This window comes from Neocloeon triangulifer, unplaced genomic scaffold, assembly GCF_031216515.1.
Source record: "Neocloeon triangulifer isolate White Clay Creek 2 clone unplaced genomic scaffold, ASM3121651v1 ptg000017l, whole genome shotgun sequence".
In the NCBI taxonomy this organism is placed as follows: Eukaryota; Metazoa; Arthropoda; class Insecta; order Ephemeroptera; family Baetidae; genus Neocloeon; species Neocloeon triangulifer.
The window spans coordinates 2,201,032-2,340,535 of NW_026775559.1; the positions used below are offsets into that span (position 1 = coordinate 2,201,032).

General features: G+C 36.2%; 14 protein-coding genes across 30 annotated transcripts; 10 read left to right on the plus strand and 4 right to left on the minus strand.

Moving 5' to 3' along the window:
- The first annotated feature begins 1,499 nt into the window (after positions 1-1,499).
- Positions 1,500-5,364, plus strand: LOC132203198 (uncharacterized). Of its 3 annotated transcripts, none has more exons than XM_059630786.1 (4): positions 1,500-1,664; positions 2,148-2,199; positions 2,269-4,213; positions 4,268-5,364. In XM_059630786.1, exons 2-4 carry the CDS (start codon positions 2,158-2,160, stop codon positions 5,107-5,109), a joined length of 2,829 nt encoding a protein of 942 aa, XP_059486769.1. In that variant the 5' UTR covers positions 1,500-1,664; positions 2,148-2,157; the 3' UTR covers positions 5,110-5,364. The 3 variants fall into 3 exon arrangements, with proteins under 3 accessions (XP_059486769.1, XP_059486770.1, XP_059486768.1); XM_059630787.1 differs by having other exon boundaries at positions 2,269-3,001; positions 3,059-5,364; XM_059630785.1 differs by having other exon boundaries at positions 1,501-1,664; positions 2,269-5,364.
- A 262-nt stretch (positions 5,365-5,626) lies between these two features.
- LOC132203199 (dehydrogenase/reductase SDR family member 12-like) lies at positions 5,627-11,679 on the minus strand. Its single transcript, XM_059630788.1, has 7 exons — positions 11,291-11,679; positions 11,154-11,236; positions 10,972-11,105; positions 10,296-10,382; positions 10,120-10,244; positions 9,714-10,069; positions 5,627-5,941 (listed from the first exon to the last, which is right to left on the minus strand). The coding sequence occupies exons 1-7, from the start codon at positions 11,422-11,424 to the stop codon at positions 5,823-5,825; spliced, it is 1,038 nt and encodes a 345-aa protein (XP_059486771.1). The 5' UTR covers positions 11,425-11,679; the 3' UTR covers positions 5,627-5,822.
- Positions 11,680-13,247: 1,568 nt separating this feature from the next.
- On the plus strand, positions 13,248-15,952 carry LOC132203250 (endocuticle structural glycoprotein SgAbd-2-like). Its single transcript, XM_059630887.1, has 2 exons — positions 13,248-13,403; positions 14,871-15,952. Exons 1-2 carry the CDS (start codon positions 13,356-13,358, stop codon positions 15,405-15,407), a joined length of 585 nt encoding a protein of 194 aa, XP_059486870.1. The 5' UTR covers positions 13,248-13,355; the 3' UTR covers positions 15,408-15,952.
- A 363-nt stretch (positions 15,953-16,315) lies between these two features.
- LOC132203249 (uncharacterized) lies at positions 16,316-31,020 on the minus strand. 2 transcript variants are annotated; one of them, XM_059630884.1, is made up of 7 exons: positions 30,867-31,020; positions 19,863-20,080; positions 19,529-19,733; positions 19,183-19,433; positions 18,901-19,075; positions 17,226-17,593; positions 16,316-16,921 (listed from the first exon to the last, which is right to left on the minus strand). In XM_059630884.1, exons 1-7 carry the CDS (start codon positions 30,874-30,876, stop codon positions 16,835-16,837), a joined length of 1,314 nt encoding a protein of 437 aa, XP_059486867.1. In that variant the 5' UTR covers positions 30,877-31,020; the 3' UTR covers positions 16,316-16,834. The 2 variants fall into 2 exon arrangements, with proteins under 2 accessions (XP_059486867.1, XP_059486868.1); XM_059630885.1 differs by lacking the exons at positions 18,901-19,075; positions 19,183-19,433 and adding an exon at positions 18,577-18,651.
- Positions 31,021-32,019: 999 nt separating this feature from the next.
- Positions 32,020-35,451, plus strand: LOC132203020 (chitinase-3-like protein 2). The gene is made up of 7 exons (XM_059630441.1): positions 32,020-32,233; positions 32,312-32,442; positions 32,759-33,215; positions 33,351-33,593; positions 33,655-33,870; positions 33,965-34,175; positions 34,224-35,451. Exons 1-7 carry the CDS (start codon positions 32,175-32,177, stop codon positions 34,374-34,376), a joined length of 1,470 nt encoding a protein of 489 aa, XP_059486424.1. The 5' UTR covers positions 32,020-32,174; the 3' UTR covers positions 34,377-35,451.
- Positions 35,452-35,890: 439 nt separating this feature from the next.
- On the plus strand, positions 35,891-45,492 carry LOC132203132 (arginine-glutamic acid dipeptide repeats protein-like). Of its 4 annotated transcripts, none has more exons than XM_059630654.1 (18): positions 35,891-36,046; positions 36,872-36,981; positions 37,533-37,769; positions 37,838-37,936; positions 37,988-38,068; positions 38,130-38,271; positions 38,386-38,517; positions 38,782-39,017; positions 39,076-39,300; positions 39,365-41,103; positions 41,345-41,507; positions 41,559-41,695; positions 41,746-41,889; positions 41,944-42,114; positions 42,342-42,502; positions 42,557-42,660; positions 42,807-42,916; positions 43,102-45,492. In XM_059630654.1, the coding sequence occupies exons 3-18, from the start codon at positions 37,617-37,619 to the stop codon at positions 43,166-43,168; spliced, it is 3,864 nt and encodes a 1,287-aa protein (XP_059486637.1). In that variant the 5' UTR covers positions 35,891-36,046; positions 36,872-36,981; positions 37,533-37,616; the 3' UTR covers positions 43,169-45,492. The 4 variants fall into 4 exon arrangements, with proteins under 4 accessions (XP_059486637.1, XP_059486638.1, XP_059486635.1 ...); XM_059630655.1 differs by having other exon boundaries at positions 41,559-41,689; XM_059630652.1 differs by having other exon boundaries at positions 41,345-41,695.
- Positions 45,493-47,098: 1,606 nt separating this feature from the next.
- Positions 47,099-51,831, plus strand: LOC132203282 (paired box protein Pax-6-like). 3 transcript variants are annotated; one of them, XM_059630941.1, is made up of 7 exons: positions 47,099-47,376; positions 49,551-49,888; positions 49,949-50,087; positions 50,842-50,913; positions 50,973-51,087; positions 51,225-51,470; positions 51,531-51,831. In XM_059630941.1, the coding sequence occupies exons 1-6, from the start codon at positions 47,166-47,168 to the stop codon at positions 51,421-51,423; spliced, it is 1,074 nt and encodes a 357-aa protein (XP_059486924.1). In that variant the 5' UTR covers positions 47,099-47,165; the 3' UTR covers positions 51,424-51,470; positions 51,531-51,831. The 3 variants fall into 3 exon arrangements, with proteins under 3 accessions (XP_059486924.1, XP_059486925.1, XP_059486923.1); XM_059630942.1 differs by having other exon boundaries at positions 49,551-49,713; positions 49,765-49,888; positions 51,225-51,831; XM_059630940.1 differs by having other exon boundaries at positions 51,225-51,831.
- A 766-nt stretch (positions 51,832-52,597) lies between these two features.
- LOC132203492 (peroxisomal targeting signal 1 receptor) lies at positions 52,598-58,822 on the plus strand. The gene is made up of 13 exons (XM_059631300.1): positions 52,598-52,725; positions 55,054-55,285; positions 55,519-55,743; positions 55,796-55,923; positions 55,978-56,092; positions 56,147-56,419; positions 56,479-56,664; positions 56,718-56,846; positions 56,907-57,004; positions 57,065-57,233; positions 57,285-57,442; positions 57,495-57,659; positions 57,719-58,822. The coding sequence occupies exons 2-13, from the start codon at positions 55,124-55,126 to the stop codon at positions 57,774-57,776; spliced, it is 1,866 nt and encodes a 621-aa protein (XP_059487283.1). The 5' UTR covers positions 52,598-52,725; positions 55,054-55,123; the 3' UTR covers positions 57,777-58,822.
- Positions 58,823-59,050: 228 nt separating this feature from the next.
- Positions 59,051-69,115, plus strand: LOC132203253 (ATP-citrate synthase). 6 transcript variants are annotated; one of them, XM_059630893.1, is made up of 22 exons: positions 59,051-59,192; positions 63,691-63,868; positions 63,922-64,044; positions 64,130-64,192; positions 64,363-64,553; positions 64,613-64,871; positions 64,922-65,134; positions 65,194-65,351; positions 65,406-65,574; positions 65,749-65,772; positions 66,121-66,315; positions 66,367-66,490; positions 66,546-66,661; positions 66,719-66,915; positions 66,969-67,128; positions 67,185-67,305; positions 67,359-67,597; positions 67,651-67,746; positions 67,809-68,018; positions 68,074-68,217; positions 68,275-68,548; positions 68,609-69,115. In XM_059630893.1, the coding sequence occupies exons 2-22, from the start codon at positions 63,713-63,715 to the stop codon at positions 68,698-68,700; spliced, it is 3,324 nt and encodes a 1,107-aa protein (XP_059486876.1). In that variant the 5' UTR covers positions 59,051-59,192; positions 63,691-63,712; the 3' UTR covers positions 68,701-69,115. The 6 variants fall into 6 exon arrangements, with proteins under 6 accessions (XP_059486876.1, XP_059486879.1, XP_059486878.1 ...); XM_059630896.1 differs by having other exon boundaries at positions 66,133-66,315; XM_059630895.1 differs by having other exon boundaries at positions 63,696-63,868.
- Positions 69,116-70,251: 1,136 nt separating this feature from the next.
- On the plus strand, positions 70,252-72,613 carry LOC132203126 (uncharacterized). The gene is made up of 3 exons (XM_059630641.1): positions 70,252-70,363; positions 70,601-71,086; positions 71,696-72,613. The coding sequence occupies exons 2-3, from the start codon at positions 70,615-70,617 to the stop codon at positions 72,025-72,027; spliced, it is 804 nt and encodes a 267-aa protein (XP_059486624.1). The 5' UTR covers positions 70,252-70,363; positions 70,601-70,614; the 3' UTR covers positions 72,028-72,613.
- LOC132203125 (transforming growth factor beta-2 proprotein-like) lies at positions 72,530-73,997 on the minus strand. Its single transcript, XM_059630640.1, has 6 exons — positions 73,832-73,997; positions 73,600-73,771; positions 73,417-73,544; positions 73,238-73,363; positions 73,059-73,185; positions 72,530-73,007 (listed from the first exon to the last, which is right to left on the minus strand). The coding sequence occupies exons 1-6, from the start codon at positions 73,931-73,933 to the stop codon at positions 72,631-72,633; spliced, it is 1,032 nt and encodes a 343-aa protein (XP_059486623.1). The 5' UTR covers positions 73,934-73,997; the 3' UTR covers positions 72,530-72,630.
- An 8,772-nt stretch (positions 73,998-82,769) lies between these two features.
- Positions 82,770-105,254, plus strand: LOC132203519 (mucin-2). Of its 2 annotated transcripts, XM_059631342.1 has the most exons (6): positions 82,770-83,061; positions 101,320-102,811; positions 102,875-103,689; positions 103,860-104,046; positions 104,227-104,342; positions 104,435-105,254. In XM_059631342.1, exons 1-6 carry the CDS (start codon positions 83,056-83,058, stop codon positions 104,636-104,638), a joined length of 2,820 nt encoding a protein of 939 aa, XP_059487325.1. In that variant the 5' UTR covers positions 82,770-83,055; the 3' UTR covers positions 104,639-105,254. The 2 variants fall into 2 exon arrangements, with proteins under 2 accessions (XP_059487325.1, XP_059487324.1); XM_059631341.1 differs by having other exon boundaries at positions 101,320-103,689.
- Positions 105,255-107,234: 1,980 nt separating this feature from the next.
- LOC132203408 (TBC1 domain family member 19) lies at positions 107,235-110,008 on the minus strand. Its single transcript, XM_059631187.1, has 13 exons — positions 109,703-110,008; positions 109,447-109,647; positions 109,254-109,392; positions 109,016-109,103; positions 108,902-108,962; positions 108,732-108,846; positions 108,559-108,671; positions 108,435-108,509; positions 108,224-108,286; positions 107,993-108,155; positions 107,723-107,924; positions 107,482-107,668; positions 107,235-107,426 (listed from the first exon to the last, which is right to left on the minus strand). The coding sequence occupies exons 1-13, from the start codon at positions 109,805-109,807 to the stop codon at positions 107,352-107,354; spliced, it is 1,587 nt and encodes a 528-aa protein (XP_059487170.1). The 5' UTR covers positions 109,808-110,008; the 3' UTR covers positions 107,235-107,351.
- A 14,790-nt stretch (positions 110,009-124,798) lies between these two features.
- LOC132203209 (uncharacterized) lies at positions 124,799-129,607 on the plus strand. 3 transcript variants are annotated; one of them, XM_059630812.1, is made up of 6 exons: positions 124,799-125,103; positions 125,227-125,355; positions 125,470-125,618; positions 125,728-125,938; positions 126,008-126,196; positions 127,682-129,607. In XM_059630812.1, exons 3-6 carry the CDS (start codon positions 125,524-125,526, stop codon positions 127,700-127,702), a joined length of 516 nt encoding a protein of 171 aa, XP_059486795.1. In that variant the 5' UTR covers positions 124,799-125,103; positions 125,227-125,355; positions 125,470-125,523; the 3' UTR covers positions 127,703-129,607. The 3 variants fall into 3 exon arrangements, with proteins under 3 accessions (XP_059486795.1, XP_059486793.1, XP_059486792.1); XM_059630810.1 differs by having other exon boundaries at positions 127,695-129,606; XM_059630809.1 differs by lacking the exon at positions 127,682-129,607 and having other exon boundaries at positions 126,008-127,083.
- Positions 129,608-139,504: the final 9,897 nt, after the last annotated feature.

A 139,504-nucleotide genomic window follows, 5' to 3' on the forward strand; every position in this document is an offset into this window, starting at 1 on the left:
AAATATCTAAAAAAAATATACCCCATTTTGAAAATCAATGGTTTTGTTCTACACACTTGGGGCTAAATTTTTCCTTTACCCTGAAAAATATCTGAGGGGTGCATCTTTGTGAAAAATGCGTTAGAAAGTGAAATTTGCAATTTAGTGACCTTGACCTTTGACCTACACAAAAGTTGTCAACAGAATAGATGTCGGGCTAAAAAGATACGGTTAGAACCGAAGAGAACATTAATAATTTCTAAATAAAAGCAAAGATATTAAATATTTTCTGTTTTTTGGAAATTCGTATTTCCCGGAAAAACACCCAAAATTTTCTAGTGAAATTTTAGGGAGCACAGCGTTTTATCTACCCCAACATCATATGTGAAAATCGGGATGGGTCCTTTCATGATTTTCGCCAGTTAAATCTATCGTGAAACCACCCAAATGGTATTTTTTTTAAGCATTTTTACTCGCATTCACAGCAGTTATAGACACTAAGATTCAAAAAGTGAGTGAGATCTCAATCACAATTTTAACCTAAAAACAAACGCCGTGTGCTGTTATTTATCGTTCTGAGAAATGATAAGCTGTTGTAAATTATTCTTTTATCATTCAAGAGCAAAGTTCAGTGTTCATTCGCGAAAATAATCATGTGAGAGCTAATTTTATCAGCAATGTTCTATATACACTTTCTCGTTGATTAAAATTTTTATATCAAAATGAATCTACAGCGCATTTGGAGTTAATATATTTTACTAATTATATTCCCTCTAGGGAAACGTTTAAGCCTGACTTAATAAAAAATAAAATATGAATTTTTACAAATCCCTAGATATTTAATTCCTGATTTCTTACTGAAGCATTTCTTACATCCATGATATAATTCTGTCACTATTAAATTGCTATTGCATAGAAAATAAAAAAGAAAAAGTATGAAAAAATCTGGAAATTTTAAGTATCAACTTCTTGTGATTTTGATAAGACTCGGAGAAACCTATATATTAATTTAATTTGGGTTTATTATTTTCAATAATTCAAAGGCAGAAAAGCAATTTGATATGATAATTTGACTCAAAATAGTGACAGCGTGAAACATGTTTATAGTTTCAATCGTTCTATTATAATTATCGAATTTTTTAAATAGTTTTATCATTTGCATAAGTTTTTAAAAAGAAAATATTATTCAATTTTAATATTTACTACATTTATTTAGAATGAGAGGCTAATTGGCATTGAATTTACATTTGGTTCAAGGTGCTTTATTTCCATAAATAAAATACATTGTCATAATTCATGATGATCTAACCCTTGGGTTAAACGCAAGAATGTATGGCCGAGCAAGGTGCTAATGCATTAATTTTTGCTGATAACAATGGAATGATAAAAAACACTTAAGTCCGCTCTGCCATCATGGTACTCGCTATCTATTCATAACACTCACTATCAAATCTGGCAAGCACAAAAAGAAAAAATATTTAATTTGTAGGTGAACTTATCAAAAAAGTAAGATTAATTTGGTAGACTTTTGACGGGGAGTATAAATTGAGCACATTTTCGTGCACAAGCCTAATTAATTAATTAATCTGACTCTGGTTTACATTATCATTTTGCTTTTGCTGCTCTCAGCAGAGTGTTTCTAGGCAATCATCACAAAGACGTCTCTTTAATTTTCCATTTTCCAGGTAATTTAAGGTTTTTCTCTCCGGTTCAAAATGTGCCGCAACAAATTTTCTTTTCTTACCCGCAGCATATGAAAATAAATAAATTATAGTGATTAATATCGTTAAACAAAAGTTAGTTTCGAAACGTTTTTAGTGATGTTATCTTCAAGATTCAAATGCTCTTCTATAGTTGCTCTTCTATTAAAACTAACGCTAATTGTTTGTGTGAGTTCATTTAAGCCTAGCCTTAAAAACAATAAATTAGCATTTGGTCAGATTTTGGGTTTACAAAAATACTTCTCAATGTCAGGACGCTCATTTTTCTCTCATGTGCCCACGACATGCAATATCAGTTCAAATTTACACTTTACAACACTTATATACTGAAAAAATTCAAATTTTTTGTATTTTTAACATATATTAAACAATTTGAAAATATTTTGATAACGCAATCGTTATTTAATAAATTTATTAAAATGTTTGCTGATTATTTTTTTTTTTTAGTGGTGTGACCATGGCTGACAAGAATCGTCTGGAACTGGACAAATATCTTAGAGTAAATTCTAAATAAATACTTTTGATGTTATATGAATATTTATTAAATTTTACTAACTTTGATTTTCAGGATGGATACAACATAAAAAAAACCATAGATGATGAATCAAAAGTGATTGTTTTGCTTGGAAAAACAGGCTCTGGTAAGAGCACGCTATCTAAGTTTATACGCGAAGACAAATCTCTCAAGGTAACAAAGAACATCCAAGATTTACTGGAGTTCACTGACAACGATGTCACCATCGGAAGTAAAAATTGTTTAGAGTCTAAAACTACGCAACCCAATATTAACAAGGACAGTGACTCTGGTTACTTACTGATTGATTGCGCAGGTTTTGAGGACACGAGAAGTCCAGAGCAAGATTTGATAGTAGCTTTCATCAACAAAAACATCCTCGACTCAGCGAAAAACATGATCATCGTTTTGGTCGAGAATTACAGCAATCTACTGGTAGGTCAGGACAGATCCGCGTTCACTAACAATTTGAAGCACTTGTCGGCTCTCATCGACGAAAACGTTGATTCTTTCCAAAAATCAATCGGCCTTATTGCCACTAAAACGGACCTCAACGCTCCACAGAAAGTTATCCAAGTTTTTCTTGAGAAGACAAAAGAACACCTTGAAAAATTACAGAATGAAGCTCAAGAAAAGGTGGCCAAGGAAGAATTTAGCAGGCAAATCAAGATTCTTACATTCATGTTAGAGGGTTCACATTTTGAATATTTCTATAAGCCTGAAGAAGAGAAGAGTCCTTGGAAACAGGGTCTTAACAACTGGAATCAACTTCGCAGACTTCTTTTTGGTGACTTGAAGTCTACGTCAGCGTTCAAAAATGAATTTAACGTTACCGTGGCTCCAGAAACAAAGAACCACGTCGTTCAAACGATTCTTCCGGATGTGGCAAAGAAAAGCATGGATCTCCTCGATGACATCGTAAGCTTGGTCATCAACAGCTTTGATTTACTGGTAAATACGAATGAAAATCCCGCAAACACCGGACTTGTGAGTAGACTTGTTAACTTCGTAAGCGATATGGCATGGCAGAAAAACGCCAACGTCATCAGTAGTGACACAGAGGTCGTTGAAACCATGAAAAGGAAGAGTGAATCCGTTGTAAAAGTCTGTAATGAAATATTGAATGTCATCAGTGAGATTAAACAGTTTGATGATTTCAAAAATGTCATCAATTATTATAAGCTGGATTCTAAGTCATGGGACGATCTAAAATTCCAAGTTGTGAAGTTGCGATTTCTACATGGCATCGCCAAGAATGACTTGGGAAAATTCGATAAAGACGCTGCTGGTCTCTTCGGGAGAAATAAAATAATGTTGACACGCGTTAAAAATACCTCAAACTTTCACACGTTCCTGATTAACCTCCTGCAGGACGATCGGTCCTACTGCCTGAAGAAATTAAAAGAAAATGAAGTAAAAGTGGACTTTTTCAATTCTTTCGTGGCTTTGTTGCGTGAGCGAGGATTTAACGAGATAACAGTTTCGTCCGCCGCAGGCTTGATTCCCAACGAAGCTTTGCTCAAGGGTTTTAAAGACGTGTTGCAAGCGTGCGCTTCACCAGCCCCTAGTAAAAAGACGGAGGAAAACTCTTTGATTTTCAGTGGAAAAAGCGTCGCTTTGAGCCACATTGAAACTCAAATAAGAACATCTAGTAACAGAATGCACACGATCGCCATTGTAGCTGCAAAAATCTTTTATGTCGACTGCGACGTCCATCTGCAGAACACTCACTTGGTCATCATGGCACCACAGGTCGTAATCGTTAATGAAAGACGCACTCTCACTTTAGCAGGCGAGAACGGGATCCCTCATGAGCAGGAAAGAGCCTGTGATGGTGCAAAGGCGCTGCATGGAAATCCAGGTTACAGCTCAGGATCCCTTCGACTGCTTGCCAACGGCGTTAAAAACGCGTCTCTTTTATGTGTTCGCAGCGTCGGAGGAGACGGCAGCGACGGGCAGCACGGATGCGATGGAAGAGACGCGCAACGTCCATCAACTCGTGAGTTGCCAGAGACGCTAACTCGAGACGAGTATTTAACGATTTTAAATGAAGAGAATGTTATAGAATCCGAATTAGTTGAGGAAGTTGTTCCCGATCAGACATCAACTAAATTGTGGAATGTAATGGAGAAAACTGGAATAGGAGCAATTGCCGTAGGAGTGACGGCGTTTGTAGCTACAGTGGCATTACCTGCTGCGTCAGTCACTTCAGCCATTGCAGCAATAGCAGCAGGGACCAATGCGCTTGCTTCAGTTACATCATTAATAGCGTCTGCAGTGGTTTTAACCGAAAAGAAATGTTCAACGATAATTCAAATTGATAATTATGGAGCCCCTCCTGAGGATGGTCTTCGTGGAGGTGATGCTGGTGCAGCAGCAACAGCAGGAGGAATACAAATTTTGGCAGGCGCTGTTGATATTGATTGTGATGCTAGTCCTGGGAAATCTGGCAAGTTTGGTTCTGGAGGCAACGGTGGTGTCAATGAAAGCTTGAAGTTGATTGATAAATTCAAAGTTACATCCAAAAAGAAAAGTAGATTTTTTGGACTTATTGGCAAGTATGATCATTATGAAACAATCAAAATTAGGTCAGAGACGTCAGAGTCAAATATTGAGTATTTTCCAAACGCTCTAAGTGGTCAAAACGGATCTGAAAATGAAGATGCACTGCAAAATTACAAATTCAGGCCATCCTTTCCAATTCACAAACTGGCCGAAGAGGTTTGCACTGTGTCTCAAACCAATTTAAGCACGGATTCGTCGCTTAAAAAGTTTTTGGAATCTATCTTAACAGAAAACGATTTGGCAGCATCTGAATTACTGCGAAATCTGCTGCATGAACATGAAAACGTCCAGGAAAACAATATCAACTTTGAGAACTTGAACTTTCTTTGACTTGTATTGGTAATAATAATATATGATTTTGTTTCATTGTATATTATTTAAAAAAAATTGGAGCACGAGAATTTAAGAATTACTTAATATCAATCGTAGCGTAGGCATAATAATTATGTGTTTATATGTCACGGCCCACCGGTTAAATTATTTTATTTTGCATCTAATTAATTAAAAAAATATCAATTTTTTATTTCTACCATTGACTTGTTCAATTTATGATAAGATTGAATAAAAAATATTTAATACAGATTATGAATAATTATATTCTCTTCATAAAGTATTTGAAACTAAATTGATACCGTCAACAGCCAACATTTATATTCATAATGCACATGTCGATAAAGCTGGATAACTTTAATGATTTATCATTTTTGAATGCACCACTATCATACATTTTTTTTTGGTTTTTGCCACTTTTTTTATAATAAATACTTCAAATTATTAAATAAATTGTAATACGTCATTAAAAAATATATTTAACTAAGACTAGTCATTTGTAATTAATAAGAAATGAAATAAATTTATTTCAATTTATATGAACATTATCTTTGTTTATTTGATTTATTCAATGTGAAACTTTCATTTTCTTATGTATTAGCACCAGATTTGCACAAAGCTAAATTCAATTAATTAAAATACAAATAGCTTAAACTGAAATCACAAATTATGAATGGTAAATAGAAAAAGTACATATAAATCAGTACTGGGTTTCAATCTGACCTGTTGAACTTGTGCCAGAAGTCATCAAGGGTCTGCATGAACGCCTTTTCCTCCTCAGGCGTCGACTTGGTCCAGGCCAACGGTAAATGCGTTGAAACTGCCACTCGGTCTGAAAATTAACAATTTGTTAATCACAGGAAACAAAATTTCATAAATAACAAATTAAAAAACTTGTTTCGTTATTTAAGTTTTCTTATTTAAAAGAATCGAAAGTAAAGTGATAAATTTTTTATTTAAAATGAGTAGAGCAAACATGCAACAATATAGTACATATTGAAAAAAATTGTCATATGAACTTCAGAATATAAACGGTTTTAGCATTATTTCGACTTAAAATTCTGCAGTTAATAACAGGTAGTAATGAAATTGCTTTTTTTTTTAAATCTTTTCTTGATAAATATAAGCTGATGAGAGACATACATTTTTGAAAGTTAATAATGTAAGTTGGAATTTTTAAAAAAATCAATGAAAAAATTGACTCGGTGGGTCTCGGTTGGTCTCACGTCTGACAAGCAGGGATAACTCATTTTAATTTACTACAAGAGCAAAAAGACATTAGCATCAGAATAGTAAATTAATATCCTATAAGAGCACAGAAGCAAAATAAATCTAAATTATAAAAGTTGTGAAGCCTTCAATAGCCTTCAAGACGTAAAAAAAGTTTTGTGACTTCGATTTAAATAAATGAAATTTTCATTAAAACTGAACATTATTTTTAGCATAGATATTACATATAAATCAGAATTCATTTTTCCATTAAAGTTTCTTAGAAAAATGTAAATTTTTTTTTAAATTTTATAAGTCTCACAGTTCTGCACAAGAGAATCAAATTTGCGAAGAAAAAACATTCATTAAATTAGACTTACTAAATTCTAAAATCAGCGAATATAAAGAGAAATTGCAAGAAAATATTATGAGCGAGGACTTTAAAAGTTTCTATCAAAATATTAAGAATTTGGTTCAGGAGTCTAAGACCCCAGTGAAGAGTAAACAAAGAACTAGCCAAGATTGGTTTGATTCAGAATGCTATATCCTTATCCTTGCTAAGAATAAATTTATTTACACCAAATTTTGGTGCTTTGAATTCCCAAGAAATTATTCGCACCAATTTTTTTCCCCCGCCTCTTTGACACGCCCACCCAGCCCCAATTTGGATACAAAAAAATTGTGTAGTCAGGCAGCGACACGGTGTAGTATAGCGGCAGAGACATGGTATGGAAATCTGCATGTTACATGTTCAAATTCTAATGACCTAATTTTTTTTGCCATTAATTTTTGGGAGTTTTTTTTATAATCATTGATTTATGGAATGTATTTATTGGCAAAATTATCATTAATCGACATTATAAACATATAAAAAAAATTATTCGGACTGCACGCAGACGGAGTTGTAGGCATCCCACAAACCGGCAACTCGGAGTTGGGCCACCCCCAAGATTAATTTTTGAAAAAGCCGCGAGCGAGGGGTGGAGGCGCAGCGAGGTCGAGGACGTGGGGAAGGCCGTGCGGAGGGCGAGGACAATAGGGCGGCTGTGTTCGTGGGGGGGGGGCTCCGCGGAGCCCCCCACGATCCCCGCCCTTTTGTCCCGCCCGGAGCCGGCCTTCACCACGTGCTCGGGCGAGCGCGCCTCCAGCCCGAAGCTCACAAACCCATAACGGAGTTGCCTACAACAGGTATTGTCTGCAATCGGTGCAGTACTTAAAATAATAAAAATTATATTCATGTAGTAACCAAGGCATGAAAAAAAAATTGGTGCGAATAAGCTCTTGGGAATTCAAGACACCAAAATTTGGTGCAAATAAATTTATCCATTTGCTAAAACAAGATTTAAATTTCCTCAAAAATTTTATCGACTCTCTCCAATTTATAAGTGGATGTGCTCAGGAGGAAAATGAAATTTTAGATATATTTTCACTGTCTAAAAGAGATTATCGAAAAATGTGGAAGTTAAAGAAAGCAGAGCATCAAGAGAGATTAGATAACAAAATAATTATAGAGGCGGAAGAAAAGTGTCATCAATTTTTAAAATTCAAGAATAAAAGTCTTAAAAAAGTTGCTAATGATATTGAACTAACGAGGTGGGAAAATCACTTCGAGACCATTCTTAATGAAAAAAAGCTCAAGGCCGATCAGCCTCTTGGGCTTAAAGGTTAAAGGCTTGCTCTCTAACTATAAAAGTCCTGAAGCCCACAAAGAAATTTTACAAGACGAAATTGAATATGCAATTAAAAAATTAAAAAATCGCAAGGCATCTGGGCCAGACTCACTGAGAAATGAAACATTAAAAAATCTATGGCTCTCTCTTGCATCTGAAATCACTGCCTTCTTTAATATCTGCCTGAAAAAAGGTCAAGTACCAAAATCATAGAAAACATCAAATTAAAAACTTTTATACAAAGGTAAAGGCAGTGTGTCAGATGTAAATAATTACAGGGGCATCAGCCTCACTTGCTCATTGTATAATCTCCTTGATAGAGTCCTAAAAAACCGAGTGTACTCTAATCTGATTGAAACAATTCCCGAAAATCAATTTGGCTTTGTGAGAGGAAAATCAACTATTGAGGCTGTAAAATATTTAATTGATGAAATAAGTGAAACTGTAAATAAAAATAAAACGGTATTATATTCATTTTTTCTTGATCTGAAGAAGGCATTTGATTCAATTGACAGAAAAATAATTGTTGAAAAACTAATAAATTGCAAAAAGTTTTCACTCAATGAACTAAATTTACTAACGGTAATGCTAGAGTTAAATTTTTGTCGGCCAATCAGACCCAGTTGTTCAATCAAATGGCGTGAGACAAGGAGGTAGTCTCTCTCCTTTTCTTTTTATATTCGCAATTGCTGACTTGCAAGAAATTTTAAAAAAATATCCAAATATTAAATTAATCTACTATGCAGATGATGTGGCAATGGTCTCGGAGAGTTTATCTGATTTGGAATCTGCCGTACTTGAAATGATCGAGTGCCTAAAATCAAAAAAATTGCAACTGAATCTAACAAAATGTAAAATCTTGAAATTCAGAAATAAAAAGGCAGAGGTAGATACAAAAAGTCAAATTCTCTTACCATATTAAATGAAACAATTGAATTTGTCTCTGAATTTTCCTATCTCGGAGTGACTTTCCAAACTTCAGGCCTCTCATTTTCCAAACACGTTAATAAAAGAGTGAAAGCAGCGATCTGCGCCTCAGCCACTACAACGCTCTGCCAAAGTCCTCGCTCGACACTGCTCTAAAATTATTTGAACTTGCCATTGAGCCAATAGCAACTTATGGGATCGAAGCAATTTGGCCTTACTTAACTTTAAATGATTTGAACACACTTGAAAAAGCTAAGTCTCGATACCTGAAGAGAGCCTTGCAAGTGTCGAAACTCACCAAGTTCAGATTGGTCTATGAGCTAGCCGACCGTAGCCGACTCAACTTTTTTGGTGTCGGATTTAATTAAGAAATTTGAGCTCCCTGATACCGAGAGTTATCAAAAGTTTTTAGAAAATCAAATTCTCAAAATTTCTGAAATTGATCCTAATTTCTATGACACACCCGCAATGAATAACCAGAGCTGGAAGCAACCATGCTTTGCTAATAGGCACGCTTTCACAAGATATGCCTGCCATGGTTTTCATTTCATTTATTGCAAAAATAAAAATTATCACACAAACACAAATAATGAATGTTTATGCGAAAAATGCGGATGCATAGTTGGCTTATATCATTTGTTTGAATGCAGTGTAAATAAAATAAGCCTGTTAGAAGTTGCTCGGAAAAGTTGTAATAAGTAAATTTTTGTATAAACTATGTAACTATTACCATTTTTTATGTTGTACACACTTGTGTCTAATAAATATTTGATGATGATAAGTCTCACGACAACCAACCTTGGAAAAAGAGGCCAGAAGGTTGCTTCCTGGCCGCAGGTGAAATTGCAAGCCAGACGGCGGTGTCGGCGCCCTGCTCGGGTGAGCGCAGTTTGTTCTTCATGGCATTGTGGAAGGAGGGCATTGAAGTGCGCACGGCAGGGGTGTCGGCCCACCCAGGGTGCATTGACGAGAAGTGGACGGCGGGGTGCGCCCTGGCTAGGTGCTCAGTCATCACCACCTGGCCACGCTTGTTCTGCGAGTAGACCATGGTGCCCTCAAAGGGATTCATCTTGGCACACTGCGGGTCCTCGGGGTCCAGCTTGAGGTTCAGCATCCCTCCTGAGGACACGGTGACCACCCTTGGGTCCGACGACCTGCAAGTAAAAGGTCAAAGGGGTGAACCAAGGTTAACTCAAGAACTTGCTGTTCAAGGCGGGTTAGCAGGGCTTTGGTCAGCAGGAAGGTGCCCAGTACGTTGGTGGCGAAATTTCGCTCCAGGCCGTCGGCATCCACCTCCCTTGTGTGCACCATGCACCCTGCATTGTTCACCTTAAATGGATTTTTAGATTTTCAAGAAAATATTAATTTTTTTATTTTTACCAAAACGTCCAGGTTTTCATTGAAACTCCGTGCAAAATTGATGACGTCTCTTGGTTTGGACACGTCCAGGACATGCACATGAACATTCTGCAATAAAACGATATTTTTTTTAAGTGGGTTTCTTTACAACTAAAAATATCCCAAAGATGAAGAAAAGTTACGAAAACTATTTAATTCGATCAGACATAAGTAATAATTTAAATAGAATTAACATTAAACCTCCTGAAAGTTCATAGCTTAAAAAATTAATGGAAAAGCAGTCAATACGAGATTGTTTTTATCATTTAAATAAATTAACCCTCTGTTTAATTAAAAAATTCCAATCCAGGATAAAGAAAACGGAATTTGATCAAATCTCACAAAGTAAAAGAGCGAACTTGCCTTTTGGTCACCAACTTAATTTTTAGCGACCAAATTCTGAGGTGAGGTTAAAACCAACAATTAAAATTATTGAAATAAGATACCAAAAAAATTATATGCAACTTTAAAGTGGCAATTCAACAGATTAGAAGCCATCTATTAAAGCTCTGAATCTCGGTTCAGAATTTTTTGGTTAAATTTTCATGCAAATTGAGTTAATTTGGATTATGCACTTAAAATTAATTTCCTCTATTCATTATGTAACAAGAAATCCCACTCTGATTTTATAATCTACATTAAGTTAAGGAAAATTTACATTGTTTCCTGTGGAGGTCTTGATTTCATCGCACGCCTCCTGAGCGGCGGTTTTGTTTCTGCAGACCAGGTGGACGGTGCCTCCTCGTTTAGCCACCTCCAAGGCCATGCTCTTGCCTATGCCACTGTTCGAACCTTTACAAATTTTCATTAAAAAATTTATTTCTAAAATTGAACGCATACCTGTGATCATATAAGACTTTCCAGAGCAGTCAACCTTCAGGTCCTCTTCCTTGAAGTTTTTCGCGGCCGCCTCGTAACCCGACCTGTACGTTTCATTAAAATTTTAGAATTTTTTAATAAAAAAATTTTCGTTTTACTTGGTGTACTCGCGCATGCCTTTGATGAACCACACGGTCCTGCGGTAGATGGACATGGTTTGGTCTCGGTAGGCGAAGGACGCAAAAAGGATGGGCAGCAGCAGCCAAAGGATGGTTTTTTTGTTACGTAACATCCACTATTTGCCCAAAAGCGAGATAAGCCGAGGGTGATTCACTCGATCAGAAGCCGACGAACGTGATGTAAACCATGACAGACACCAGAAACAAAACGAAAACTAAATTCCAAACGGCGTAAAAATCCAAGTGCTTTTTCATGGAAAGTTATTACAAATTGCAGCTGACAATTAATTCATTGTGAGAATAATGAGAGCCAAGAGAAATTATTATAATCCAGAGTCCGAAAATTCCGAAAATGTTTGTTTACATAATTCCCCTGACGGAAATAAGGAGAACTATCTGCGTCCTGCATACTTTTGGCGCGAATCGGGTCGTATAAGTCGAACAATTCCAACAAATTGAACCTGCATATTCAACAAAATAATCACGTATTTTAATTGAAAATTTGAGATACACAGAGGCGTAGATTTAGGTTATTATCCCCTGAAAATTATACACCCCACCCATCCCTACTGTTTTTCTATTTAAATTTAATACAGCGGTCAGCGTAATACAGTATTATTACTTTTTTAGTTATATAAACAAACGCATATCTGTTTCGAGTTTTTTTAAGCGTGAAAATAATTTGTTTAATTGATCATAACTTTCTGTCACACTTTTTTTTCATTATGTGAAAGTTTTGAAACAAATGCAGAGGGCAGCCGCCGATTTTTTTCTTCAGGCTTAGCTTTCTGAATTGTAACCAGGGTAAAGTGGTCTTTATTTTTTACACTGAGCGATAATTATACATAAATAAATTTCAAATTTGTTTGATACTCGGACAAGTAAAGAAATAAGTTAACCTCAGCTGATGAAAAGAAGTAAGTTAAGGTCTACTAGAAATCTTTTATCTATAAAATAAATTATGGATTTAAGTACAAGTAGTGAGATTGATACTCTGGCCAGGGGGCCCTTTGGGGCCCTTGACCCCTGGAATTTCCAGTCAATCCAGCCATAATGTATATGGGATGGGGGACGGGGGACTTTGGCTTTTAAAAATATAATTAAGATAGAAATTAAATAAGTGTGCTTAATATAAAACCATACGCACAAATTCAATAAATTTCTGACCTTTGAAACCCGATGTGAATTCCGAAAATGGCCTGATTTGAGTGGAATTTATTATTATTTGTAAACTATTCAAGACAGAAATATTGTGACTGCATTGTTAATTCACTGATTTTGATTTAAAAAGACAATATTATGATCTGATCTGATATTTTGAAATGATATCAGTCTATTAAATTAGCTGAAGAATTCAATGTCATTAATATTAATTATTATTTTTTTCATTTGTATTACTTTGCCGAAGTACTTTCTAAGTATAAATCGTTTAAATTTCCTATTTTGCTCCAAATCATTTTTTTCCATTTGAAAATCACATTTTGAAAATTGAAATTTTTCTTAATATTTTATCACTCATAATTGATCATTAAGTCGAAACAAGAATTAAATATAAACTTGTTTTGTACTTATAAATTAAAAAAATAATCAACTAGAAGATTTTATACATCATCGCGCGAGGTGCGAGGCCAATAATTCATCGGTCATTTCACAACAAACAGTCCTCCAATTTCCGGTCGGCCTGAAAAGAAAACAAGTGATGTAAAAAGGTGCAAAAAGTTAACACTCGCACAAGTTTGGCAAACGATCAGGAAGTCATCGGCGGCGCTGTATGGTTCTGTCGATAATCGGGTTCCGCATTCTCGACCGGCAGCTGGTACAGTGAGATATTGTGTTGCATTGTGAGGAAATAGACAAATGCATTCCGGTGTGAAATGAGTGAGTGAGCATGATAATGGCTTTGATTGGCCTAGGTCGGGGCGGCGAAGAAACGCATTTTGGGCCTTCTACCGCCCGCGCTCGCTCTTCTGTGACAGAGCAGCGTACGAGTGAAACGCTTTCCCCTTCAGTGGAGAGGTATAAAAGTGGACGGCACGTCGGACACATGCATCTCAATCCCTGCATCAGCCACACAGTCAACATGCACTCCTGGGTAAGTCAAATTTTACGCAATTTTATGTATTTGTAAATTTTACTATGATTGAAGTTTTATTATTAGGCAAAATTTCCAGCAGGAAAACATAAGTGCAAACTCTTACACCTTCTTAAATTTATTTCTTAAATTGGGACTTCTAATGTTTTTGGCCTAAAAAAATAACATTTTAGTTGATAATTTTATATTATGATATCAAATAATTTGATTTTTTCTTTCTTTCATAAGTTAAAATATGCACTTAATAAATGTTAACAATCAATATCCAATATTATAATAATTATATTTTTGCAGGCTACTGTATATAAATTAAAATTTAGTAAATTAATTTGTTAGTTCTTTTTCCGCTCAGTATATTAGATTCAATTAGATTAATTAATTTTTAGTGTTATCAGCTAAAGAAAAAGTAGGAACTGGAAATAAAAACTAAAACAATTTTTATTCCAAATGATTATGATAACATTTGATAATTATTCGCAACAGTTTTGCAATTGGTTTTTGAAGCCAGGATAATGTTAATATCCGAGAACATAAGTAGAAGGAAAAGCTATAAGACAGTCATGTGTAATTGATCTGAATATTAATATCGACTGGCACTGCGGTCACTCGTACGCGGAACTCTATGGGTTGATGCAAAAAGTTCACTTTTCATGCTTTCTACCGATTTTCATCTGCTTCATCACACACATTGACCATTCTATGAGCATTTTTTCCGCGAACATACGCCTGCTCTAAACGGTTCATTTCTCTGCAAACTGTGAAATTGAACGCGTTAAGCGTGAGATTTTCGAGTGATAATGCGCCGCCTCATTTTTTTAGTTCCACTTCACCGACTAAACACGTGCATGAAAGTGATATTACTTTTACTTTTTGCAGATAAAGAGTTTTAATTGAGAGTCGGGTATTATTTATTACTATATGATGCTGAGATGCTTTTTAATTGATAGCTTTGGTCTCTATAGATTTAGAAAATGGATAATTATTGTTTCAGTCTTAAAATTTCTCTAAATATTGAAATCAATTGTATAGATATTAAAAAATTAAATACTCTAAATTTTGCTAACTTTGTGAAGTGGTAAGGGAAAATTATGAAAAGAGGAGAATTTTTGTTGCACAAATCTTGAAAGGGCTGGGTTTCAGGCATGAGTAGAAAGTTGATGAAAGGGGTTTTGCTTTTACTTTTATTTGAATTTAATTTTATTTTTAAGAAATAAAATACTTTGGAGAATAAAAACAATCAAATCAGTCTTTTCTCAATAAAATTTATTCACATTTGTTTGGTTAAAAAATAATACTTTGAAGCATAATTATTTCAAAATAAAATATATATTATTACTTCTCGACGATGTAATATTTAACATAATTATTTTATCCTCACTTTTAAGTAAAAAAAATATGTTCTCCTTGATTATTTTGTACTATTTACAAGCCTAGGTTTTTATTAAAATAATTCAATTTTTTTTATAGAAATTCGTTTTTGTGGCCATGGTGGCGTCGGTGGCCAGCGGCCAGCACCACGGCGGCGGTGGAGGCGGCTACGACGGACAATACAAGCAGCCCCCTGTGAACATCCTGAGCCACAAGCAGGCGCTGGGTCACGATGGCTCTTTCAAATACTCATTCGCGGCCGACAACGGACTCCAGCAGGGTGAGAGCATCGCGCCCGACGGCAGCAGGGTCGGTTCGTACAGCTACGTCGACCCCAAGGGAAAGACCATCACCGTGCACTACACGGCCGACAAGAACGGCTTCCACGTGCAGGGCGACCACCTGCCCAAACCCGTGCAGCCCATCCACCCCGTCCCGGCCACCCCTCAGGCCGCCCACCAACCCTACCAGCAGTACCAGCCCGCGCAGACCTACAACCACGGCGCCCCCTACTATCAGGCCGCCGCCTCTAGCCACGACGACGGTGACGACGGCGACTACCAAGAGGACAAGTACAACGACCCTTCCAAGCCCCACTCCTTCGGTGACGGATACTCTTTCCAGTTCGGAGGTTAAACTCTGAAATATTCTTACATCTGAATTCATACTCCTATTTCTTGCAATTTCTAATTTTTCATTTTTTTTTTAAATGTTCATTATTTCAAACTTTCTCTAGTTTTTCATATTTTCCTAACTCTTCTAACTGTATAAAAAAGTCAAGTCTGTGATTTAGTAACTTTTTAAGTTCATTGAGTTCATGAAACATTCCAGTCCTATGGGGTCCGCGCGCTTGTTCCTTGTAACCTAGATTGAGTTGCATGTTTTATTAGATCGTCGCCAACTGGAGGTGAAAATAACCAAGTCTTATGGTAAAACACAGTCCTCTTGGCGAGATTGTCTTGTTAATTAGTTTTTAATTTGTATGCTTCATATTATAGTCTTCAAAAATATGAGATCTCCCTGTTCTACATAACACACTCGATTCAGAAAAGGTTGCGTTGTAATTTTATTTCAATGCAAATACTTCTTTTTAAATTTAGTGCTGAGTGCTAAATTGTAAGCGTGCTTCTTGCGTTGTAAACGTGCTTTAATAAATATATTTTTAAAATGAAATCCAGTAATCTGACTGTGTTATATTTATTATCCTATAGATTTTTCCATTATAGAGAAAATTGATTGCTGTGAACTTTTTAGTTGAAATAAAATTTCTAGTTCACTTTAAATTGCACCTTACGAGCTTGATAATTTATTTTGCAAGGTATGGAGACCATATTTATCTGATGATGATGAGATCTGTATGTTTATCATATATATTTTAATTTTGATTTCAGAAAAATATATATTTTTTACTTTCATGTCCTAAAAATTAAAATCTGGAATTTGAATGAGGATCAAAAGAAATATAATAATTTAAAATTTAACGATTTGAATTTATCAAGGAAATATAAATAAGAGACAATTTTTTGAATAACCATACATCAAAATTCGTGTAATTTGATTTTTATTAAAAATGCTCTAGTTGTGCATATTTCTTCTCATGCCTTTCTTGTTTTAAAACATCACATTGGAACAGAGTGCGCCAACAAAAAAATCTCTAAAACTTCAAGAACTCTACTTTTCTTTATAATTCTATAGATAATTTCTCCGCAAAGTGCCACTGTGATTCATAAAGGCAGAGTAGGAGCTGCATAAAATTAGTCACGCTCTACTATAAAACATTTAAGAATAAATGCAGCACATGATTTAATAAGGCAGAACCAGTAAGTGGTTTTTCAAAAATTTCAATAATACAGAGAAAGCTTCTTTTTTGACACTTTGCTCTAATTAATACAAATATTTTTAACTCTACAATTAAGGTTTAAAGCCACATTTCTCTTCTCGATCATTATAGATTTATCATAGGAGAAGCAGCAGAAAGGAGTATTAAAGCACATTATTTTAATCATATTGGGGCCAAACGCGCGGGATTTAGTAGCGTGCGTGCGCTTTTCCAGCAGCAGCGTTTACTGGCGGACCAAAACCTCAAAGTCGGGGAATCCAAGCTCCTGGCCGGCATAGGGAATGTAGCACGTTCCATGGCTCGGGTGCACCTGAAATTGAATTCCCATGTTATTATAATGAAATTGTTTCCGTCTGATAAAATCTACTACGCAGCCCTTTCCGCAGTTCACCACCCGCTTCCAATATAAAAGGCCAAACAAAAAATTATTGAAAAATTACAAAGGAACTAAATAGTTAAAATCTGAGCAAATGAAAAGATTTTAGTGCAATTTCAATTTTTTGTTCATCTCACAAATTTTAAGTAAGTACTTAAAAATTACACAATAATTGAAAACGCTTGGTCAAAACCGCATATTTAAAAAAAATTCTCCTAGCTGGTAAAGATTTCAATACCTTTCCAACGGTCACAGTTCCTTCATGGGGCACACGTCCGATGAACAGGGTCTCTCCCTCAGCAGTGCGGCCACCAGGCAGCGCGTTCTCGGGGATGGTGTCACCCTGGTTGATTTGGAACCACACAGGTTTGCAGCCGCACAGCATCTCGTACTCCTCCTTAGCGTGCTCGGCGCCATTCCAGGAAACGTAGGTGACACCGTGCGCGGGCACAAACTTTCCGGGCAGCAATTCGCCCTCGTGAACAGCCCTGGCGATCATCAGGTCGCACTCAAGATCGGTGCCGCCGCAGACAGCGCCCTCGGGCACCTCACCGTTGGTGGCAGCGACCCAGCAGGCCTCACCAGGAGTCTCGGCGGGCTCCAGATCTGCAATGGATAGATTTTTCAATTAAAAAAAGAAGAAGAAATGGTTTGGGCATTCCCAATGCTGGTGCGTGCAGTTTAAAGTGTCAATTCTTTAAATTTTTATTTAAAATATTTAATTTTAATTTTAGGAAGGAAGCTTCCTTTTAAGTGTTTCATTTAATAATTTTATTTTCATATTTAAAATTCATAATGTTTATTTTCCTTTAAAACTCAGTCAGGGGTAAAACCAGTAAATATTTTATTATTCTCTCAAAATTGGAACACATTTTGACTTCGTTTATTGTTTTACGAGTGATACTAAACTATGCATGTTCGTGACATTAGTATCAATTATTATCTCAAGCACTACTTCATACTTATGTTGCTTTTGAAATTTAATTTCTACTGCATGTTCTCAGTGGGCGAAATGACTACTCAAATTGTTCAACAACAGAGCGCCATATAAAATGGACTTTCGGGTCTAATCTACACGATATTACTCTGCATGTGACTCTAGCTTAAGTTACATTGCATGGCATTTACCCTAAAAATAACGAGTATCTCATGGCATATATATACACGCGTGTCTAATTTGAATATTCAGGAAGCTCGCGTTTTGTTCCATCATTCTCAATCCTTCATCGTCAGCACTTTCTTTCTTTTCTTATAAATTAATGCGGCACTCGTTTTTATCAATGCACCAAATCAAGAAAGTGAACAAAGTAGTACGGGGTGTGTGCCAAAAGAAGTATGGAAAGAAAGGTCAGCGGGCACAATACACACTCACTAATAATCTAGATTTGCAGAGCTGGATTACAATCAACAGGGTGCGATTAATTATTTTATACAACTTGCACGCAATATATATAAGAGCAGGATTATGTATTTTCAAGAGAGGGATAGACCAAACCCAGCAGCAGCGACAACAGCAGACCCAAATACAATTTCACTCTCATGCCAGTCAGAGAAAATAATGCAATCGGATACAGCACATCTTATTATACCTGCTTCACTCTCTTCCTTTTCCTCGGCCGTCTCCTTTTCCTCGCCGTCAGCATCATCGCCTTCCGGCTCAGGAACTAATTTTCATGTTAGAAAAACACAAAACAGCGTTCACTCACAAGAAAGAAAAAGTAGTTTGGCGTGCAAAGGAAATTTTAGTCCAAAACATAATTGGTTAAAAATCACGAGACACGAAACGTTGATCAAACGCTGCGATACACCGAGCTGGAAATTCCGTCCACGTTTTGAAGGTTTTTCGAAAAAAGCAACTTGTTAGACATGCACACAGAAACGGACAATTTTCTCCTAACAAAAATGAGGCGGACCTTTGGAGTGGGCGCCCAGCTTCCAGTCGCCACGGGCGCCCCATGAAGTTCGAACGCCAAAATGCGTGATGGGAATCGTTTCCACATCCTGGTGCTCAAAAATGACGGCGCCATTTTCGTCCTGAAGGGTGATCAGACCTTTGTTCCAAGTCAGTTTAAAGTTTCGGAAACGGCCCTATAGGGGATAGAGGTGCAAAAATGAGCGAATGAAGTGCGTTTGATTCAAGCAAAATGTGGAAAAATTCAAAAAGAATTTTTCAGTGAAAAAGTGCATAGGGGTACCGAATCTAAGATGTTTGGCGTTTCAACGACGACGAGGTCAGGTTTGGTTTTGTTTTTCCTGAGGGCGCACTTGCTGTTTTTCCAGCCACCAACGAAGACCTCGTACTGGTTGCCGCCATCGGCAGGGCCGCTGGTCAGGGTCACGTGGGCGTCGTGAGGGGCGCGAACACTGAAAAGAAGAGAACCGCCCTTGACGATTCGAGGCGCCGTCGCCAGCAGGTACGGAGCGCCGTCCAAAGTTGTGAACTTGTCTGACCAACCAAAACTTTTCAGTGTTATGCCATCAAAAGTTTAAAATTCTGCTCCATAGTGAAAAAAGTTTAAGTGAATTAACAAAATGAGTTACCTTTTTCAATCTCCCAGTCGCCGTTGGCGCCCCAGGCAGTGCGGACGCCGTAGTGGGTGATCTCGAAGGGTTCGGGCTCGACGTAAGACAAAAAGGCCTCTTCCTCGCCTTCACGGCCAACCTCGATTTTGCCTTCGGAGTCCCATGAAATCCAGAAGCCGCGGAACTCGTCCGCAGAAAGAACGTCAGGAGTCTCGGCCTCGGCCTATTAATTAAATAAATTATAATCTATTTCTTTAACCAAAGAAAAGTTTTCAAAGTGAAATTTTTTTTACGTTTAGCCAAAATTTTAGACGAATTAAAAAAAATCGCTATCTACAATGAAAAAACTTACCCTGTCAGGCTTTGCGCGGTCGCGTCTGATGGCGCATTTGCTGTTGTCCCAGCCACCGATGAAGACCTCCAAAAAAGGGGTGGCGTCCTGTTCCTCGGTGGACGAGAGACACACGTGGGCGTCGTGGGCGGCCTTCACCTTGAAGCGCAGGACGCACTTGGAGCTGGTGGTCGAGACTTCATTGAACTCGTAGTCATTGCTGTCCTCGGTGTGCAACTCTGTTAACATTTCAACAAATCAATCCTAAATTAATGCAATTCTACTTCCAAAATTCTTAATAAATATGAAACAATAGGTTTTAAAAATTAAAAAACTGACGCAGTGTAACCATAAAATTCTAGTTTAATTAAACGTAAAACGTGGAATCCAAATTTCCAAAAATTTCTATTTCATGATTTGAATTTAATCCATTTTTTGTTTATTATTATAAAAAAAGAGTGCATATTCAACGCTTTCATTACATCAGTTTGAAGAAAAGAAGAAAATAATCAACTTCTATTCACGACTTTTTGAATACTGCAAATAAGAGCAATTAAATCGTTATTATTTCTAAAATAAATTTTGTATAATCCTATTTATAAACATTACATCATCTTATTATAACAGGACGCGTTAGTAGGGCCGCTTGGTATTTGCAGTTTAAAATTGAGTCTAACCCTGGCTTGACCTTTAAAGGCCTCGGTCAGTGAGCGCGCGGCATTTAGGCACTTCATAAGAGCCGATGCGAAAATTTTGGTATAATATCGCGCCTCGTTTGTGCATGTTTAAGCGAGGTGGTACATAAATATGAAGGGAGAACGAGCTTCGCGTGTTTTAGCGCATTTGTGTTTCGGCCAATTAAGGGGCCATTTGCATATTATCAGATGACAGGAGTGCCCAAAGAGGTAGCCCCAGTCAAGCAGTAGCGAGAACCCCATTTATAAAAAATGAAAAATGCAATTTACAAGCGGGTGTAGCATTACTGAAACGTGAGCACGCCTAATTGAAACAATGGACGAGCGCGGAACGAAAAACAAGAGTGCAAATGGAAAGAAAAACTCGGTGTGAGTAGCTGTTAATGTGGGGCGACGGCACGACAAGTACGCATTAATTGTTAATAAGAGAATGTGGTGAGTGTGCATGTCTGAAAGGTGATAATTGACAATTGCCCTGCCCGACATGTCAACAACAGCCGAGTTGTTTTTCAAACACAAAACATTTTCATTGAAATGTCACAACACAAACCTTAATTTTTAAATATTATTTCCAAATAAAAGATACTGAAATTAATTTTTTTTAGTTCTTAAGAAACTTAAAGTAGTTTGAAACGTACAAAAATCTTGCTATTGAAAAAAAGGAAAATTAGAAAAATTATAAGTTTTTTTACTTGTTGCAAGATTACAAAAAAAAAAAACAGCATATATAATTCTCAGATGTGTTTTTTACCCAATTGGTTTTTTTGTCATTTCTTGCTAGAAAATTAAATTTTTTTAATTTAAAAGCAATTTTTTATTGAGTAAGTTTTTTAATATTAACTAATCTCCGCTAATCTCTAAGTTCACAACTTATTTGTACTGTTTTTTTCCCACACTGTAACGTAACAATACATTTTTGTTATCAATAGTTGAAAACAAACGTTCACTAGAAAAGTATTGAAAGATTGATTTAAAAAATGAAATTCACTTACAATGCTTTTAAATTAAAATTTTAAACTTTAAACCATCAAAAATACTGTTCATTCAATATATTATGTTTTAGTTGTTAAAAATTAAATTTAATAAACCAATTTTTTTTATATAATGAATTTTTTTATTATTAATTATCGTTCTTTTTTACTCCGATAGTGTGGGTTTACCGCGGCGGCCGTGTCTCTTTTGATGTCGGGCGTTTTAGCAGACATCTGCTAGTTGTAAACCCTTTCTTCTCTTTTTTCCAATTTAAAATTTTTGTATTGACCGAGAAGAATAAATAATAATAATCGATAATAATAATAATTAATCTTATTAATCAAAGAATACAATTGGGAAAAATGTAGAACATATATACATTTTTCCAAACAAAATAAGTACACATTATTTATAGTACCCCAGTTAATTTTTAATTGGCCTTATTTCAAAAGAAGACATTAATTTGTAAAATAAATAATCATAATTGGCCTATAAAGCAATTCTCGCCGTCATAAACCAATTCCTGCAAGCGTGACAAAAGGTCAGAAATCCACCCCCACTAATAATAATGCAATGCATACGTGCGAGTTGGTTAGGGGCAGGAAAGAGTCTGTAAAAAAGTGGGCCGCGCTTATTTGACTTTTAAAATAATAATCGGCACGCGGCAGGGCTGTGCTGCGTGGCAATTAATCGCGTCAATGCAGTCTTTGATTGGTCGAGCGGGGCCGAAAACTTGTGGCGTGGCGATTTTCCGTGAGATAATTTCTAACTGAACCTAACTGAGCATGCAACAAGGCTCCCTCCGTTAGCCCTTTTCCGACTGCACAAGGGCTAATTCATAATTCATCCCCGGCGATAATAGGACGAAACACGAACGCCCACATCCTAATCGAAGGCGATAAATCTGGCCGCTGAGTGTAGGTGGCTGATTAAAAATTTACGCTGCTTATTGATTTGACGTTGCTTTTCTAGACACGTCAAGGTTAAAACAATTGATTTTATTGTATTTAATTCCTTCCAGATTGAATTTTTTTTTATTTGTAAAATCTCATGGTGAGTAAAATTTTGTCACATGGATGGAGACGCAGTCTGATATAGCAAATTATTTTTGCAAGTGAAAAAATTAATTATCAAATATTCTGGTCGTTGAAGGATATATGCAAATTTTGAGACTCAGCAAGCAAAATATTGACCAACGTTTTTTAAAAGAGCAATTTAAAATCTTTATTTCTTTAAAAAAATTACGCCCAAGTGATAAATGAAAATATTGAATTTGAAAAAAAGAAAATAATACATATCACAGATAAATAAAATGAAAGTAGCATCACATATAAAAGATAATTAACTAGTGATATTCAAAATCTTAGAATAGCTTGAAGCTTGAGATATAAACATAAATTTTGAGGCCTTTCAGATTTTTTTTATACCAATTCTGGAGTATTCAGATTTATTTTATTTTATAATTTCCCACGATGTTCTAAATTATTTTAACGGATTTTTAAGCTATGCAGATAAATTTAAATTCAAATCACCATAAATCAACCCTTGATCGTAAAATTCTAGCGTAATTTTAACTGTTTTTAATGGTAAAATATAATGTTCATGCTGACAATGGCTAATATTTGAAGATCATTTTCATAAAATTAAAGACAATTTTTTCTTCAATGAAGAATTTGATTTTAAAAAGAAATGAAAATTGAATCCCCAGTTTCAGTCACGATCTGCCACCCTGCTGTGACCCTATGTAATGAGAAAAAATTTTAATTTTATAATTTCTTTCTACTTTTCATCCAAATTATGAAATAATAGTGTTGCAGACCGTGGCCTAAATTGGTTTAGTTGGGCGTTTGGATAGTCCAGAAATGAGTCTGTTTGTGACTGATTTTCACAAGTTAGAAAGCCAATCTCAATATTGAATTTTAAGTTTAAATACACAAGGATTTCAATTCAATCAAGCTTCTTTAAACATTGAAATTGATGATAATTATGAAAGAAAAATATGGTGGCATTTGTTTGCATTATTCACAATACATATCCTCATTATGCCAAGTTTTTTAGCACCTCCTGCAGGTGTGAGCCAAATTTCGATTTTTTTTTCTTAAGCTTACAAGAATATTGTTTGCACATTTTTTTTTCAATTAATATCAATTAAGTTCCTTTTTGCGTCTTTCCTATGCAAATGTCTATTATTTCAGGTGTTAAACTATCTTGCTGTGACGTAATTTATTATACTCTGTGCCGTGTGCACACCACCCTAATTGCAGGCCAAACATACACATTGGAAGTGTTAAATTGTTATTCTACGCCGGTGAAAAGCATGCATTATGCAAAAAAAGCTTTGGCACCGTTGCATTAATCGAATCGACAAACAAAAACAAAGCGATCTTTGACCCTTTGCTGCTTACCCAACAAATGAAATAGCAGTGCACGAAAAATTAATATATTTTATAAATAAAAAACCAAATAAATATCAGATTCATTTAAATAATCTTACCAGCAAAATGAACTCTATAGTAAAAATTTTTTTATACTCGATAGGAAAAACGTCTCGTCCATTTATTATCTAATGCACTATTCTCACGAAGAGCATTTCTACCGGTCAGACATGTGAGGAAGCAAAGAAAGTGCGGCGAAATATATAATAAAAGGGCGGTGGCCGCGGGAAATGTAAGGTAATTTTATGCGTCGGTGGAGGAAAATGCAGATTAATCCCGATTAGCATAAATGCCAAGGCAATCGCGCCGGGACTTTTTGAGCTGTGACTTCTCATGTTTGGCATCTCGGGCACATCACGTGAGAACGATATCATGAGCAAGAAAAGAAGGTTTTCTCATCGTCATGTGACTGTGGGTCTTGAGTGTCGATCTGTACTTAATTCTTACGTGCATCACTTGATATGCTGTTGAAGGTACTTTGCATTTAATTGTCAAAGCGCTCGTGTTGCAAGGAAATGAAATCACGTTTCGTTTTCACTTACTTAGTAATTAAGTATCACGAGAACCTGACGAGAACTTGGATTAGTGTTGCAAAATTAACTTTTGCAGATCCCCAGCACATTATGACTAAACTGACACTGAATGCACCTTTAATAATTTTGATACAAGAAAAAAATACATATTTTTTTAACTTGCCATGAAAAATTTTTTTGTTTCACAAAATATGAAAAGACTTTAAAATGAAATCTAGTTTTAATTTTTTAAAGGATTAAATTTAAACTTCAACAAAAAGTGTCTTAAATTTAATTTGTAATCCGATCTTTTAAATTTTGTACCAACTTTTAAATGTTTTTAATTACAAATACTCATCATTTTTTATTTTGTAAAACAAAAAATAATCACAACGATTGAACAAAAATTTAGGAAACATAAATAAATTGCATTAATTATAAAATTGGAAAAAAGTTAAAATCATCAATATTCCAAGTAACTTTCGGTCTAACTTTGGGTGACCTCAAAAACAATCACTGTATTTTATCGACTCTGATGCGGCTAAACCTCGTGGCGCCACTCATCCCCCCTGCACGCTGTGACGTGGCTGGACCACCCCGAAAATATCGACAATTTACCATGGAGTACGGAGCAAGTGCACGTGACTCTCGTAATAAAATAGTTTTTGCCGCAAAGGGCCGCTTTTTACTATTGCAAGAGATATCACAAATGACATGGACAGAGAAGTAGGCTGGCGACGACTGCATCACTTTGGACGAGACGGCCGAAATGGCGCAGCAACAATTTTGTTGCATGAATAATTCACGAAACTTTATCTCAGCCTCTCTCTTTATTCATGCATAACTCGTAAAACAGACTGAATGCCTACGTGCGAATTCTGGAGCGTTCCTTTCAGGGACCGTAAATCAACCAATTTTCTCATTTTCATTCATAATGCAGAGGGCTTTTTCACGCGATAAATCTACCTCGTCTGCGGAATTCCATCAACAACGGAATTGTAAAAATTCGTTGTAGACGGGCATCTCAATGTCATAAAAAATATACGAGAAGTCATTTGAATATTTTGAGTGAAATGAGATAGATTAAAACCAAATTTACAGCCTTTTGCTGCGACTGGAAATTAAGGTGTCGCTTTTTTTATGCAGGCATAAATGGTTTTTCTACAGATCAGGTCAGAGAGGAAATTTATATTTCATTAATTATATTTTTCTTGTTTTTTAATTAAAAAACATATCAATTATAATGTAAGATTTTTATCCATATGGTGGGAAAAATTAGATTGATGATATTGTAATTCATTTTTTATTCTGGTTAATTCTTTTGCACATTAAGGACACATTTCAAAATAAATATTGTTTTGCTTTATCTAATTGAAGGCCCTAGTTTAAAAGGATTTTTTTTTTTAATGAGAATACATTCATTTGTATACCCTTGAAAAACTGTTTTCCCTAAAAGCAACCTAAAATAATGTTGTAAAAAAATTATGAATTAAATTTCAACTTTTTGCCGACTTTAAAGTATTCAGTACCATATCGACATATAATTTAAAGGTATAAATAAAGCTATCTGTTATTTCATCGATTTTCTTATACTTAACAAATTTATACCAAGAAAACGTCAAAATGGTTTAGCCCCTTTAAGTTAGGCAACTCGCCAAACATGTATGTACTTGCGGTGCCTAAAACTGGAAAATCCAGTTTTTCCAAAATTTTTGGTTGAAAAAATGCATTAAACGCGAAACCATACTTTTTTTTACTTTTTTCTTTTGAAGGTCAAATGCATATCATGTTACAAAAGGATTTTGGAATTATCACGTGACCTTTGAAAGATTGCACCCGAGATACTCCTCGATCCCCAAGGCCACTATTACGATGGCAATAAATTTATGCGATGGAGTTTAATTGGCAATTATACGGATCCAGGAAACTTCAAATAGTAAATATACGCGTGTATTTAACTTCTTGAAGTTATTGCGAGAGATGTGCCTGGCGTAAGTAGGTATGATGTCATGGGTGACCTCACCAATGTGCTTTGGAATAAAATTTATCGCCTCACGTGCAAATCGGCCACTTTCGGTGGAAACTATTTGCTGGCTTGTGTTTGTTTCACCACGATCGTTTTGCTTGTAAATATTTGTGCATATACGTTTCTATTCACATATATAATATACTTTGTATATTTTTTGGGGGAAAAACCATACAAAACGGAAAAGGGCGAATTTACATTCTGGGCGGTGCTCCAAGCAGTGAGCAAATTACGCCATTTTTAAAGAAGGCACACGAATTTCGTGAGAAAACAATTTATCGACGTGTACGTTTGAACGTATTTACAAAAGATAACAATGCGCTTGGCCCGTGGCTTTAACAGCGGCAATTCATTACGATATATTTCTGAATTTTAATAATTTATCGTGACGCAGTGCACAATACATGCCGTAGTCGGCGATGCTGACTTTAAGGTAGAAATAATGTTTTTTTTTTCGGTTTTAAGTGGTCATAAATATTTCAGCAGCATATCTGATTAAGTAAATAATTAAATGGGTTCTGGATTATCTTGATGTTGGTTTTTTCTTGGAATATTGATTGTTGGACATTTTGCTTTATGATCCTTTTGTTTGGTAAAACTACAAACATTTTCCTAATTTTTGAAGACATTTGGATGAAGCTTTGTAAAAGTTAATAATCTTGTGCTTTTGTTCTTTCTATTAGTAAAATTTAAATAAAAAGCTAGAAGAGAAGGTTCCGTTTGATTGTGAGTGAGGTTTGTCTATTTGATTTAATTGTTTTTAATATACTTAATTTTTGAGAGTTGAACAAGATGATAGTATATTTATGATAAAATAATAATCTAATAATAAAATTGATCAAGATATTATTTTTTAATTATTGTTGATATTAATTTTTAATTGCACTGTGATCAGAGCCTAAAAATATGTTTTTTATAAAAAAAAATTAACTTAACACATAAACTTTAATACGATTCAATATTGGTTTAATAAAAGATTAATTTAGTTTCTAAAATTAAATTTAAATAAACTGCCTACACAAATTTACTAGTACAATAACATATGATAATGCTCATCTTACAATTAGTAACTTAAAATTTTAACTCACCTTGCAAAACTTGCGTTGAAATTTATTTGCAAAAACTTAAAAAATTTAATTTCACGTGAATTATTGATCAATCTTGAAAAATTTGTAACGCCTGTTTATTTGTACAATAAAGTGTGAAAAGAGGAAATGGGACATTTGCATGCCGCGAGCACGAACAATGCCTGCACAAATCACCCCATTTATATCGAGGGACCGTGAACAGACGCAATAAAAACGCACAAAGCAACGTCGAGCGGTTAGAAAAAAACGGGTTGAGCATAGAGGTGTGTGCTCGTTGATCGCAAGCGCGAGTTCAGTGACAGTTGATTGAAATTGATGCTCCCGGAGCAGAGCAGTTAATTCGCGGACCCACCCTTCAAGGGCGGAAGTCACACGAGACACGAGATTATAGCAGGCCGCCTTTTGTTGAGCAAAATGCGTCGCAAAGTGAGCGAGCTTTTGTGCCAAGCGATTCGCAGTTTCGTGTGTGAAGTTTCGGAAAAAGTTTTATTTCGTGCGTGTTCGTCGATATTATGTGCTTGGATACGACCAGCTTATTGAATTTTGTGTATATGGTCACGGAATTCCGCCGACCTTTAACCCCAGGTGTCGTGCGCCGAGCTCATCTTGTTGTTAGTCACATGAAACCGCATGAAAATCGGATTTGACAGTAGAAAGCTCATCGATTGCTTGATGCAATTTACTTAAACGGGAAAAAGCCTACAAATAAATATATCATTAAAAAAAAATTAAGATAAAAAAATGCTACAAATAACAATTATATCTAATAATCCTTCTGTTAAAACTAAATCTTTTTCACTATGATATGAAAATAAAAATAAATAGGATTTTAAATTTTTTCCTTGAAGCTGGAAGCTATTTGCTTTATAAGCTGTGATAAGCTGTTATTTTATTTCATTTTTAAACATAAAAGTCCATGTATAATTAATAATGTATAATAGGAATTTTTTAATATTTTTTGAAGAATTCAGAGAGAAACAAAATTTTATAAGATTAACAAATTTAATATTTTAATGATGCTGAAACATTTTAGAAACTGTCAAATTTAATTTATAAAATGATGAATACTTGGGGAAAAATTCTGATCTTTAAAATTTTTTTTAAAAGCATCAATGCGAGCATTTTACCTGATTTCTGTACCAGCGTGATTCATTCTCCGAGTCTCGCTCCCTTTGTACAAGTTTCCCGTCCAAATAAGGTGGGCGCCCTCGTAGGAGTCTCGCCCAGCAAAAAGTGCCAACCCATGCATATCTCCCATTCAAATTAATATTTTTCTCGTTCCCATGAATGTGTACCAGTTACATATGGTGCATGCAGTCGCTCTTGGGTGGAAAACTTATTCCCTCGCGATCTCGTATCATGTTCTTTAGAATTCCAACTTTTTACGACTTGGATTATAAACTGCAGTTTGTGAGTTTCAACTTTTTCGAGCCATCTGATCCAAGACTTTTACATCTACAAAACAATATAATTCTGCACTACTTTCTCGGCGTGTCAAGTGTTATATTCAAGGGAATGTAAATTGTGATATCAATTTTCTTTATTGAGGACGAATGCGATTTATTTGCCTAGATTGGACTGCGTCGAAAGTACACTATAAAAATAAAACTTTGAATGCTGAATCGACCGACAAACATAAATAGTGATTCACGCAAATGAATAATCGTTCAGGGGTGCGAAATAAAATGACGTAATCCAGTTTATCAAATGAACCAATTTTGGTAGTCAAAGCAAATAGTCTGTATTATTCACGACGAGGCAATAAAAGGCCAGCAAGTGATCCGATACACACCAGATTCTTCATAATGAAAAAATATGGTTGCAAATTTGGAAAAGTAGCACAGTTCTTCAAAGTGCTGAATGGGAAATGTAATTAACCATTGTAGAATGTGAAATTTTCACTTTTTAAAATTTGAATAAGACTGTTTAAGTCATTTACTGACTGATACAAGTAGAGTAGTTTATTGTCAGCTTACTCTAAAAATTAAATTTCTTTGACAGTTTTTAAACAGTTCAGTTTACGGTTTCCAAAATTACAAAAATTGACACAATAATCAAATTTTAATTCATCGAGGGTCAAAATTAGTCTTTACTTAAAATATTTTTACTTATCAAAAGGCTGCAAGGACCCAATAAATTAGCTTTAGATCACAAATTGCATAAAATTCATTTTAGGTGCCTATTTGGTCTTCTCAAGTCTTTGGAGAATACATGAAAAAATTCCCCTCTATTTATGTGTACAATGCATGAGGTGCAACGAAATTCTTCAGCGTCGGGTTTATGTGAAAAATTTATTATGCGGAGAGCGTAATCGCCAGGTTTGACTTTTGCGGAGGCGCGATGACCTAAGAAGGTCATCGGTTCCGTCTGCTGCAGCTTTTAGGTCGGTTCATGCAGGTACGCTAAATTAAGCACCTGCAGTGAGCCGACTGAATGTACATTGTCTTGCAAAGTAGAAAAACTGCGCAGAATTTTCAATCGGCACTCTCGTCACATCGGCACTTTGCTTATGAAAAGAGCGGATGGATTGCCCGTTTGATGGCGCCCGCGGTATTTCAAGGACTTTCAACGTTGCTCTTACTATGGCTGGACAGTATGCTGAGCAAGCATGGGGCAGACAGCAATTATTATGATATGGATGGATATGATAGTAGAGTATACTTTTCCGGCCGTGAGTCATACACGATGTCACGTTGTCTGCCTATACTGTGCTCATTTTAAAACCAATTTTGTCCTCCAAGCTTCAATAAATTTTAATTATCAATTTAAAAAAAATTATATCTTGTAAATTCCTAATTTTCCAATTTTTTTGAATCAGTTCATTGAAATAATCAAACATTTGGTTTCATAAAAATAATGAAGGGAAAATTAGTAAAAGAAAATTAATTTGCAAAAATTTCCAGCTTCAATAATTTTATAGCTTCAATCCTAACAGAAGATTGGATTGTAAAATAAATCTAACAATAAGAAGCCAAAAAATAACTTCTAGAAGAAATATCCACACAAAAAATAAGGAAAAAGCGGAGTAAATCGCGAATCGTGTATCATGAACTGAATGTGCCGGCCGGCGAGCGGCACTTTCTTTTTCTCTTTTTTCTCACATTCGTTCGTCACAGCCGAAGTCGACGCCCTTCTCAAAACAAAAAGCTTACGGGGTCCCAGACGAATTCTAAAAATATATGTTCGCCAATTTCTGCTAGGATTGCAAAAGGTGGTCACTTCATTATTTTTTCACGCAGTTTTATATAAATTTGATGTTACTTTGAATCCACTTAAACATGACTTTTTGACACATACCTTTGGCCATGGTTGAAGATTTTTGTCGAAGCGACCGGTTCGGATGATCAGCAGTAAAGTTGCGCTTGTGGGCCCGATGGGAGCGAAATGTACGCGAGAGTGAGCAGGTCTATGGTACACGCCTGCTTATATAAATGGTAGGGAGAGGAACGGACGCTCCACTAGGTGCTCATTTGGAGAACTAAAAGTTAAAAGTTACAAAGAGACGAAAAAAATCATTTCGTTGTTTGTTAGTTACCTGAGGAAGAGATGAAATCAGAGATCAGTCAGGATCTAAATTCTACAATATGATTTTTTGTTAAACTGAAAAATTTAATTATCCCAATTGCATTGTGGAAACTAAAATATTTCCAAAATATTGTGAATTTATCAGAATGTATTCTTTTATTTGAGGCTTGTATTTAAATGCATATTTTTTTCTAATTATTAAAAAAAAAACTCCAACAAGCAAGACAAGTCAAGTATAGTGTATAGTACAGTTTCCTAGGAATTTTTGGTCAAGAGCAAAAACATATAAAATACGCTTTTTGAGAAAAATGACCCTAAAAACTCTAAATGAATTTTCACGACTTCGACCTCCAACATTTTAAACAACAGCAAAGTTGCTCGGAATAAAAAAAAAATTATAAATTATAATATAAGTCAAAAACAAAATTGGTTTTAATAAAATCAATATGAGGAACATGGAGAAATAATATAACATTTTCTATTTTTTTCTTAAATATAGAATAATTCAAAACGTTTTAAAATTATTCTGTATTAATTGTTCTTTCTAATAGGGTGTTTTAAAGCTAATGGCGTATTCTGCGAGTTTTCGTATAAAAATAGAACAGTAAATTTTATTTTCTTTTCTTCCATTATAGATAATATTTAGTCGCTCAATGTTAATGATACTATTCTGATACTATTAAAAATATCAAGCAGAAAGCAGAATATAATATTGTAAAATAAAAATAAATTATGCAAATAATGTATATCAGCCTCGATTAATTTCCTTTATAGATATCTGTGCCATATTCCCATGGCGAGCAACCCTCTGTGCAGGGATGTCGTGCAGTTTGCCTAAGCACGATTGGTCCAGGCGATCTTGCAGCAGCGAGTCTGACTATGACTATGACGTCATTTCAAAGGGGTCGTCGTGTGTAGCGCGTAGTGGATTCGTCATCGATCATCGGCCTTGGCTCGTCGGGTCGAGTAAGCGAGTAAACACAAAGGCTTTTATACTCGCGCAAAATGCGTAATAAAAGGGTTAATTAAGGCTTAGAAGATGTGACCGTCGGGCGCGTGATGTGATTTTTCCTCGCCAATATGACCAACATTCGTCCAATGACTCAGGCCAAGTATCAGCTGCTCGTCGAAAGCAGAAGGTGAGAAAACATGAAAAGCGTGTCCATTAATTTGGAAAAGTATTGATTTTTACTACTATTTATTCGCGTATTTTGCAGAACCTTGTCCAATGCAAAGTGGCCTATTATTACTGTGACCTGTCTTGCCTTGGGGCTGATACTGGGATCGTTATTTGTTGTCCTGCAGCTGCTCAAAAACATCCAGTTCAAGTCTTGGTATGAACTGTCAGGTAGGAATTAATGTTTTAATTCAAAATATTAAATCAGAAAATTTCGCCCATTGATATCGTTTTTATTTATTAGTATTAAAAATAAAAGATTTACATAAAAAAAAGAATCTAGAGATTCTTTTTTTAATGTAAATATATAGAGCTATATTAATATTTTGGAGCAAAAAAGAATAACACACTCCACAATCGAATTAAATCTCCTTTTTTTCTTGAAATTGTCAGAAAATTTCACAAATATTTTCAATTTACATTTTTATGAGTGGCACTACATACTTATTTTATAATTTATAGACTTAAAATTTATCTAATCCTTTAGAAAATGCAACCTACACGAGCAAAAGGGCTGAGTTCTACGCAATGGCCTCGACCCATCCAGGCAAAGGCTTGTCCCAGATGTCCATCTTTTCATCCGAGCCAAAAGCACAAGTGCATCATCCATCGAGGAACTTCCTCAGGAGCAACCGTAGCAGTCCCTACCCCAGCATGGACAATCAGCACCTTGTGTGCTACTACGCCATCCACGTCGAAGACCCGTCCAAGCAGATGCAGCCGGAGGACATCGACCCCTTCCTCTGCACACACCTAATCATAGCATTTGGGCAGATAGAGAACTGCACTCTGCAGCCGCTTCTACCTGAGGATATGCAGATTTATGACAAGGTCGTCGCCCTCAAACAAACAAATCCCGCCCTCAAAGTGATGCTTTCTGTAGGCCAGTTGACCCCAGAAGGGGGATTTTTTGACCTGGTCCAGTCTGAATCAAAGAGGAAGAGGTAAATAATTTGACTTTTCGAAATGCATAAATTCCTATTTTGATATTTTTTAATTGGAAAGCTACATTTTTAAGAACTGAAAAAGAAACCATTTATAACCCCCTGATTTTTGAATAATCAAAATTTAATTTTTAGTTTCGCTCGTCAAGCAGCAGCGTTTTTGAATGAGCTGAAAATTGATGGCTTGGACCTGGACTGGGAATTCCCAGAGTGGCCTCCTCCTGGCCACAAAGGGGTGGAACGCGCCGCCCTGTCTAGTCTTTTGTACACTCTTCGACGCAACTTTCGAGGTGGTCGACGCAGACTACTCTTGTCAGTGGCAGTGGGTGCCCCGAAGGCCATAGCCGACATCTCATATGACGTACCTTTCATGGCAAAGTAAAAAGAAGAGCTATCTATCAATATGATTTATTTTTAAACTCAATTTGATTGTTGCCAGGTATGTCGACTTTGTCAACCTGATGACCTACGACTTTCACTCTTATGTGTGGTACCTGCCAGTGACTGGCCATAATGCGCCATTGTACTCCAATCACTACGACAAGGGTCTTTTCACCACCCTCAACACCAATTGGTCTGCAAATTATTGGCATGATCTAGGCATGCCAAGAAGGAAAATCCAAATCGGCATTCCAACTTATGCTCATACTTTTAGGTAATATCTTAATTTTTAAACGTAAAAGTTATTATTATTCTACAAAATATACATTTTTTTAACAAGTTTATTTCTCATTTAAACTATTTTTTAGACTTGTCAACCCTGAAAACAATGGTCTCAACGCTCCAGCAATTGGATTTGGTTCAATCGGAGTCAAAGGATTTGCACATTATGCAGATATTTGCAACTTCACCAGTCAACCTAACACAGGTGTCCGGTGGGATAATGAAAGTAAAGTTCCTTACGCATTTAACAATTATGATTGGGTGTCGTACGACAATGTCACAAGTGTTGAACAAAAGGTAATCTCTTTTTAATTAAACTGGCCCATGACTGAGTATTTCTTTCAGACGACTTTGGTCAAGTCGATGAATTTTGGTGGCGCCATGGTGTGGTCCTTGAGCCACGACGATTTCTCCGGCAGCTGCGGCCAGGGAAAATTCCCGCTGGTGAACAGAATCAAAAAGGCCCTGCACATCCGCCACTCGGACATCATGTTGTGACAAATGGAGCAGGGCTTAGCTAAAGCCTTTGGTTTTGTGCCCTACCACAAGCCCTAACTTAAAAATGAAGATTGGTTTACTGTTGATGTTCAGGAAATATATTGAAACTAATATTGTTTGAATTGTTACGCTTATCGTCAGCCAAAAACGAATTGCTACCTTGTTGACAAGCTTTCATAATCAAATAACTTTTAAATTACAGTATTTAAAATAACTTTGAATATTTATCTGCTTCTGGTGATATTGCAACGGGCTTTACTGGTAGTGTTCATATATGGATCAGCAGTGCTTTTCCAGCCAAAAGATTAAAAGTTTTTTCTGTCAAAGACTACTTGTCAAAATTGCTTGCTGCTTTTATACTCCGTATTTAAAGTCATTCCGCTGGTAGGTTATTCCGTATTTATCCCTAGTCTTGTCAGCAGAGTATTTTATATTTATTCCCTATGATATCAAAATCACTTATTGACTTTGTGACAGATTTGCTCAGCCTGCGCTATTTTACAGGCTCTTTTATTTTTATTACTGCTTGTTGATTTTATCATAGACGAAATATATTAATACAAATATAAAATCGCAGATACCCTACTCCTGCATGTACTGTTAGTGTGTTCTCAGAAGTTAATCATTAAAAGTCAGTGATAACAAAAATTGTAGCAATATCTTATCTATACATAAACTTGATGATATTAATAAAATTTGCCGACTAGACCCAGATGAAAATAAAATTTGCGCATGCCTTTATTATTCCTCTAAGGTTTAAAAATTATCATAATTATTAATGCACACACAAAAGATCGAAAATTATTTCTGTTAAAATTCAAAGAGTCATAAGAGAAAAAAAAATCGAAAAAATCTATCATTAAACAACTTCTTGCCCCTTCAAAAAGAATGAAGTAGAAGAATGGCAATACAAGTAATGGAGACCAAAAAAATATATTGAAACTGGACTTTACATTAATGAAAACCATATAGGTTGAATTAAAAGAAAAATATATTGTGCTCGTAGTACCGTTTGGACAGTGTGTAACGTAATTATGTATGTACTTTCACTCGCTTCTCGCTCGCACTTAAATTTTTGTAAAAAAAATCACATCTTAATGTTATTTAATGTATAAATAAAGCTGGTAAATTTTTATAATTAAGTTTAATCCCTCTTAAAGGACTGAAAATCAGTAGCCACAAAATCTTTTTTTAACTTTTCTACAACAAGTTTAGTACCGAAGGAAGCGCATCTCATCATTCTCATCTTAGATGACACGCCCCCTTGTGTACGTAGCTGTGCCAACATTAAAAAGTTGTACGAGTGTGAACACGCATTTTTTCCTCTTTTGTCGTAAGGAAGTTTTGAAATTGCAATTTGATCGCATTGCGTTTGCTATTTTTGACAATAATGTAGCACTCCCATCTTCTTTCGAAAGGAGGCCGTAATCAGGCTCATTCATGTTCGATATCGCGGCGATAAAAAGGTGTGAACATTTGTGGGTTGCGGGCCTGCGGCTTTTTCTAGTGCACTTTTTCTCACCCCCCACCTATTTCATCGTTTCTTTTCATGATCTCCCCACCTCTCAAATGGCTGACGGCAATCGATTTGTGATATTGTTTGAATAAAAAAGGACGCTGCTCACACTTTTTACCGTCGCGATCGGCCCCGACGTGAACTTTCAAATAATGTGAGTATCCGGCAGCGGGCGGCGGCGCCGCGGGTGGCGCCGAACGCGACGACGCCACGCAAATCGGCGTTTTGACCGAGCCAAACGGGTTGTTTGATGGTGTGTTTACCCCCTCTATGCTATCTCGCTTGAGATTGATAGATAGCTGCTCGCGACCGTCGGCGGACGCGGCTTCCTGTCCGAATTCCCCCTCGGACGCCATCCCGAAGCCCCTCGCGTCCCTCCGAAGACCTTCTCGCACACGTCGGCGCCGTCCGGCGCCTTCCCGAGAGGCCCCGGACTCGAAGGCTTGGTAATTAATGAGCTGTGTTATTGTGCAAGGCCACGTCGGTCTCGGAATGGAATACTCGCGAATCCGCCGAAGATAAAAGTTCTTGGGATCCTGCCTGCGTGCCCCGAGGGTTCCAACCACGGTTCGCCCTCGAGTAACACTGGCGCCTCGACCGGACGCCGACCCGTGTCCGGAGGATTGCCACCCACCGCGACCTTGAAACGCTCATCGACGCTCATCCTCCAGTTCCGACCACCCTCATTCCGCAAACCCTATTCCACATAAATTCGCAATTTTCCCAAAATGAATCATTGTTTGATTTTCAGCGTCATTTGAGAGTAAAAATTTGTACATTTCCCAAATGACCGGAAATTACTCTCCGTTGCACTAATGGCACATTTTTGCTCGGAAAAGTGCTTCCGTGGGGTTCCGAACGTCCCACTTGTGATAGCCAAAAATTCTCCTAGGGGTTAGATTCATAACAAGTCCACTTTACTGTTTGCGTTAGATTTGTTTATACCATTTGTGAAAACTATTACGATCGCTGATTTCAGGGCTATCTAAAAGGGTGAGAAACGGCCGCGGCGCGTTTTATTACTGGCGGTGATAAGCTGCCAGGCTGGCGTCCACACAAGGCGAGATCAGAGTGGGACCGTCCCACCAGGTAATAAACCGATAAAATTGTCATTCGATTGATTGCATTGTATGATTCTTGCTGATTTTCCATCTGTTTTTGAAATAATTCTGCAATTCTGTCACCTGAAATTAAAAGATGTAATCATCAAATTTTAGTTCTTTTTCTTTAGCAAATTGGTTTGGCAACAAATAAGAGTAAACAAATATTAACATCCCCTTGATTTTTTTTGCTGAACTAAGCTTCTTGCTGACGGTTATAAGCAACTTTTTAATGCATTAAATTTTCTGCAAAGTATTTGGTTTCAATTTTTCACAATTTAATCGCCATTATGTTTCTTCTTTTCCTAATATTTTAACTGTTAGTAAATTGAGATTCTACTTTGATGAGGGCCCGATTTGAGGAACGGTCAGAATTAAGTAAAAATTTCCTTCTCTTTTCTAACTACCCATAATTCACATCCCTTATTTGACATAACATAATTCTTTGACAAATTTAAACAGTTCTTCTCTCAAAATCTGATCCCATTTGAATTCTCACTTTAACTATTCATTCTAAATTCTTGTGATTTTGGTTCACAGGCTCGGTTGCCTGATATAGTGGTCGACAACGGTGTGGAGAAGCGCGTGGAGACACCAGAGAAAGTGCGGGAGGAGCTGCGATGGATGCCGAATGTGGTGGTGGACACAGATTTGCGCATGTTCTTGAGTGGTGCCCGTTCGATTGCTGCCTTCCAAGGTTTGTGTGACGGTGCGTCTCCTGAGGACGGTTACCTCTTGGCATCGCGCGACGATATCTCCCTCAACGCTCACAGTGTGGTTAGTTTCGAACAGTAGACCTACCTTTTAAAACTATGCAACCCTACTCACCATGCCCCTCTGCCCAGCTTCATGACTCTGGTTACAATCACGGCAAAGCCCTGGATGCCCTTGCGAAGTGCCCCGCGCCTGACGGCATTGACAAAAAGTGGTCCGAAGAAGAAACTGTAAGAGTTTGACAGCGAATTGTGTTTGTTTTTAATATCATATTTATTTAGAAACGTTTCGTGAAAGGACTACGCCAGTTTGGCAAAAATTTCTTCAGGATCCGCAAAGATTTGCTTCCACACAAGGATACTGTGAGTTATTTTTTTTTTTAATATTCGCTAGACTTTTGTCACTACATTTCAATATTTTTAGTCTGAACTAGTGGAATACTACTACCTGTGGAAAAAGACCCCAGGTGCCAACAACAATCGTCCTCACAGACGGAGACGCCAGGGCTCCCTCAGACGTATTCGCAACACGAGAAACTCACGACTCCCTAAGGAGTCGGATTCCAGTGAGTGTCGCTTTGGGTTACTCGTTGGGAAACTGCAGACAAATCAGAATAAACTTGACGCTTCATTGAATATGATGATTAATAAAATGCAAAATCCGTGTCTTGTTTTTTTAGGTGTGGGTTCGTCAAGACCGAGTTCTAAAGAGCAGAGCGAGGGGGCTGGGAGCTCTGCAAGCGAGGAAGAGAACTCTGAGGATGACTCTGAGGGACCTACTGGCTTCCAATGCAGCCACTGCTTTACGACAAGTAAGTTCTACATGCTCATTAATTTGCCGTCCTAGAAACATGTTGAAATGCTGCTAAACTTCCAAAGTTTGTTAAAAAAATCAATCTCCATTAAAACTATTATATATTTTTAAAAATATAAAAGTCGAACGTGGTTTTTGAAGTTTATAATTTTTTTTATTTTTTAATACATAAGCTTCACATGCACTAACCTGTTTGTTTTGATCATTTGTTTGTTTGTTTGTTTTTCTGAAGGAAAACTTTTTATATTATATTTATCTCCAGCTTCCCGTGATTGGGCGCCGCTCAACAAAGAGCAGAAAAGCCCAATTCTCTGCTCGGAATGCAGGGCGCACCACAAGAAGAACGGAGAACTGCCACCTGTCCCACCCGCCCCTCCAGGTGGCAGGGATTCGCGCGACTCACCTTATCTCTTCAGGCCTGTGCAGCCAGACGAAGCAGCTGCTGCTGCTGCGGCCGCTGCAGGAAGAATGAGGACTCGCACCAGAGTTAAAGAAGCTGTAAGTTCAAACGTGAGATAAGCAGATTGAAAGGGTTTTAACATTGATTATGTTTTAGCCTGCGAGAGGTGGAAGAAAAAGAGGAAGTGGAACGGACACTCCAGAGAGTGAAGCTGATAAGAAGTGCAAGTCCCCTAGCGCCTCAAGCAATTCTTCATCCCCAAGTGATAAAAAGAAGAAGAAAACGGAAGCTGCCAAAGCCCTCAAGCGAAGCCAGACTGAGATGGAAAATGAGGACGACAAGGATACCAGCTTTAAACGGAAGAAAGGAGACCAGCCTGAGGTTAGTATTGTTATGGATTTTTTAATTTGTCTGTTTACTAAAATTGTATTTGTCAAAATTTTAGAGTCCAGCGAGTAGTATCAGCTCAGACAGTGGCAATGTTCTGGATGAGGATGCGAATGAAAATGAGGGAGAAGCTGAGGTGCTCCCTGAGCCTGAAGTTGCCAGCTCCGGCTCAGGTTCACCAGTCATTGCCACTCCCTTCCCGCCAAGCACTCCTCCAGTGGAACCAGCTACTCCTGCTGAGAAGCCCCTGATTGTACCTGAGGACATCAAGAAGGAAGAACCTCAAATGGACGAGAAACCTCTTAGTGAAGAGGTTGAACCTCCTGTTGCTCCCTCTGAGGCCAAACCAGAGGAAGACGTTAAAGAAAAGGTTGCTGAAATTGCTCCTGAGGCCCTCATGCCTGTGAAGGAAGAAGCAACTGTAATTAAATTAGAGCCAGTCGACCGGCCTGTATCTCCTGAAAGGGAAGAAAAGAGCAGGCCCTCGATTCCTCCACCTCCCTCTCAACTGCTGGTTTCTTCTGGTCCTTTTGGTGGCTTTTTGCCTCCGGGACCGGCTTTTGCTTCATCTCTGTCAATGCCTGAGCAATCAGAGGACAGCATTAATCAGAACGAGCCGCAAAACCTGAAGATCAAGCAGGAAATCATCATTCCTCCCCCACCAACGTCGGACATGATGATTGACCCCTTGCAGCAGCTGAAAGAGGTCAAGGTGCCTGGCTACTCACCAACCAACCTTGTGTCCACTGCCGTGTCCCAACCCCTGCCTCCAAACAGCCAGTCTGTTGAATCCAGTCCCTTTTCGGCCCTTGACATTAAGAAAGAATTGGTTGAGCCCCCAAAATCACCCAAAGCAGCGAGCAGACCTTGCAGCCCACGAGGCTCTCCAGCTCCGGCCCAGGCAACTCCACCAATCAGACCTGGACACTCTCCTTTGGCTGGTCGGGCCTCTCCTAGCGCCCCATCCCCCTCAGCCACCAGCACAGCACCCATGGTGCCCATTTCCAGTGCAATGGGCATTCCGACCTCGATGGCCTCGTCTCCGTTCGTGACCCACCCTGCTCTGCTGCACCCATCACATCATCCTGCCCACCACCACGCTCCTCACCCTCTGAGCTACCACCCCTTCCATCCGCATCACCACCCTGCCTACCCTTACCCCTATCCCTTCCCCTACCCTTATCCACATTTGCCGCCTCAGCTGCCTCCGCGCATGCAGTCAGTGCCTCCGAGTGGTGCCCCTGATGCTGGACCGACGCCCCCGCGACAAGAAGAGCAACAGCCCTCTGCGCCCTCAACTCCGTCGTCCTCGCACAAGAAGCACCACCGATCAACCCCACCCTCAAGTGGCCACCACTCGTCTTCGAGTTCGTCGCACCACCACCACCACCAGTCTTCGGAAAGGTCCTCTTCAGGACATCACAAGATGTCGTCCCACCACCAGTCGCCGGGCTTGATGATGCACCCTGGCTCGCAGATGATGCCTTCGTCTGCGCCCTCTTCGCTCGAGAGTCTGAGGGCCGCCTCCCACGCCCTCCAGCAGCAACAACAACAGCAGCAGCAGCAACAGCATTCGCCGCAGGGACCCTCACCCCTTCATCCTCTGCACCATATGCAGCACCATTTGCCGCCACACATGTCGAGGCACCCAATGCTGCCCCCAGAGGAGCCTAAGTCTGAAGCTGACTCCATAATTCCTGAAGAAGAGGAGGCACCCAGTCCCAATCACATCCCGAGAGGGCCAAGCCCAGAACCCAAAATTGAGGACACTGAGTGCCACCGTAGCCAAAGCGCGATGTAAGTGTATTTTTATTTTTATAAACTAATGATTTTTTTATTATATTTGCATTAGAAATTTCATTTTCAAACCAGTTAGGCAAACTCAAATTTTTGAAGGTGGAATTGATTGGTAAATTGTAATTTTAAATGCTGCATTTTTGTTTATTCCGTAAAATTTTGTAGGAAAAATTATATTCTGAAATTGCGGCAAGTGGATTTGAAGGAATCTTTCCATCATGTCTTTGTTACTTTGTTTCAGATTTTTGCGCCATTGGAACCGTGGAGACTACAATTCTTGTGCACGCACAGATCTTACTTTCAAGCCAGTGCCTGATTCAAAGTTGGCCCGCAAGCGCGAAGAGAGAATGAGAAAGCAAGCTGAGAGAGAGCGAGAGGAACGCGAGAAAGCTGCTGCCCAAGCTGTAATTGTCAATTCTAATTATATACCAATGAATAATATAAATCTTTTGCAGAGGAAAATCACAACTCCTGATAAACAAGAAAACTCGAAGCCCCCCTCGAGAGGTCCAATCGAAACTATCACCTCGCCTTATGATCGATTTGCACCAAGACCAGGATATCCTGACACGCCAGCTTTAAGACAGTTAAGGTATTAAAATACTTGATTTTTAGTACTAACTTCACACTATTAATTTTTAGTGAATACGCCCGTCCTCACGCCGGATACTCGCCAGGTGGCATGCAACGTTCAGGTGGACCCGTGTTGGGTCTCCCACCCCAGTGCATGGACCCAATGCTACAGTACCACTTATCCAACATGTATGGACCAGGAACTAGAGAAAGGTATAATCTATTTTGTCTGAAATACATGGAATCTTTTACAAATATTTTGATTAGATTGGAACTGGAACATTTGGAGCGTGAAAAGCGAGAGAGGGAAATGCGGGAGCTGCGTGAACGGGAGCTCAACGATCGGTTGAAGGAAGAGCTGATGAAGAATGCTGTCGCCAGTGGAGCACCTCGCCTTCCTAATCCCCTGGATCCACATTGGCTTGATCTTAATCGCAGGTGAGGAAAAGCCTACCAACCGGAATTTTAAATTTAACATAGATTTCTGCAGATTACGAACTAAATTCTACAACATGAGGTTTCTAATTTCCTTTCTTTTCTGATATGCCGAACTAATTTTCAATCTCATCATTATTGTATAAGCTGAAAAAGCTGCTAAAATTGAGACAAGAGATTTTTTGTAATATGCTATTAAATTAATCCGGAAATATTCTGTTCCATTACAGGTATGCCGCAGGACCGAATCCCTCTGCAGCAGCAGCAGCCGTCGCCAATGCCACAGCAGCAGCAGCAGCCATGCAGCAGTATGGAATGTACCCGCCTTCCCTCGGCCCCGGTGGACAGGTTGCTCTCAGCCCCCTGGAAAGAGAAAGATTAGAACGACTTGGTTTGTTTTATGCAAATAAAACCCAAATCGATTTGAATGCCTTCATCAACGCAGGTTATGGTCGACCAGGCGCTCTGATACCTCGCGACCCCACCCTAGGAATCCCTCATCCTGCAGATCTGCTAGGTCGCCAGTATGGAGATCAAATTGCTCACCAGGTATTATCCTTGCCTCTCACATCAGACTGAGCAGTTCTAACTTTATTTCTACTGGAATGAAAATAACTTCCAAAGGGATAGCTTGATCCAGTCAAATTTAATTTGAATTTTTTTTTTAACACAATATGTGTTGTTTGAAATTTCAGTTAACAGCTCAAGCGGAGTTTCAGCGTCAGTTAATGATGGAACGGGACCGCTTTGGTCAGAACCCGATGCACCCTGCTTCCCTCATGGCGCAGCACGACGAGTACATGAGGTGAGTACGAAAATAATCCGCCATCAGCATCTTCCAATCTGGTCATCTGTGCCATTCTTCATTTTGGGCCCAAAAATTCTGAATATTGTGCAGACGGCTTTGCCAACATTTATAGAATTTGCAATTTGAATGAATGATTTCAAATTTTTGTTAGTAACTTTGAAATTTTGTATCTGTTCAAATAGGCAACAGCGTGACCGTGAAATGAAAGTAAGGGCTCTGGAAGAAGCTGCTAGAGGAAGTCGGCCCTGAGGCGATGAATGCACAAAGCGTAGGGAAAGAAATTAAGTTTAAGCGGGTAGCTAGGGGCCTAGTCTCGATTGACATCATGTTTGTATGTATAACTCTACGTAAAAATTAGTTGCACCTTCACTACTTTTCCCTTTCCCAGCCCTTGAGAAATATTAACACTATCAGTATAAAGAATGAATAGAGATAATTTCAATGCTGATCTAAATGTTGGAAATATTTTCTTGAATTTAGAGGACAAAAAGAGTAAAACAATACACAGTATGCGAAGAGAAGTAATATTATATCATGCATTGACGGAGGTTGTTGGAAACAAAATGGTGTACTTTAATGTAAATATGGGCAAAATTGACAAGAAAAATTTTCGACAGGGCTTGCGACAAAAATTATTATCTATTGTAGAGCGAGGTAGGACATATTGTTAAAAATTGTATGCACTTTTTTTCTTGTAATTGTAAGTGTAACGATGATGAATTTATGATTTTTACTCCTACGTCTGGAATCTAACGTAGAGATTTTTACCAACTTAATTTATTTTTAGTTAAAAAAATCATTTGTCTGTTTTTCTGACAAAGGAATAATTTATGTGTAATTTTCTGCGCAAATGAGGTTGTAAATATAATGGTATTTTTTAATCTCTTCTTGTGGCCAACCAATCAATCAATCTTGTTACTCGGGCTGATTTTAACAAGATATATTCAGGAATGCCATCACCCTGTTCACTGCGTTTATTTGACTAATCTCGCACCAACTGTGTTGGTGTCCATTCTATTTTTCAACTACATGAGTTTCACCTCGCAACTTGAGTAGGTAGAATTTTGCATTACCTCGGCAACACATTTTTCTTGCTAACACACAGAATCTCAATTTAATTCTAAAAGAGGCGCTTTCACTGAAATTCTAACAAAGTACAGAGAAATTAAATTATTAAAGAATCTACTACTCGCCTTTGATAAAGATGGACCTTCGGTAGTTGTTGAAATTAGCATCGTTGCAATAACCAAAGTTGAACAAGTGCAAATTACCTGGACTTAGAGAAAAATATTTGCGCGCGCGACCAATTCGGAAAGTTCTTTTTTTACTTAATTTCTGCTAAAAAAATTTGAAGGGGCCATGTTAAGAATTATAAAAAAAATTGATCAATCAATCACACACAAAATGTACACTCTGTCTCTGCAAGAAATAAAGAAAAGTAATATTTGTGTCCCTGATTTGACGACACCTTAAGTGGCTACAAATAAAAATACATGATGAGTGTTCCCTTTCACGCAATACTATATTAACAACTAATTAATAACAACAATAAGCAGTATTTTCATAGCAAATATTTTTTGTTCGATTAGTGATGAGTCACAAATCATGTGTACATAACAAGTATATTAATGAAAACAAGTGAATGAAACGTTGTAAAATGTAAAACTGAAAGAAACAACCCTTTGTCAACTGCTTTTCGGATCGGCGGCACCTGTGAGGAGGTTGCTCCGCTCAAACCAATAATTTGAGACTAGCGGACGCGGCAGTTTATTATTCGACAATATTGAAAAATGAAACAACCTGTGTGCGAATCATCTCAGTGCAATTTCTTATTTTATTATTAACTTATTATTTTGAGAAAATCTTGTTTGAAAATTTTTGATCTGCTGCGTTCAAGTCAAGTGAATCGTAAAACTATCAGACCCCTGTTAACAAGCGAATTGGTACAAGTCTCTCACAATGGATCTTATGAGTAATGAGTATGTAATGGAAAAAATGATGCATTTTTCTGCCGTAGAAGTGTAAAAGAAATGTAATGTACACAAAGCAGTTGGCTTAGATGATGTATCAAAAAAATTAAATCTTACTCGAAAAACCAAAACTGAGGGATCCATACCGAAGCCCCTGCTATTACGGGTCTATGGTCTCTTATTCATAACGTTTGGTTTTACCGAGAAAATTTTAACACAAAAAACTATATTATGGATGACCTGTTAAAATGCTACACATACAATTGAAAACTGGATGTGTGTAATCAAAAGAGAGCGAAACATATATTAGAATGAAAGAAACTATAAACAAGAACTTTTGAATGCGACTGGAGTTTTTTCACGCTCGCAGTCGAGACGCAATCAACAGCAAAAAGAATTATATAAAAACATGTAACAACAAGAACATCAACTGCGGTTAATTTTAATAGTTTTACTTAATTATATACAATTGCATAAAATATCACATATAGGATGAAGGATTTCAAGTAGGCAGAATCCTTTGGTTTTCAACTATTTATTTTTCTGTTTGAATGTGTTTTGACTGATACAAAAGTGAATAAAATTATTCTATAATCAAATAAAGCTGCGTTTTCACTCCTGCTTTGTCATATTACAAAAGAGGAAGCCTTGCACTACTTTTTTTATTTTTAGTCAACAGTCATTTGTTATTCTGATTTGTTCAATTTTTTCAGCCTGACTGGCAAGAAAATTGCTCTTTCCTAAGGTTTCTCCTTAAATGGGACGCTTGCTTTTTGGGAAATGTGCACAAAAGAATCGCCATTAAAAACACGCATTTTCCTTGACAGAATATAGCACCGGGGCCCTTCTTCTGTGACTGGAGCAGGAGCGAATAATTTTAATTAATTTCTTATACGAGCTCTTCACTTCTCAAAATGTGATTTGATATTTTACAAAACGGCGGTGTGTGCAAAGCAAAAAGCATCTCTCCCTGCGCTGGCAAACTTTTCCTCCGCACAGAAGAGAGACGTCGAGTTTTAATTAATCGCCCGTCATTTCCCCACACAGACGTGCTATGCCACCGCACAAAAAGCACAGGTGAATTATATTTTCCAAGCGGAGACGGTTTGCGGAGAAATATACATATTAAACCTCTGCTAGCGAGCGGCCCTTCTGGGGCTTCATTTTTATACTTTTGATTTTTATACATCTTCAAAACTCGGCAGCCAACTCACTTTTTGGACTAAACAAATTGTTTTAATTCTATTGGGAAAGAGGAAAAGTATACAATGATTTTTTGGAATTTGTTGAAGATTTATTTCTGAAACACGTGTGGCCTGTGGAAAATCGTCGACCTTGTGGAAAAAGAAAAGAGCCCTGTTTTCTTAGTTGCCAACCATGAGTCGCTTACATAAATAGAACAGACAAAGGCGCATTTTCGTTTGACAGATTGACCACGGCGAAAAAGCAGCCACACATATTATGGCATTGCAGCTAAGCTTGGAAAGAATGAAGCCCCACCAAGTGCGGAATACATATGCGCACATTTTTTCAGCCACAAGAGCAGTCTGTAAAAATGGTTTCAAGTCAGAAGCGTTCAAAGAAGAAATTATGTTGAGCTGAAGAAGCGGAGAATTAAAATTTTAATATATTAAAAAATAAAACATTTAAAAATACATACAAAATATTATTTTTCACAAATTTAAATCTTCAAACTGTATCTAAACAAAATTTTTATTTAAAAATTATTAAAAAATTAAAAATTTTGAATTTTGAAATGTAATCTTTTTAAAAGGTAATATTTTATTTATTATATAACACTCAATATTTTAAATGAAAATCAATAATTTCTTATATCATAATTAAATAAATAAGTATAATTTTTAATTTTATTATTAGTTCAATTATAAATTTGATTTTTTTAAATATACTTATAATTTTGTTGCTCATATTTTGCTAAAATTTTAAAGGTTATCCAACGCTTTAAATTTAACCTCTAATTGAAAAATCTCAAAAACCAAGAATTTTTTTCAGAATTTTAGTTCAAATACGTCGTTTTTCTTCATAACAAAATCAATTAAACAAAAGTGAAAGGAAATAAATGCAGCATTATTGCTTTGCATTTAATGGTTTGAATAAAAATGAACTGGGGAGTATCTGATGGGGGGTGGCGGGCGCAAGAAAAGAGCCCTTGCTAGGGCTTCTCCTCGACAAGAGCGAACATGATGTTGTGCGCAATCGGGCCGCCAGCGGAGAGCACCTCAAGGTGGCGGTCGCACCTGACCGAGTTCAAAATCATGGATCTGCCCGAGCTGGACGCCGGTGCCGAGCGCAGTCCCCACGTGAGCGGCGCTCCTCAGGGTTACTCGATCACGGGTCTCCTGATGACGGCCGCCAGCAACCCCTGCACCTCCGTCTCTGACTCACTGCTCTCGGCAAGCTTGCTCAGCGCTTTTGCCACTGCCCCCAATCCGTCACCCACCATCATCCAGCAACCAAAGTTTTCAGGTATAAACTTAAAATTTCCAAAGAATTGAAATTTAATTAAAACTGCTACTAAATTTTTTTATAAAAATAAAAACCATTCGGGTATATTTTGTAAACAAGGGAATAATTTGAAAAGTCAATTTTGGTTTAAGGCTCTATTTCTATGACGAAGATTTTTTTTATTTTAATTTTACAAGTTTGCCAGTTCGAAAAAAGATAAAATATGTAGTTAAAAAGTTAAATCTCATAATCCATCATAATCATACTTCAGATTAAAATCAAATCTACCTGGTTCGAAATAAAATTAATTTTGCTTTATGGATTTTTCATAATCCTGACAAAAAGAATTGTGATCTATCAACAGATTTTTTGAAATTTCCTTAGAGATTTTTTATTACTTTCTTCAATTTACTACATAAAAATTTACTTTATGAAAATAAATTCCATGCAGCAATCTTTCTCATATAAATATTTAAATCTAAAATAAATTAAATTAAATACATGTTATCTAAATGAATGTTCGCAAATAAAAATACGTACGTATACATGGAAAATTAATATAAATTCTTTAGCCAAAAAGTGATCTTCAAACGATGATAATCCTTAATCAAAAACTACCACTGCTTGCAACATCACAATAATTTGGTTGCACAATTAATTCACAAAATCTGAAAATCACCATTCCTGAGACAGAAGACACGCGACATGCACTCACACACTTCCTCCGCCAACCACAAAATAATATTTCTCCTTGGCCGAAGAGCAGATTTGCGAATCCGTGGCGCACTGACAAAATCCGGCTGACGACTGAGCGAGTCTGGAGAAGAAGGGTGTCCAATTCACTCAAACAAATGTAGTTAGTGCAACCCAATAATGTAATGTAAGCTAATTAGGTAAAAACGCGCGGCGCTCGCGGAGTGGGCCGCCGAGGCGAGGGTGTATGATCCAACTAGCCTAATCGAATTCGACGCTCTCTCGCCAAATGTAATAATACCCACAACACACCACGCCTTTATCCCTTTTGCACTATATTAAATTAATGAGTCGCACTCGCAGACACAAATCCATTTTGCCGTCACTCTCTGTGACCACACACCATCTTTGTCATTAATATAGTGTTTAACCACCACTCACTGGCTCAAAACAACAAACCGTGATCCTAAACCAAGAGGAGATTACCTATCAAGACTGTAAAGCCCTATAGTCTTTACTTTTATATCTTGAAAAACAGGAAGCTCTGTTATCTGGGAACGATTGAATAATTCAGGACTATAAGGCAGTTGTGACCTTTTATTTTATTAAAATTGGAGATAAAATTTTGTTTGATTTTGTTTATTGGGATGAATATGAAATATTAAGTATATAATACATGCAGGTTTACTTAAAAGCAAATCAATATTCACGCCTTTTTTCAATAAATAAGAACATTTTTTCATAGAATTATTGAATAATCTCAAATTACAACTAAAGCCGTAATTATGACTATTTGCTTACTACAAATAACTTTTGTTTTGTCAATTGCACAAAATATTTTGGGTCTAAATCTTTGATGTTTGGTAGTTTTGATTCCTTTTTTTAATTTCCTTAAAACGTTGCTTTATAGCAAAGAGGTTGTGTTAGCTACAATAAAATTTGTTCTTCATAATATGCTTCTAATGTACAATAAATTTTGAGGTTGAGCTACCCATCGACTTATTACACTAAATCAATTATTATAGGGTGATATGGTATTGATCTTGTGATATTTTCATGAAAGTTAATCAGAAAGATTTTAATTTTTTTTAATCCTGGACTCACAAGGAGGCAACTGTAATTTCAAAAATTCAATGTCCTCCAGTTCATTTTTTTATTATAATGTATCACTCAAATTGACTTATTGATTGCAAAAAAGCATAAAAAAATTATCATAAAAAATACCAATTATATATTTATTGGCTTTCCTGCTGAAGCCGCCCATTAAACCAATGCCATAGTTTGTAATACTTATCCAATTTGTTTTTTTATTAGCATCTAAAATATCAAAACCTTTCTGGAAGTGTTGAGCGATCATTTTATTGGCTCGGTCGTTGCCTCGATAATGTGTCACGTTAAATAGGTTAAAGTCGGCTTTTTAACTCAGCGCAACTTTGTACGACTTCTATAAAAAGTAACAAAATAAATTTCCTCTCTCACTTTTCGTGTGTGTTATACTTTAGGTTACGGAGACAGTCCTTTGGAACACTCGTCCAACAGCCAGTCATTGGCCAACGACGAGGAGAATTCGTGTCCAGACGAGGATTCCTCCTCGGTCCTAAGTTTCTCAACTCTTCCTGGAACGTCTGCCGGCGGTCCCATAAAGCGCAAACAAAGGCGATACAGGCAGGAAAGAAAAGATGAAAAATTTCAACCTTTCCATAATAAATTTTTTAGAACAACCTTTACCAATTTCCAATTGGAAGAATTGGAAAGGGCTTTCCAGAAAACGCACTACCCTGACGTTTTCTTTAGGGAGGAATTGGCCGTCAGAATCGATTTGACCGAAGCTCGAGTTCAGGTTTTTAAACCGATTCTGTTGTGGCAATAGATTTTTATAAAAAAATTTTGTTTGTCCCAGGTTTGGTTCCAGAACAGAAGGGCCAAGTGGCGGAAGCAGGAAAAGCTGGCCGTGAAACAGCAACAACAGCAACACCAGCATCATGCCCTTATCAACCACTCGGCCTCTTCGCTCGTACAGGGAATCCTCTCAATACCAGGCACGTATTTGCCAGCGCCTGCAGTTTACGCAATAGGCAACACGTTGCACATTTATGACGCGAAGGCTGCATACCTCGCAGAACTATCACAAATTTAAGATTATAAATTTTTTAAATAATAAATCCAAAAAATATTCTGAAAAATATTATTAATGAATAAAAATTTGAAATTAAATATTTGAAGGGTCACATACAGCTAAAGTTTAGTAGAAGAGATTCAAGAAAAAAATTTGGTTCCCACACAATAATAATATTAGATGCGGATCAGCGCGGATCTTTTTATAGTTAAAATGATTTTTCATTTTTTTTTTAAATATATAAAATTTGCGGAGCTATTTATTTTGATATTATCTTCATGATCTTTATAAACAACCCCTGCAATAATGGCTTTTGGCAGGACTACTTCAATATTGTACTAAAAAATAATGAATTAAATGTTAAAAAATTTAAAATATGGATACCCTAAATCCAATCTTGAAAATTTGTAGGTTTTTTTTTTAGTTTTAACCATTTATATTAATTTTTTTTATCAGACTATTAAGTAAACTTTCACTTCAAAAATTAAAAAAACTACAGTGCATTTCTCAAAACTAAACATTTAACTTTATTTTACACACACAAAACACTTCAAAATTATTCAAAATGAAATAGAAAAAACTAAATTTTAAATCTTATTTTTGGGAAAAAAATATTACACAAAAACTTTAAAAGTGACAAACTTTTATCATTTATTGATTCTATAATTTTATTCCAGTGTCACACAGCCCAGCTGGATTAATGTCTGACTCTCCACTGCTGTCGGCACAGTCAATGTCCTCTCTAGGAGGTATAATTTATTCGGACTTTCGTTCATTTTCAAATTTTTAATCTGTTCCGAAATTAAAGGAACAAGTCCATTGGGCTCTTTCAGTCCGACTCCTTCGGCAGGGATGTACCTAGGAATGGAGTGGCCGCAGCAGGGATTTTCTCCCCCGTTGCAACCAGCGTCTCCTCACTACGTGTAAATTTCATATTTATATCATTTATTTATATGTAGCTTTTTTAATATAAAAATAGATCGACTGTGCGAATTTGGAACCTCAGATTTATAAATAATAGAGACCAATTTTATTTATTATTTTTCATTCATATTTGAAGGAGCAAAGTTGCAACGCGCGTCGAAAGTCCGGAGCTGGTCGACTCAGGGACGAGTGCCTCCGACCTGCTCTTGCAAGCGGCAGGGGCGCACTCGCCCCCTTCGACACCCCATCAGTGTTCGGTGTCGTCGCCAGGGCCGCTGTCGCAGACACATGACCACCTACCTGACCTTCACGAACTTAAGGGTGATAATGACTGAGAGAGCCAATTAAAAGTGACAGGAAAGTTCAAGGGACAGCGACGTTGGTATTGATAAAATTATATCTCTCAATGTTCTCCACAAATGTTCTCTTCCTGTTTGTATAGGGGTATCTGAAAAGTTATCTCAACGCGTGTGACGAAGGGAAAACCAAAGTAAATGTATTTATGTTGAAAAAAAAATATTTATCACTGTTTTCAAGAGAACGTCAAAACTCTGATTTAAATTAAACAAATTAAGTGTAAAAGGATTTAGAGATCTTTTCTCTCTCCTTCTCTCTTGCTGATTAATAAAATCATTTAACTGTGCGGAAAAATACAAAGATATGAAGAAGGACTTGCTACGGTTAACAGTGTTGAAGAGGAATTTTTTAATTATATAATTATCTATATGTACAAAGAAATAACAATAAAATTGAAAATGAGAAAAAAAACTGTTTTACTTTTCTTTTTATTATTCCTCAAAAAATCAGTTAGTTCTTATTAGGCCTATTAATGTTTTGAAAATCTTTACATAAAGAATCATAATTTATAATCTGAAAAAAAGTACCAATACCTAAGTTTAGTTTTAAGCAAAATTGATTTAATTCATATATAACTGCCTAAAACTAAAATACCGTATCAGCTACTTTTTTTTCAAAAAAAAGAGGAATATTTACATGTATAATAATCTGTCATAATCCTTTATTTTTTATATAAATAGGCCAAAAACGCGAGAAATTATCTGCTGCATGTTGTGCTTATTTGATTCGCATTGCTTTAATTAATGACGCTCTCATCTTTTAGTAGCATTGTCATTTTTTAATAAAGATAAAATAATCAGAAATAATATATATACAAAATTCCAATATCCAATAGTGTACCTTTTAACTTTATTTGAAAATGTAATTCTTTGTTTATTAATTATTAAATAAACTTTGATTCACTGTTATGAAGAATTAAGAAATAATATTAATCGAAACTAATTCATTTTTTTAAGTAAAAAAAATCCGGTGAAATTCCACGGTTCCCACATAATAATTTGTAGTCCGAGATGTGTGTCAAAGAGTTAACGGGCAGCACCGCCAATAAAACGAAAAGTCGTGGTCAGTTGATTCGCGGGCTGCTGAGGCGGTGAGAGCGGCGCAGTCGAAAGCCAACCAACCTGCCAACTCATTGCAGTGTGCGGGCTGGGGCTTGGTGCACATTCCGGCCACCAGCGGCGCTCACGAGCCATTCAATCCGCCGATTAATCTGCTGCGCTCGTCTCTCGTGTGGTGCTCCTGAGTGAATTTCATCACCCAGTGGATTCGCACTTGTCAAGGTAAGCCTTTTACGGCGCCCTTTCGGCGTCGGCAACGTCTGCAAATCGGCCCTAACGAACTTTGGAACGTTCAAGTGGCGGCGAAACGGCGAATCACGTCGGCGAACCGGTCAAAAGGGCGATTTCCTTGTGCAAGTCGCGAGTGCCAGAATGATCGGCAGCCAGTGTCCCCATTTTAACCTTGGCTCGCCTCCTTCATTTTGCCTGCCGACTTTTACGAGACGCGCCACCTCCGACTCTTTTCCCACCGAAACGGCCGCACGTGCGTCTCACTTGGACCTCGGTGGCCGCCCTCAGCAGGTTTTTCCACGGGGTCGGCACGCCCACGTCGGGTGGGTGCTGCGTCGAAGCGGGTTGTAAACACGTTCGGGGTTGACAACCACGGGGCTGTCACGTGACCACCTTAAAGGTCGTCTGGCGCGCTGGACCTTGGTGCGTTTTTCACCTATCGCCAAACGAGAATTCAGTCGCACAGGCACGAGCAGAAAGATCGAAGAAGAAGAAGAATTAAAATTTAGGAAAAAGACTTCCTCAACCATAAAGTACAACTTGCATGCCTTCGATTCATTCGAAGCCAACTTTCTACTTTTCTGATTGTCATTCTGACGTTCCTTCACTTTTTTTTTGTAAAACGGAGTTTGTCATTGAAATTATGTAATAAATTTTCCAATATAATTTTAAAATATTTTTTTGTTTGTTAAAATCATTTTTTTCTTCAAGAAAAAAGTTTACTAATGAGAAATGAATTTTTATTGTTTATTCAGATTTTATTCAATTTAAATTTGCTCTAAAATTTATATTATTAGAATTTTTAACTAATTAAATTGTACTTAATTTTCTTTAATTCCATTTATTGAAAATTTTAAATAATCATTGTTTTGTATGCACCTGTCTTTCATTTTCTTGTTTCTGTTTCATCAGCCCGTTACTCGGCACACCAAGTAATGTTTTTCAATGCGTCTTATGCATCTCACGCAGGTCAACGTCCATTCCGATATTTTCTACACGCGTTCCTTGCTCCTTGTTTGCGCTTCTTCTTCTTTGCTCGTGCAAGAATTTCTAATTTTGCGCGTTTCCGAGCCATAACTAGCGGCCAGTGCGTGTAATTTGTTTAGGATAAAAAAATCTCCATTGATTCGAAAGTACAGAAGTGTTGTAATGGAATTCTGTTCACAAATGCAATCGCGGTGGTCTAATGAGCAATTTTCGCGCAGTGCAATAATTACGCGGCAAAGGAAAAGTTCACTTTAATTAGGATGCAGCAGAAAGTTATGCTGATAAATTAATTGATGACCTTTGGTTTTCACGATTTTGAAGCGATAAAATTCAAGAGTTGATTGTGAAACATTTTTTTGGTTCAAAGTGAATTTAAAAAAATGTAGAATTCAATTTCGTTCGAGATATATTTTTTGTAATAATTTTTAATATTGAATTTTACTGAATATTTGATTTTCAATTAAAAAATTTCGATTATTGGAAATAAATGAGAAGATAATAAATATGATAAATATTAAACAAATGAAGAAAAAATATGTATATTTTACATAAAGCTTTTTTAAAATTTTCCAAATCAATTTATCTAGTTTAAATAAAGCTTTATGATATATCTAGAACTAAATTACGAGATTAAATTTCGGTTTTAAAATTCGCATTGCATTTTCTTGCATGATTTGTTATATAATTTATTAAATTTGTTTTCCTCTGCGTAATACCTCGAGTATTTTCTGTTAAATAAGAAAAACAACTATACTGCATTATAAGAACTCGCGAAATCGCAAAAGTGAGCAGAAGAATTTTCCAATTATTCATGATGTGTTTCCCCCCGTGAATTAAAGGTCTTCGGACGCCTTGAACTGTTCCATACACAAGGAAAATAACAACTTCTGCTGTGAATGAGTCACTCTTTTGTATGTACCATTTGGAGATTGGTTCGAGTGATGCAATGCGTGTATTGAAACGCTTTCCTAATTTTAAATTTAGACGCACAATGCCAGTATTTCTAGAAAATTTTGTTTTTATAAAATAATGTTGTTAAAGAAATTTAATCATTATTAAGATTTTTTTTATCAACTTTCGTTTTAAATCTGCATATAAAAAAACAATGTCAAATTTTGAAATACTGACCATAATTTTTTCTAGTCAGGAAATCGTGAGCTTTGTGAATTTAGAGCAAAATCTCACCTTTGATATTGTTTTATCTCGCGCAGCATAATTATCGCCGGCGGCCGCGCCAAGGCCGCAGCAACTCCCCTCGCAGTCAAGAAACCTGTCTCCAATGCCCCAATTACAAGATTTTTCTTCAATTAAAATTATTTGATTTTTGTTTAGATCCGCTGGTGGTGAGAGGAGTGCTTCACGGCCATCGCAGGTGGTGTGTCTGTGCAGTCCTTCAGCGAGGATGGCTCTGCGCGAGTTGGTCGAGGGTGAGTGCGGCGGCGCCAATTCGCTGGTCCGCCTCACCTCGCACTTCGTCCAGGACCGGGCCCACAAGGAGGATGGACTCAGGCACCACTTCCCGCCTCACCCTGAGGCTCTTTTCGGCGAATCAAGCGCCGATCAGGTATGATTTTTTTAAAACATTGTTAAATTCCATAAATTGAAAAAATGCATGTTGAAGTTACTATAAAAATTGCTAGAAAAAAATTGAGGCATGACTTATGCAAGTTTTAAAAGTAAACAAATTTTTTTTACTTAAATTCTACCCACTGTATTTTGTTTGAATTCGATATTATTTCAGAAATTTTGTATCTAATAATTGAATAAAAATAATGATTTTAAATTGTGAAATTCCAGTTTGTGCAAGAGTTCTTGGAGGAGACTCTGGTGCAGCGAGGCATCGATGTGGTGCCCCAGACCTTCCACATGGACTCTCTGCTCCAAGAAATGAGGGAAATCGAAAGTGCTCGTCACAGCTCCTTGCCGCCCATTCCAGCACCTGGAGTTGCCCAAGCCTTGGCCGATGGCGAAACCACCGGTTGGGCTGATCAGTTTGCTGAAACTCGTGGCGAACGTTTTAATGTAAGCTAGAAAATTAATATTTGATTTAGTCAAAATTTTCAAAATGATGCAGGACATGAAAATCGAGGAAATTTGGAACGAAGCTGGATCGTCAATCAAACCGCTTCAGTCAGAGAAAAATGAGCTCGGCTTTGGCCCCAGTTGGACTTTGGAGTATTTGCAGTCAGATGATGCTGAATTGTTAGTCTATCACATGTATAAAACTGATTGCATTAACCGCCATCTTAATTAAAGGTCCACTGAACTGGAAAACGCATGGCAAGAGGGGTCTGTCGATACTCTTGAAATTCGCGCTCAGGCCAACGAACTTGTTACCGTCGTCGACAACCAACAGCTTTCCAATTCAAAGGTTAGAAAATTTAAAATATATTATTTTCCTCATTTTTATTTTTAATTTGTTTAGTTTATGCAATTCATGCGTGACATCGGAGAAGGGGAAATTGATATTGTGGATGGAAAACTGGTCACTGACGTCAAAGGTGACGAAGTTGAGGCTGCTCATTCTTGGGTGAAAGAATTTGCCGAGGGACAGCGTCAGGCAGATTTGGCTCAGGGCATTGTCAAGGAAGACGAGCTTTGGGCCAATTTGCAGAAGGAGTGGGAAAAATCAGCCCAGGAAAATGGAGACCTCAATAGTTGGTTTGACGAGTTCAGTTCCTACTACGACCCTTTCAAAGTGAGATAAATCCTGATGTTTCTTTGAATTACAATTAATCATAATATCTCAATCTGCAGCAATACAGTTTTGAGAAAGAAAACCCCATGCTTGACAGTGAAAACCCTCTAGAGGAGGGAAAGCGGAAACTAGCAGAAGGCGATTTGCCGAGCGCAGTTCTGCTCTTCGAAGCTGCCGTTCAGAAGGATGAAAATTCTGCTGAGGCGTGGCAACTTCTAGGAACAACTCAAGCTGAAAACGAGCAGGTAGAAAGCGAAAATTTCTCTTGTGTTAAATCTAAATAATTTGTTTTTCTAAGGACCCTCTTGCCATTCCTGCTTTGAAAAAGTGCCTTCAATTAGATCCACAAAATCTGACTGCCCTGATGGCTTTGGCTGTCTGCTACACCAATGAGAGTTATCAAAATCAAGCCTGCCAGGCTCTAAGGGTATAGTTTCTTCATTTTTATTCATAACTTATGCTGACTTGCTTCTTTATTTGGTTGTAGGATTGGCTCAAGGGAAATCCCAAGTACAGTGACTTGGTTCCTCCCCAACCTGAGGAAGAGGCGCAAAAGTACGAGTACATTACCTCGCTCATGACGAAGTAATTTAAATTTTAAATATTTATTTAATTAATTTACTTAAATGTACCTTTACATTTTAGTGACTTCCATAAAGAGGTTCACGACCTATTTTTGGCAGCTGCAAACAGGAGTCCAATTTCAGACATTGACTCTGATGTCCAGTGTGGCCTAGGAGTTCTTTTCAACCTGTCGAATGAGTATGACAAAGCTGTTGATTGTTTCCGAGCCGCCCTTGATGCTCGCCCAGACGTAATACTCATTTCATAAAATCTAATTAAATAGCTTAATACTTTGTAATAGGATTCACGCATGTGGAACAGACTGGGGGCAACTTTGGCAAATGGAAATAGATCAGAAGAGGCAGTCGATGCTTACCAAAGGGCATTAGAATTGGCTCCTGGATTCATCAGGGCTCGTTATAATGTTGGAATAACATGTGTAAATCTAAATGCTCACAGGTAAAGAGTTTTTTTATTAAAAGAAGTTTATCGTCATTTAATTGATTTACAGAGAAGCCGCTGAGCACTTTATTTCTGCGCTCAACATCCAGGCTTCTGGCAAAGGTATCCAAGGGAAGAGTTCTTGGCGATCGATGTCAGAGAGCATTTGGTCCTCGCTAAGGCTAGTGGTTTCGTTACTCAACAGACAAGACCTGTTTCCAGTTGTGGATAGCAGGTACTTTACTTTCAAATAATTTGCATGCATCATCTAATAATGAATTTTCATTATTTTAGGGATTTGGCAAAACTTAATGAGGAGTTTAAAATGGAAGAAGAACTGAAACAGATTTAAGAGTGTCTAATACTGCTACTACGGCTATAACAAAGTGGTGTAAATGAGTATAGTCTTAGCACTTAACAACGTTATTCCATTAGGTCTAAGTCAATTTTATTAATTTTGTTTGCAGTGCTTTGACGCACTGACATTGGATGAAGTAATTTGCGTTGTTTAAATTGTCTGATTACAAAATTCGTTTTGAAGTCAGTGCATCAAATCTAAGCAAACGCCAAATTGATTGCTAAGCAATTGTTGAGATAATTCATTAGTCACTCAGATCCCATGGTATCTGCGCATAGATTTTTATACGAGTTAGTCTTATTATTAACGGAACATTAATTAATTTGCTATGTAACTTTTTCATTTTAATTGTAAGCTGATATTAATATCATCATCAGTGTAAGAAAGAGTTATTCACTCAGTTTGTTTTTGTGTGTACACAGGGTAAATTTTTGTTCCAGTATTTCATTTTTTCTTTTTTTTGCTGATTTCGGAAAGAGAATTCGAGATTTTTAACTTGTGCGTAAGACTGTTAGAATTAATTAGTCCTATGTAAAACATAATTTTTGGGTTCAATTATCTTGGTGTGGTAATTTATTGCAGGGAGTTCTGTTTTATTTTCAAAAAGTGGTGTGAATTTTTTTGTTCGGAGAGTATATGATTTTTTTACTTTTAATCAGTACCATATTCACTGTTTGATGTAAAACTGAAATTTCATAAATCCCAAAAACAGTAGTTTTTTGCAGGAGTGAATTGTTATGTCTGTAAATTGTTACTATGTCAGCAAATAATTATATTATTTTTTTTGTGACGACCACATCTATTTGGAAAAAAAATTAAAAATAATTTGGCTTTAAGTGCTATTCGGACATACTGAATTGAGACAGGCAACGAATGAACAATCATATTATTGTAAAAGGTCGTCTATTGCGGAAAAAGAAGACTAGTATTTGGTCTGAACTTGAAAAAAGATACGCATAAAAAATGTCATAAATGAGTATTTTCTCATCCAGCCTGTCGATGTGTAAATCACTTGGAATACATTCAAAATTCTAAATTCAAACAAACTACAGATTTTTATTTCTTTAAACTTTAAATCCTTCTTATTCGTAGACTCAATTCAATTCCTTATAATTTATTTTTTAAATTACTTATTGTTTCCGTTACAATTAACTATTAACTCCTGTTGAAGTGATGGTGCCTTTTTTCGAAACATTTTCTTGAAACTCGAAATCTCCCGCTTCGAAGGCAGAGACGTGCCCGTAGTGACGTCACTTCCTGCAGTGCGCTGCTATCGACTGGTCGGCGAATCATCCGGTGAACTTGAAGTGGAAGGAAAGTCGCTGACCGCCGACGACGGGAGTCTCCTGCGCTCTTGTGGATCCACAATTCGCAAAAACCGACCAGGATAATTCGCGGCCGTTCGTTCTGGTGAGTATCCGACCATTCAAAAGCAGAATCCGACACCATTTCGGACCGACTTTCAGTCATTTCGAGCCGGTGCATTGTTTGAGTCGCGAGTAATTGTACGATTTGTCCACTATTTGTCACTTCAGCACGCTCCGCCGTGCCGATGAACGGGTTAAACGCATGCAAATTAATTCCATCGTAGGCTAAAAGCGGTCACGGGGAACGCGAAACGTCCCAGATGACTTTAAATTTGATGGGAAAATGCATTTGCAATCGGTTTGCTTTGTTAAGTCATTCAGGAGAAAGCTAAAAAAATCTCAAATCTTTTATATTTTAAAATAATTATATTCCATTTTTGATCAAATTATCGCCAATTATATTTTATTCTATTTGTAGGTGTGTTTTGTTATTAAAAAAAAAAAAAAATGAATTGAAATAAAGGTAGAATATTTTTTTTTATATAAAACAATTTTTATACTTTTCTATTATTATCCTTCACCATAAAAGCCACAAAAGTCTCTAATTCTTTGGACAATTAAACAATTACAATATTTGATTTGAAAATTCTATTTTCTATATTCTCGAGTAAAAATTTCACTTTTGGTCAGTTGCGGCGGCGTTTTGGTGGAAAAGGAAAAGTGACATCCTTTGGAGACTAATTTTCGCCGGCAGCTCTTCGTCAGTAGAAACTCTTTTATACGAAACGTCGAGCACCACTTTCCCCGTGACCAAACGGAAACCATTATATTTATTATCTCAACATTTTTTAACAGCGCGGCTGCTGAAATTTATTTATCTTTTTATACATCTTTCCTTTCTTCACTGAAATTAAAGCATTTATAAAATCCTCGTTTCGCTCTGTTCATCTTTATTTGAAATTTATTAAATTTCAAGGAAGGTGTTTCGTATTTTGTGAGGATATTTTTAGAATAGAGGTCTTTTATAATGATGATTTCTCCGCCGAGTTCAAAAACCAGATAAATAATACCAGAGGAGGCTGAATGACTATAGCTGGGAAGGAATTTATTATCTTCTCTTTCTCCTCTGAAGCGGTGTCTCTAGTTCTCGGTCAAGGACGCCGCGTGTGCACCATTTAAGTGGGACGCACCTTTATAATCAGGTGGAAAAGGTGCTTTTATATATAAATGGTCGACGCTCAAGTTTGACTTTAAAGATTTTTATGCTTAATAAAAAATTACTTGGAATAGCTCAAAAATATTGTTTTTTTTTTTGTTATTTATTTTGTTAATAGTTTATCTGGATTAAATTCAAACACAATTCAGAAAGAAACAAATCTGATCACCATTTTAGAGCTTAAATAATTTTTATCCGTCCTGCTATCGTATTAGCTTATTGCGAAAATCATGTTGTAATTTTTTCAATATATTGATTTAATTTAAAATACATTTTCTCTTAAAATGTCCTAAAAATAATATTCTTACCATTAAATTGGGGAAAAATTCAAATCATTCCAAATATATTTATTTTTTGCTACCAGTTTTAACTTTAAATCTTATTTTTTCAATATTAATCATTATCATTTTATTTTCTACTTAATTGACAATTTACTCTGTTTCTTTCGCTCGGCAACAGTTTTTGCACTTATGCACACCTTCAAAACTGGCTCAACTAATGTTATACAATCAAGACTTAATCTTATCGGTGAGCAAATTACTTTTTTCGTACATAGTGTGATTTTATGCAAACGTGCCTTTCACGTGATTATGAATTATATCACAAATTACATAATGACGAGGGCCAACAAATGGACTGGTGGCTCGTCAATTACGCTGCCGAGGGTCTCAGGTCAAATTTAATATTATCTTCACTCCCGGGCCGAATGTTTTTTACGCCGCTTGCACGCTTTTAACACGCTTTTCCATGAGACGTACGGAGGCTTTATTTTGGTGACTTTTGGCCTCAATGATCTTTTAATGACCAACTCCATTTCTGCACCTTGGCTTCTCATCAGAAAGTTACATAATTGAGAACTCTTCAATTAAAATGGCTTACCATTATTAATTGTTCTTACATTTATGGATTTAATTTAGATTTATTATATTATATTAATAAGATAAAAAAAATATTAAAATATTTCTTTCTTCTTTCAATACATACAAAATGAGGAAAACATTACAATTTAATGAAATTATAAAGAATATTTTAATTTTCTACTTGCGCAGTTGTAGCTCTTTGATAAATGTGCAATAATATAAAAAAAAGTCAAACGGTAAAAGCAAGTCGTCCTGTTTGGAATGTTGTTTTTTCCAGATCATAGGTCTGATCACTTTACAATTAGACGCAAACAAGGGCAACTTGTAAAGTGCTCTCTGAAGAATTTTTAAAGGGCATTCAATCTTTATTCATAAATGGGTCCAACACCAACTTCCTCTGAGATTTCCGATTGAATTTAGAAAGTAAAATCTGGCTGGGTGAGAGGTTTGGGTGTGGCAACTTTTTCAGACCAATACTTTTTCTGTTGGTTTGCAAGTGGAGCTAAACTTAACTTTTACTTTCTGAATCTGAGATCAGTTTAAGGAGAGTAATTCTTGCTGGCCACAAAAAATAATCAAAGTTATGTTAAAAAAACTGGACCTCTTTATGAATAACTTGCTATTAAACACTGATTAGTTGTCTTGGATAGGTCAATTTGTCATCATTGATTGTGAGAAAGAATGAATCTTATCTTGCAAGGACGTTTATTTTCTCATCAATCACAGCAAACGTGAAGACCCGCACGTTTTCATTATTCATTTTGGAAATGCCCGTGCGAAAACGCAAAAATTAGGCATTTTTTTTTAATTCAAATTTTCTTAAGCACGAAAAATTATAATATTAAAAATAATTTTTTTGCATCAATAATGAAAGTGAGCCAAATTAGTGTAATTAGAGTGAAACAAAAATATTAACATTTCTCTTTTGACGGTATTGTTTGTTTTGAAATTGTCATTCCGAAGCAACAAGAAAGGTGAAAGTTGTCAAGAATAATATTTGATCGTATAAGGAAAAACGGGATAATCCAAAACACCGGCTGAGAGGAGGCGCGATTTGCAGTCCAATCTGTTCTTAGAACAAACATCACGCGATGAATGGCGTGAGGGGTCACGTGACTTTGGCAGGAGCAGATTTACGAATTCGCTGGCTCTTGAACAATGACTCGCGTGCGTCTATCTTTTGATCGGTTTACTTACTTACATACTTACGCACGGCTGATGCAATTTCGTCAACCCATTTTCTCGCTGTTTTTTTTTCAACTGGAAATTTGCGTCATTAAATAGAACAGCAGTTTGTACAGAGCGACCTGTTATTGTTATTCAAATCGATTGTAACAACACAACATGTGTTTGCCACATTTTTTATTTATTTTCAATTTAAACGTCCAGTTCAACTGCATATCAATAGATTGAGGCTGTTTCCGATTGATTTTGGGTACTCCTGCAAGTTCTGCGTGCAATTTCCGTGCGTGGAACCGCAGGCGGTCTCTCCGCGTCAACGCGACGAGTCGGTGACCCCTCTTTGAAATCGACCGAGCTAGGGCACCCGTGACGTCAGATGGTCATTCTTTAGTCGATACTTTTGACGTCACGTTCTGCCTAAATTGTAAAAAACAGGCACGCTGACATTACTTTGCAATTTTTCTCGCTCGCGCAATCAGCAACATGACACGTGAAATTCGGCCTGGTAAAAAATTAAATTTGAAAATTGAAGAAAAAGGTGAATTGAATAAAGATATTTAAATGTTATTACGCACTTTTAAAAATATCATTGGAATAATTTTTCCAAAAATTGTTGGTTTTCGTAACACCAAAATTTTTTTAATTTCATACAAACTTGGAATACTTAAGATTTAAAAAAAAGTGAAAAAAATAAAACAATTAATTAATTATTTTTCTTTTTTATTAAATTGTAAATTTGTGAAGTATTTTTTAAATTATTTGAGACCTTTTGAAAATCCACTTATATGCTTAATTTATTTCTTTCAAACCTCATCTTTGTGCAATCTGCGTGGTAACAATGCACTTTTTGTTCTCTTCAAGGTAACCGCTGAGATGAATTTACTCTACAACAGAATCATCGCCAGTCATTACCATAATGCGGCGAACATGTAAAAAACAGTGACATTGCAATTTTAGTACAAAATCCTGTTTCTACGACGTATTCTTTTTAAAATTTTCCGTCAATAAATGCAACCCGTCCTTGAAATATTGACAAAATTCTATTTTTAAAATCGAACAAGCATGCATTGATCTTTGGCGTCAAACGAGGGCTGATAAGAGCAAAATATCGCCGTGCCCTTTGTGAATTACTTTTTATCTGCTGGCAAATCAGTCGGTCACCGTGGCTGCCCCTTCCAGAGTAAAAAGCGGCAGCCTCTGGCTTAACATTCAGATGCCTCGCTCTTTCTAACTCGAGACTCGGTAAGAGCCGGTCGGAAACACACTCGTTCTCTCTTTCTTTATACTCTCATTTTTATCTTATTGGACAATAATAAATATTTGAACTCTCTCATTGTCCTCAGAAAAGGCTGCACTGGCTGAAAAATGTCGGCAAAAGCGATCCGCGAAGCGACAGGAAAAGACCTGCTAAACAGGTTCCTATCGGCGACTTCGGGCGCTGGCCTCTGCAGGTTCGCCTCCGTCGACGAGAACACCAAATGGGAGGCCCTTGTTGCTGCCAACCCTTGGCTCCAGACTGAGGTTTGATTTAAAAATCTCATGTATACAAGTATTTTACATTAATTTGTCTTCAGAAACTGGTTGTGAAGCCCGACCAGCTGATCAAGAGACGAGGCAAACTAGGCCTGATCGAAGTCAACTGCAACCTTGCGACCGCCAAGTCTTGGATTGAGCAGAGGATCGGCAAGGATATCAAGGTACTTCTTGCTCTAGTTTCCAGTCTTCTTTGGTGTAAAATATTTCAAGTACAAATGAATTTATTAATTTTTTTGTATTTTTTAGATCGGAAGAGCCACAGGCAAGCTGAGAAGCTTTATTATTGAGCCCTTCTTGCCGCACAAACCAGTAAGTGAATTTTCCAAAATGCATAAATATTCAGACTAAAATTTAAAAATTTATAAAGTTAAAATTGTGTTACAGTTAACATTTTTTGATGTATTTTTGTATTTTATTTACAAAACTACTTAAACCGTTTTCATTAATTCCATTGTTGCATTATTTGCCTTTTTTACTAGGCCGAGGAAGCGTATGTGTGCATTTATTCCCACCGCACTGGAGACACCATCCTTTTCCACCACGAAGGCGGTGTTGACATTGGAGATGTTGACTCAAAGGCTGTCAAACTGGAGGTGCCCGTTGGCCAAACCATTACAGCAGCAAACATCAAGAAAGCACTTTTGTCCCAAATTGACGCCTCTCAGCAAGAGTAAATTATTAACTCACATTAATTTTATGTTCAGACTCTTATGATAATTTTTATTTTAGTTTGGTAGCAAGTTTCATCGAAAGTCTGTACCAGCAGTATGTTGATCTGTATTTCACATACCTGGAGATCAATCCTCTTGTCATCACTGGAGGCAAAGTGTACGTCTTGGACTTGGCAGCCAAGTTGGATGCAACGGCTGATTTCATTTGTCGCTCAAAATGGGGCGAAATTGACTACCCACCACCATTTGGACGAGATGCCTATCCTGAGGAAGCATATATTGCTGATTTGGACGCTAAAAGTGGGGCCTCTTTAAAGGTATAAATCTTTAAAATAAAATGAAAAAGGTTATTATTTGAAAAATTTAGTTGACTATCCTCAACAAAAATGGTCGTATTTGGACAATGGTTGCTGGAGGAGGCGCATCAGTCATTTACTCCGACACCATTTGCGACCTTGGAGGTGCCTCTGAGTTAGCGAATTATGGCGAATACTCTGGTGCCCCATCTGAGCAGCAAACATATGAGTATGCCAAGACCATTCTGAGCCTCATGACTCAGCAGAAGCACCCCGAAGGAAAAGTAAGCTTACTTAATTTGTGTTTGCCTCTTGCATCAGATGTTTCAATTTCTTCCAAAAGGTTCTCATCATCGGCGGCGGCATAGCTAACTTCACCAATGTGGCAGCCACTTTCAAAGGTATTGTCACTGCCCTTCAGGAGTACCAGGCCAGGCTCGTAGAGCACAATGTATCCATTTTTGTTCGACGAGCTGGACCCAATTATCAGGAAGGCCTAAGGTTGAAGAAAAGCATTAATATAATGAATTTTGCTTATTTTTGAAAAAATTCAAGGATCATGAGAGATGTTGGCCAGAATTTGGGCATTCCGTTGTTTGTGTTTGGACCCGAGACCCACATGACTGCAATCGTGGGCATGGCTCTTGGAAAGAGGCCCATTCCCAGGGAGACTGAGGTTGAGTTCAGCACAGCTAATTTCCTGCTGCCAGGTGGACAGGACAAGGTAAGGATTGTTACTAAATTTCCATTTATAAAAAACAAATAACTCAAAATCACACAATAATCGTACGCAATTTAAATCACAAAAGCTTTCATTGTAAATTTTATATAATGATTACACACAATTCACATGTGAACTTTTCATAATATTTCCTTCGTTTTTCTTCCCATTGTACAGTCTGAATCAGGAATGGGATCAGGAGTGAGTAACCAGCAGAAATGTTTGCAATAATTGCTTTTTACAATCTCACTATCACTATGTTTTGTTTGGTCGTCTATAATTTGGCTGCATTGGCTCAATTATTAGAAATACTATCCAAATTCTATTGTTTTCATTAATCCTCTTTTGTCTTAACTCAACCTTTTTTATTTGTACATATATGCAAATTAATTTTTTCTGCCGACTTTTTCACTTTTATTTCTTATATATCTGGTTATTTGCACTGCTCTATAGTAATAATTCTAACACACAAACCAAGGGCTTCTTCCTAGCAGCATGGTTGTCGTGTTGGTGGCGGAATGCGCTACATTTGCCTATTTTAAACACTAGACTCCTGATCAGTCTCGCAAGGGTTCTGTCGTTGGCGGAGGAAACGCCGCCGCTGCAGCAGGTGGAGCGTCTGCTGCTGCCGCGGCAGCCGCTGCAGCTGCAGCCAGTGGCGCTGACACCGTTGATGGAGGAAAAACCATGTTCACCAAGAAGACCAAAGCCATCGTCTGGGGCATGCAGACCAGAGCCGTCCAGGTATTTGTAAATAAAGTGAAAATTTGTAGAATTCTAATTTATTGTTTTCAGAGCATGTTGGATTTTGACTTTGTTTGCCGACGAACGGAGCCGTCTGTCGTTGCCATGGTCTATCCCTTTACAGGAGACCACAAGCAAAAGTTCTACTGGGGACACAAGGAAATCCTCATTAATGGTAATGAGTTAGCACATTAATTATGACGGTTTTCCTTATTTTTAATTATTTTTAGTCTACAAGAAGATGGAAGATGCCATGACCAAGCATAGAGATGCTGATGTTCTGGTCAACTTTGCCTCTCTCCGATCGGCCTATGAAAGCACCATTGAAACCATGAATTACTCTCAGGTATACAATCAATTATACAAGATTGAACTTTTTCATTTTTGAAATTCACTTTCCCAGATCCGCACAATTGCTATCATCGCTGAAGGCATTCCGGAAAACATGACCCGCAAATTGATTCTTCTGGCCAAGGAAAAGGGCGTTTCTATCATCGGCCCAGCCACTGTTGGTGGAATTAAGCCTGGCTGCTTTAAGATTGGCAACACGGGAGGCATGATGGACAACATTCTGCACTCAAAACTCTACAGGCCGGGCAGGTAAATTAGAAAAGCCATTTGAAGTTTGGGAGAATTCAACAATTTTTTTTTAGTGTGGCATACGTCTCAAGATCTGGTGGAATGTCCAACGAACTGAACAACATTGTCTCAAAGGCCACAAACGGTGTTTATGAAGGAGTAGCTATTGGTGGAGATAGATACCCTGGCACTAACTTCATGGACCACATTCTTCGCTACCAGGCTGACCCTCAGGTAATTAAATTTTTTAGAGCATAATTTCAATATTGCTGACGGAATTCTTTGTTTAGGTCAAAATGATTGTTCTGCTGGGAGAAGTTGGTGGAACCGAAGAATATGACGTTTGCGATGCTCTGAAGGACAAGAGGATCACCAAGCCCCTTGTGGCCTGGTGCATAGGAACCTGCGCCAGTAAGTTTATTCAGCATCAGGAAACTGTCAAATTTTAATAATTTATTTCTCAGGCATGTTCACCTCGGAGGTACAGTTTGGTCATGCTGGCTCGTGCGCAAACTCTGAGAGAGAAACCGCATCAGCCAAGAATGCAGCTCTGACCGCTGCTGGAGCAACAGTGCCCGCCAGCTTTGACAACTTGGGCGATGCAATCCACGAAGTCTATTATCGTCTTCTCCAGGAGGGTGTCATTGTCCCTGAGCCAGAGCTGCCACCACCCACCGTCCCTATGGATTATTCTTGGGCCAGTGTAAGAATTTGGCAAATAGTAATTGAACGCGATTTTTACCTTAATTTCTACAGGAGCTTGGACTGATTCGTAAACCAGCATCGTTCATGACCAGTATTTGTGACGAGAGAGGTCAGGAGCTTCTCTACGCAGGCATGCCTATCAGTGATGTAATTTATAATAGCAAAAATAATCCTGAAATTCAACTAAAGTATTTATTATATTTCAATAGGTGCTGAAAAACGACATGGGTTTGGGTGGCGTCATCTCCCTTCTCTGGTTCCAAAGACCACTTCCAGCTTATGTGTGCAAATTCTTTGAAATGTGTTTGATGGTCACTGCTGATCACGGTCCTGCCGTTTCTGGAGCCCACAACACAATTGTTTGCGCTCGCGCTGGCAAGGACCTTGTTTCCTCACTGGTTTCTGGACTCCTCACAATTGTATTAAATAAAATAGAAAAGCAAAATCAGGTTGTGAAGAAAAATATAATTCTAGGGTGATCGTTTTGGCGGAGCTTTGGACGGTGCTGCCAAGCAGTTTAGTGAGGGTTATGACTCTGGCATGATTCCTATGGAATTCGTCAACACCATGCGCAAGAAGGGCCAGCTGATTATGGGCATTGGCCACAGAGTCAAATCTGTAAGCTTCTTCGTGTAATTTTTCATCTCTGAGATCACTAATTGAATTTGCAACTAGATCAACAACCCAGACATGCGTGTGAAAATCATAAAAGAATTTGTGCTTGAAAACTTCCCCTCCACCCCTCTACTGAACTACGCCCTTGAGGTGGAAAAAATCACCACATCAAAGAAGCCCAACTTGATTCTGAATGTCGATGGTGTCATTGCTGTCTCCTTTGTTGATATGCTGCGAAACACTGGTAGCTTCACAAGAGAGGAAGCGCAGGAGTACATTGAGATGGGGTCCATCAACAGTCTCTTTGTTCTTGGCCGCAGCATCGGTTTTATTGGTACCTAATCAATAAACCCTTAAATAGCCCAGATATTGATTTTTTTTTACATTTTTTTAGGACACTACATGGATCAGAAGAGGTTGAGGCAAGGACTTTACCGTCATCCGTGGGACGATATTTCTTACGTACTCCCGGAGCAGTACAATTAAGCGGAGAGAGCAAAATTAGTTTGGCACTTGTACCCACCCACAGCACAAATTTATTATTAGCTGTATTTATCATTTGAACCAACGTGGTGCCTAAGCATCCCCATTTTTATGTTCGTGATTCTCACACATGTAATGTTAATTTGAGATTTGGTGCAAGCTCTAGAATTTAAAATTTGCTGACGGAAACTTGAAAGTGAAAATGTTATTTTATTGCATGATTAAATGTTCAATTTAATTTGTTGGAGATCATCTTTTGTTATTTATAGATCTGCATTTTTATTCTGTTTCAAATTTAATAATTGATGTCATTTTTATCTTTTGTATCTTACATTCCTTAACGATGCATGTTCACTTAACAGAGAACACTAGTGTAAAATTAATTTGTTACTTGTTGGTAAAATAAAATTAAAAAATATTTTTTGTGTATTCGCTCAAAGAGTAAAAATCGTTTGTTTTGATAGAATTGCCTTGGATTTTGTTTTTGTTCATGACATGCTAATTACCTGATTGTTGCACAAATAGTTGCACTTTAAAAGTGTAGCACAGCATTCAAATTTGGATTTAAAGTGTACATGTTGAATCGAAGGTATCTTTCAATGTGTATACTGCAAACACAAACTAACATATCGGAAGCTGGCTATTTAATATGCGATGTATACCAAAAACATATCATGTTCAGTGTCTTGTTCTTAAATATTATTAAAAATATATATCTTGAGGAATATTACCTTAACGATAAATGGGTTAAATGTATTAAAAAGAGGTTGACAGTAGACTGAATTCAGCAGAAAAATTGTTGTGCCGCTTGCAATTATGCTGGCTATATAGTATAAAACAAAATTTATAGAGATATAACATTAGAGGAAAATACAATCCAGAAGTAATTGAAATTCTAGGTGTTAGAGAAATATATTTTAGAGAAGGTTTTTTTTTAAACTCACAATTAAATTATTGTGAGATATAAATTTGGAATAATAATTATAACCGTATTTACCATATATACACCACCAAAAATTGAAATGTTTCAGTAATATCAAACAAAAGTTAGTGTAGTTAAGTTTAGTAATGACTAATGTCTAAAATCCTAAAAATGGAATAATTTAGAATCGTATCGACAAATTCCATAAATATTATACAATTATGCTTTAATCTAAAACAGAGTGTGGAGACTGTAGAGTCAAATGTGAAACAACGATTGAAAAATACGAAAAATATAGATTAGTTTGGTAGTTATTGGTTTGGTTTATCGATATTGGAGAAACTAGGAAATAAAATCATCGTGGAATTAAATAATGTATACCTCGAATATTTATCTTTTAATTTAAATTTTCCTATGTAAAAGAAAACTTTACTAAAAAAGATAACATTACCGATTAAAACAACAGATAAATTACCTTTTATTAATTATAATTATTATAAATTATTAATGCTGTCTTTAATTACAAAATCCGATTGCACGCGTTGTTAGCGCTTACTGTTTTTGAACGAGCCAGCACACATGGGTGGGGCTTGGAAAGCAGTCCATTGATTGGCCGCTCTGCCAAACATATGGTCCGGCTTCGCATTCCTCGCAAGGGAAGCTCGAGATTAATTTGATCAAAATAATCAAGAATTCTCTGTCAATATTTGGCTTTTCGCCTTGTTTTGCACACCAAAAGTTCCGGTAAGTTCTGAAGTTTCATTTTCAATCAACAGTTTTCAAAAGATAACTGGATTTCATTCTAAAATTTTGCAAAACAAGATGCCCTAGCGGTATAGACAAGCATGCCTTACGCATCCAGAAATTTAAACCAAATAAAAATGCTAAATTATAACTTAGGAAATCCATGTTACTTCAATTTTTTCCGTAATTATTAAATACTACTTCAAATTAAAAATTAATTTGCTTTTCATCGTGCAGAATACAAAATGTAGATGCCCGGCATAACACAAGAGATGCTGCCGAGCTTCAAATGTCTGCACTGCGAATTCAGCTCGCCGTCCAAGGTGGTGCTGAAGACGCACATGGTGCGGTGCCACCTGATCCAAATTTCGTGTCCCAACTGTCACAACTCCAAGATCTGCCTGCTGCAGAATAACAAATGTCCCACATGCAACTTCACCGTAGTTAAAATCAGCAAGGTCGAGCCGATCAAGAAGCAGCAAGGCTCCGCGGAGGAGGACGATGGCAGGGGCCGCGTCTTTTCTAGTCAGATGGCCCACACCGTCGCCCAGAGCCAGAGGAGCAGGGAGGTGCACCCTGCCGACCACAGGGTGGTCATGCAGATCTCCAGCCAGGAGATTCGCAGGAAGCAGGTGGCCTCCGTCTCACCCATAGTCAGCCTGCAAGTCCCACCGCCCCTCATACCCATCGACCAGTCCAGGAACAAGCAACAATTTGCTGCTGGTAATTTTTATTTATTAAAAAATAATTTAACACAAAAATTTTCAACCATTTCTGCAAGCAGGGTTTTAACTATATTTTGAAAAATGAAAACTGAAAAACTAGTCTTTTGTGAACAAAATACCAAGCCTATTTTGACACCCTCGATAATTTTTTAAGAAATTAATTCTTGCTGTGTCTCAAAAAATTTATAAATTGAATTAGAGTTTCAAAATTTAGAAGAAAAAAACAATATTTTGTTTGCTCTTGCAAAATCTATTTTTTCTCACTTTGAGTAGAATAAACAACAATAAATAATTTACAATTAATTTTTGCGGTTATCTTATCAACCTGTACTCTATGTTGAATCTCCTTTTTTGGTTATTTTGTTTATGGTTGTTTAATATTATTTATCATCAATCTACTATCTATTTTGCTTAATCTTTAACTACCACCAACACAATAAGAGTATTTTTATCAGATTTTATAATTTGTCTTTAATAGTAAACATATTATTACTAATTTATTTTGTATTATGTAAATTTAAAAAATGGTTGTCTTTAGTTTTTGTCTAAGTTTTTAAATAATTTTTAAAATTAGATCAATTTAACTATCAATATTTTTTATTTCCAGCAAATCCATTCAAAATTCTGACGTTGATACCCCGGAAGAGTTTCGACATGTTGAACGACAACGAAAAGAGCGGCATGCAGCCGGTCAGGCCAGAGAAGCACATCAGCGAGGAGAGCTGGTTTCACTGTCCCTTCTGCCCGCTCAAGACGCGCTTCAAGCTCGAGTTCATGAAGCACGCCAAGAGCCACGGCGTGGACAAGTTTGTCTGTGATCACTGCACCTTCGAGACGGTTGACGAGGCCGAGATGCTGAGCCACCTGAAGCAGCACCAGGACGGCGCCTCCAACAGGTCTTTCCTCATGGAGACTGCCAAGGAGTGGGTGCTACTTTAATCTCTCTCTACATTTTACATTTTTTTTTTAAATTTAGTTCATAATAATCGAGTAATTCCGGATTTCGGAAATTTTGTATACTGATGAAAAATTACCTGGCCGATAGGGGGCCGACCTGTACTTCGAAATCTCTTGAAACTTGGATGTCTGAGCGTTTATATCCCAGGATTAGAAATTAATCGTGCTTAAATCGAAAAGACTTCAGGGGGTGTACTGTATAAAGTCACAAAAAGCTGGAAGGCTCATTCTTATACATTTTTCTTTTGGATTTTTTTTATATTAATTGAGGAGGAGAATTTCCTGGAAATTTATCAGATAGCTTAACCATAGCTGTGTAACTGATGTCAGATAAGTTTCTTTTTTTTTATCCAGAATTGCATTATACTTTTTCTCTACACTCACCTATACCTATGAGTAGAATAGTGACTGTGCATGTAGCAGCTTTTATATTTTCAAAATGCATTTAATGTTTACCTCAGCAGTTAAGCATTGTACGCCAATACTCATTGTCAGTATTACTATTTATTGCTCTTTGTAAATTTAAGCCGCATGGATCAATAAAATTAACATACAATTTCAATGTAAACATCAGTATTGTAAAATTCAACGACAACCACAATTTTTCACAGCCAGCCGACTGATTTTCTTAATGATAAAATTTCCATTTCGGTGTTTGAACATGATTGCCACCGCTTCATATTCACTTGGAACGCATTGTGGCCGCCTGCTGTTTGCAGACAGCAGCGTCAGAAGGGCAGTGTGCTCAGCTGAACCAAAGCCCAATTCGATTTTGCCACAGGCGCCCTCACAAAATCCAACATCTGCGTCTCGTGGCTCAATCAAACCCCACCTTCGAAAATTTACTCCCATTTTTTGTCTGCCGCAAGAGTTGGTGGTTTTATTTGTGTCTAAAAGTTCATCTGCTTGAAGGACAACACTGAGTTGAGAAGTACGAATTTCAAAACGAGGCTCATTACTCTCTATGGGAATAAAATTTAACCTCAAATCAATAATCAATCAAAATGTCTTACCTTTTTCAAAACTTTTGTACTTGACGCTAAGTATAGGTTGAAAACGGAAAACGTTGACTTTTGCTAATCCGGATATTATGAGTCCCAAATTTTCCTTTTGCCCTCGAAGCCAATCGTTAACTGCCGGCTTATTAATTTTTGTAAACTTTTGAAAATAAACTTAATTTATGCCCTCTTACCAGAACATTGAAAGAAATCCAGTTGCCGGATTGACCAGGCTGAATTGTAATGAACTGAGTTGAAACAAGCCTATGAGCATCAGGGACGTCCAGTGGCTGGTTTTTCACTTTTTGAAAAACTTGCACCTATTTAAATTAATTACCAACTAGGTTTTTACGTAGCTTTTTGTAAACTCAACTGTTTCGAAAATCGCTTCAGAACTCGACTGCAAGTAGATTTTAAGTGTTGCTGTCACAATGTGGCCCGGATCTGCCGGTGCGGGGTGCACAACAAATTCAAACAATTTCACTGTGCCTGTTGAATTTCCTGCATTTTTCCACCTTCAAATTTATTCTATATTATTTTATAATCAAGTTCTTGCCTTCAGCAAGACAAATCTGAAGCAAATCAAATTTTTGGGACGGAACTACTGATGCTCCGACAGCGATCTGCTGCTTCAGGATTTGGTATTGGTCCTGAAGATAACTTTCAAGCGATGAATCACGCTCGGCTTCTTTGCTGGCAGGTGACAAAGGGCCGGTGTTCAGGATATTCTGCACTCATTGGTAAAAAAGAAAGCGGAGAGCAAATTCTCACTAACACTAAAGTCTCACCTGTAAATAAGCAGCATCGCTTGTTTGCTCAGTTGAGTAAGCAGTGCTAATGAGGACTGAGATTTCCAAAATAATTGAGCCAATAATAATAGAATAGTTCATTTTTTCAAACTCAACAACTGTGCAGGTTATTCACTACTGTCTTGCACTCTCTGCTCAAACTGTGTGTACAGGAAGCGTGTGTGTTTGAAATTTAATTATTAGGCTGTTGGCAAGGCCACGGAATAAATTTAAAAAATTATTCGAATGTTGCATAAAGGCGAGTACAAAGGCGTTACGTAAAAAGAAAAGCGTGAAGCCTAGGACGAAAGCATGTATTTATTACAATTAATTTTGTGAGGCAATATTTTTATAAAAATACTAAACAAACAAAATTAACTGTTCAATCAGCGTTTCAACTCGAAATTTCAGAAAATATTTAATGGTGTCAATAAAACTTTCTGTTTTGACTTTACTTTCTTTGGTATCGCTACAGTTAAATAAGATGGAAAATTGTATAATTATCTCTGTCACTTTTGAATACTAGGACGGATTTAAGCGCTTCTAATAGTGCCCCTAATTAGAGGGAGCAGCGCCGGCATTATATATTAACTGCTTTTGGTATGTATACTCCAGGATAATTGTTTTATTACAGGTACTAGTGACTTCGATATTTTGCAAAAATCACCAAAGAGCGAGGGGAAAGCTCTGCAGACGGGGCTTGGCTCTAATTAAATTTTTAAACCTTGTGAATTCTACATTTCAATTGCGTGCAATGAGCGGAACAAATTAGACGCACTATATTTGCGTGATTCTGTTTAATAATTAAATATATGATTTAGAAAACAAACTTGTGTTGAAAATGAGCTGCATTCGAATGCTGAATGAAAGCCAAGCTTGCTGTCACGGGGAAATTTATAAATAATGCATCAATGAGAAATTTGAAATTTCTATAAAAAAAATTTTTGCTGTCGGTGTTGGCAACTTAAACCCATTTGGCTGAAAAGAACTTTGGCTTCATGTTCATGTGCATGTATCCTTTTGGCTGAACCTTCAGCCCTTGCACTTGAACAAGCTAATGTATTATAAAAATGCAAATTTTTACAAATAATCTTGACGCTGCGCTGTTTAAAAAGTTTCTTTTTTACATTATCTTAGGAAATTAATTAAAATTCTTTAACCATATCCGACCATCTCACTTAACAAGAATACACTCAATGCGATCAATAATTCCTCTATCATAGGATATTAAAACAAATTTAGTGTGTTTGATTTATTATTTTATTTTATACTCACAAATTAAGTTAATTGACATATCAGCCGTCAATCTCTCAAGTAAATAAACGTAAAACGTGCCAAAAAAATTATATTTTTATCATGTTGGAATACAAAAATAATAGAAAGAAAATTAAAAACTATTTAAAACATAAAAATTTAATGTGTTTTTTATAAAAATAATTTTTTTATGTTTTTACCTTTAAATTTTATAATACAATTAGTACTGCAATGCTCTCTGTTGAAATTTTAGTTCATAATTGTTGTGGCCAGGTTGGCCAATGATCTCATTTGATTTTACCTAGCTGCCTGGCGATGGTGATACATTTAAGCTTCTCTTTTTTTTTTGAAACCAAATAATTTAATTGTCTCTGTAGATTTTAGTTCAGGATATACTGTAGTGTATTGATTGGAAAACATAGTCAATTCACACCGCATTTTCATAGAAACTTATGCGCAATACGTCGTTGAATCATTGATGAAAGTGAAATTATAAAATGCGCACCATGCAACAGCAAAAATGTTCAAAATGGTTCTCTTTTCACTTAGGCCATTAGGTGGTTCCTATCCTAATTTTATTTTTACCACCGTAATAATTTAATGGCGCTTTTATAATGCAGCAGAAATCGAATATCCCACGATTGTTGTGATAAAAAGCGAAAATCGCCGCTGGGGGAAAACAAATGGTTGGTATTCGGAGCTAATGATAATGTTGGCAATCTAGTTAAGGAAATTACTCTGACCATCTCTGCAGCATTTTGATAAATAATTATTATATAAATAGGATCACTTTCAAATTCAATATAAAAATTAATTTCGTTTGGTGAAATTGAAAATCAATCTGGCCGGCCGGGGAGAGCGTCTCTGTTTGTTTTACACAAGCACCGCGCTTTCCTATTTTATTACCGAATTAAATCCTCATTTTTGAGCTGCGCATTATAAGAAGGCAGAAATCTTGAGGGAAAATCTCTTTTAAAAGCCCCGTCCTCTCCCTGCTGTGACTTGAAAAGCGCATCACACGCATCTCTCATGCAACCCTTCTATTAGGCCCTCTCTGTCTGCAATCCCTTTATTTGTTTCCCCATCATGATAAAAATTCCATTCCAGGCTCATCATTTTCCTAACCATGTCAGACGGACTAGGCCATAATAATAATAGTGATAAAAATATATTCCAGCCAACTTATATATACGCGCGCATAGTTGAGCCCCGCAAAGTGCTCGGCGCTGGTGCATTCCTGGCCCGTAGTAAAAAGGCTCATCAAATTTCGAGACCCCAAATATTAAAACAGATACAAAATATCCACTTCTGAAGCGCAAGACACTTTTCTGGAATAGAAATGTGATTAAAAATTTGGGAGATATATATAATATTGGAAATTAGGGAAATAAAATGAAGAAATTCGTGTGATGTAGTATTTTTCGTATTTTTTTCACTGTGAGAAATTGAGGGAAAGCAAGAACTATTGCCTCTCGCGATATTTTTATTATTGTATAACCAAATTATTATCGCTACAGACCCTGTATTTATACCAATACGATTTATTAAGCCAAAATGGATTCAAATTTTATCTTTATCAGATCAGCTTTCGTTATTTATTTTTCCGTTGATTGACATTTGATTTAAAATTCATTTAATGCAAATATCTCATTGTCCACAAACGTATTCAACCAAACACAAAGGCCGGCGTGTGTGACATTGAAGACTGTAAATCAAAATAAAAACAATAGTAACAATTCTTCAGCGCCTCGTCACTTGATTCCATAAATATTGACTGCACGACGCAGTGAAACGTATAAAGGGGTCCGCTGAGGATAATTTATTTTACCTGCATTTATGTATAATATTTTTTATATCACGCGGCTTTTTCGCCAAAGTTGAGGCTTTTAGAAAGTAAATCGATTCGCCACACGCCTGCTGCATCTGAGCATCTTCACGTACAAGTGCGGTTCTCTGATGTGCAGACGGAGGCGCACGTCTTTGGAATTTGTAGAAAAGTGAAATAGAAACGCCGAGATGCTCTCTGCGGTGCACATATCAATATTTTCTTATTACTTTCTGCTGTGGAAATATTTCACGTTTGACTTGACGCGGCGCATCACTTCATGTACGAGAAATAATAGAAAAAATTCCGAACGATTCTCCAGAGTGACATGCATTAACTTCACGCCAACTCACAACAAACTGCACGCTTTTTAAATAATAATTTGCTGGAAAAAGATTCATGCTTGTTTATAGAAATTATTTGAAAACGTGTAGATTCAATTCATATGCATTTAAGTTCACCTTAAATCCGTTTTCTAAACTGATACAATATTGGAATATTTTCATATTTTGGGGGAGATTTAAGGGTGCTGGAGAAATAGTCTAAGTATGTCGATATTCCTTCTTTTTTAAATATTAATTTTTGAAATATGGTTAACTATATGATTTAACACTTTCTAAATAAAAATTGATAAACTAAGTTAAAATGTATTATAACAAAAATATCATTTAATCTAGACCAATTCATTTGGTTTTGCCACTTCTTGTCACAAATCTGTCATTATGAAACGTTTTTTAGTAATCTCAAAATTGGTGCCACGGTACCGGTACAGCAATTATGGACACAGCCTCACTCTCATTGTCAGGCATCAGTCAGTAAGAGTCCAATTTACTTTCCCCGTTTGCATAAATAAATTCCTCTTGTGCGGAGTTAACGGCTGTATCTTTATTCTCAAATAATGTTTAGAAGCTGCGAGTGAAAATAATATGTGTATAATTGACCGCTTTTCAAACAACTCTCGCGCTTCATTCAAAATGGAATTGTGACCGTGAATTAATTGTTATGAAGAAGAAGCAGCGCAAGACAATGACAAAGTGAAATCGATGCTCGGCGGCAAAAGTGACGATCGCACAGCAGCTCTATCGACCACGATGGAGATGCTCCTGGAGCAGGTTTTGAGTTCAGTTATTTATTTATTTGTTACTTGAAAAGTGCACCTGCTGTAAAACGGGGGATTTTTCGCTCTTTTTCAAGGAAAGCCGAAGAGAAATGCACGACCGGTTTTCTTTATTTTTCGGATGCACTTTCGTTCTCCGCCAGTTGATGAAAGTCGCCAATAACCTAAAGAAGAAACGAATCAGACGGATATAATTAATTTGAAACAAATTTTGCCTGAATGCAAGCGTCTTTATCATTTCATTTCCATGAATGTGGGTGAAAGAAATAAAGAAACATTCCAAAACATATATTAATGGAGCTCAAAAAGATGTAAAAGTCGAGAGATGCGTGCGTGATGCCGCCTTTAGAAATCCGTCTAATAAGTTTAATAACCATTCATTGGCCGAGAATTAGCCACGTTATTTATGGGGAGTTTGCCCAAATTATGGTTTAACTGCACAGGTGTGTGGACCATAAAAATTATTCGGGAGGGCCGCACTTTTGGGCGCGGGGAGAAGTTTAATATTTCCTTTGGGAGACAAATAAATCAAACTTTTACGAGCGCACCTCACAATTATTAATGCTGCATTAGCACCACTTAAGCAGTATTTATATGCACGAATTAACGAGGGGGTGGTTTCACGCCACCCCTTTTATTGCTCCTAAAAATTATCGGGTGGTAGAATTTAGAGCCAAAGTTGCATTTTGTAAGAAGAATAATTTATGATTTCAAGATTCTAAAAAATTTTCACTTTAATTTTATAACTCTACTTAATTGTTTTCTATTATAATAAAAAAATGTAAATCAAAATTTATAAAAACTAACAAAAATATTTGGCTCAGCCATTCTTGAAACAAGCAAAAGGTATAATTTTTACCCTACCATACCTATGCCTCATTTCCAATTTTTAAATTTAAAAAAAATAATAATTTTTAATGTTTGCAGAAATAACTAATGTTCATCAAACTGGTCTGAAAAATATATTGTTGCCAAAAAATTATCTGGAAGGAGGGTAAATTAGCAAAATATATTTTGACTTTTAACTGATTGCAACTTCAACCACAAAATCCAAGGAATTTCCATCGGAGCTTGAATTAAAGTTTTCCACCCTAGTAAAAATTTATTTAAAGAAACTTGACGCAACGATACGATGATAAAGCACTATTACCGACTGAAGCGTGTTTTCTTTTTTGCTTTAGCCATGCATGGTGCAGTGTAATTTTCGTCTGCCCAGATTGGTATCTTACTTAGGCTCAAGATAAATTATTTTCCTCGCCATTTGTCAATTAATCATGATAGGCGGGCCCTTTGAAGAGTGCCATGGAGTAATTAGAGCAGGCTTGAATGGATTGCATGCACCAGCAGACACACAAAAACCGACTTTATGGCCCGAAAGCCACCCTTTCGTCGCCCTGAGCGCAGGAGGAATCTCTCTCTCCCCGCGCTGTAATTTGCCCCAGCGATCTAATGAGGGGGATTACGGCAGGGGATTTTTCTTATTTATTCTTCCACCCGACCAAGGCGGCCGCTTCTTGGAAAGGCATAAATCTTCCCGAACCGAACTGCTGTTGTTCATCTTTTCGAAAGAAGTGTGAATTAAATTTATTGGCCGGCAGTTCTTTGATATGCAGTACTTTGATTTAAGACGTGTTTGCCGGGGAATTTTGGAAAATCTTGATATTTTGTGAGGAAAATTATGTGATTACAGGGGCGGAGTTGGAACGTGATATCTATCGACTTTGTGAGTTTGGAATGTGGAGTGTTGAGGCTTTAAAAAAACGAAAGGGTTTTATAGAGAAATACAAGAGAATTTTTTTGAAAATAAATAACCACTCTTGCTTTAGTTTGAAGAACTTCTCCAAAATTTTCTAAAAAAAATTTTACTCTAGCTACCTGTTTGAAATTTAATTTTTGATCAATAAAAGAAAGTGTTTTTGGACTGAAAGACAATTAAATTAAAGATGCTGCTTTAAATTGAATCAAACTTATGAGCTTCAGGATAATTAAATTATATCATAACAAAAGTCCAAAATTTAATTCATTACAATATTTTCATAGCCATTGGCGACACATTTAATGTTGGGTGTGCATGGTTTATTCAATTCATCTTTTCTTTTCTCTTGTGTTAAATTTAAATTAGTCACAGCTTAAACGTTTTCCTTAATTGTTTCTGACCACAAAGTGATGCAGAGTAAAAGTGTGATAATTATAGGATCGTCCCGCATCTGTTAATTTTCAAACGTCCTTTCTTTCCTTAACCCAAATTCCACTGTCACTGTTCAATGTTCAGCACCGAAGTAATAAAAAATAATTTTGATTCAAAGCAGAGAGAGCATAATAAATAAATTAAAACATATCCGAATCGTGTTTTGACCAGCGTGAGTTCTTATTCGAGAAAAGGATGCATCGCGCACGAGGCTATTCATTTATAAAAAAAAAACCATCAAGCGGTGAAGGTATGTATTTTAATAAATAGACCTCGATATTATACATGGGAAAATATCACGCTGTTCGATATTGATAATGCGATACAGGATTATTTATTAAAAGGACACCCCCAGCTGAGAGAGCGTCTCTCATCGTAATCGGTCGGAAAATCCTTTTTGTATTCTTAAGAGAGTTGGCACGTAATAAACACATCAAATAAATTACAACACCCCCGAGATGTAAAACTATATTCTTTTCAAATCAGAAAGAAGGGTTCGGTGGCTGCTGAGAAATTGACGTCTTGTTAGATTTTTAATGGAGATATTTACATGCTTTGATGATCTGCGGAGCATGCAAGAGGTATCTTTTTTCTTAAGTGATTATTAAAATTGAAATTCAAGAAAGTCTTCTCGCCGTTTGAACAAAAATTTTAAAAATTTTATTTATACTGGAACTAAATCACTTAATGTTAGGAAAAGTTTTGAAATGGTTTTTATTATACTAAAATTTACCCTCATTTAGCCTGCATGATATTTTTGCTTCCGATATATTTTTATTTTTTAATGTTAATATTAGTTTTTGTTATTATTATTTTTTTTTTTTGTATTGAAAAGAAAGAGACGAAAATATTTAAAGAAAGAAATAATAATTAACTATCGTCTTTTCTCTTTCCTCGGTGTTTTGCTTTCGCCTTGTACGATTAGTCATTCAAGTCATAAATACGTTTTATCAGCTAGAAAATTATTACCTACACACACTGTTTTGAAGAAACAAGATGTTTCCCAAGACACACACAACCGATTTGTTACAAAACGAGTAAAACAAATTTCCCCGACAGGGCCGAGTTATGAATTAGATTTTCCTGTTTGTCGTGCGCGTTTTTTAGACTCTCGTTATCGCAAGACATCCATCTTCCTTCCATAATATGTAAGCGATGTCTGATTCATTAACAAAAGGAGCTCGCCGCCGTTGCGTCATTCAAGGATGCGCGTTTTGGAAATGTATAAAAAGCCGCGCCGGCCGACGGATCTCTGATGTCTGGCGAGAGAATTATTTTTTTTATAGAAAAAAAAACGCCGAGAGCGAGCTGCCACCCTCTGTTACAAAAGCCGGAGGAAAATAATTTCAGGCACAAAAAAATATGGAATGTATAACGCTCAGTGGGGTTGATTTCTTTTCTACCTGTTCGCGCAGGGTGGCTCCCAGCTCTCTCACACTCACATAAAATACCCTATCGCGTAGACGGATAGACGCGGATGTGGACTTGACTTGCTTGTAAAAAATGTGATGCGCCTCTCCTTCATGCGTAATAAATAAATATCCACTGGGCTGCTAACTTTTCAATCCTCCTCCGTGGGCAGAGCTGCACACCGCCAGTGACAGCATCTGTCACTGAAAAGAGGTAAATTACACAAGGAGTTATTTTTTAGAAGAAGGGAAATTATAAGCTATCATTTGGTGGAATTTGATTAGCGGTTGGTAATATTTTAAGCAAACAAAATTTAATTTCATTAAAAATATACGTAAATATTTTTAAGGAGCTTATGTATTTATTTAATGTAATTGGTTTTAAAGTATTCCACATTTCACTAGTTTTATTAGATTTAGAATTTAATCAAAAACTGTCGAAAAACCGAAATAAGAATGAAAAAGAATCGAATTTTAAAAAAAAATACAGCTTGTTTATCATTTTAACTTCCCAGAATTTAAACTTACACTTTGTGAATTTTAAGCTACAAAAAGCTCCATTTTCAGATATTTAGGCAATTTAAGGCGTCCTTGAATTCGCGAGTCCTTTCTTGGACGATTTTGTCAATAGCTTCTATTCTATACCATACATTATTTAAATATCTCATAACTCACTATCCCAAAACTTACAATAACAACTTTCATCTGTATCAAAAAATTATGCTACATTGAGCTGCAATCATTGTTTATTATTTAAAAATAAAAAAAAAACGCTGTAGAAAAGATTATTTTAAAACATAAATTTAATCAAAACAAATTTAAACAAAAAATTAAAAATTGTTAAAAAAATTTAATTAATACAATTTTAACACAATTTGTGTAACTTGTAGTGTAAAATAAAATTAAAAGTTATATTTCATGTTTTAATTTTAAAGCTTTTCTTTTGTTTATAACTTTATCAAAAGATTGTGAGAAAATCGACAAATTTAGGAAACGGATATAATTGTAAGTGTGCAGCTCATCCCTGTACCCCCTCCTTCTTTTGGAGGGTAGGGGCACTAGGGGCACCGAGGGAGGGCGCGCCTGAGTGACTGAAAGCGCTTGAGAAGTGGTGGCTCTCAATCCTGCCAGGCCAGACTCAGTCCAAGAGAGAGAGAAGAGAGCCGCGCGCGCGAACGCGTCCTTCCACTCTCGATCGGGAAATGGGTCACTGGTGTGTGTCTGCTTAATTTCTCCGGCTCGCTGTTTATTTCGTCTCAAGTGGTCGTGGTGCGCGCATCTCGCCTGCCGCACCTGACAGCCTCACCACACACGCCCCGAGATCAGTCCGGCCCCAGGTGCGCCCCTGACAACAACCACTCTCGAGCAAGACGACCACCAAGCAGCACCTCCAACACCCCACTAGGAGATTTTCGCCCACAATTCGACACCATGAGGGTGAGTTTACATAATTATAATTTACTTAAAGTCCATTTCATCAAGGCTTACATGATTTATAAATAATTTTAAGAGGAACAATAAATTTAAAATCCATTTTCATAATTTGCAATTTTTAAAGAACTTGCATGGTAAGAATGATAAATCTCGAACGGAATTTAAATTCCAAAATTTCAACGTTTTTCTCCAAAAATATTTCTGCTTTATGGAATTAATTTTTCGAATAAATAAGATGAATAAATGGCAACAAAATTTAAAAAAGGACTTAACGTAATAACCATTTAACAACACCAAATTAAAATTAAAATATAATTTTTAATTCTGTTAGGTTAAAACCAAATGGTGTATTTCTCATTCAATTGTAGCCCCGGTGTGACTAATTTATTTTCTTTTTAATAACTAAATTAAGAAGTAACCAACTTAATGTAGAAGGACTTGAAGTATTTGAGAAGTTTGCTTTTTATTTTATTGAATTAATGAATTTAAACTGAAAGCATCGAATTGCATTGAACTCTGTAAACATAATCTTGAAACTTAAAGTTGTTGGTTGTACAAAAAATGAATCATTGATGATGGGTTTTTTTATTATGTATCAAAAGGATTATTGAACGCATGTATTAAAATGTATTTCTGTTTTTTCATTGCCTTTTTAGATGAAACAAAATAAATTGTTGGAAATTGTGAGAGATCATCAGTTAAAAACAATTAATTTACAATGTCTGCCGTTAAAATCTCCGCCCAGATATGTTTGAACATGGATAAAATTTTTTCTCTATAGCTATGTCAAATTTGAGGAACAATTTGCGTAGATAAACTTTTCCTGTAAAGTTTTTATCTCCTGTAAATTAGTTTGAATCTTTTATCTCCAATTAAGAAAAAATGGTTAATTAAGGCCGTTTTATTGACACAGTCAAATCAAGTCTTTTCAACAATAGGAAATATTTTATCAATAATTGGAAAATTTAACCACCATTGTTGCAAAGACAACATTGTTGCAAAGTCATGATTTGACTACGTCAATAAGGAGTAAAAAAACTTCTCAATTTAAGTGTAAATTTGCATTACTCTTAGTCACAAAAATTTGTAAGAATAATTCCTCATTCATTAATATTTTTAAATTTTAAGCAATCTGGAGTTTAAAATTAAAATTGGAATTCAAGCTTTTTTTTTCAAATAACTCTACAAGCTACACTCGTTATACAGAGCGAGTTAATATGCAATAAATAATTATTTATCAATCGGTTCGCTGATTTTTTTATTTTGAAAAGCAAACAGAGTTGAACGATTTTTCGCTCTCCAATTTGTATTTTATTAATTCTCATCTCTTTAATTAAACACAAGTGGAAAGGATTTTTTTTTATCAACAGGAGCATCGCGCAATTTTAATAATCGAAAGGCGGCTGCCTCTGTTCATCACCTTGAACTTGATTAGGTGAGCGAGCGAGAGTTAATCAATTTGAAAAATGCTTTTGCTCCTCTCTCGCCTCATTTCTCTCTCGCTTCTTCTCTAATCAAGCCGCAGAGTGCAGCATGAGAAAATCACTCACGACCAATATATTCAGCAGCCGCAATAAAGTACATACGCTACGTGCTGTACTCCACATGTACATTTCGCCAGAAGAGAGGAGGTTATACTCTTTCTCTCTTTGACGTCCGCCGCCGCGATCCGTAAACCACACATTGTTTTACCTCTTGAAAATAAACAGCACGATTTCCCCTTTGCTCGTAAATACATAAAAACACTCATTTTCAGATTGGTTCGATAACAAAAATAAATTTCCCCCAAGCTGAAACATAATTATAGATTCAATAGCCCTAAGTCAGAAATATGAGTCTCTTTTGTTTTAATACTCTTAATGTATTCATAAGCTACGGATACGTGAAAGAGAAAATAATACGAGATAGAAAAGCCTGCAGCCACACACGATGGGCATCTCTCTCTGCGTTTGGAGCTGCTTGACCCCGAGGTTAAACGTTATCAAATTTTCGGCTCCATAAAATTATTTTATTTAAATTCGACATGGATATTTTCATTCGGAGCTGCCTTGTTCGCACGACCGCGAGCAAAAAGGTGCTGGTGTTTGTGGCACACTCAGACGAGAGTAAATTAAATTTTTGCACTATGCACATCTTCAAAGCGGATATAAGGGCAGGCTTAGCATGATTTCTCTCGCGCCTCGTTTGCAAACACAAACATCTCAATGGGACTCTGTACGCGAGAGAGGAATGTGGTTGCCCGATTCTGGGACAAAATCTCTGGCAGAATTATATAAAATTATGATATAGCGATTACCATGTAAGGAAAGAGGTTTTTAAATTTTCCAAACAGGATCTGTACCAAATTTATTCTGCAAAATTTATTAAATTTGAGATTTAAAAATATAATTTCTCATTTTTTTCCCTTCATTTTTTATAATTATTTAATTTAATGGAAGAAGTTGGCCCAATGGAATCTGAAAAAAAAAAACAGGCTTCCAGTTCAAAAAATGTTTTTTTTAGTTTTTTTAGTATTAAAAAAAATCAACGTGACAAGGCCTATTTTATTTTTTTATTTAAATCTCTTCTAGGAAAGTGATAAAATTTGCAATTCATTCAACCGAATAGCAAAGTAATAAAAGAAAAACAACCTTTCTTTCATCTTTTGTTACCATCTTGTCAAAAAAAATTCTTCAGAAGTGTGGTTGTATATAAAACATGATGAGGCCTATTCGGAGGCAATTTACTCGAGTGTAACAATCGCCACTTTATAATCTCCACACTCGCCTAATATAATAATTCTATTATCGTTCAACAGCAGCACAAACTCGTGCACTGGTAGTAGCTCTCTAGGCAGATTCACGCTTCAACAAAAAGTAAACGCTCAAGAGCATTCACGATTCTGTTTGAGGTCCGCGCTTTTGCTACAATATATGTTCATCGTGATCGCGCTGACAAGCTCCGGAGCACAGACGGAGAGTCTGCTGATCAACATCTTTTCAGCCATTTCACTCCTTTTTTCTCTAAAATTTATGATATTTTATGATAAAAGAGTGCAAGTTTAGAGACTTTAGAGATATCATAATCCAGAGATGGTGCAGTTCAAGTTAAAAAAGAAAATATCAGATAAGAAACTCGAGCATTAAAAAAATTATGATTATTTTTAAATCTTAATATAAAATTGAATTTAATTATCATGAGTAGAGGGGATAAAATGCCTTTCCTTGATGATTTTTATTTTATTTTATTTTTTGTCAGCATGGTTTATTACGGTTAATATGGAAAAATGTCCTGGGCTCCAATGCAAGACTGAAATAGAATGGTTTTTTTTTTAACAAGAGACGAATTTAAAAATAAAAAAAGATTTACTGAATGGTGCATGTCAGAGATTGTAATTGGCACTTGATCTCTTTACACTGGAGCACTTAACATAATTATCTTTTAAAAACAACATTCAAAAACGCGAAAATTGTTATCATGACTGAGCAATTTTCGCACCTAGCTCTCCTTTTCCTCTTAGTATGGCACCTTTCACATTCACTCAGTGTGAGTTCACCTAAGTTCAACAGTAGTACTTCATATCTACAAAGGAAGCAAATTCTTGCAGTTCTCTTTATATAAATATAAATACATATTCGAAGGTCGTGATTGAATCAAATCGAGAGAGGCGTTTCTTTCTATTCACGGTAGAGCACAAACAAAATAACGACAAGAAAGAAGCTTCAATCAAACGTACGTACTACTGGCTTACTTATTTGTCGCATCTTCCGCAGACAAAACAAGACGCGTTTTCTTCGCTCATTTCTTATTCGATTCGCTGTGTGCGCCGCGCGTTCGATTATAAATTTTATTTAGGTCAGTAAAAGAAGATGCGTGTGCGTTTTGATATGGACATTGCTGCTTTTTATCTTGTCACCGTGGTGAGCAGCTAGAGTATCTCACCGCGGGTCAAGAGGTGACGGAAGTTGTTAGAAAATAGAGACATTAAGTTAAACAATGTTAACGACGGTCACAAAGGCGACCTGACCACCGAATGACCTCTTCGGTTTCTCTTATTAGCGCGAGATTTATGTGCGATCGTTGTGGTTTGAATGTTAATTTTCTTTTGACGGTGAGAAAAAGGGAAAAGAATCAGGGAGGAGAGAATAGGATGTATAAATCGTGGTTTGAAAGGCGAATGAGAAAATTATGTTAAAACTTTTAACTCTGATGGATTCATTTATGGTCTCAAAGAAGTGTTTATTTTTATTGAAAACCAAAACTCATCAAATAATTACAGATAAATACAGTTAATTTTGATTTGAAATGAGTATTATTACAAAATAAAACTCGTTAATGCAATAAATATTGGACTCTGTAACTCACCCAATGAAATTTTCATTTGGAGTTTAGAGCCCAGTTGACAACTTCTTGCGGTTCTAGATTTTATTTGCGATTTTCGATAAATATTTTTTAATATATATTAATTAAATTTTCTAATATCAAGGTTTTCAATTAGTTCGAAAGAAAAATTAAAATGATAAAAATATATTGTAAATTAAAAAAATTCTCAGCAGGAATGATACGCATTGTTGCCTCAAAAATGCGGTTGTTGATTTTTCCCAAAATATTTCATAGAGCTCTTCTGTCCGATTATTCAACAAACCCACCCAAACTTCAGACCCTCCTTTTGGAAGCTTGAATGAAGCAGGTCGCCGGCGGCACAGCTTCTTCTTCTCTAACAATACACCTGACCCGACCTCTCCTCCTCTGTGGCAGGTAGTGCATATGCACACGCAAAGGGACCCGAAATTACACAAATAGAAGGAGCAAGGCATGCGGTAATAATTTTAATAGCCTTCGCTGCATTGAATTTTCTTACTTTTTATATTTTTTGGAGCCGCGGGCCCGGAAGAGCGAAAAAAGGAAGAGCTGAGTTAGGCGGTTCTTCTTCAATTTGTTCCCGTCCCACATTTTCATCTTCTTCTTCTTCTTTGGACGGATGAAAAAAAGTAGTGAGGCCGGTATCGTCTCCCCATTGTTGTTGGCGCGGGCGTGGGAAAATAGACGCGCTTTTTGACACCGCGCCGAGAGAAGGCAAAGATTGCGAGCAGAAATAAAAACTCGATGCAGTTTTTGTTTCTTTGTGCGTGTTCATTCCAATTAAATCAATTTCGAGACCCAAAATGAAGTCACGACCTGGCGGTGATCGATTAATTTTGAATAAATTATAAAAAAGAGCTATTGTTAAAGTGACGAATGGTTTTTTTTTCTTAAAAAATTTCTTTCAAGAAAGTTTTTAAGCCAATTGACTCGATGAATTATGACGGGTTTGGTTTCTGTTTGAAACACGAGCTTGGCACCCCAGCTTTTCTCATTATTGCCTCTGTCCATATATGGCTGGAATAAGGACCGTTTTGGATCGAAAGTGCGCTCACAAATCTTCCGTTTCTACATTGTAATTTGCTGTCAATTTCGATAGCTTCGAGATGCATCGGATTTGGGAATTTGCTACGCCTTCACACTCTCTCTGTGCAATTCAGACACGGCGAAAACTAGTTTTCGCTTTTCTTGCAAAACACAGCCGGCAGAAATGTGTGCGTGTGTATGCAAATCAGCCAAATCAAGGTCAATTGGTCATTCTTGACGTTGAAATTATTGGACAACTTTTGTGTGCCGACTTTGAACTTGAACAACAGTTTAGAGAAAGAGAAGGATAATGGCCAAATTTAAACAAAAATTGATCGTTTCTAAAACTTTTGGAAAGTGAGCATATATGTCAAAATCCAACTCTTCTAAAAAAAAAATGATATATTATGCATATTAATAAACTTATATATAATTACAAGTTGAAAAATTAATAAATCTCCAGCAGGTGATTAAGCAGTTCCAATACTTTAAATTAATTGTCAGTCCTGGAAAATGAAATTAAATTAATAAATGAAACATGCAATTATAAATTTTTATTAAACTTATCACTTTGCAAATTCTTAAGCCCAGAGCTTCTATAATCAAAAAATTTTTACTCTACGTGACTTAAATAATTTATTTTGAAATCTTAAAGTTGGATATTAATATCTTTCAACTTTCAATTGAATACATTTAGACACAGGCTTTCATTAACGTTTTAAGCAAACACAATTTTTCATACTTCACGGAGAGCTGGTCATTCGGAACTAAAGCGCAGAGCTGCTTTTGGGTCAAGAGATGATCATAAGCATACAATAATTAATTCCGCATCTGCCATCGTGTTCCAATAAGCTTCAGTTGGTTTCACTCCAATCCTTTTGTAACGTGTCTTCACCTGTTTTGTTCTCATTGTTATTCGTCGGTTAAAAAAAATTCACACCTTTTTTCTTTGTTTGTTTTATATTCTTTATTCCTGTGGCTAAGGAAGGGTCCTAGAAACCAAAACGCAGGTGATAAGTTTGTCTTTCCTGCTCAAGGCGAAACATCCTTCGACGACACAGGCAGTGTGCGAAAATCCTACCTTGATTACAGAAGAGTGACTTTCTTTTGACTCACTCGGAGAGTAAAGTCAGCTCGTTGTCTCAGTTGGATGGCCCTGATTCCCATATTGCTCGCGTACATCCTCGCCAAGTTCCCTTGCCAAGCGATTAATCTTTTGTGCGGAATAAGAAAGAGAAAGAAAGTCGTTTTTGTTTTATTTTTTTGCCATTTGTTTTCGTCTTGAGGCGCTGTGCAAAAAAATATGCATCTGACGCATGAATGTGAGCACCTCTCGGGGCTCTCGGTTTCATTGTCCAGATGTGGAAGATAAAGGCGAGCATCAGATAATAATAAGCCGGATGATGTGTCACGAGATGCCGCGCGGTGTCGATTACCATATTGTGTGTCATGTAATTAATGGCCTTTGTTGCATTGTCGTGATTCTGAGGTGTCAGAAGAGAGAAAATTTAGCCCTAGGTCGGTTTTCAAAGTATATCATTCAAATCTGAAAATATCACATATACAATATATAAATACTCTTCGCTGTTTTTTTATTGCTCCTATTTTTTTTTTTTTTAATACCACAAAAAGTTCTTAAAATTACAACCAAGAAACTGCTCTAGAATTTAAAACACAAACTAAAGACGCTATTTTAACAGAAAAAAACAAACAAATTTTTACAACCATTCAAACAGTAAAATAGCTAATAACTTTTGTTAAATTAACATTTTAATTTATTAATAAATATTGAATTTTAATTTATTTTAATATTTTTGTTATAATGTAATTATTATTATTTAAAACTTAAAATTGCTTGCTTGCAATGCACAATATCTAATATTATGAAAATATTCAATGAAATTTATATTTACAAAAAAAAAATCAAAATTATAATTAATTACAAGACATAATTATCACATTACATCTTTACTAAAGGAATATAAAGCATAAAGTTCACTTTTGATTTGGTTTGATACTTAAAATTATTTAATTCCAACTTGCCCTTATTATATTAAATTAAATTGATAGGGTATTAAATTAAAGTGACTAATATTTCATCTTTGCTTAATGTTAGTTAGCTTCTTACATATATAGAAAATAATTAGAGTGTATAGTTCAGATCATACGTTAAAATCACATGTGGTGGTGGCTTCATCTTATTTTGCTCAATGGGTGATCCACTTTGGCAAATTTCGCGTCCCTCGGGCGTACACAAACAACGACGCCGGTGCTAAACGAAATAACTGCTAGCGAATTTTAGCACACTTTCTTTCTGCTTCCGCCCGGCAAAACCTGCTGCTCGGTCCGAGAATACACAAATCGCAAACTCACCCGGTATACTTCGTTGTGTCATCTTGTCGCATAAATTATAAGCTCTCCGTTAGAAACACACATTAGGATAGGCGAAAACAGAACGCGGGAAAATGAGAAGATCGTCAATATAGAACATCTGGGTTAGGCTTTTAAAAAAATTTGGCCAAATCGACCACATGTTTTTAATCAACGCGTGGCTTTTTGAAAACAAAAAAGTGCGGCGAGGAAAAGTGTTATTGGAGAATTTAATATTGAATTTTTTTTCATTTCTTTTTCCCTTTGGTTTCCAATTCATATTAATTCAGAAATTTTATTGCAATTAATAGAAAACACTTCTCACTTTTTGTGTGTCTTGTACAAACTGAGCGTACGGAATCTTGAATATTAATTATTTTTTTTTGTGATGCAAATTGCAACAGAAGCAGTGTAACATCTTCCTTATTTGCAAAACGTGACGAAACTGTCTCACTCGATATATTTTACTCTTTTGAGCAATTTAAACACACACAACAATGAAAGTAAAAATATGATTGGTTTTGCTTCCTTCCTGCGGCATCAACGCAATTTTTGGCTCATTTCTGTTTCAATAATAATCTTACTTTTACTTTTGAAAAGTATACGAAAAACCACAACACTAAATTTGCTTCCTGATATAAAATTATTTAATTTGGAGGAATATTATTTGTATAGCCATGGGGAGAAAAGCATCCTTTTATTTTTCACTCTTTTTTTATCTTAATTAATACCAAGTTTTTTACTCTTTCCAATCGTGATAGTAAATATTTAGCTTTAAATATAAATTAATTTAAGTGATTAAATTAACAAAAACACCATTTCTCAATATTAATAATAAAAAATCTTATCCATAATTAAATCTACATTGATCCAGTTTTGTTATGTAATTTATTATTTATTTTTTTCCCGTTTGTAATAATTTTGTCCATTTCATAAAGCTCTTAATATCAACATTTATTAATTGATTTCACAAATTTTAATTTTCATCTTGATAAATTTTAAAACTCCTGGATGATCAGCCTACATAACGCTTTTTCCAACATCTGACAATAAACGAGTTCTCCTCATTTGATCCGGAATGCAATTGATAGAGTGCTAGTTAACTTGTCACACAAAACCAATTAGTCAGCACAATTACGCCGACCGCTTTTGCACAAATGCTTTGCGTTTTTGTCCAGCCTTTGATTGCGATCAGCCGAGCACCAATGCGTCTCTGTAATTGTTCAATTATCGTCAGTGCTCATCAGTACGCAGAAAGCTTGGCACCTGTGCACTGCGAGAGTAAAGAAAAAATTGCGAGAAACGGAGAAGGACGCTTTCACGGGTTATTACGCTACTTTTACACTCCGGCTCAAATTGTCCGCCGGTTTGAATGAATTATCTCTCGCACCTCTGTACTTTCCCTCCTTTGGTTCAATTGTAGTAATTAACTCCAGCTCTTTTCAACGACCAGTCAGGGCGACGATCTCTGGAATGCAATTTGATCTCAATTAGGATTGACATTGATCGTTGAAAAAGTCTCATTAATTTTTTTGGAGTAATTGATAGAATTCTTATTGATTTGAATAAAAAATTTGAATTATTTAAACAATTTGTAGTTTGTAAAATTTAATTTAAAAGCATTTGTTACAGATATTTAATGCGAATTTTATGTGATTTTAATCATTAAATATTGCAACTTTTGTCAGAACTTAAAAAACTCGGATTTTGGCAAGGAAAGTTTTATTTTTGCTGAAAAATAGAACTTTTAATCTTTTCTAACGGAAATTTTTGTGTTAAAAATCGTGTCTTGTGATGAAAATATAAATGCGTTTGTAACTTTGTTTCACCATATTATAGTATTCTGTCTATTAGCGATCCAAAGAGAACCATTTTTAAAAAACTCGCTTGTTTTGATTAGTTACGTTTTCATTTATTCCGATGACTCGGAATGAGGAGCAGAAATTATTAGCCTTATCTGGCCGTTCTACTTTCTCTTGGAAAAGTCTCAAAAAGACAAACGCAGATATGAGCTAGAGAAACGTAATGACACGGCGCCTGATGAGGGGATTAGTATTTTGGCTGTTAGGTCTAAGCGTCCATATGCAGGTCGGTGATATATACCTTATAGAGAGTTATGATTTATTCATGCACGACTGAATCTCTCTCTCTCGGATTCACTTGCTCCTTCTTTTGACGTTTTCTTTTCCGAGCCGACGACATGTGCATGCCGCGAGTTGATAAATTATCAATTTTCAGCCGTAACAGTTTCTTCGCCGCGCGACATCCATTTGTTATCTGCAACGCACGCAGGCCCTAGAAAAAAAAAACACAAAACGCTCCGTGCGGCTGCAAATGATCTCCACTCTCACTAATGATTGACGAAAACAAAAATGAGAGCGATCGTTAATTGACAAAAAATGGAGTCACAAGTAAGATAATGGTCGTGTTTCACTTTTAACTGATGTAAAAAATTGACTTATTAAAAAACTAAAAAATATAAATGATTTGTGAAAATTGTTGTTTTTACTATCAAAATTGTGTTTCAAATTTTTGAGAAAATATTTCCATTAAAAATATGAAAATCGTGCCGAATTCTTACAAATGATTAAAAATAAGTATAAAAAAATTATAATAATCATATCAAGTCTCAATTTTAACTCTAAACTGAAGACAAAAGAGCAGATGATCGGTTTAGATTATCTGAATTGCAACTCTAAAATTGATTGGATAAATTAAATTTAGATTATGGAAAATTCGTCTGAATATGTTAATTTGAAAAAAGATTTAACAAAACAAAAAATAAATTCATAGCTACTGGAAAATATCTAATTTAACTTCCTTTTTTATTACTCCTATCGCTAAATTTTGTAATTAAACTTAGAATATCTAAATTAGCTGTGTAACTAATTTTTTCACCATTCAAATATAGGTTCATAGCGTACACAAGTCTAGTCTTGTGATTCACTGATGTAAGGATAACCAATGTTGTGCACACGTCGAGTGGGTACAAATTAAAAATTGATATTCACGACATCGTGCCATCGGTGAGTCGAAATTTCGTTTTTTTCCAACGTGCTTGTCCGTGTTTGTTGTTACGTAACCTCCCACGGGTGATACCTTTCTTTACAAGTACTCCTCCCTGATATAGAAATATTTAGGACTCTGAGAGAGATATAAGAGCAAGTTGGTGATCCATCAAATTTGAAATTCGGGCATGAAAATAAGGATCGAATGCCGCGGTAGTGCCGGCAGGCAACCCACGTCGTCGATTTCCTGATGTTATCAAACATACAAACTACATTCCAAAATATTCATGGCACATATTTTCATATACATAATAATCTATAATCTGATGTATGAGGAATTAATTTTTTGACCATTAGAGGAAGAGAAATTAAAAGAGGAGCCGGAACTTTACTGGTCCATAATAGAGAAGACTTCTCAGGATTTTTTTTTATTTTTTTTTATTTTTATTCTAGCTTCGTTGGCATTTCAATCAAAATTTGAGGTTTATTTTCCTCACCAAATGTTGGAAGTCAATTTATGGTGTAAGTTGTAATTTGCTAAATCATGAATTACTAAATTCGGTTAAAATAGTAATATTCATCTCGACGTTTTATTCAATAATAATGCTTTCGGTGGGGAATTTCGGAGAATCCAGTTTCAACTCTTAAATCTATAGATCGCAATTTCCATGTTATCAATAAAAATTATTCATCTTAAATGAAAAATATCGTCAAGGTGGATATTTAATTATGTATTTTGTTGAATAACTTTAAATTAATGCACTGAAGTAAATATAAACTAATTTTACTTCATGATTTATGATTAATACTTGTCTTGAGGAATTATATATTATGGACTCGTTGAGTTAGTCAGAGGGATTTTGTGTCTTGATATCTTCACGTCTCATCAGCATTCACAGACGCGTGTTATTTCCAAGAGACTCTTTTTTTTATTATCCTGTATGTGTCTCATGTGTGCTCACCGTATACTTTCTCCGTCGGGTCTTCAATATCAATTGTTTCAAAACACGCCCGGCTCTGTATTTTTCCTTATACTTATTCGAGTGTCACGCAGCTTCTTTCGATTTTCATTCCCGCCGTGTTTCACATCCTTCTGATAATTTTGTAACTGTCGTAAAACAAACACGACCAGCACTTTGTTACAAAAAAAGTGTAACAATAATAAAGCTTAACGGCCGGGTTTTTGTATTACTTCACACGTAAAGTATCTAAAGTATCGTATATTTTAACAGCGTCGTCTCTCACCGGCGACAAACAACGGGTTTTATTGTTTCATTTACGTGCGTTGGTGATTTTACGACTCAATTTTTTGTTTGTCTCCTGTGGGCACATTTAAAGTAATAAAAAAAATATAAGATTTAGAAATTGTTGGTAAACTTGCTCAGAAAAAGTAAAATTAGTACCGGGCTTTAACTGAAATAATAATACCGTTAATTAAACAGTTGCTGCAATTTTTTGTCTTTCTCAATTCATTTTTAAAATTAAATCTTAGCTATAAGGGTTTTATTGTATCACCTTTTGGGATCACATTTTTTTATTTTTCTAGTTTTCTTTTAATAAGGTTAAAGTTAGTTTCAATTCTTTTCTTCCATGAAATACTCACCTGGAGTTTAAACTTTCAATTTAAATCTTTAAACAAATCTCATTATAGCCACGGAAGTTTTTGTTTTAATGAGAATTTAAGTGCGAAAACATGACAGTTGTTTTTTGGCGACGTTCACTCTTGTTTGAAGATCTGAAAATGTCGCACACTCACTTATTATATTCTCTGGTATATGTGTCTGTTGACACATATTCTGAAGTGTTTGGCTCGTCAGCGGCGGAGAGAACTCGAAACTCTTGAGATTCCCACAAGGACGCGGAGATGCTTCTGATAAATTACTCTGCTGCCGGAATCCTTTAGCAAAATTATCATCATGCTGGTGCAAGAGAAATCTAAATAGTGAAAAAGGCGTCTCTCGTGGTTATTTTATATAGAAATTAGAAAAAAAAACAGAACCTGCTGGTAGAAGACAGTTAAATCATATTTTTCCTTTTTAGAACCGAGAAAAGCCCTGATATCGAAAGCGAGTGTTAAACTTGATACAGATTTGTTTCCGTCTATGCTGCTGGGATAATATTTTTGACCCTGTTTCTCTGCGGGTTTTGCGGTGCGCGCAATTTAGTGGAACGGCGCATCACTCTCGCTGATGGTTTCTAAGCGGTTCAAATCGAGGTTACTCTTCATTAACGCAGAGAAGCTTCTGACTGAGAGTCGCTGAACAGAAGGATAGAGTTTTGCTTACGATATTCATTCATTGACCATTTCATCGTTTTCCCCTTTATGTTAGTTCGTTTTGTTAGTTGATATACTCTGATATTTTATATTATATTTCCCGGTGTTAAACATGATTATATTTGTTTTAATTATATGTTGTTAAAAATTATCTTAAACTTCCTAAAAAAACTCTTAGCTTTACAAAACAACAAATTTTATCAATTCTACTCAACTAATATGGCAATTACGTAACATATATAATATTTAATATTCTAAGCAGATTTTTTTTTTAATTTTAATAACCACCAATAAAATTAAAAATATCAGCTAAACCTAGAAATAAAATGTAAAAATTAGATAACAACTAGGCAAACTACAGAAAATACAATAATAATCTTTTTATGGCTAAATTAAACTTTTATGCCACAAGAAAGATTTACTTTAACAGTTAAAAACAAATATAAGACAAGAGGTCAAATCTCTCTCATGGAAATTCGCAAGCACCTGTTTGTGTGGTGCTTGATTATTAAGCCAAATTCCGTGATATCATCGCCCATTCAGCTCGCCTGCGAAATCCAAATCCACACCCGAAGCACCGCCGAAGGTGAAATTCCTGATGACAAATGGATTTGTGTGTGAGAGCAAATACAAAGGCGTAATTTCCCTGGTCTCGGCCAAGGTTGTGAGAATTAAAATCGGTGCTAATGTCCTAGACCTCCGGGCGGAATTTGCAGCAGCAACTTGATAGAGACGACGAGAGAGTAGAATGCTCAAAGCAAAACTTGACGCATAGGACTGAGGCCCTCATTTCGCATTTTAATCCTTTTTTTACTGTTTTGCCGTTTTAATTTATCTACAGTTTTTATTAGCTTTTAAAATTGGTCAGATCAAATTTGGTAAAAAAAAAAAGAAAAAAAAAACACTTTTGGGAAAGAATTATTTTTGCAGTTTGTAAAATATTAGTTATCAAATTTTTTCTACTGGCAATTTTAAAGTTTAATTTTTTTTAATCTGATCCTATCTGAAAACCGTTTCCAGAAATCCTAACAAAATTGCATTAAAAATAATTAGCACAAAATTGGAAACGTAAAATAAAACTTTCAGTGCATTTTCTTTCTCGCTTGCAGGTGCTAAACAGAGAAATTCATTCTCGGCGGTGGTCTCATTGTGTGAGCCAAAGTTGTTAAAGTTTTTCTATGCAAATGCGGAAGGAGTGTTCGCCGGTCGTTATGCGAGAGAAATGCACGTTGCTATTTGCATTGTGTGCCTCATTTGCCTCAAATATTTCCAACAAAGGAAGCTCAGCAATATTATTAATTCGCCGTGCGTTTGTCAATAACAACACGGGCGAGCAGCCACGATGACTCAAACTTACTTTTAACATCCTCAAAGGTGAAAAGCGAATAGATCATTTCGCCATCTGCAGAAGCCGGAATATTTTTCAATTAAAAAGCGAAATTCGCGTTTACAAGCGGCTCATGCCGATCGTGGTCTCCGAAAATTGCTTCCAAATTACACCTGGAATTCGACATCTGGAAAAAAGTAATATAAGAGACGGGCGTCACGAAAAACCGAAAGCTCTCTTTCATGTAATAAAAAATAACACGCACCTGTGCCGCGACGAAAAGAAGAGTAAAACGTGTTGAAAAAATTATTCCACTCTCCCACACACGCAGCCGGAATTCTTTTTCTTTTAACCTCAAATATAAACACTCGCCTTACTTTGAGTTTTTTTTTGCACCTGTTCGCTCTCCTCTCTCATTTGCATAAATACTTTTGTACAGAAAAGGAAGAAATAATGTATTCAAATGTTTTTCACATTTCGTCCAACTTATATATTTGTATGTTAACTTGCCGCACGTTCCTCTTGGAATAGAAAGAGCAAACTAGAGCATGCCTCGTTCACTTTTGCATGCGGAGGCATGTTGCGGATTTGTTAACAGTCGCGTTTACATGCGTACCGCGGTGTGCGTGTCATTTCATAAGAGACGCGGCGTGTTTTGTATAATATTGTAGAATAAATAACGGCGAGAGCGTTTTGATGTTATTGGCACGCGGCCGCTCATTAACAAATAAGGTTCATTCAAATGGTCTAGGTGCTCTGTGTTTTGCAATTGGGTGTAAAAATTGTGATTGTTCTCTATGCCGAGCACTTGCATTTTCATGACTGTGTGAAAAGCCGTCATTCATGAGTGTTGAAAGTAATACTGAAATTTAAGGTCAGCCGTAGAATTTAAAAATTATATATTTAAGAAAGATAATAACAAGTTTCTCTTACTGTAAACACAAAATTTATTGTATTTCTTACATTTAATATTAATGCTTGATCAAATAATTCTAAAGGAATGATTGTCTGAATGGAGAATAAATAAATAAACAAATAAATAATTATAAATGTTCGTTAGGAAAGCAGTAACGAAGGGTATTTATTATAAATAATTGTAGTTACAGTTTGTTATCTTTATAAGGAAGATTTTTTTCAATTCCTTTTTTCTTTAAAAGTATAATGCTGCTAACTTTAAGTACTTTATATTTTTTTTATCATCTCATTAATTAATCAAATATGTCATTTAAAAAATTTAATTTTATTGCTAGAATTAGTAAGAAAGTAGCATTTTGGAGAAAAGAGCTCCAGAAATAATTCAGACGTCAAATGCTTTGAATCTCCAGCTAGCTGCACCAAAACGCATCAACTGTGGCCCTCCTAAAGTGAGGCTGATCGTGATAATTATATTTTTCACTCGGCCGGCCGCAGTTTTGATATAAAAGAGCCGTTTTTCATGGTGGCAAATCAAATCTTAATTAAGCCTGCAAGAATAACAAAAAGGAGAGAGAAGATAAGTGTTGGCTGCGAGGCCAAATTGAAACGACGGGCGCCTAGTTTGTTGGTTGAAAGTTCTCAATTATCACGCTTTATTGCAGTAGTTTCTTTTCGTGAACGGTTCTCTTTTTGCTCCTTTCCGATCGGAATGAAGAAAAAGTAGCCGAGCTGCAAATTAGGTTTGGCGAAATTGGCATATAAACAACTTTGGTCCGTTCATTGCTGATCAAGAAACAAACTTTTTTTGTCATTTTTTAAGGACTACTTTTTGTGTTGATTGAAGTTTTCATCAATCCAATTAGACGCCTTTCTGCGCAGTGAAATTGGAGTCGCGTGATGTGAGGAAATAAAAATAGCTACTTTGATTTGGCTGCAAACTGGAAGCAATTTTACAGTATTTACTGCTGGCGTGCACCGATAGTTCAATTTCATTGCTAATGCGCGAAGTAAAAGTTACTGGCACGGACGCAACAATTCGCCAATCGATCGCTTGCCAAAACGAGAGTAAGAGTCACTCGATTTCATTTTTCAGGGAGAGACCAAAACGATTATGGAAAAACATGTCTTGCAAAAGAAACTTTTTGCTTTTATTAAGGGAAATAAATGAAAATATATGCCCTTTTTAACACTTGGTTGGATTTAAAATATCAAAATAAAAAATAATGATATTTTTTTCAACCTTTAACTTGCTAATTTTTATACATAATTTTATGTTAATATTTTTTATTATACTATGCATGCTTTTTTTAATTGAATTTAAATATCAAGTTAATGTAGTTTAAATTAGTTTAAATTTTGACACATCAATTTTTTCAAATGAAGGTACAGAATTGTTAATAAATTATAAATAATATAATTCTAAAATATTAATTTAGCTTAATAGAATATTTTGGGCGTGAGCCATTTTTCGTCTATCAAGAATGCCTCTTATCTTGCACACAAGCACTAGTCCTTAAGTCTCAAATAGAATTACGAGGGATACTTTCTATTGGCTGTCAGTCAGGATCAATCAATCTGTTGAAAATCGCTTAATACGCACTCAATATATACGCATAAAACGCAGAAAATCGTTTTAAATTGAGCAATTTTTTGCTGCTTACCTAAAAAACAGAAAGTGATCTCACTAGATTTAATCTATGAAACCTCCGGAACTGATTTATTATTAAGGCGGCGGCTCGTCTTTGCTCAAACTGAAAACCATCAGACATCTCTTGATAATTTTCAATTTTCTCTGTTCCTAATCTGCTCATCTCACTGGATAAAATTGACAAAATCTCTTTCTTGCACAACCTCTCAAGATTATAAAATATTTGTAAAAGAAAAAAAATGCATCCTTGCCAGATTGGATCTCGCAGAGAGTTAGAGAGTAAGAGTGAATTTCTCTCGCAAATTTGATATTGTTACGAATTCCCACCAATCTAAAAAACAAATGGCCCTCTGCACTAGGAAACTGTTAGGAAATGCGTGATGGACGGTCTGATATTAAAATGACTCTCACTCTTGGCGAGTGTTTTTCATTAAAGCTAAACCCGCGTGCTGCGGCCGCCGCTTTGTTGTAGCGTGCGAATCAGGAAAGCACATATTATATTCATATAAGTGAGGAAAATTATTACGAGCGTTATTCAGCACATATATTCATATTGTTTATTAGCCGCACACGGCACGCAGCTGGGCCACCACTGACCTACTGCTGATGAGAAACGCATCTCCGCCAGCAGGTCCAGCGATAGACCGGCAGCCAGCTCTCGATCAAACAGGGTCACTGACAGCTACACACATATTTTCGTCCGCAAGAATTAAACCGCATGCACACGCGGAATGAGTCGATCGTTTCTCATCGCCGGCGATAATTATGGTGATAAGCAAAAAATCTAATTGGGAAACGGCCGCGAATTTCGCGAGGCGGATTGAGTTTCCTTGCCAATTAGCCTCCCTTTCAATTTGCTTGTTATTGGTTTACTTAATTGTAAACTTTCTTTCTATGAAAAATATAAGATCTTAGCTGATAGAAAACCAATTTATAATCAGCAAATTTTCTGTGCATTAATTGCCGCGAAATAGAGCGTTTTACGCTCGGAATGCCCTTCGATCGAGCGGAGAGGATGTGAAAAAATTCTCATAATGCTAAATGGCGCGAGTTTCGCTGCGAATTTTTTAAACTACGCTTCGCAGGAAGCCGCACTCTCAATAAAACTTATCCGGATCGAAAGTAAACAGGATCAAAAATTTATCGTTGCTAAAACATATGAGAGAGAAATCTATTAAGAAAAAAAATGATAGGTTCTGCTTGTTTTATTCAAACCTTATTATTATCATATTTTAAAAATTTTGTTTTGAAAAGAAGCTAGAATAATTCTTATTTTGATAAAACTAGAAATTATTTACAATTTATTATTTGTTGTGTTTAAAAACTTATGCTCATTTTTTTCTGTTTTCAGGCTCTGCTCGCACTAGCAGCCCTTTTTGCGTGCGTCCTCGCCGCCCTTGCTGACCCTGGCCAACCTCCGCAGGTCACAGTCAGACAGCACGTCGCCCAGAAGAGGTTTGGCTTTGGCGGCGAAACGCTGTCGAAGCTCTACAGTTGGATCTTCCCTGGCGAGGAGCAAAACTCCCGCGCCTACGCCGCACCCTCGCACCACAGTCCTGTCTTCCGCCCACCGCCCGGGCCCAATTACGGTCCTCCTCACCCTCCGAGGGGCAAATTCCACGCCCCTCCGAGTGGGCCCCAACTCAAGGCTTGCAACCCCTGTAACAAAGTACCCTGGATTCCGATTCCGCATGCCCAGTTTCAGGACGGCGGTGCCGTTTTTGCGGTGGTGAACGCGCCGCAGTTGCACCAGGGTTCGCATGGTGGTGCTCAGCCCAACATACCCGTTTACCATCACTCCCCCCTCCCCCAGGGCTATCTGCCCGGCTCGCAGAGACCCGAGGGCTCGATCGCTTTGGAGGATCACGTGGCCGCCCCGTCAGGTTTCCAGGGTGGTTCGCAATCGGAAATCGTCCAGAGCATCCCTGTGGCCGATTTCATTTCTTCGATCGAGTACCCGGTGAATGTTGTACAGTCCCCAATTATTGATATTGACGCCGGCAAAGCGTTGCCCTCGCACGTGCAGCATGAGGCCCAAGAGACCAGGCTTGACGTGCCTGCCGTGGGCGAGGTGCAGCACAACGAGGCACCTCAGACACAAAACTTGGTGCTGGAGAACAATATCAATAATAACAATAACAACGACAACAATATTCCTTTGTCGATTAACCATGGAATCGGTGGTGGCACGAGTTATCAAAATGTCAATGTTGATCATACACGGCAAGAGGGATTCACAATCACCCCCTCGGTCCAAATCGCTTCAGGGTCAATAACCTCCCAACCTGCTCAACAATCGGTTCAGGAAACACTCCCACCCCCCATTCCCACGCAACAACAACCCCCTTTGAACCTTCCACCGGCACCCTTCCAAATTCCGACCTTCCAGCAACCCCCGAGTGCCCCGAGTGCACCTGGCTTCGCCTTCACCGGTCCTTCGGGCGCACCCTTCCCTTCGGGAGCGCAACGCCTGCCCCCGATCGGTTTCACCGCTCCCCAACAGCCCAACACCTTTTTACACGTGCCCAATTTCCATCCCCCGACGAGACACTTTAACTCTCCCGGCACTTTCAAACAACTGCCACCTTCAGCCGAGGGACTTTTGCCCCCACCCCTGCCTGCTCAGCAGCCCCAGCAACCCCAACACCAGCCCCAACAACCCCAACAGCCCCAGCAAATCCAGCAGCCCCAGCAACCCCCTAACCGGCCCTATCGCTTCGAGTTCATTCCCCCGAGCGGAAACGGACTTTTGCACGTCAACCCCCAGCCGGTGCCCACCACCCAAGCCCCATGGTCTCCGTCCGGCCCCCCTGCCGAGAGCGGTCCGGTCCTGATCGAAGCAGGTAATAATCACGTCGAGTCGATCAAAAGACCCAAAAAAATTCAAATCATTGTCCCTTATATAGCCGCCTCGCAGCCACAAAATACGCTGCTGGACGCCGAAGCGTCCGGTTTGCGCAGCCAGTGGCACCACCGTGAGATCAACCACCAATTTCAAGAGTCAAAACTCGTGTCCACCGAAGCCCCCGCGCCCGCCACCACTACCCCCGAAAAAACGGTCACGCACATTTTGGCCTCCGACTTGAGGAATTTGCTCATCAGGGAGCAGGAGAAGCAGCAGCAACAGGCCCTCAACTCGAACCTGCTCAAGTTGCAAAACAATATCGATTCGTGGACGGCCCAAGAGTTCAGCAACCCGGACACCAACAACATCGTGGACGACCCGCAGAAACAAGCGACGACCGTGGCGGCCGCCACCTCTGCCAAGGCCATCCCCAACGACTACTTCCCTACTTCACCCTCGTACTTCCGACCCACCCCCAGACCAACGTACTTCGACCACGAGCCCTCTGGCAGCATCGCGCACAACGTCCACGCCAAGATCTTCAGCAAGGGCGGCATCATCAAGCACGCGGTGAGACCGAAAGTGGCGGAGACGACAACGACGACTTTGGCTTCGACGACCACAGAAGAGACGACCACCGAATTCACGACCGATTACCCGACGACCACACCGGAACCGAGACGAACCACAAGCTGGGACCACGTAGCGGTTGGCTTCTCGAAAAGCTCCAACGAGAAGGTGTATGTGGTCACGCCGATGAGCACCCACCTGTGGACCGCCGTCACGACAGACACCCCCAAAATTCCCACGACTTCCACCGAGAAATCGGCCAAGGGCTATTTTGTGAAGAGCAAGGCAGCCACTAAATTCCTTGAGGTTCGTTATTAACCCTAAAATTAGTGGTCGTAAAACTGGAAAAAAATATTTTATTATTTGTATTGTTTTGACAAGAAGTAAAAAATTTAAAAAAATTTGAGAATGAATTTTTTTACTTTGAATTATTAACTTTTAATTTTTTTTTAACAAATAACTTTTTTTTGTTTTAGGCGACGCCGACAACCAAGAGTCCAGTCGCAATTGATGCCAGTGCTTTCCGCTCGCCGCGGTTCACCGTCAGACCGACAATCGCCTCTGTAGCGCAAATTGTAGATGTTCGTACGTCTACCCCGCCTTCAAGAGGAAATCGCTTTTACACAGTTCCCACTCCTGATCCTTTCGAGCAGGCAACAACAAGTATGTTATTGTAAAAAAGAATAACAATTAAAAAATTACACAATAATGTAGTTATTTTTGTTAAATTAATTTAATAAAAAATGATTAAATATGAATAACATCATTTCAGCTTATAAAAATTTAAAAAAACATTTTTTTTGCGTTTCTAATAATATTCTTCTTTCTTTGAATTACAATTAGCAAACAGCCCAGTTACTGCTGAGAGACGTTCAAGTGTCAGCCTTGACCTGACCACTGTGCCTACCTACTCTCCACCTGATGGACAAAGCGTCCAAACTGCCACTGGACATTCTAAGGCAAGGCTTTAATTTATTTTGAGTGCATTTTTTTATGTAATTTCAAGTTTCATTAATTATAAAATAATCTAATTTTTTATTTCACTACGCAGGTTGTGACAGTGGTAACTTCAGAGTCTTCGAGCAGCTCCGTTTCGCAAAAGAAGGCGACGCGATTATCAATCAAACCGGTGAAAGTAGAGAAGGCCTCCCCTCAGAAGCAGGACGCCAAGGAAGACGAGGAAGAGGTGGTCGCCGCAGTCAGGGAAGTTTCGGCCGTCGACCTCAAACGCAAACCAATTGCCTTTTTGTCGTGATTCGTTGGATTAGCGACTCTAAAGTGCCTCAACAAACAAATTGAAATCGCTCTGGGGAATTGTCAACTTTATATAGGATTAAATTATTAAAAAAATAAGTTGACGTCCTGAGGCTATTTTAGTTTGCGAGTCACTTTCTGCCATATTGAGTTGTGTTTGCAGAGGGGACTGAAAATTGAGATGTGTTTTTTTTTATGTTTTGAATTTTTAGTGCATATAGAGTGAAATCCGCACAGGCATCATGATTATTTTTCTATATATATGTATCATTTTCACAAACACACACCGCATAAAGCTCAATTAGTTTTTTTGTATTATGCAAATTTGTTTTTCCGCAATAAATTTTAATATAGCAATTTTTCAATCAAATTAGTGTCACACGCCATAAAAAAAGATCTGGCCAAAAATTTCAGAATTTATACGTGAATTTTAAATTATTTTATCGAAAGAAAGATTGTGCCACTAACTTAAATAGACTGAAATGTATATTATGAGTATTTTTGTACGTTTTAATAACTGCGAAAAATGTATAATTTAAAATGTTTGGTGTAGGCATTCGTAATGCGCACGTTTTCACAGCAATATTTTTATTAATTAAAAAATAAATAAATATTTTACAGAAAACTCCTTGCACAATAAATTATTTACCATTCCAAAGTTCTATTCACTATAGCTGACACACTTGATGAGCACCGAGATTAAACCTCTGTACAAGCAAAACATGCATTAATGCTCATTTGCGTTAATTACGAGTCCCACGGGTTAGACCGCGCGAGTTACGAAGAAAACAAACGTTTTGTTTGAAAGTGGTGAGCGTCTTGCTGACGCAGGGGAATAACGGCCCAGTTCCGACAACGAGCAGTGCAATATTGTTTGTCAGCCAGAGTTGAAACGCGCGGCCCGATTCTCACACGCATTTTGCTTATTCTTTTTCACTCTGCAAGATGTGCGCGGCTACAGAGTCTAGTGTAAAAACAAAGAATGGTCCTCGAGGAGAGACGAAGAAACTTTCTCCGCTAATTCTAGAATTAATTAGGGAAGGTGAATGTTTTGTGCACCTTAATTTAATCACTGATTAATTTTCCATCATAATAAAATTAGTTTTAATTAGAAACTTGTGAATGAGAAGCACTTAAATTGCGCATACTGAAGAGAATAACATCAATTTTCACAGTACATGCTATTTTATTTTTTAACCAGACTCATTGTTTGAAATTATTAACCAGTTGTAATTCAATAATTAGTAATTTGAGAATAATTAGAAAAAAAAAACAATTATGTTCTTAAGTTAGAGATTTTACAAATTTCCTTGAGTCAACGAGGCGTTGGAAGAGTTGACCTGGCCTCCTCCGTTGTCCAGAAAAGCGGTGCTAGCAGGCAGAGGAGCTCACGAGTCCTTGAGTCAACGACGAGTTGGAAGCGTTCACTTGGCGTCCTCCGTTGTCCAGGATGGCTCTGCTAGCAGGCAGAGGAGCGTCCTGGCCCTGCCTCTCGTTGACTACCAGACCTTGAGTCAACGAAGAGCTGGAAGCGTTCACTTGACGTCCTCCGTTGTCCACAGTAGCTCTGCTAGCATTCATAGGAGCGTTCTGCCCTCTGGTCAAATCTAGAGCTTTGTTGCATGCCGTTGTGTGTCGAGATTCTGTCTGGTGCTCCGTTCTGCATCTTCTCAGACCTGAAAAACGAAAATTTCAGTTAGATTTTAAAAAATTCTTTCACAATTCAAAAAAACAATCTTACCCTAACGAAATCAAAAGAAGAATGACTATTAAAATCTATTTTGCCATTATTGCTTTTTTTCAATTGTTGGTGTTTTCACAATTATATGTTTTTGAAATATCAAAAAATGTCATTGTTGCCATTTATGCACTTGGCAATCTAAATTCTAAATTAATTAAACTAATGTTGTGAAACCCAATAAAATTTTTACAAAGCTCATTGATTTATTAATTATAACAAATTAATATACATGTACTCTGTATATTCGATGGTTCCCTCGTCATATTATTTTTTTAACCAAATACAAGAAAATGTGCACAAATTAGTTGCAAAGTGTCTTTATTGATTGTATCAGAAGGCAATTACTGCCCAGGTACATCATATATACATTCAAATAAAATTATCAATTCAATAAAATTAATTATTGAACAGTAATTTGGGTGGAAAAAATAAGGCGAATTTTACTACAGTTCCCCAGTTTAAAATACAAAAATTGATTTTCTGGAATGTGGTGGCGGACCAAGTGAACAAAAAGTATATCAATCTAAAATTCTGTTTCATGGTGATTTGAATTTAAATTCGGCTTTTCCTCGATGGGTTTTTGTGAGTTTTTATTGTTAAAGAATAACAATATCCTGCTCTTCCGAGACCTACATTTGGAAATATTCAACCTTGTTGCATAGACCTGCCAAAAAAGGGTGGTATCGTAAAATTTGAACCTTAATCAATAAACCCAAATTTCGAGAAAAAAAAATGAATTAGGACCACCGTGTAAAAACCGATTAAAACATTTTAAAAATTGATTATTTAATTGAAATTTTTTAATCTTTTTTTTATAATATTAAATGTTTAATATTTTGATAGTCTCCCAGCCGGCAGCACGCTATGGGAAAACCAATGCTGATGATGGCATGCAGGTTGCATAGCTCGCAGGCGAAGCGTTTGAAACTTTTTCAAGTACGGATCAATCGGTATGTAATATGTATATTCTTGATTAAATCGTGTCTCTCATCAAAGCCAACTGAACAAGAGCGATTACAGAAAGTGATGACAAATCTGCAAGGACAGCCTGCAAAATATTCAATGAACATATCAAAAATGTAAATGTAATAAATTATTCAAACCTCTATATTTTGTATTGTGTCAACATCAAGGATGTTGTCTTTTCTAAAACTAAGGATGGCGACGGCCAAAATTGGGAAAACCTCTAACGAGTCGTATCCTAAGACTAAGTCCCACAAATCCAGTAATTGATCTGGCGGCAGGTGGCCGGAAAATCCACGCATTAGCCACTTGAAAACAACTTTTATCCTGTAAATTGTATTTTTTTCAATTATTTTTTATTTGGTTTCAAATTCAAATTACGGTTGAATGTTTATTCTTTTGAAATGTGACCAGAGAGTCGGTTCGTGCCTCTGCAAAAGACGCTCGAAAAGGAGACACAGCGAAAGAATTCCCTGCTCATGTGAGGAAACTTCATGAAGCCTGAACCAATATCTCATGTAAAAAGCTCGGAACGTAAAGTACAGGCTTATTGGATCGTCGTACATGTAGCAGAATGGAGTTGCTGGGAATAAATTTGATGCGCAATTAATTTAATTAAATTCGTTGACTTTATAATGTAAAAAACCTCACCATACATAGTGAAGCCGTGGAAAGGAATTACACCACTTGGTGGGAAAACAATTGAATTTTCAAAGGTTCCATTTTTACCCTTCAGTAAACCAGTCACTGGGGTGCTTGAGCTATTGTTAAATATTTTCAGAATCTCCGTATCCCGCGAAAAACATAGCATAATCTAAATAAATAAATAAATTTATTATCATTAATTCTTTTTCAGGGTGATTTTATAAAATAATTTCTCACTTGGTAAAGAACGTCTTCAAACACAAAATATTGATCGTCATTGGAAGCAGTTAGTTGTACATCCTGAAAAATAAAATTATCTATTAGGAGAGAAAATCCAGAAAGCGGACAAAATACGTGAGCGTTGCAGCGCTTATGCAACCGGATACACCAAGTTGTTCTACAGGTTGCATAAATTCCAGCGATCTCAACTTTGAATAAATTAACGTACTTTGATTAGAAGTTTGTCCACAATCATATCATACTGAAGGACAAATTGCTTCAACTCCTCAAATTGTTCCAGGTGCTAAAATTTTTTAATTTTATTTATTTATTAAGAATACTGTAATTTAAACCTCGTCTTTGACTTGTGAACCGAGCACTTGCGCCCAGATTTTGCCCCTTAAACACTTGGGACAGCCGCGTTTGAGGAATTCCTGTGCCACGGGAGCGTGATTGCCTGAAATTACTAAAGTTGGAATTTTTATAAAATTTTCCACAGAAACTGGTAACTTTAAAATTTGCTAACCTTTTTCTCCGAGATTTATTCTTTCGGCCTCTATATTAGCGTGACTTTGGGCTGGCATACTAGAATTTACTCCTAGTAAAGGCTCCCCTTGGGTAATTTCTTGAAAGAGACTTTTCTAATAAATACAGAGGTTGGTTTCTTTTAATCATTTTGTATAGATATAACCTTACAAGTTCACTTAAGGTTTTTACTTTTAACGGAATTTGACTGAAATCCCAGGTTCCTTCGCCACTGTAAATGTTTTGCACGTGAATTTTAATTTATTAAAAATGGGAAAAAATTACTCTAAACTTCTGTGATTTGGACTTCTGATCCACAGGAGCACATCAAGGAAATCTTTCGGTGCGTAAACTGGGCGATACTGGCTTAAATCTGCAATATATAAATTAAAATTTTCTAACTTATTTAGAGAAAAAAGTAATTGAATAAGTCCAATAAATAAAAATAAAAATGTTTTATTGAATAAACAAATAATTGAAAGTATCCTAAAAATTTAAAATATAAAATTTATTTCAAATTTGCCTATGTCATAAGTGCTGTGTTCTGTCCACTTTTCTGTCATCTCCTCTTTATCAGAAGCCGTCCTGCACTTTGAGAGAACTTGATTTAGCTCTGTGCACATTGAAGTCAGTGACTTTTGAATTCTCTTCTCCCATTGAACCTTTTAAATTTTATGTATTATTATTAGCCAAATTTGTTAAATTAAAAAATTAACCTGTGCTTTCTTCAAATACGAAATTGGCTCCTTCGAACCGATAACACTGCCAGAAGGGTAGCGACCTTTCGGTCCAGGGTGAGCCCTGAGCCAGTGGAAAACGGTGTTCCTCAGCTCGACCTCCAACCCTGTTTGTCGCATGGCAGCAAGGAGGCTCGGACGGAAATTGGTTTTAGAGACGCATGATGAGGATACAATTTTCTATAAAATTATAATGCCATAAAATTATATTTTCATTTTTTTAAATTATCTTTACCTGAACCTCGTTGTAAAAGCCTTTATACATGGGCATCTGTTTGATCTCCTCGGATATTGTCTGCGCCGTGAAATGAATGCTCTTGTCTTTCAAATCCCCCATCATGCGACTCAAAACAAAATATTTTGAAATTCGAACCAGTAGCAATCTAACCAGATTGGCTCTGCTTCTGTATTAATGAAACGAGAGGAATTATATTCACGATTTCATTTGCAGTGAGGGGAAGTTTTATCAATAGCGACTCTCGTTGCCAGGGCGACTAACGAACTTTGCTTGTTTTAGATTTTCGGCACGTTATAAAAGTTTACATTTCCATATGATTATTTTTGTTGCAAACTTTCCTCGGCAGGAATTTTTTTCATAACATGTATAAAATCGTTAAAATCGTCCGGTTGTGAAATTCCTTACATTTTATTGCCGCTCATTAAAATGTTTTCAAATTTGCTGCTCTGCATTTTTATGGCGCACTCCCTGCGCTTTGGTGCATTTTTGTCGGATATAAAATTATTGCCAATTGTTTTACAACTCGCTTATTATGTGAACGCATGCACATGACACAATTAAAACATCGCAGCGAAATGTGGTTCAGTTTGTGCACGCTGAAGTAATTATGCCATTAAAAAAACGAGGCGCACACATGTAACAGTGGAAGAAATTAAACCATAAAAATTTGGTTATCTTAAAAAATCATTAAAAAAATTTTATATAAATAAATCCTGAAAAATATGAAATTATAATGATTTTAAGATCTGTTTTGCCACTCAATAATTTGACGGAATTATATATTTTATTATAATAGATAATTTATTTGTGGACTAAAAAGCTACAAAATAAATATGCTACAACTTTTGCGAAATCCTCCAGTAAATTTTTATTCCAGAACTTGTATGTTTAAAATTTAATCTCCTAATTCCCACTAGCAAGAAGCAATGGCATAAGCTAATAATTTTTTCTGCATTTATGAAATGCAAAATTTAATTTTTTATTGTACTGGTGCTGCATTCTACTGTAGGTTCTATACTAATGCAAACATTTATTTTCATGGAACTACGTGAATTTTTGGCGTACTTATAATTTCCTATTTATTTATTTAATTAATTTTTGAACACTAACACTTGATAAAATTTTCATGCAATTATGAAAATACAAAATATCATTTATCTCCCATCAAGCCATTTGGTTATGAGAGCAGCTATGATTTATATTAGTTGAGAGTAAATTTAATGTCCTCACATATTAATACAGAAAGACGCTGTTGGTTAATTGAGACCTACAAGCAAATTTTCTATAGCTCAACTCGGAGCACACTTTTATTTAAGTGCAGTAAATTTCCACGAAATCCATAATTTCACACAAATGGGTGCTGTAAAATGTGCAGGCGAGCCAAATTACACGATAAGAGTTGTAAGAAAAAAAGCACCAAAAGGTGCGAGCTGAGGGTATGAAAAATAAAAATTTTATGGACCCTAAGTGTTCTTTGTGCACTCCTTGGAGCCACGGGCAAAATTTGCTGCAATTACATTTCGCATTCCTTTTGACTTTTTCCAAGCCGGTGAATACAAATATGGTGTGCAGTAATTATCATGTTGGGCACTTTGAACGCCAAAAATATATGTATCAGAGAATCACACACAGCGGCGGCAATTCGATTCTGATTTATGAACTTCTTTGGCCCCTTTTAAAAATTTCAGACAACTCCCTCTTAAGCCTTTTAATTTATGGCTTGTTTTGCTTCATTTAAAGTACCTGCTGCTTTAAAGCCGCGTGCTGGCCAAATGTTACATGCGTCTTTTTTATTTCTGTTTATTATTAGCGCATGTGATTTTAATCTTGGCGATAATCAAGACACACAGGAAGGACGCTCTTGCCGCATTCAATCGCAGTTATTTATTTGTGATTGTTGCCAACTGACGCCGCCGTGTGCATTTTAAAACTTCTTTAAATAGCGCTGCAGTGTCAGCCAAACACATGCTGTTCCTCGAGAAAACAATGGGCCATACCTTAAGCATGATTAACTCAAGGTGCAGGCTCGTTTTATGACCTACAAATTCAGTGCTCAAATTTTCATCAAAAAAATTTTATTTTTGTAGGCTTATTCATAAGTTTGATTCAAATTTTCCGTGACAATTGCGGTGGGATTCTGTTTCTCTATGGATTATCTTTCAAAGAAGTAACCATAAAAACTCCTATAATTAAAAATTATTAAAAATTCAAGTTGAGATGAAAATGCAAATTTATAGTATCTTGTGCAAGCTGAGAAGTTGAACACAGAAGGAAGGAAAAGACTGATGCCGTTATCAGAAAGTACACATATTCAAATTAGGGACCAACATCAGCACCTTTGACAGCTGCTAAGATACATGTATGATTTGAAAGTTGCCAGATCAGGGCACAGAGTTTCAAATGAGCCGCGTGCCCCTAACTAAAAAGCGTATCGACTAAGCGATAAATGCTAATTTTATTGCCCCAAATCAAATGTCCCTTTTTTGCACTCCAACTTAATTCGGGACTCGGTCGAATTGAAGAGAAAATTTTTATTATTCCACTAAAACTAAAAGTGGTCCAACTAGATGAGCAAGGGCTGCTGTTTGAGACGGTTATCGATCAGCTTTTTTGTCTGAGAGAAAAAACAGTTATATGAAAAAGGAACAAAATTTTGCTCTTGTTAAAAAAAAATGAACGGAACTCTCTCGCATCCTCTGCGAGCGAAAGGGAAATGCAAAAAGTGCAAGTGGGAAAAATAATGAAAGGAAAAGTAGCGGGACTCGCTTTTGCTTCCGATCAGGTTGCACCCACGCCTGTTATTTTTTTCTGGCAACAATTGTTGGTCGACAACTGCAGCCAGGCTCGTGTTCGTCGCGTGGGTCTCGGTTTTCCTCCTATTTGATATGAAAAAAAATGCAGCAGACGAAAGCGATTTCGGCGGAATCACCGTTATACTTGATTCACAAAGCTCATCCCGGCGGCCCGTGTGTGTGTGCACAAGTCGCGGGCCTATGCTATTTAATTCTTGGCTCACCTGCACTGACGTCACAAACACACAGAGGCCTTTCAGCCAGCACCTACCCCCTCCAGGGTAGACGGGTGCAGGGGCAGCTGGAAATTAAAAGTCTCAAGAGGATAAAAAAATCCGCTCAATTTTCTTCCACTAGCTCAGCCGGAGAACATTTTTATTTTTTTAATTATGGATTTTCTTCCTTAATGAGATATCAATAGTAGTTTAAAAATTAGCAGATGATTTAAAAAAAGAGTAAATTTCAGTTGCCTAAGCAATGATTTTACTAACATTTTGGCCACCAAATTTTAGGATTTTGTTGATTCTAGCTTAATTCATGCCTAATTTGATTCTTTTTTTAATAGTTAAAAGATGTTAAGAGACCTATTTATTCTAACTAATCATAATCGCCGGCAGACCTTTTAATCTTTCTGATATAATACCTGTGCCTTTTTCTGTCAGTCAGGGTTCTTTTTGAATATTATCTCTCTCTGCTTACAAAAGAAAACACATCAAATCACAATTAATGAGGCATCGTATTACCAGTGCTCTTTTGTTGAAATTAATTTCTGTCGTTGGGAATACACATAAATAATTATAGGGGGTTGGCAGCCACGCATTTAGGTTATCTGAACAATGCAAATATATATGCCAACGTAAAAAAAAAGCGCCTCCTTTTTTTTAGTCCAGGAAAATGATCTGATGGATCACCGAAAAAGGATCCTTTACATTGCATTTGTTCCAGGTAGCAATAATTTCAAAATGCCACTGCCGATTGGACAGCTGTCTAATTAACCAAAATATAATATCAATTAAATATTCTTAAATTGTTCACGAATTTATTAAGTTTGTGAATTCTAGTAAAATTGGTAATTTTATGGATTTAGTATCTATAATGCATCATTAATAATTTTTAAATTTGCACACAATAAACGTGTATTTCGCAATTAAATTTTTATATTTTATTGGATTATTTGCCCAATCATTTTATGTTAAAAGTGCGTGTACGATCTATAGACAAGTCTATTTGTCAGTGAAATAGGTAAAAGGTTTTTCATTATTTAAATTTCAAATAAGTTAATCAAGCATTAGCGTAATGCATCCTGAATTCATATTTAAATTTTATTTTAAACTAGATAATAACATAATTTCCCCATTAGATTAGATTAAATCTTAAATATAAATGAAAATTATATAGTCTGCATTAATTGAAAATTGTAGATCTACTTTTCAGAAAAGGACCTTAAATTTAACTTAAAAAATTTTTAATCAAGAAACTTTATTAAATGAATAATATAGAAATATGAAACAAAAATGTTTAAATATAATTAAAATAAAAAAAATATCTAATTTATTTAAAGTACTACAACAATAATAATGATGATTTTGATCCATTCATGTATTCATGCATTGGCAAAATAGCGCACAAGGAAATAAACTGGCGGCGGCGGCGGCGAGAGTGTGATTTGAATGCGGAGGAAGGAGACGGACGGACGGAGGCACTTTGGAGGCCTCGGGCGCACCACTGGCACGCGTCCTCTCAGACGCAGGCCGGGGCAGATGTTCCTGGAGCCAAATCACCTGCACCTATTCACAGCAGGCACTATTAATTCCAATTGCCGTCTGCAAGTGAGCGCGCGTTTAATCCGACTGCAGACGCGCGATTCCGCCGCGCACTACTTCCTCAACACGCATTTTCGCAACACAACCCCAAGCCAAATTTCTTTAAGTCGTAAAATTAATCAGTTAAATTTATTTAATCTTCGCTTATTGATTTTTGCGATTTTTGTCTAAAAATGGTAATTTTAGGAACAAATACTCTTTTATTTTTTAAATAAAAACCTTGCAAAAAAATTTTGTTGTTCTCAGAACTTAAATATTTTGCAATAACTCGGAAAAATTTAGATGCGCATTATATTACAGGCATGAAACTTAAAGGATAATTTCTAGAACATTCTTAGTCCACAAGTAAATTGTACCAGTCTCAAGTCTTTTGATAGTTCCACAACAATCAAAATTTTGCAGATTACTTTTGGTAAACAGGTAAGCGGCGAATGTTCTTACATTCATTCCATAAAATATAGGGATCATCGTTGTTTACTATTGAGTGATTTCTTAGCCATCTAAAATATTTATTTTTACTGCTTTCAATATTTTATCAATAAAAAATAATAAGCAGTCAAAAATGTAACCAAGATAGGAAAATATTGGTTAAAAAATTTATAAATATTTACAATGATGTATTTTCTAAACAAGAACTTTTACGTCAATTTACTCAAATTGCATGAGAAAACAAGTAAATTAAAGATATTTTGCCAATTTTCTAGAATTTAAGTGATACCAACTATATTTAACAATAAATGTGAAAAATTTGTATTGGATTACAACATTGAAAAACACTGGTTTATTGGTCTATTAGAAATTCAGATTTTTGATCATCAGTTTAAAGTGTATATAAAAATCCAAGTGATCTCTCTGCCACAATAACAATTAATTTTTATGACGAAGAAACTGCATTATTTTTTATTGGCCCCGAATGAACTTATTCAGTCTATTTTTGACTTCTCAGAAGCCTTTAGGGCTTTTTCATGAATGAATAATTTTGGCCCTCACCTCACTCTTCTCACAGCTTCAAAAATAGAGAAGCCATTAACCCCACATATCAGAACGCACAAGTAGAAAAACGCTGCAAATTGATAATAATTGCAGCACGCGCACTCAGTCATTAAACAAAAAAGTGTTGCGGTGCTATTATTATAGTTGAGATGTGGCGACGAACGATTTTTAAAAGCCAGAGCCGCGAGGGTTGCAAATTTGCGATTCTCTATAATTAGCGTAACATTTTAAGTATTAGGTATTAGGTGGGGATTAATGTAATTATTGTTCACGCAGGACAAAAAATCGGAAAATAAAATAGACCAGAGAGATTCATTTTGGCACGTACGCTCTTTGATTTGCATTCTCGACTAGCTGCTAGGGTTTGTATTTTTACGCTTCACTGTTTTTTCAGCTACCGAGAATATAAAATTAATCCAGAGAAAAACCCACCGGATCGAATCTCAATCTAAACTGCCAAAGGGTTGTTTTGTGTAACAAAAAAGAAGTATTCCCTTTTAATGTGCATTCTTACGCAAATTCTCGGTGGGCAATAAAGAGTTTTATTCGGAAATGCGGTGTTATTATATGCTAATCTCGTTCAACCCTTTGCCTCTTTACGAATTATTTATGTCGTCTCGCGGCGCGGACACCCCGGAGCAACCCGCACCAAATAATAAATACATTAAAGACTTCTTTATCTCTCTGGCATGCACAAATCCAGCACATTTCAGTTCCCTTCCCTCTGCTCGTAAATTGCAGGCTCTCAATCTATATGCAAAGATGTAATTATAATACGCATTCATGTATTCCCTCTTTTTTTTTTTTATTATTGTCATGATACTTTTTTTCGAACGCACGCCGGGATCAAATTTAATTTAATATCGGCGGCAGGTCTGTTGGAAAAAAGGGGAGAAGGTTGTGTTTTTCTTTCTTCTGTTATTTTATATATTATTTTTTATCCGCCTGACCACCTACAAAGAATTGTAACATTATATAATATGCAATTTCGACAAGACTCTTTATGAAAGGCCCTCCTTATATAAATAAAGAAGCCTTTCCTTTTCATCTTCCAAATTGGACCACAAGAGTTGAATTGTCATTTTATTATACACAATTATTATTTGCCTCTGCCATCTCACAGAGAAAAGGATGGCTGTTTTGTATTTGCCTGTTTTCTTGTGTATAATTACGGCGGCGCGCGAGATTGCTTCGCCACAAGGGTCTCACCCCGTGCCACTCAAATTGTACGTTTCGTTTTCAACCTCTGCAATCGTAATCGTGTAATAATGGCAGTAATAATGAAATGAAAGAAAATCATACATCAAGTGTTAAGGGAAGATGCAATTGTCAAGAGATTTCTTTTGGCACTTAAATTGGTGAAAATATTTTTTCTGATTATTGGAATCATAAACAGAAAAAATTGAAATGCTTACAAACATTTATTAAAAATGTTTAAATTAGGTCAAACAAAATGACTTTAAAATAATGGAGACGCTATAGCTTAAAAAACTGGGAAAGCTTGTGAAAAAAATAATTATATAATTTTTAATTAATTTTCAAAGATAAAAAAAATTAAAATTTGTGTATTCAACTCATTAAAAAGAGATTTTAGGATTGCATTAAATTTACGGAGCATTTATTTAATGGTTCTTTTGTAAATTTTGCTTAGATTTAATTTTGAGCGATATATTGAATTTTTTTTAGACATTTTGCTGCTAATGCAATATAATGTATAACAATAGAAAGTTGCATGCGATGGAAGACAGAGGTGTATTTCATGATATCTTATCACAAAAGAAGCTTACTCAGTTAATGGACAGAACAATAGGTGGCTTGCTAAAATCTTAATTTAGCAATATTTACAATTCTGGGTTGAATTTCGGCCCTGAAATGTCAAAATTACTCATTTTATAAAATTTCATTAACTACTAAAAATCTTTGAAAATATCCTTATATCCCAATAATAAGCTACAAACAAAGCCTTCAATAAACCTGGCTTGGATATAATTTTTTTTTTAAATACGACCAGATGAGCAGCAGTTAATTCAATACCATTGTTATTTGCAAATTTTTGATAAAGTGCGATTTGAGGCAGGGAGGTGCCAATATATATCAAACCTGGCACTATAAGTGATGCGGTAGTATCGCAAATGAGGGTAACCAGGCATAACCAGGCCATCCCCCTCAAGAGGGAAAATAACCATGAACCAAAGGCCATCCCTCAGCCTTCGAAATGACCAAACCGCTTAAGTGTACCTCAACCTCATTGCCAAATACGATTGCACTTTTTAAAATAAAATATCGTTTTTTTTACAGTATGTTGTCCTTTCTTTGTTAAGCTGTTACAAAAATACAATATGATTTTCAAAAATAACTTGCTCCCAGAGAAACATAATATTTGATTTCATACACAACAAAAACAAATAGAAAAATAGGCACAACAGTGCTAGTGAACAACTCACTGAAAGTATAATAACTGATTTATTTTTTTGAATACTTGAAATTTTTAGTTTTTTTTTCGTTGGTAAAAAAGAAAATCTAAAGTAATACTAAAAGCTGGACTCAATGCATACAGGCTCTCCAGCATTATAATATATTGTCCAAAATTAAAGCAGATTGTAGTTTCTGAAACATTGCATTATTCTTTCTTTTTATGATTAGAACAGCAAATCTAGATGGCTCGATGCGATAAAATTGCAACGAGATAGCCAGACGCATGTACGACCTCTTATCAACAAAAAATTTAATTGAAATCTTGCAGCTAACTTGAATTAAAAATTTTATAATCAACTCATTCCTATAAGTGGCATGATTTTGGCAAAACTTTTCTTATTACATATATTCTTATGCATGTAAAGAACTGAAATAAGATAAAAAGTACTGCTAGGTGTGATTTTTTTATTGGTAAAATTTTTAATGAATTCGAGTCTTGACTTAATTTAGCCGTTACTTCTCTGAATCTCATGTCCCTTCCAAAATCCACTCCATCTAAATCTAATAAATGAAAATTGCTTCAATCTTTTTGAGGCCGGCATGTCCGGTGTGTTCTTCGCATCTCTCATTAGAGAAGACCATTCTCTCTGACTATTACTTTGTTGTATAGCCACAAAACTAGTTTATTATAAAACTACCCGCGGCCTTTAATGATTTACTTGGAAATTTTTAGCACTAAAATTTGTATTAAATTTTATTATTATTATAGAATTAAAAGAGGTCACAATTTATAACACTTAAAATTTTAATCTTAAACTTCGTCATATTTTTTAAAAACAAGTTAAAATCAAGAATTATTTAAAAATCGGTTTCTGTATTAAAAATGTTTTATTTGCCAATTGAAATAAAAACGCATTCAAAAGTAAACAAGGCTTCAAAGAAGACTAACAATAATCTAAATCTCGTAAATCTGCAACCCTTTGGCCGCGATGTTTATCACGCAAATAAAAGGCTTATAGCCAGCAACAGCCGCAAAAAGGCAATTTAAGCAGGAAGAAGATCAGATCTCATTTGAAAAATCTCCTAGCTCTCTCACAGTGGGAGCAGAAAAAGATAAAAACGTACGAAATTGATACTTTCAGTCAACACACGCCGTATATAACTCATATTAAATTTTTTTATAGGCTTACATCATAAAATTCCGAGTGAGGGTGCCAAATCAAAAAGGAATTTCGGCCCAGAGATGATCCAGACCAACTCTTTTTGGATGGCGCGGGTGTATAGCGGCTAGTCCTGCGCTTTTATATTTTGGAAAGGGATTCCTCATCGTCTTTTATCAACGCGAGAGCATAAAAAAAAAATATTCCGCCAGAGACGTGCTGTATATTTTATCAAAGGATTACGTGCCAACTCGGCGGCTTACTCGCTACCTTTTTTAATGCCGCCGTTTTATTATCATCCGCTGGGCAAATACAAAATAATGTCAGCCGAATGCAGTGACATTCATCAACGCAGGCAGCACGTTTCGGATCTTTTTTGTGGCAGCCTGCGTATTGTGAATCGGCTACTTTATTTATTAGCCGACGAGTCTATACTTTGTTGAAGAGAGACAGAGGCGGGATTATTTTACGGCTTGTGTTACATTGTTGGCTGCTTCCGTTTCGCGATTTTCTTTCTCTGTGTTTTATGACCGTTGACAAAAAGTGGAAATTATGAAGATTTGGAGGTGAAAAAAAATTTATATCGTAAAAATCTGGTGGCGTGACGATTTTGAACAATTTTCACTTGAGGCACACAAGGGGATGAAGAAATAAGAGATTTTAACGACTTTCGAAGGCACGACACGTGCAGCTTTTGCCCTGATGCCTCAGGTTTTTATTTTTAATATGAGGGAAATGAAAGACGTCAGGAACAAAATTAATTCAGAAATTAAATTTTCAACAATGCTGCAAAAGTTCTGATTTTTTTTTTAATTTGGTGAATTTTTTGGTTATAATTTTAACGTTTCAAGTATAATTTCAATCTGAACGTTTCTTCTGCAAGATTTCAATTACCATCTCATTTGCATTGACCGAAGTTTTTTCTGCTAATAATAAACTGCCCACTAACGGCAGTGGCCAAGCAAAAAACACCAAGTAACAAGTAAGACCACTTTCGTATTGAGCCTGCAGTTGCAATTACTCTCTTTGAAGGATAATCTGCATAACTTATTAGTGTTAAATTAAACCTGCTATATAGAAGAAGTCAGGACTTTAAATATTTATATTTTGGCGTGCTTTCCAATTTATTAATGACGGAGTGATGACGCACGAGAAAATTAAAGGGCATAAAAAAATTTGCCAAATTAAGTTATATATCTGTCTCGGATTGAGCAGAAACTAGTACAAGTAGTGAATCTGGTTTTACTTGATGTTGTATATAATTTGACGAGAAGACGCGTAAAATATCGCGGCAGCAGGTCACACATTTTTATTGTCTCTTTATAGAAAGTTCAATTTTTTTTATATCTTAAAACAGAAAGTTGTCTTTGACTCAAATTAGTAAAAATTCTGTCAAATTTCATGTAAAGTGATTTGTTTCCAAGTCCAAAAGCTCCCAATTAGATGTTTGGCCATTTTTTTTTTAGCTCGACATCAAAATTTCGTGATGCAATACATTAACCAGCTTGTAAAATAGAATAGTATAGTTTTATATTATCTGTGCTCTGTGGGAGTAAAAATATCTATATAATTTAATAAAGAAGATCGCATGTCAGCATCCACTAACACTAACAGCCGCCTGGTTTGTTTGATGGACGCAAGAAAAAAATCAAATTTATCAGAAAATAATTTATTATTCTTCAGAGATTATTTAATAATCTTTCGTAAAAAACCCAAACTCGCTTGGAATCTGATAATTGGCACTTCTTTGGGTGAAAATTAAGATCACTCACTTTTTTATGCCGGCAGTTTTATTTGAAAGCGTTTAAAACATTTCGGCAGAGAATTTTCCGCTTGTTTAAAAGTCAAACAACTCACGGATGTGATAAAATCTCACCTATAGAAATTTTTCGCAACTGCCCGTGGATATTTTCTCGCCGTGTACATAATTCATGAAATGGTTCAAATACTTTTCAACTCGTTAAATCCCCACTTTTTCCAATTATTTGGAGAAGAAACAGCGGCTGGTCAGTTGCCGTGAGGAAATTAAATATACGAGGCCAAAACACCATCCAACTTCAGTTTCGCGCTGCTGGAAGTCTTTGGGCGCCGAATAAATAAATAAAATCAGGCAACACTCGACGAAATTGGTTTGCTTTGATCCGGCGCTCTCATTATTCAGGTGGGTGGGTTTTATTTATAAATCAAGACGACCGCGCAGCGTGTATTGGTTTTTTGCTGTATGTGTTATATGGACAAGTGATGCGTGTAAGAAACGCGGGAGCAAATTTATATATGAGATGGTGTGTGCCCAGCATCAACCCATCATCACCACTGGAGCGTTAAGTCTGTCGGTTAAAGTATTTTAATTCATCAAAAATTTATAAATTGATGAATTGTAGTTAATTTTCATTTTTTTAATATTATTTATTGAGATATATTAAAAAATTTCAATATACAAATATTTAGTCTTATAAAAATGGTAAAAATTATATATAAAAATTAAGTTATTGATATTAATAAAATTAAATGAAAAATGCAGTCGTTCATCAATTAGAATCATTTGTTTACCGACATGATTAAAGGAATTTTGTAAGAATTTTTTAACATATTTGTAATTATTTCTCAATAATTTCATGTCGAAATTATTTCCAGCAACATCTGAAAGCATTTTACAAAGAATTGTTTTCGCTTGTCTTGTAGTAATTGGACCAATTTTAATTTGAATAAAATTTCCTCTTCAAATATTTATTTTTGGAAGTATTTCTCTAGGTGAACAGTAAAATTTGGCGGCTTTAGTTGCTTTACAGCGATTTTTATCTGCTCCTAAAGAAGATTTGATTACGATCCGCAGCCCAGGAGACCCTCTCCGATCATTTTCATTAGTATCCACTCGCGTGTGATTATTTTCCTGGTGCGCGTCTTGGGCCGCGCGGCTCGCTTATCATGTGGTCATCTCTCGCTCTCCTGCGTGTATAGAAAAGTGTGGGGCTTTTTTATGCTTTTTGTGCCGGGGTGCGCGAAGGACATTCCACTCAAAATAGATTCCTTGAACTTACTGTACTTTTTTGTGCACCGTCTCGCGAGAGGATAAAGCACGAAATACACGCTGCACAAAGAGGAATTGTCCGGTAAGGTCTGTGTCTTGCGGAGCAAAAGACCAAAAGAATAATAAAAGGCTCCCAAGGGCGCGCGCCGACAATTGAAATTGGGGCTCTTTTGTTAAATGCGGTTTGATCAGCTTGATACTGTAATTATTTCTTCTTTTCAGAGGGTATGGGATGCATTTTTTTTTATAATTATTTTGAATTGATATAGTCACAATAGCTTGGCCCATGCGATTTTATTCCTAGATTTTCCCTGAGCAGTTCCACAATAAAAATATAAATTCTGCACATAAAATATTCATGCCAATCAACAAATCGTATTTCATCTCTGTTATTCATAACGTTCGCGAATTCCAGCGCGAGTGCAAATAATGACAGTTAGCCCGATCGGCGGGACATAAAACTCGCAGAGGGTAGCCCACTAAAGAGTGGAATTTTATTTCACCACCTCCAATTTGATTCGGACAACCGTGCTGACAAACATTAATAAATAACGGCGTGAATTCCAAATCAAAATCATCGCCGGGCCCCATGCCGTGTTGATTTACCGCGCACTAAAAAATTAAAACATCAGCGGACTCATAACAATCACATTATTAGGGTACGTGTCCGCAATTTGTGCAGCAGGCAGGCCCTCTTGAGCTGCGGGGTGGAATGGAATAAAAATATTCACAATAAAAGCAAAAGCAGGCGCCCAACCCTCTCGAAAAAAAAATAGAAATAAATATAGACACGGCGCTTCCAACAGAAGTCAAAACAAACAGAATTCGGGCGTATAACGAATCGAATTTATTACACCGGCAGCGAAATAAATTCCGAGACAAAGGCCCTAAAAAAGCGATAAATCCGACAGGCGGGTATTCGAAAGAAGCTGCGGTAATTAGCCATACCTGCGTAGGAGGCCTTTCTTCGTCAGGGCAGACCTTCGGGACCTAGGGGGTGGCTCGGCGGGGGGTTGTCCACACAATTACTAATGAGGCGGCCAAGGTCGCACTTCGAGAGATGTGCCAAATGAATTGGACCGTTTTTTTACGATTTCACCGCTGGGCACTTTAATTGGGTGTTTGGAATTGCTGCGTTCGCGAGCAATTTTTCATTGATATGAAAAAGTAGGTGGAGTGGGAATATGAGCGCGCAGGCTATTTTAATTGCCGGCTTTTGACAAGGAATTTTTACGACATAGTTGGTCTAATACGTGAGTTTATTCTAATTGCCGGGCTAATTAATTTAATTCAACGGAATGATCCGGGAGTCAGCCAGACAAGAATTTCATCTATTTGACTAATTAATCTCAAAGACGTCCGCGAGGTCGCCCTTTTTTATTGCAATAATTTCCCTCTCGTCTCGCGCACGGAATTGCTTGGGAGAAAATTGAAAAAGCTTGTTTTTATTTGAAAGACAATTCTTGAAAATATATGACATGGTCATGGATGGGACAATAAAATTGTACCGAGACGGTTGAATTGTCCGAAAATTTATTACCGCGAAACGCTCCACCTGAAAATCATTAAAAAAACTTCTTCGACGCTCGCTTTTCTATAATTTATATAGTTTCGCGTGCTCCTAGTTGAAGTTAAATACTTTGAATTATTAAAAAAATTATTCCTCCTTGAACGCAAACACGAGGCAGCCATTAAAACTTGTGTGAAAAAGAGCTCTCGTGCAGTGTCTCGCGAGGTAATGTTAATTTATTGCCCAACCGCGGCCACACGGGCACCCATGGCAATTAACAAAATAATAATTAGCTCGCACTTGGCGGCCTAATTGCAATTATTCCCTCCCTTGTAAAAAGACTGCCAGGCACGCTCGAAATAAAATATAAAAAACCGCTCGTTTTTTTTTGCTTTTGGTATTCACGATGAGCACCCGATTATTATTATCATTATTTCAGACCAGTTTTCGTTCGGCATTGCAATTTTTCCGCTCTCGCAGGTTCGATGAGCTTTCTTTGCTTCGGCGTCTCTGCCTCCGTATATATATTATTAATCCTTCACGTGCTATGTTTTTTGTGCGGCCCTCGCGCCGTCCGCCCGCCGATCTCTCACGCTGTTTAATCATAGTTTCAGGGAATCTGCGGAATGGGCCGTTTTTGCTCCAAATTTGTGTCCGCCTGCTGCGTTCGGAGATTGATGTTGTGGGTGTCTGTCCATTTCCAAGCTGGTCATGCGAGGCGCCCTCAAAGTTTTTTGCTGCCAAATCACCGACAGGGAAATAGCCGTGTTTTGGGGAATTTCTAGATCGATGAGATGTCAGAGATTTTCAGTGGAAATCCACAACCGCGAAGAAATTTAACAGAGAGACGCGTGATGATGGGGATATTCGTTAAAGCAAGCCCTTCATAGGATTCATAAAGAATGAATTATTGCTTGTGAACTTATGGAACACAATCAATAAAATTTAATTATTTTAGTTTACAATATTTATTGGAAACAAACATAATAATAATAATGAAAATAAATAAAGCAATGGTCATTGCTGGATTATATTTGAATATTTCCAAAATTAAATTATTATTATAATTATTATTTCCTCTTTAAATTATGCATCACGGCTTATTTAGTTGATTAATGTCATTAAAAAACGGATATTATAATTTTTCTGCAAAAAAGTTGGCCCTTATATAATTAAGTCATATCTTTTAATCTATATACACAAGCGCATTTAGATGTCATAAATGTATTTAGCTGTATTAGTGTCCTGATATTTTTATTATATATCATTATTTTTTTTATCTTATCACTGCAATACTATTCGTTCAATTCTGCGTCTCTTGGTTAAGTCATGAGATAAAAAATGACGCCACTTACATTGGGATTTCATAAAAAGTAAGGAGAGCTCACATAACTTCAAAATAATACTTCAGTACATGACCATCATTTTCAGCAGAGTTCAACTTTTTGCCGGCCTTAACCGTTTTAAAGGATTTTGAATATTTCCTAATCGACAACAATTGAAGAATTTGAGTATAACAACACTTTTTATTCCGCAAAATTTTCCCCGCCTCAGCAGCTATAAAGTGGTAAAACAAGAATAAGTTGGGCACTTTTACGCTGAAAAATTTTAGTTTGATAAGACTTGATCAGACTTTTGGAAACCCAGGAATTCAACATACGTAAATACTTCACCATGGTAGGATAATTGCACGGATTTTTTTTTATTTTAATCACCTAATTTTTGTTATTATTTGTTAATTATTTGTATTGAATATCAGAGTTGTGCGAACCTTAAAAATCTATTTTTTTCCATTCATAGCAATCAGCTCATAAGAAAGAAGAATGGCGCACAGGAGATTGGCCTTCTGACCTTCTTCATCTATTTGAATCCTCTGCAATGTATGACTGCACTTTCCGCGTGGGAATCTCAAAATAAAAAAATGCAAAAGTAATTGGCTGTTTTTGGGAAAAAATTAGCATAAAAATTAATCAACTTTTTAATAAAAAATTATACACCGCACTTAAATAAATGGTATAATCTATTTAATTTTTTTTTTTACAGATTTTCAGGTGCCATAAATTTGTCTTATCTGTTTCAAGCAAAGTTTTTGAAACCATGTTTCACGGAAACTTTAAAGAGGCAAGAAACAGTCCTGATGATGAAATTCTAATGGACGATACAGATCCACAAGTTTTTGAGGTTGCCATGAGGTAGGAAGAATAACATTTAAATTGTTTTCAAACTGAGTTATAAAAAATCATTGAATCTTCAAAATGGAATATAAATCCAAATATTAATTAACATGAATATACATGAAAGGTTTATCTATGGACGGAAAGCATATTTTCAAAACGCTATAATTGCTGCTTTGGTGTGTAAATTTGCACACAAATGGCAAATTGACAACCTGATGAACGCTGCAAACTCGTTTATTTTGTTGAAATTGTCGCATGAATGGGTAACAGCAGTGCCAGTTTACGAAATTCTCAAAAACGTTGGAAACAAAGAAGTCTTGGTACGGTGCATGGAGGTGATACTATATTTTATTTTCTTTGCGTATTATTCGCGATGATTTTTTTATAATTTTTTTATTGCATAGGTGATTTCAAGTAACACAAGAGAAGTGGTAACAAGTTCCACTTGGGAAAATGCATCCTTAGACCTTGTCATGGACGTGTTGAATCAGGAGCAACTGAGCATAGACAATGAGTGTGACTTGCTTGAAGCCCTTGTTCAGTGGGGGAAAGCTCAAGTGCAAAAAAGGAATGAAGAATTATCAGATTCCAAGGTAAGGGAGGTCATCAACAAACCCCTCAAGAAGATCCGTTTCCTCTCAATGGAGCACCAAGATTTCGCAAGTTTTTGCTCAAAAACCGATACCAATATTTTCACTTCGGACGAAAAGTGGAACATCATTATGAGTATTTCAATTAAATCAGCAAAAGACTCTTGCCAAAGAACTTTAGCACTGTGGAGGACAACATATTTCTATTGGAAAATGCATTCTGGATAAAATTGGAAGGACAATTTATTGGCGGTTATTTTAATATTTGTCTTGATTTAGAGTTCAACACAAACAAAAACGTCAGATTAGTAGGATTTCAATTCATACCATTCACCCACTTTGATAGCAATTACAAGCCAGAGGCTCAAATTTTTATTACTAAAAACGGCGAAAAAATCTATGAGGGCACTACTAAAAATTATGATCAGAAATTTAAGTTATACGAAATACAAAATCACCTTCCAATCTCAACAGGAGTCCAATACAAAATAACAGTAAACTTTTTGAATTGGAAAAGTCAATGGTGTAAATCAAATTTAACGTTATTTCATTCTTCAAAAATCATAACTCAAGACAGTTTAACAGTTCGACTTTCTACGGATGTAAACTCAACTGGAATCGGAACTCTGATTTTTGTATAAATAGTTATTTTTGAATTCTGAATCTGCAAGTTTCATAATAGAGAATTGTTTATCTCTAAATTTATCCATATTTCTAAATATCTTTTTACAGAGGGATTTTATTCTAGATTTTAAAATGACATATGAATGTCTTGGTTAAATACACTGTAAAATTGTATTTTTTAGCGATCATTTCATACAGGTAAAAATTTACTGATTTTTTTATTAATTTTCATTGTGTGAAGACCGTAATAAAAACGTAAAAATTGAGCTTTTTTTAATTTTACTCAGTATTATGGACCGTATCATCACCTTTTGCAAATTCCGCTATAATTTCTATCTATATAGTATACATATTACGGATTATGGTTTTAATTTTATGGTTTCAAAAATATTTTATCAGAATTTAGACGGGAAAAACTACAAGAGCATACAGCTTACTGCTTGATTTTTAATCTTTAGTAACATTATGATTTTTTTCTTCTCCTAAATATCTTTTGTTAGATGAGCTAAAAAATTTATTGCGTTCTAAAAATGACAACAGATAAATAATCAAAATAAATAGAATCTTTGGTCAGCATTATATAAAATTTTGCTAGCAAAAATGTTCTACAAATTGCTCCAAATTCCAAATATAATAAATTTCTTATTGTTTGTTACTTTACGGCAAAATTACAATTTAATATTTATGTAAAATATATGCGTGTCATTGCATGCTGCGTGCTACTCTGCAACAATTAATTATCTGGATAATTCACATCTAGACTGGGGAGCACCAGCAAATGAATTCACTTGGTTGATCCTTTTTATTTTTTAAAAATTGTGTTTAACTTACGGTTTTGAGATGTAACGTCACTTAAACTTTCAGATTTTTTTTGCAGATCTTTGATATGCTTTCATGTGAATCGCCAGGGCTAATCTAATGCCAAGAACAAAGGCACCGACGAATTAGCAAGAAAAAAGGTGACAAATCTCATCATCCTGATGTTTTTCCCTCATCAAGATTCAGGCTGAAATAGCGCAAATCTCCTCAGGGCATGATTAGAGCCGAGTCCAAGTCTGCGCCACAAAATCAGCTGTGTAGTCGCGGCTCTGTCGGAGCCACACGCGGTGTCGCGTGCCTTCTCGCGTTCGCACCCAAAAAATCCCCATCGCGGCGTTGCATGCAGAGAGATTAAATTATTTTACTCCGAAACTCTCGTTTATTTATTCAAATTAGCACTCTCATTGTCTCTTGCCCATTGTAATTTAGGCGCACGAGAGAGAGATAAAAGCGTATCTCTATCGCCAGCATCTCAGTCAGTCGGTTTTATTATTTAATGATTGCGTGGACTTTGCGGTGCCGAAAACGCGCGCGCGTGAAACATGAAAGAGACGGAATTGTATTCAATGCAAAGTGATCTTGTGTTTCCAATGCAAACGGTGTGCGTAATTGCTTGTTTGCATCTTGCCAGATTCCAACATACCCAAATTAAGGAGATTATTTGCGTCTGTGTTTGTTTTAGTTTAGGCTCTGCATATAAACACATAAAGAGAGTCGTTTAAAACGGCGTAATGATCGCATTCTTTCTTTGTGAGATCTCCTGGATTGTATAATTTGTGGACCCGGCCGGCAGCATCTCTGTTTTCACGTTGAAATTATATAATTGCATCTCGTAACTGAATAATATGGAGCAACGAACTTTTTATCTTCAGGAAGAAAAAAATAAACAAAAGTAATTGCTACTTTGAAAAACACAACAAAAGAGCCCATTTAATGCTTTATTATTTTAATTTAATTGAAAAAGAATTAATTCTAATAGTTCTTGATTTATCTGATGCCAGGGTGTGATATTAAAATTTAGATATTTGAAAATTTCTATCATAATATCATAATCAAAAGGATAAAAAACATTGCGATTGAACTTTTCAGAAATATTATAGGGAAAAGTGAAAAGAAATTAAGAGTGTGCACTTTTCTTACTCTCAACCGCGGCGCCTTTATATATTTATATTTTTTGTTTGTCTTTTTTTTTGTCGGCTGCACTAACATGTAGTGGGCGCGCAATGGACTTATTCTCACCGAAGGAGTCGTCAGATGGACGGATGGGTGATCTGGATGATACCCTTTGCCTTTGCTTCGGATCGCGGCGCTGGCAATAAAAAATTAACTCACACGCGATTCCCTCGAGTAATAAGCAAGCAGCCGACGGCGTTTATTCCACAACACTAGACATGATCGTGATTTAGTTGGCATCGCAGGAATTGACCTTGGGACACACAAAATAGTAGCTGCGGCATATTAGAGAGGAGGCGCGCGAGCGAACGACGCTTTTTTATATTAATCTAATTTTATATTCCGCGAGAGGAGATTTATTTTTTCGAGCGAAAACCCGCGTATTAGGGAGATGATGTTGTGCCTTTTATTTATTTTTGCCAGGGTGGTTATCAACGAGCTGAAGAGACGGAGAGCTTCAAAGGCGCGGATTATTATGTATTCTCTAAGTGGAAGCGGCTTTATAATTTCTGTGCTGACCCTTCCTTCGTTCGAATCAAAATATTAATAGGCATTAGGCAAAATCCGTCATCCATCAAGTTGCGGGCCGGGCGGCGACTTGATGGAGAGCGTGTTTTATAGGCTTGGTCACATGACGCGAATTTGAAATCGTTTTTCATCAAAACTCAATTTGGCAGCAGTTAAATTAGGCTGGGAATAAATATGAGAAGCCGATTACAGTGAATTAGCTGACGTGAAGAATACACATCAGGTCGTTAAAAAAATATTCATCATTTGATATGTGTTGATATAAAAAAGATTATATTATTTGATCAATAAATCTGGATTCTATCTTACAAAAAAAAAAAAATCATTTTAACTTGTGCATCAAATATCTGCTTTAATTTAATTTAATTTTTGTAAGTTTGGGAAAAATTGATTTGAGTATTGTATGTGAGCACATGTAAATCCATTTTTCATATAAAAAGAGTGAAAAATGCATAATTAATAATGGAGATTCCATAATCACATAAACGAGTCATGTTTACATTTTTAATATATAGATATGATATTTTTTTAATGTATTTTTGGCCCTAAAAATGGTTGGGTTCCAGTTGGAATAGAAAATTATAGAAGATAATGTGAACTAAACACGCCACGTTTCTAAATACCAAGTTGTTTTTCATTTGATAACTATCGTGTTATTTTATGGAAATGTTGAAATTTTCAAGCAACGGTTTAATGAAGAAGTGTAGCAAAATTATTGCAATAAGTTAAAACCAAATTACTAGATTTTATGATGAAACATTACATAATTAATTATGAGTTAAATGCTAAAATACATGAATAATTTTTGTTTTCTCTCAAATTTTAGTAAAAAATTAGATCAAATTAATTTTTATTGTCCTCACCAACAATATCTTCTAATATTATTCTTTTTTATGCATAAATCTTCTTTACTGTTGCTTCCCGCCCAATCCAGCCGAGAGTGACTTTGACGCTGGAAATGATGCGAGAAGCGCGCGTGGCACCTGATCCCGAAACGCTCGCGCTCTGCACCTGATTGTGACTTATTGTTGCATGTTTCATGCTTCATGCTCTGCTAAATAGACGCCGCGATCGGCCAGCAGCAATTTACCCGAGAAGAGGAATCAGTCATCAGTGCGCGGAGGGCTGCAATAATCATCTTCTCTCCAGCCATCCTATTAATGAGCCGCGCCGCTTCCGAGAAAAATAGTCGCGCGCGAGAGCACCGCCGAGGCTCGTGCCGCCGCTCGGGCCAATAAAATTCAACTCGGGGAAGTGAGAAAAAGTTTTCTTTGGTCACTTCCTCAAGAAAAATGATATGTAATAAAAATAGTGAATCAAAAAATACAAAACCAGTTTTGTTAATTTTAATAACTATTGAATTATTTATTAATTGAAATATTAATTACTGATTCTAATAACAAGTTTGATTGTAAATATATGATTTTGATGTGTACTTCTAAGTATGTTTAAAAATTGCTTATTTAATTATTGAAATTTAAAATTTTATTAAAACTAATCGTTAGGAACAAAAAATTGAAGGAAATTGTATTTACCTTATTTTAATTGAGTTATTTTTTCACTGCCCTAAAACAATGCATCGACGTAGCTTAAATGCACACGTCTGCAATTTGAATAAATTCCCGCTTAATATCAGTTTAATTTGACAGCTCAGAGCCGCGGATAATGTCGTTATTTATGCACGCAGTTCGTCGGAATCGCTTTTCTCTCTTTTCTGCCTCGTCGGGGACGGACAGCGCCTGTGTTTAATAATGATCATCTTAGGTGCCACGGACGCAAGACTTCTAAAGAAGCTGCTGCATTTTGTTATCCTCTCGTGACAGCATAATTTGAATTTGATTATAATAATGCGCCGAAATTATAATATAATAGAATCGCCACGAGCTAGCATTTATCTTTAAGGCTGGGCTAGTCTTTAGTTTTTTTGCCAAGCATTTTAAGGGTGCATAATTTTTTTTTTACTTTACAATGCTATGCTGAGAAAAGCATTTTTTATAAATAAATTCACTCAATTACGTCATTTGCGCACTAATAAAATATTTCATTTGACTTTTTATATTAATATAAAAGTAATAATAATACAAGTTAAGTTATCTTTCTATTAAGGGAATTAATGGCAATTTTTTACATAATATATTTAATTTCCATTTAAATACTAATATTAATATAAAAAATTAAAAAGTTGGCTTTTGATACTTTTTTAATTTGAATGAACAAGACAAAATAAACTTTTTATGAAATAAATAATATCATGCTGGAACAAACTGGGATTTTACCTTTTTTCTGTTACAAACACAATAAATGACTGGTGTTACAGAAAATTTTTTTTAGTGTTCTTTTAGCTTTTAATACTATTTTTAAAGAAACTTTGATTCTCTCAAAAGTCTCATGATTTTTGTAACCTATTGCACAACTCTTAAGCTTTGTTTATAGATTGAAATTCGATTCCTCCTGAGCTATAAAGGGACCGTTCGGACATCAGAAAGTAAATAACAAAACTGCCGAAGAAGCCATAAATCGAATTTAATGTTCATTAAGCCAAACAGAGAGTAAGATTAGCGTCTGTAAGAGTCAGCGAATGAACGCGACACATCATTATAATTAGAATGTCTCGCGAGCAACATTGTCCTGTTTTCAGGAGTGACATAAATTATTCGCAACACGAGCTTGCTCTGCGACGCGAGAAGAAAAACGCCGTCTCTGCTCCCGACGAAAATAAAAAAAACCCTTCGCAATAGATTTTTCTCAAATAACTCAGTCAAACGCACAGCGTGCCCTCGTATATTTTATTCCGCACGCCGATCAATGAACCAGCAGCCAAACCGGGCACCTGCTGATAAAACTTTACGCTGCTCCTTCAGACTTCTTCTTTTTTTCCTCTCTTAAACGTACACCAAAGCCAACAAATATTGGCTAATTAAAAAGAAGGAGAGTTGTTGAAGCCGATTCGCTTCTTGTCTACGACCAATCGAGCTTCGTTCGTCCGAGATGGTTCAACGCTCTGCTATCAAAATTTAACTGCCGGTGGTCGATAATTCCAACCGTGAAGGATTAGCAACGCCTCCTTTCTGCCAGCGAAAAATTTCCATCTGCTCTCTCGCCTTTATGGCTCTATCTCTGCAAAAAGCGTGCAAAATATTTTGTTCAAATTAACAGAGAAGCGGGTTTTTAAGAAGGTAATAAAAGTTACATGACACGTCCTCTGACCGAGCTCTCAAAAATTTTATATTTTAATTAAATCAGAGGAAATGTTTCAATTTTCTCTCTCTTCCTCTTTTATTATTTAATTTAATTTAATCATTTTCGTCGGTCCCATTCTCTGATCTTCATAATTATTGTTAATAATAAGCAAATGTGTTCTTGGTCTTGGTGATCATTTATGTTAGAAAAACGAAAAGCAAAATTAACAATAAGACGAAACCCAGACGATTTGAGCTTGTCTTGACCAAACAAAAACAAACACTATGAAGATTTTTCATATTTATATTTGTTGACTTTATATCAAACAGCAGTAAAAATTCACATTTTCAGCTTTATTTGAGTTTTGAATTGGAAAACTTAACTGTCTGAATAACTCAAATTTGTAATAATGATTTATGTTTTGGGATTTATACAAATTTGCTGTAAATTTGGATAAGACGATTGATATGATCCATTAATTTAATTTATATTTCAAAGTTATCAACAAAATGATTATTAAAAATAAAGCATATTATAAACGTTTGTATTTGCTTTCAGTTCTAAATTAAAGATCGACGAGTCGATTATTGAAACTTGCCAGACAATTTGGTATAATTATGGAGTTTAAGGAGTCTGATCTTTATTCTCATTGAATAATGCACTAAAAACTTCTCGACTCCAATTCTGAAGTAAATTTGTCATTAAAAATTTTTTCCCGCAGTACTTTTTGAATTAAAATTAAGTTCAGGCACGCGAGGATTTAACTTCTTGCTTATACACTGTACATTGTTGAAAATCTCGTTTTAAATTTTTTTTCTCCGCGCACGAGCTTTTGCTGCGAACAGGTGAGTAGCCTCGCCACAAAAACCGCACCGAAAGGACTATGAGCCAACAGACCCGTGCCGCTGCCGTTTTACATATTTCAATTTCCTCCGAGACAAATTTTTAGACGCTACAACACACGTATATAATCATGGTTGGAAGAGTTAGGAAGAGATGCCAAAGAGAGCGGGCGATCAATTACTCGCATTTGCAATAAAAAAGCAGCCTTGCCACCTTCAATTATTGGCCAAACGCGTACATGCAAGACTACTTCTGTATATATGAAATGATCGCGGCCGGTGAATTGCCCGAAATGAAGAAGAAAACCAGACCTGAATTTTTATATTTCAACGGCGAGAGGCAAACTAAAAAGTTGTTATTTAAATGGGCACCTGTTTGCAGATAAGCAGTGTTTTTGTGTCTGATGGAATAATGCTTTATTTTGATGGATGACAATGCAAACTGCTCAATGAAGTAAAACAAGAGTGCAATAGTAAAATCGTAAAATGACAAATCATTCAGCTGTATTCCTATCGATTCTTATTAATATTTTTTAAAGAAACACAAATTTAAGAATCCCATAGAAAAAAAATCATTTTTTTCTACTGAATGATTCAATGATAATTATTTTTTTATGTTGCTTAATAGTTAAATTATACAAATTGTCAAATTGACAGTTTCCAATTCTAAAATGGATAATATCTTTAAGACAATTTTTAAGTCAAATCAGTTAATTGTAAAGGTGCTTCAGCAAAATTATAATGCAAAATTACAAGAAATAGAATTTAAATACTCATTTCATGTCCATAAACCACATTTTTTTTATATAAATATAGCCAGATTAAAAAAAACATTCTAAATAATGAGTAAAAAATGAAATAAAATATTAAAAAGTAAATAAAATAAATAATAGCAGCTTCTAATAAATGTATAATTTTAAATAATTAATTATTTCACTGTAGCATTAAAATTTTAAAATTTATATAAGAATGCCTTTAAATTTCTTATCCTAATGTTGAGCATTGTACATGCTGGGTGCTGTGCATGAACCATAACAATAAATTATTAAAACAAAGCCGGACAGTTTTGTAAATAAAGCAAATTAAAGTGCGTGTTCGTGCGGATTTACGAGTGGAAGCTCGTCGAGTATCTACACTTTTGCTAATCCACGCACGGTAGTGAGAAACACGACGGCCTCTTGGGTGACAATCCGCCCTCGAGGCGCGGACGCGAGATTTATTTCGAATGCGTCGCGAATCATCAAGATAAGACAAGAGTGGCCGCCTCTCGTGTAAACAATCGGCCTAGGGCGCTCCCTAACCGATTATCATCTCAAAATTAATAAATGACACAAACACAAATATTAAAAATTTTGCTCTTGCGTTTTCTTCTTCTGCTGACCGTTTTGTTTTGCCAAAGAGCAAGAGGACGGCGCCAGTTTGTAGTGTATAATTATTTTTAGCCTGGTATAAAACAAGTGTGGCCTTCTATTATTATAGCATTTGTCATGAGGTTTGTGACTGGCATACAAATATTGATGATCTGAATTCAAGAGGTTGCTCATATTTATCTTTTGTTAACAAATTTGAAAGGAAATTTTATAATTGATTTTTCCCGAATTTTCATACAAACCTCCTCTGACAATTGCAGCTGAAAAATTGAAACCGGGCAGACCTTGTAGGAAAGAAAAAAAAATGAAGGACAACTGACCCCCTTAAGGCGATTCAATTAAAAATACTACAGTGTAGAATATTTCTTTTTTTAGTTCAATGTGTGGTTTTAAAATAAAATGATTTCTAATTGCGCAGTGCAAAATTCTAACCAAATTACTAATAATTTTTCTTATTGCGCCTTAAATATAAATCACACATAATCAAACGTCATCATAATAATTATACTTTACATAGTGTTTGGCTGCAAGTACTTTAACAGCTTTGTGTCTTGATATACCAAAATATTGTCCACTCACATGTCACCCAAGACATGTTTGGACAAATTGAAGAGATGTACCGAGTGTTAGCAGCCTTCAGAAAGCAAGCAGGTTTTGGACGCGCAATTGCTGGCGTTCACGTCGTACGTAATTAGCATACTCTTCAAACCGCCAAAACATGGCCATCTCATTGCTATGGGCAAATTGCGCAAATAAAAAAGTGCTCTTTACGCTTGATCTTGATTCCACTATGCTAGATTTTATTTATTTTACACGGTGTGCAGAGTGAAACGAGTTTGATATTATTTTCGGAATGATGGAGTTGGATCAATTTATTTATTGCCTGCCATTGAACGTTTTCTTTATGCTAATCATTCGACTGACCGATAGCCTCTCGGCACTTAAATTATATGGGCCTATTAGGAAATAGGAGGCTCTGCTAGCCATACTCTTCTTCTTCTCGTCTTTTACAAGGCGATAATTACATGCTCACAGGTCTCGCAACTAGTTTTTGGTGTGGTTTTTTGCGCCTTGAATTTAGCTTTCGTTGATTTCAATTTATACAAAATTTGCAAAAAGGGGACACGTTCACTTTGGTTGGCGCCATAAGAAGATGAGCGCAACTGAAAAGTTAAACTTGTTTTCAAACATATATTAAAGCAACTATCACTTTTAGCAAATTTATGGTTTTGAAATTTAGAGATCAAAGCAGACCTGTCTAATTGAAATGTAATTATTCAGGCATTAATTTGATGACCAGGAGTCTGCCAGGAGTATGGAAATAAAGAATTATTTTTGGGCTCATGAGTTTTGAGAGGATGAATCATGAATCCTCTTGAATTCTTCTCCATTCATTGATTCTGATATATTTTTATATATACTCGAGTATGAGAGATCTCTGAAAGGATTTGATATTTTTTTTTTCAATGTTTATATTTTACTGCCGAAGGAAAAAAATACAAGTTTTGTCCACTGCAAGTTTACTTTTATTTTTATTCAAATTGGAATAAAAAATTATAGAACTTAAATAAAAAAAACACAGCAAAATAAAATGCTACGAAAAAAAACGAATTAATATAATTTTTTCATCTATTTTAGCAATTCATTATTCAATATTAATAATTTAATTTAACCCTCAATCAGTCTGCATTTTGTTCTTTTCTTTGTTGTGAGTAGAAATTAAAAAAAATTCAGAGACCGTGTATTATTGTATTGTTCAAGCAAAAAATAATGGTTGATGCGAGAGAGGATCGAAACTGAAATGATGACCCTGGGGCACGCTTGACTGGCAGTGCACCACAAGCCGCCGAGTTGGTACCGCCGACTTTGAAGAATGCCACGCGCTAATGATTGGGCACTAGCTGTGATTTGATAGCAGCGAGTGATGCTCTCTGGCTTGAGGAAAGAAAGAGTTTTTAATATATATTGCACCTTTTGTATTCGATCCGCCGACACAACACGTAATCTGGTAGCGTCATCCGAGCTGCTGAACCGAAACGATAGCCCAAAAAAAATAAGTTTTTGTCCAACTTTTATAGGTGACGCACGTGGCTCCTCCAGAGTGAATAAATTACTCAACTGAGACGGAAATATTTTCCTTATTTTTTTATACGTTTAGTAAATGATTATTTTTTGTCAAAGATCTGCTTAACAGAATGGAATAAATTAATGAATTATTATACTCTAATAGAATTTTATTGTTTTACAAACGCCATAAAAGTTGACCGATTCCAAATTTTGCATAAACGGCCAATCAATCGCACCTTGTTATTTCATCTTTTCCGTCGGCACTAAATCAATTCCATAATTAAGGCACACGCGTGTTGCCAATCTAATTCTACTTTAGGACGAAATTTAGATTTTTGAGCTATTTCTTCCTCGCGTGATAATCGACCAAATTTATTCAAAAGAGGCGAATATATTTAATTAATGTATTCAAAGAGATGCTGGGGCGCAGATAGCGAAAGTATCCAATATCTTGACGAGGGTTATAAAATATTTATATTTGGACTTGTACAAATCCGACTAAGGTCGCGGCGCCTCCAAAGATTCCGATCTGTGAGCCGCAAGAGATAAACATTAGGCGGCACCATTAGCAACCAGTTCGACGCCTTAAATTAGCAATTATGGCTCGAGTGCTACACGACCCAATGATTGCGAGATCTGATGAGATTAGATGTGAAATTCATTAGCGCCGATGTTGTCCTCGATTCATTTGCGATTTTCTCGCTTGCTTGCCCTTGGACCACAATAAAGCTATGCACTCAAAATTACTAAGAATTAATTAATCATGATGTCAACAGTTATCAACAACACAAAAAAAAACAAAAGAAACAACAAAAATTACGATTAGTTATAAAAGTTGAATTTTGAAATTAAATGTCATTTTTTTGCTCGTGACAAGCAGACTAGAATAATATGTACGCGTTTAATTCATTTAAAATTTTCTTAACTATCAATAACAAAAATTCATTTCTTTCAGTAATTGTCAAGCAATGACAAATTTTCACTTTCAATTATGCAAATCACGAGTGGCATTTGATGGAAAGTGTTCGCAGCTATCCATTTATTATCCAGTTTAATTGCTCGAGTAAAGTGAGAAGCATTTCGTGCAATGAGACCATTAATTACCGGAATTAGCGCTGCATGAAGAGAGCTGCAAAAACCTGATCAAAAAATTTATCGGCACGCGCGCGTTGATTGAAGTTGTTTGAATTTGTGTTGACAACTTTCATCAGCCAACTTTACAGATTCAACAGATGTCTCTTTTATTAAAATCGAAAGCGAAAAAAATTATTCAAGAGAGTTTACTTTAATCTAGTGCCCGATCAGGTCTTTTTGCGCGACATTTCTTCACTGTATATACGTCCAAATGTTCGTTTCAGTTTGTTCTTTTTGCTATTCTATAACAGGGCGGGGTCCGGGCACGGCTACATATTCGCATAATTTGCCGAAATCCAGGAGCAGCACGTGCTTCCCTGGCCGTTTTTTTTTATATCGTCGCCGTTGGTGAGCGCCGACCATTTTCGCAGAGAAAAGAAAAATTTGATGACCACCTGCGGAGCTGCCTGCTCCTTTAATGAAGGCATGTTGTACGCGAAATAATTTTATTTCGGACGGCGCGTAATTTGCATTGCCCGATCCATCTTTGTCGTCGGACCGCGCAGAGAGGGTGATTAGAAAATTCAACACGGCATTAACGGCGGCAGCCTCTGGTGTAATTAAGGAGCCGCGCCACTAAATGAAATGACTCCGCTAGTCTGGCAAGGAGCCTATTTGCAATTTCTCAGCAGCACAGACAACTCTCATTTGCTGCTTAATTTGCTTTACGTCTTAATTATTTAACCTTGTGATCGCGTCATCAGAGGATTTTTTTCTTTATTTTAATTAAATGTCAAACCTAATAACTTATATCTTTATAAAAATAATTAAGATTATGAAATAATTAAATAATTTTAAATTAAAGATTCAATTTTTTAATTTAAAATTTAAATCATTTTGTAATATAAGGTTTTTATAGTTTGCATATTATTTTTATTATATATTTTTATTATGCATATCCATTCATTCAGATTGATAGTAATTCATAGGAAAAATAAAAAAAATATGTTGAGTTATTATATTAAAAACTATGAGTCCCATTTAATAGCAGTATGTATCTTAAATGATTATGCCATTCTCTAATAAGTTCCTAAATTAAGTTCAATTATGATTTAAAAAAAAAAAAAATCCGGAAAAAATTATAGTGCTGATTAAAGATTAAATGTCATGAAATATCTCATACTGAATTAACACAATGCTAATAAAGCATGAAAAATTACTTCAAAAAATTCAGAAAAACTCGCTTTTTCTAGTCTGATTCGCTCTAAAATTAACAAAACATCGTCAACTTACCCTCATTCTTTTCAATCCTTAGCTAGCTGTTTCAATCTGTTAACAGGAAAGGTCTATAATGTAACAAATACAAAATTTTCATAAAAGAAATTTGGAAAAAATATTTTTTTATTCTTAGGAAATAGCATTTTTTTTTCGCGACTTTTGGTAACAAAATGAGAACATAAATTATGTTTACATAATGATTTGAATCTTAATGACACTTAAATTAATCATTATTAGTGTGCTGGTAATTATAAATTAAATTTTAAATTATATTCATAGTATCTAAAAGACTTTAAACAGTTCCAATTTTCGCATGAAAAACGACTTTGATCTCTTATCATCGATTTCAAAGCCCG

Coding starts and splice junctions, on each gene's coding strand:
- LOC132203408 (XM_059631187.1), bottom strand. CDS start 109,807: ATGATGGGGGATTTGAAAGACAAGAGCATTCATTTCACGGCGCAGACA. Junction 109,393..109,446: donor CGTATTTGAAGAAAGCACAG/GTTAATTTTTTA, acceptor AAAATTTAAAAG/GTTCAATGGGAGAAGAGAAT. Junction 109,104..109,253: donor ACACAGCACTTATGACATAG/GCAAATTTGAAA, acceptor TATATATTGCAG/ATTTAAGCCAGTATCGCCCA.
- LOC132203020 (XM_059630441.1), top strand. CDS start 32,175: ATGACCAACATTCGTCCAATGACTCAGGCCAAGTATCAGCTGCTCGTC. Junction 33,216..33,350: donor TCTGAATCAAAGAGGAAGAG/GTAAATAATTTG, acceptor TTTAATTTTTAG/TTTCGCTCGTCAAGCAGCAG. Junction 33,871..33,964: donor ACTTATGCTCATACTTTTAG/GTAATATCTTAA, acceptor ACTATTTTTTAG/ACTTGTCAACCCTGAAAACA.
- LOC132203126 (XM_059630641.1), top strand. CDS start 70,615: ATGCCCGGCATAACACAAGAGATGCTGCCGAGCTTCAAATGTCTGCAC. Junction 71,087..71,695: donor CAAGCAACAATTTGCTGCTG/GTAATTTTTATT, acceptor TTTTATTTCCAG/CAAATCCATTCAAAATTCTG.
- LOC132203199 (XM_059630788.1), bottom strand. CDS start 11,424: ATGTTACGTAACAAAAAAACCATCCTTTGGCTGCTGCTGCCCATCCTT. Junction 11,106..11,153: donor AAAGTCTTATATGATCACAG/GTATGCGTTCAA, acceptor AAATTTGTAAAG/GTTCGAACAGTGGCATAGGC. Junction 10,070..10,119: donor CTGCTAACCCGCCTTGAACA/GCAAGTTCTTGA, acceptor TTTTACTTGCAG/GTCGTCGGACCCAAGGGTGG.
- LOC132203492 (XM_059631300.1), top strand. CDS start 55,124: ATGGCTCTGCGCGAGTTGGTCGAGGGTGAGTGCGGCGGCGCCAATTCG. Junction 56,093..56,146: donor AACAGCTTTCCAATTCAAAG/GTTAGAAAATTT, acceptor TAATTTGTTTAG/TTTATGCAATTCATGCGTGA. Junction 56,420..56,478: donor CCTACTACGACCCTTTCAAA/GTGAGATAAATC, acceptor CTCAATCTGCAG/CAATACAGTTTTGAGAAAGA.
- LOC132203198 (XM_059630785.1), top strand. CDS start 2,158: ATGGCTGACAAGAATCGTCTGGAACTGGACAAATATCTTAGA. Junction 2,200..2,268: donor AACTGGACAAATATCTTAGA/GTAAATTCTAAA, acceptor TTTGATTTTCAG/GATGGATACAACATAAAAAA.
- LOC132203282 (XM_059630940.1), top strand. CDS start 47,166: ATGGATCTGCCCGAGCTGGACGCCGGTGCCGAGCGCAGTCCCCACGTG. Junction 47,377..49,550: donor CCAGCAACCAAAGTTTTCAG/GTATAAACTTAA, acceptor GTTATACTTTAG/GTTACGGAGACAGTCCTTTG. Junction 51,088..51,224: donor CCAGCGTCTCCTCACTACGT/GTAAATTTCATA, acceptor TCATATTTGAAG/GAGCAAAGTTGCAACGCGCG.
- LOC132203125 (XM_059630640.1), bottom strand. CDS start 73,933: ATGAACTATTCTATTATTATTGGCTCAATTATTTTGGAAATCTCAGTC. Junction 73,545..73,599: donor TCAGATTTGTCTTGCTGAAG/GCAAGAACTTGA, acceptor GGAAAAATGCAG/GAAATTCAACAGGCACAGTG. Junction 73,364..73,416: donor CTGAAGCGATTTTCGAAACA/GTTGAGTTTACA, acceptor TAATTTAAATAG/GTGCAAGTTTTTCAAAAAGT.
- LOC132203250 (XM_059630887.1), top strand. CDS start 13,356: ATGCATCTCAATCCCTGCATCAGCCACACAGTCAACATGCACTCCTGG. Junction 13,404..14,870: donor CAGTCAACATGCACTCCTGG/GTAAGTCAAATT, acceptor TTTTTTTTATAG/AAATTCGTTTTTGTGGCCAT.
- LOC132203209 (XM_059630809.1), top strand. CDS start 125,524: ATGTTTCACGGAAACTTTAAAGAGGCAAGAAACAGTCCTGATGATGAA. Junction 125,619..125,727: donor GTTTTTGAGGTTGCCATGAG/GTAGGAAGAATA, acceptor TATACATGAAAG/GTTTATCTATGGACGGAAAG. Junction 125,939..126,007: donor TCTTGGTACGGTGCATGGAG/GTGATACTATAT, acceptor TTTATTGCATAG/GTGATTTCAAGTAACACAAG.
- LOC132203249 (XM_059630884.1), bottom strand. Junction 19,734..19,862: donor ACCGCGCAAAGCCTGACAGG/GTAAGTTTTTTC, acceptor TTTAATTAATAG/GCCGAGGCCGAGACTCCTGA. Junction 17,594..18,900: donor GCTGGGCGCCCACTCCAAAG/GTCCGCCTCATT, acceptor TATCCATTGCAG/ATCTGGAGCCCGCCGAGACT.
- LOC132203132 (XM_059630652.1), top strand. CDS start 37,617: ATGCCGAATGTGGTGGTGGACACAGATTTGCGCATGTTCTTGAGTGGT. Junction 41,890..41,943: donor GGACCAGGAACTAGAGAAAG/GTATAATCTATT, acceptor TATTTTGATTAG/ATTGGAACTGGAACATTTGG. Junction 42,115..42,341: donor TGGCTTGATCTTAATCGCAG/GTGAGGAAAAGC, acceptor GTTCCATTACAG/GTATGCCGCAGGACCGAATC.
- LOC132203253 (XM_059630893.1), top strand. CDS start 63,713: ATGTCGGCAAAAGCGATCCGCGAAGCGACAGGAAAAGACCTGCTAAAC. Junction 67,747..67,808: donor CAGGCATGCCTATCAGTGAT/GTAATTTATAAT, acceptor ATATTTCAATAG/GTGCTGAAAAACGACATGGG. Junction 68,019..68,073: donor TTTCTGGACTCCTCACAATT/GTATTAAATAAA, acceptor ATATAATTCTAG/GGTGATCGTTTTGGCGGAGC.
- LOC132203519 (XM_059631341.1), top strand. Junction 103,690..103,859: donor CAGCCACTAAATTCCTTGAG/GTTCGTTATTAA, acceptor TTTTTGTTTTAG/GCGACGCCGACAACCAAGAG. Junction 104,047..104,226: donor TTTCGAGCAGGCAACAACAA/GTATGTTATTGT, acceptor AATTACAATTAG/CAAACAGCCCAGTTACTGCT.